Source organism: Carica papaya, chromosome 8 (assembly GCF_054855325.1).
Source record: "Carica papaya isolate Zhongbai chromosome 8, ASM5485532v1, whole genome shotgun sequence".
Taxonomy (NCBI): Eukaryota; Viridiplantae; Streptophyta; class Magnoliopsida; order Brassicales; family Caricaceae; genus Carica; species Carica papaya.
The window spans coordinates 29,086,337-29,229,407 of record NC_142316.1 but is presented as its reverse complement, the minus strand read 5'-3'; the positions used below and the strand labels follow the sequence as shown (position 1 = coordinate 29,229,407).

The 143,071-nt window shown below is 36.6% G+C and overlaps 11 protein-coding genes across 25 annotated transcripts; 2 read left to right on the top strand and 9 right to left on the bottom strand.

Moving 5' to 3' along the window:
• Positions 1-30,726: 30,726 nt before the first annotated feature.
• LOC148252787 (uncharacterized) lies at positions 30,727-32,360 on the bottom strand. Its single transcript, XM_088210373.1, has 6 exons — positions 32,241-32,360; positions 32,048-32,143; positions 31,386-31,471; positions 31,253-31,271; positions 31,042-31,128; positions 30,727-30,801 (listed from the first exon to the last, which is right to left on the bottom strand). The coding sequence occupies exons 1-6, from the start codon at positions 32,358-32,360 to the stop codon at positions 30,727-30,729; spliced, it is 483 nt and encodes a 160-aa protein (XP_088066499.1).
• On the bottom strand, positions 31,987-33,928 carry LOC110813102 (uncharacterized). Of its 2 annotated transcripts, XR_015813956.1 has the most exons (3): positions 33,054-33,928; positions 32,455-32,931; positions 31,987-32,350 (listed from the first exon to the last, which is right to left on the bottom strand). XR_015813956.1 is itself a non-coding variant. In XM_088209457.1 (2 exons), the coding sequence occupies exons 1-2, from the start codon at positions 33,730-33,732 to the stop codon at positions 32,852-32,854; spliced, it is 759 nt and encodes a 252-aa protein (XP_088065583.1). In that variant the 5' UTR covers positions 33,733-33,928; the 3' UTR covers positions 31,987-32,851. The 2 variants fall into 2 exon arrangements, 1 of the variants encoding a protein (XP_088065583.1); XM_088209457.1 differs by having other exon boundaries at positions 31,987-32,931.
• Positions 33,929-34,711: 783 nt separating this feature from the next.
• ENT1 (equilibrative nucleotide transporter 1) lies at positions 34,712-37,791 on the top strand. Its single transcript, XM_022040192.2, has 2 exons — positions 34,712-35,330; positions 36,884-37,791. The coding sequence occupies exons 1-2, from the start codon at positions 34,784-34,786 to the stop codon at positions 37,612-37,614; spliced, it is 1,278 nt and encodes a 425-aa protein (XP_021895884.2). The 5' UTR covers positions 34,712-34,783; the 3' UTR covers positions 37,615-37,791.
• A 2,626-nt stretch (positions 37,792-40,417) lies between these two features.
• On the bottom strand, positions 40,418-46,967 carry LOC110813103 (splicing factor PWI domain-containing protein / RNA recognition motif (RRM)-containing protein). Of its 8 annotated transcripts, XM_088209113.1 has the most exons (9): positions 46,326-46,467; positions 45,937-46,016; positions 45,628-45,675; positions 44,842-45,101; positions 44,395-44,547; positions 42,981-43,413; positions 42,209-42,871; positions 41,499-42,100; positions 40,633-41,156 (listed from the first exon to the last, which is right to left on the bottom strand). In XM_088209113.1, exons 4-9 carry the CDS (start codon positions 45,067-45,069, stop codon positions 40,905-40,907), a joined length of 2,331 nt encoding a protein of 776 aa, XP_088065239.1. In that variant the 5' UTR covers positions 45,070-45,101; positions 45,628-45,675; positions 45,937-46,016; positions 46,326-46,467; the 3' UTR covers positions 40,633-40,904. The 8 variants fall into 8 exon arrangements, 7 of the variants coding, with proteins under 7 accessions (XP_088065239.1, XP_088065236.1, XP_088065238.1 ...); XR_015813857.1 differs by lacking the exons at positions 45,628-45,675; positions 45,937-46,016 and adding an exon at positions 40,418-40,558 and having other exon boundaries at positions 40,662-41,156; positions 46,326-46,967; XM_088209110.1 differs by having other exon boundaries at positions 45,365-46,016.
• Positions 46,968-52,990: 6,023 nt separating this feature from the next.
• On the top strand, positions 52,991-87,550 carry ULP1D (UB-like protease 1D). 4 transcript variants are annotated; one of them, XM_088209641.1, is made up of 15 exons: positions 52,991-53,642; positions 54,969-55,011; positions 55,425-55,519; positions 55,602-55,867; positions 68,782-68,830; positions 70,760-70,861; positions 80,689-80,768; positions 80,983-81,015; positions 81,110-81,205; positions 83,286-83,388; positions 85,215-85,312; positions 86,094-86,216; positions 86,580-86,694; positions 86,833-86,940; positions 87,092-87,550. In XM_088209641.1, the coding sequence occupies exons 1-15, from the start codon at positions 53,295-53,297 to the stop codon at positions 87,185-87,187; spliced, it is 1,755 nt and encodes a 584-aa protein (XP_088065767.1). In that variant the 5' UTR covers positions 52,991-53,294; the 3' UTR covers positions 87,188-87,550. The 4 variants fall into 4 exon arrangements, with proteins under 4 accessions (XP_088065767.1, XP_088065766.1, XP_088065768.1 ...); XM_088209640.1 differs by having other exon boundaries at positions 54,966-55,011; XM_088209642.1 differs by lacking the exon at positions 70,760-70,861 and having other exon boundaries at positions 52,992-53,642; positions 54,966-55,011.
• Positions 87,551-88,029: 479 nt separating this feature from the next.
• Positions 88,030-90,004, bottom strand: LOC110813137 (serine/threonine-protein kinase 54-like). 2 transcript variants are annotated; one of them, XM_022040160.2, is made up of 6 exons: positions 89,627-90,004; positions 89,408-89,526; positions 89,114-89,304; positions 88,793-88,967; positions 88,522-88,656; positions 88,030-88,389 (listed from the first exon to the last, which is right to left on the bottom strand). In XM_022040160.2, exons 1-6 carry the CDS (start codon positions 89,853-89,855, stop codon positions 88,183-88,185), a joined length of 1,056 nt encoding a protein of 351 aa, XP_021895852.1. In that variant the 5' UTR covers positions 89,856-90,004; the 3' UTR covers positions 88,030-88,182. The 2 variants fall into 2 exon arrangements, with proteins under 2 accessions (XP_021895852.1, XP_021895853.1); XM_022040161.2 differs by having other exon boundaries at positions 88,217-88,384.
• A 756-nt stretch (positions 90,005-90,760) lies between these two features.
• LOC110813122 (uncharacterized) lies at positions 90,761-98,182 on the bottom strand. 2 transcript variants are annotated; one of them, XM_022040139.2, is made up of 19 exons: positions 97,871-98,182; positions 97,070-97,107; positions 96,972-96,994; positions 95,682-95,788; positions 95,537-95,588; positions 95,362-95,446; positions 94,484-94,574; positions 93,457-93,492; positions 93,296-93,363; positions 93,134-93,196; positions 92,893-92,948; positions 92,735-92,808; positions 92,535-92,627; positions 92,347-92,448; positions 92,168-92,248; positions 91,994-92,085; positions 91,875-91,890; positions 91,450-91,560; positions 90,761-91,370 (listed from the first exon to the last, which is right to left on the bottom strand). In XM_022040139.2, the coding sequence occupies exons 1-19, from the start codon at positions 97,982-97,984 to the stop codon at positions 91,266-91,268; spliced, it is 1,407 nt and encodes a 468-aa protein (XP_021895831.1). In that variant the 5' UTR covers positions 97,985-98,182; the 3' UTR covers positions 90,761-91,265. The 2 variants fall into 2 exon arrangements, with proteins under 2 accessions (XP_021895831.1, XP_088065023.1); XM_088208897.1 differs by lacking the exon at positions 96,972-96,994 and having other exon boundaries at positions 97,871-97,972.
• A 24,689-nt stretch (positions 98,183-122,871) lies between these two features.
• LOC110813106 (Radical SAM superfamily protein) lies at positions 122,872-125,983 on the bottom strand. The gene is made up of 9 exons (XM_088208896.1): positions 125,661-125,983; positions 125,504-125,580; positions 125,317-125,419; positions 125,041-125,138; positions 124,763-124,893; positions 124,537-124,645; positions 124,120-124,311; positions 123,900-124,036; positions 122,872-123,591 (listed from the first exon to the last, which is right to left on the bottom strand). Exons 1-9 carry the CDS (start codon positions 125,941-125,943, stop codon positions 123,309-123,311), a joined length of 1,413 nt encoding a protein of 470 aa, XP_088065022.1. The 5' UTR covers positions 125,944-125,983; the 3' UTR covers positions 122,872-123,308.
• Positions 125,984-126,535: 552 nt separating this feature from the next.
• Positions 126,536-129,156, bottom strand: LOC110813088 (dicer-like protein (DUF936)). The gene is made up of 4 exons (XM_022040097.2): positions 128,126-129,156; positions 127,701-127,904; positions 127,523-127,614; positions 126,536-127,421 (listed from the first exon to the last, which is right to left on the bottom strand). The coding sequence occupies exons 1-4, from the start codon at positions 128,885-128,887 to the stop codon at positions 126,707-126,709; spliced, it is 1,773 nt and encodes a 590-aa protein (XP_021895789.1). The 5' UTR covers positions 128,888-129,156; the 3' UTR covers positions 126,536-126,706.
• Positions 129,157-133,338: 4,182 nt separating this feature from the next.
• On the bottom strand, positions 133,339-134,722 carry LOC148252786 (transcription factor bHLH167-like). Its single transcript, XM_088209485.1, has 4 exons — positions 134,583-134,722; positions 134,299-134,446; positions 133,829-134,149; positions 133,339-133,556 (listed from the first exon to the last, which is right to left on the bottom strand). The coding sequence occupies exons 2-4, from the start codon at positions 134,413-134,415 to the stop codon at positions 133,485-133,487; spliced, it is 510 nt and encodes a 169-aa protein (XP_088065611.1). The 5' UTR covers positions 134,416-134,446; positions 134,583-134,722; the 3' UTR covers positions 133,339-133,484.
• A 4,736-nt stretch (positions 134,723-139,458) lies between these two features.
• Positions 139,459-140,666, bottom strand: LOC148252785 (pre-mRNA-splicing factor cwf26-like). Of its 2 annotated transcripts, XM_088209668.1 has the most exons (3): positions 140,441-140,666; positions 140,160-140,340; positions 139,459-139,902 (listed from the first exon to the last, which is right to left on the bottom strand). In XM_088209668.1, exons 1-3 carry the CDS (start codon positions 140,543-140,545, stop codon positions 139,817-139,819), a joined length of 372 nt encoding a protein of 123 aa, XP_088065794.1. In that variant the 5' UTR covers positions 140,546-140,666; the 3' UTR covers positions 139,459-139,816. The 2 variants fall into 2 exon arrangements, with proteins under 2 accessions (XP_088065794.1, XP_088065793.1); XM_088209667.1 differs by lacking the exon at positions 139,459-139,902 and having other exon boundaries at positions 139,975-140,340.
• Between the last annotated feature and the right edge of the window lie 2,405 nt (positions 140,667-143,071).

Here is a 143,071-nt window from a genome sequence, read left to right as displayed (position 1 = left end):
CTGACCGGGCCTGCTGACGTGGCTGCCGACGTGGCTTTTTTTTTTCCTCGGTCCGGGCGCTACATTTAATTATATATATTTTATATATATACATGTATTTATATATTTAATTAAATTCATGTACTTATATTTTTAATTATATATACATATATATAATTTATTTAATTATATCAATTTTACTGTATCTATATATATTTATATATTTAATTATATATATTATATTATATATATACATAAATTTATATATGTATATATATATTTTATATTTAAACATGTCTCTATATATTCAATTAAATTCATGGACTTATATTTTTAATTATATTCAATTAAATTCATGGACTTATATTTTTAATTATATGTACATGTATATAATTTATTTAATTATATCAATTTTATTGCATCTATATAAATTTATATATTTAATTTTATATATTATATTATATATATAAATAAATTTATATATTTATATGTGTGTTTATACGTTTGATTATATATTTTTTATATATATAAATATATATTTATATATTTAATTAAATTTATGTACTTATATTTTTAATTATATATACATGTATATATTTTATTTAATTATATCAATTTTATTATATTTATATATTTAATTACATATATTATATTATATATATTCATAAATTTATATATGTGTTTATATATTAATTATATATATTTTATATACATGTATTTATATATTCAATTAAATTCATGTACTTATATTTTTAATTATATATACATGTATATAATTTATTTAATTATATCAATTTTACTGTATCTATATATATTTATATATTTAATTAAATATATTTTATATTTAAATATGTATATATATATTCAATTTTCATGTACTTATATTTTTAATTATGTATAACATGTATATAATTTATTTAATTATATCAAATTTATTGTATCTATAAATATTTATACATTTAATTATATATATTTTATTATATATATACATAAATTTTTATATTTATGTATATGTTTGTGTATCTAATTATATATAAATACATATTTATAATATTTTAATTATAAATATGCAGTATGTAGTATTTTAATTATATATATGTATATAATATATTTAATTGTATATATATATTTAGTTATATACATATATTACATATGAATATATTTAACTAAATACATTTATATCTCTTTATATTTAACACTATATATTTTTTTAATCTTTTCTCTTTTTATTTCTCATTTATTACTATATACAATAAACCAAGGACAAAATAGACAATTTGTAACGACCCTGGAATGTCAAAAAAATTAAATTATAACTTAAATGCGTAAGCAAAATAAATAGTTAAGGTTTACATTCCTTACACATAAACTTAAAGTCTCAAATAATGTTAGAAAAATTAACATTTTGAAAGAAATGAAAGAAAACAAGGAAATAAATGGAAAATAAATAAAATTGGTATTCTACTCGCAACTCTCTTGTGGATCAGACTCTGAATCTTGATCCTCTTGATCTGAAATTGTTAAATAAGGAATGAGTTACACGAGTACAGTAAGAATATCACGCTACTCACCGATATAAAAATAAAGGTTAGTAGAAAATTAAAACAACGAATAGAACACTTAATTAAACAAATACATTTCTTAGTAATAAAATCATTTACTATCCACTTATCGTAGCGATATTTATAAAAGCAACTTATAGAGACAATAACATAGCATTTATCATGATTGTATATGAAATTGGTAACAGGCACATATTATAAATCCATATTCAATAAATCAAACAACAATCTTTTCTTTTACCGGCCTACTGGTATCCATGGGGGTTCATAGGGATATCTCCGCTACGTGTGAACCATTTCCTTCAACATTCTCAATTAAAGGGTCGTCCATATACCTCGTCTGATATGAGTGCCAAATCACTAAATCTCAATACTTCGTCTAGTATGAGGGTAAAACAGGCATTCCTCATACCCCGTCCGGTATGAGCGCCAAATTACTAAGTCTCGATACCCCGTCTGGTATGGGACAACATTCATGGTAGGATTTTCTATTATACCTGATTCGTCCACTATTTGTAACACCCAACTTTTTTTTCTTTTTATTAATTATTATTGTATGAATATAATTATTATTTATGTAATTTTATATTAAAATTAATTTAGTTTAATTTATTTTAATGGAAATAATAATAATAATAAGGGGTAAAAATTATTTAAGGATTTAATTGAAAATATTTTTGAAAAAAAATGGTGAAAATTTGGGTTCTGATGGTATTTTTGAAAGAAAAATTAGAGAACGGAGGTCAAAACGTAATTTAGAAAAGTTATGCCATGTCAGTTGCCCGGTCAGCAGTCCCGACCAACCAGGACGTGCCAGGTGGTAGAGAAGCTGACGCGGGAGGCCACGCGGGAGGGAGCCACGTGGGTGATCCCCGTGCGTGCGATCGAACGGCTGAGATCTATTCCTGCGCACGCGGACAGCCCAGATCAAAAACGCGCACGGATGGCCTAGATTGCATCGCGAACGGACAATCCAGATTTAATCGCGCACGGACGGCTCAGATTGAATCGCGATGGACGGTCCAGATTCATTTCTTATTTAATCGCGATTGGACGGTCCAGATTAAAAGCGATGGACAGCTCAGATCAAAAGTGAATTGGTATAAATAACCTCATCTGCACCCTAACCCTAACCCTAACCGCTAGAGCCCCTCGCTGGAGAAGACAGCCCAGCCACCGGGGAGCCGACCGCCGCCACCCGCCGCCGTACCGGAGCAATTTTCGGCAGCCAAAGGAAGAAAAAATTCTATCTTTTGCTCAGAATTTGATTCTGAACCCACATATGGCCAAATCGAAGCGAAAATACCGGCCAATTGGCCAAAAAACGCCGCCGAAACTCAGCAGCGCCATCGCGGGATGTCTCGATTTTTGCCTCCGATGAGGCCCTTCCTGAGTCCCGTTTGATGTGATTTTTCCACCGCTGTGATCACCGTTTCCTCCTCTACAGGTTGACCGGAGCGAAACACCCAACCGCGACGTGAGCCGAAGGAGCTACCGCACCGGAGAGCCCCACCGCCGATAAGTTTCGGTTTTCTGTATTTTTTCAGCCCACTGAGGGCCCTAAGTGTGTTTTCTCAAAAGAACCGATGCAAGTTTGGCTGAATTCGATTAGAAATGGCTGAAAACAGCCAACCCAAGGCAGATCGCCGCGAGCAGCGGCGCCGTCGCCAGAGCACGGCGAAGCTGCCGTGCCGAAATTCTGAAATTGGCCGAGTAGGCCTTGGGTCTGATTTTTTGGGTTATTTAGGACATGTGTAGGTACTGTAAGTGCTTTTCAGTTCCCGAGAAAAATTCATGGAACCTAGGGACCGTCCGTAGGCGTAGTAAAAATCTAGTTTTCAGCGTCAAATCAAGTAAGGACCCCTCACCCTATTTCCTATCATGGAATTGAAGTTTAAATAAATGATAATACTGCATTTTATGCAAATTAATAGATATGCATAATTAATTAAGGTTGCTAATGGAGCCCGAACCGAACATTATTCTCTGTCGATTCTTTCTTGATTTATTTTACAGTTTAAATGTATTATGGTATCTGGTTTATCTATTCTATAGTTTTAAATGCATGAATCACTGCTTACTTCACTACTGTTTGATTTTGGGAATCTAAGATATGCTTGTTTTTTTAGATGCACGTTACTTGTTTATGTATTTATGTTTGAGTTGGTGACAGAGACTAAGGACAAATAGGAATGGGATGTGATTTGATAAATGGATAAGATGACAGCCTCACTAGATATCCTGGGAGATGGTGGACGGACTTAGTTCATAGGAAACCCTACCGTGAACGTTGTCTCATACCGGACAGGGTATGGAGACTTGGTCATTTGGCGCTCATACTAGACGGGGTTGGGGACGATCCTGGAATTAAGATTGTTTAAAGAAAATGGTTCACGTGTAACGGGGACCCCTATGAATCTCCATGGATAGTAGTAGGCTGGTGAAAAATGAGAAACTGTGATAGTCAGTTATTGTTAATGAATACGAGTTTATGATGTATTTTATGTTACAGATTATGCATGAAATTGTGATTTGTATGATGTTGTTGTCTTTATAGGTTGTTTTCACAAGTTCTCCAAGGGTAAGAAAAAGGGTAAGTAGTTTTATTTTAAATAACTATATTGGTTTAAAATTTGTGCTCCATTAGTTATTTTCGGCTTTCTACCAATCTTTACTTCTGTGATGGTAATAATGTGTGATGTCCTTACTGGACTAATGTAGCTCATTCCTTATTTAACCATTTCAGATCAGGAGGACCTAGTTCCCGAGCCCGATCCACAAGAAAACGGCGAGTAGATATTAGATACTTTATAGTTTTTTTTATTTTTTCTATTTCTCGTACTTCTTTTAGAGAACTTATTCTATTATATTATTTAGTACTTTTAAGTTATTGTGTAAGGGATATTAACCTTAATCTTTTATTTTGCTTCCGCACTCAGATTATTATATGTATTTTTTTTTTTAATTTCCGGGACCGTTACACTATCTTCTACGATATCCAGTAAGACTGTCGTTTCATCCATTCACTTAATCACATAATTTTTTGTTTTCCTTTAGTCTCTATTTTTCAAATCACCGTAATCATATAAACAAACAAGCATGCATCACGGAATGCAATCATATCTCAGTTTTTTAATTTAACAGTAGTCACATAAGGCAGCAATACATGCATTCAAACCATAAAATAGATAAATAAGATACTATCATACATTTAAACTGTAAAATAAATCAACAGAAATCAACATATAATAATTTTAGTTATGGCTCCATTAGTAACCTGTAATTAATTATAGATATTTTCTAAGTTTTACGAAATACTGTATTATTTAAAATTAAATTTTAATTTCATAATAGATGATAGGGTAAGGGATTCTTACTCAATTTGATGCCCGAAAGGCTAAACTGTTGACTGCGCCTACTGGCGGTCCCAGGTTCCCTGAATTTTTTTTCGAGAATCAAAACGCATTATAAGTAACTACAAATGTCTCAAAAATCCAAAATTAGTCTCAGTACCAATTTTTAGCCAATTTCAAAATTTTGACACAGCAGTTCCATCTTGCTCCAGCGACGGCGCCGCCGCGGACGGTGGCCGTCCACCTCGGGTCAGCTATTTTCGGCCATTTTTGACCGAATTCAGCTAATTTTGCATCGATCCTTGCGAGAAAACATGTTAAGGGGCCTTGATTGACCGAAAAAATAAAAAAAAATCGAAACTCACTGGCGGCAAGGCTCTCCGGTACGATGGCTCCTTCGGTTCACGTTGCAGTTAAGTATTTTGCTCCAATCAACCTGTAGAAAAGGAAACGGTGAACACAATGGTGGAAAAATTACGTCGAACAAGAATCAAAAAGGGCCTCATTGGAGGCGTTTTGTGAAATTTCCTGTGGCGGCACCGTCAGGTTTTATCCACGATTTTCAGCCAATCAGTCGGTCCTTTTACTCCAATTTGGCCATTGAGGTGTTTAAAATTGAATTCTGAGCAAAGGAAAAAATGTTTACCTCTTTTGGAGATCGGAAAGGGCTCCGGTGCAGCGGCAGGTGGTAGTGGCTCTCCTTCCCGGCAGCTGGTTCTTCTTCTCTGGCGAGGGCGTCCGGCGGTTAGGGTTAGGGTTTGGTATGAAGAAAGTTATTTATATATGTCCTCATTTAATTTGGACCGTCCATCGCGTTCGATCCGGACTGTCCGATCACAATTAAATAGAGAGTGAATCTGAGTCGTTCATCGCGATCTAGTCTGAATCATTTATCACAATCTAATTTAGACCATCTGATCGCATTTAAATATGACCATCCGATCTTATTTGGGGAGGAAACAAATCTAGCCCGTCCGTGTGCGCGGGAACAGATCTGGACTGTTCAATTGCGGGCACACAAATCACCCGTGTGGTACCGCATCAGCGTCCATTGCCATACGGCACATCTTGGTTTGTCAGAGCAGCTAACCGGGCATCCTACGTGGCAAAACTCTTCTAAATTGCTTTTTGACTTCGGATTTTTTATTTTTCTTTCAAAAATATTCCCATAACCTAAATTTTCACCCATTTTTCCTAAAATTATTTTCAATTTGATCCTCCATCACATTTTCTTTATTTTTACACTAAATTAAAATTAAAAAATTAAAAAATTAAAAATTATAATTATAATTAATTTAATTTAAAATTAAATTAATTTGGGCATTACAACTCTCCCCCCCTTAAAAAAAAATTTGATCCCTCAAATTTGTCTCTCTCAGTCTCAATCAAACAGCTAGAGATATTGGGCTCTGAAGTCTGATTCTAGCTCCCATGTGGCCTCTCTTAGTGTGCGATTCTGCCATATGACCTTAACGAAGGAAATTTTCTAGTTGCGGAGTAATATGCTCTTTCACTCCATAATATCGACCGGTACTTCCTCGTAGGACAGATCCTCCTGGAGTGAAAGAGGCTCATAGACCAAGACGTGAGAGGGGTCCGGGTTGTACTTGTGTAGCATTGACACATGAAACACATTATGGACCCTGAAAAGTTTTGGAGGCAGTGTCAGTCTGTAGGTGGCGGTACCAATTCTGTCTAAGATCTCGAATGGCCCAATAAACTGGGGGCTTAGTTTCCTCCTCTTACCAAACCTACTAATTCTTTTAAAGGAAGTGACCTTAAAGAACACTCGATCGCCTTTCTCGAATTCCAAATCCCTCATCCTGGTGTCTGCATAACTCTTCTGCCTACTCTGAGCCGTCTAAATCTTCTTCCTAATCTTAATTATTTTGGTTGTAGTCTCCTCTATAAGGTCTGGGTCAAACAATTTTCTACCACCCACTTTTTCCCAACAGATCGACGATCTGCATAGGCGGCTATACAATGCCTCATACGGAGCCATGTCAATACTTGCTTGGTAGCTGTTGTTATAGGCGAAGTCTATCAAGGGTAAATGGTCATCCCAATGGCCCCCAAAGTCAAGAATACAAACTCGAAGTATTTCCTCAAGTGTGCGGATCGTCCTTTCTGACTGTCCATCGGTCTGAGGGTGGAATGTAGTACTAAGGGATAGTTTCATTCCCATGGCTTGCTGAAAATTAGACTAGAATCGAGAAGTGAACCTGGGGTCCCTGTCGAACACTACTATCACTTGTACTCTATGTAATCTGACTATTTTCTGGATGTATATTTTTGCCAACTTGTCCAATCGGTCATCCTGATGGCCAAGAAGTGGGAATACTTAGTAAGTTGGTCAAAAATTACCCAGATAGCATCATGTCCTGAGAGTGCCTTAGGCAATCTCGTCACAAAATCCATGGTGATATGTTCCCACTTCCACTCTGAAATTGGTAATGACTGAAGTAGCCCACTTGGACGTTGATGTTCTGCCTTGACTTGCTGACATATCAAACACTTAGAAACAAAGTTAGCTATATCTATTTTCATCCCGTTCTACCAAAATTGGGGTCGCATACTTTGATACATCTTAGTGCTTTCAGGATACATGGCAAACTTTGAGCTATGGGCCTCTGTCATGATGTCCCTTTTCAACTCATTGTCGTCTGGAACACACACTCTATCATGAAATTTGAGCAACCAATCGGTAGAGACTCAGAATTCTGAGTTAACTCCCTCTTCTGCATCTTTCTTGAGGGCTGCTAGGGTGGAATCGGCAAACTGAGCTTCCTTTATTCTCTAGATTAACTCCGGTTGAACAGTCAGGTGGCCCAAACATGTGACTCTCTTCAGGTCTTGAAGCCATACCTGTTGTGCAGTCCCTATCTGCCTGCATTCTGAAACCATCAAATGAGCTAATGTAACTGTGCTTTTCCTACTGAGTGCGTCGGCTACCACGTTGCCTTTACCCGGGTGATACATGATATCACAATCATAGTCTTTGAAGAGTTCTATCCATCTTCTTTGGCGCATGTTGAGATCTTTTTGAGTAAATAAATGTTTCAAGCTCTTATGATCGGTATAGATATAAAATATCTCCCCATACAAATAATGGCGCCAATTTTCAAAGCGTGAATAATTACGGCAAGTTCTAAGTCATGGGTGGGGTAGTTTTTCTCATAACTCTTTAACTGCTTGGACCCATAGGCTATGACCTTCCCATGCTGCATCAAAATACAACCCTTTCTTACAAATGTGACTCCGACACCCCAAGGGGACACACTATGTCGGATGAATTCACTGTCCTGCAATTCCATGATCTGTTTTCTCAGTTCCTTCATCTCAACGCGGCTCATGCAGTAAAGAGAAACCAAAATAGACTGGGTGTCTAGCTGAAGGTCAATGGTGAATTCGACTTCTCTGTCCACTAGCAGTCCAAGTAGTTCATCCAGAAAAATATCTAAAAAGTTTTGGACTACTGGAATCTCTTGAATACAAATTTCTTTCTTGGTTTTGCCTAATTAGAGAAAACAATTGGGTTAAAGTACTAGATAATAAGAAAATTTTACATGAGGGAACAAATGTTAAACGATTTTATTAATTTGTAAATGACTCCTCATCAGGAGGGTTGAATACAATCTTTTTGCTAAAACAATCTACAGTGGCGTGGTACGCTGCTAGCCAGTTCATTCCTAAAATTATATTAAAGTCCCCCCGTGTCAATTTTTATTAGATCCACACTCAATTTCCTATCTGCTATATCTATGACGCAGACCCTATATACAACATCCCCAGTAGTGTCCTACTCCTAGGAGTATACACAAACAACATAGAATCAAGTTTTTTAGATAATACATCTAATTTTGATGCAAAAACATATGAATTAATTGAATGCGATGCACCAGTATCAATCAAGATATGAGTAAGATGGTTATATATAGTGTACATATCATGTACCACGTCCGGGTTGGCTTTTGTATCCTACTGAGTGATATTGTAAGTCCTCCCCTGTATAGGAGATCTGGCCTAGTTATGGTTCCTTGGGCACTCCCTTGCATAATGTTGGGTGCTACCACATATGCGGCAGGTGTTGTTGAGGTGATAGCAGGGTCGATCCCCATGATCCTTGCCACAATGCTGATAGATCTTGCGGCGTCTTACTGTTGGAACCTGAAGGGGAGCCTAAGTCATCGGTCTGGGTCTCTTGTTCTGTTGAACAGGTGTAGTAGGTGCTGGTCTACGGTGTGAGGCTGAGGACCTGAGGTTCCATGCTGCTTGAAGGAAGGCGTGAAAGCTCCTTTCCGCTAACTGTACATTGGCCAAAACAGCCGAATAAGTACTAAGCTCGAGCACAAACAACTACTGTCTGATCTCAAGACGGAGACCCCATTCGAACCTTTTAGCCTTCCTACCTTCGTCCATCATGCTCTCAGGAGAATATTGACCCAACTCTAGGAACTTACGAGCATATTCTGATAGAGTCATGTTCCCATGAACCAAATGTGCAAACTCTATCTCCTTCAGATGTCGGAGATGCTCTGGAAGGTACTCTACATGAAAAACCGTCAGGAATTATTCCCAAGTAACTGGAAAGGGCAGGGTGGTCTGCTTGAGTTGCCATCAGCGGTCTGCTTCTCCCACCAGCATGTAGGTAGCAAGGATGACCTTATGTTTGGGGATCACCCCGAGGGCCTTGAAGGCCTTCTCTGTCTCAAATAACCAGAACTCGGCTTCTTCAAAGGAGGATCCCTTTATAAAAGTAGAAGAATTTAGTCTTTTATACCTTTCTATGTAGCTTGAGTCCATCATGAGAGGAGTTGAGTCTCATGGATGAGGGACTTGGCTGGGCTGAGGATGGACTAAATGGCCCTGCAGTGGTAGTTGATGATACGGTGGAGACACAGGATTGTACTGTGGCGGTGGCGGGTGATGCGGTTGTCGGGGCACCAAATCATACTGCGGTTGTGTCGGGTGGTACTGTGGAGGAGCAGGGTCATATCGGGTGGCTCAACCTGTGGCAGCGGGGGAGAGTCAGGTAGCTCCCTCTTTTCCTCCCAAACCTGCTGGGCAATAATGAGTCTCTCTACCATATCAAATAACCGGTCAACATCCTCTCTAAGAGAACCCTCTCGGGCTGCTCGGTTTAGTGGCGGTCTTTCTCTCCTCATCTATCTATACATGCATTTCACAAGGAATGATTGAGTGACAATTCATTGTTTTTGGTGTTTCCTAAAGGTTGTGTAAGGAATGTGTCCGAGGAACGCGGCTCTGATACCAATTGTAACGATCACGGAATGTCCAAAGAAATAAATTATAACTTAAGTGCGGAAGTGAAATAAATAGTTAAGGTTTACATTCCTTACACATAAATTTAAAGTCTCAAATAATATTCGGAAAATTAACATTTTAAAGGAAATAGAAGAAAACAAGGAAATAAATGAAAAATAAATAAAACTGATATCCTACTCGCAACCTTCTTGTAGATCGAGCTCTGGATCCTGGTCCTCTTGATCTGAAATGGTTAAATAAAGAATGAGCAACACGAGCCCAGTAAGAATATCACGCTACTCACCGACACAGAAATGAAGGTTTGTAGAAAATCAAAACAACTAATGGAGTACTTAATTAAATAAATACATTTCTTAATAATAAAATCATTTACCATCCACTTACCGCAGTGAGATTTATAGAAGCAACCTATAGAGACAACAACATAGCACTTATCATCATTTCATATGCAATTAGTAACACGCACACATTATAAATCCATATTCAATAAATCAAACAACAACATTTTCTTTTATCGACCTACCGGTATCCATGAGAATTCATAGGGATGTCCCCACAACGCGTGAACCTTTTCCTTCAACATTCTCAATTAAAGGGTCGTCCCCATACCTCGTCCGGTATGAGTACCAAACAACTAAACCTCGATACCCCGTCCGGTATAAGGATGAAATGAGTCGTCCCCATACCCCATCCGGTATGAGTGCCAAATTACCAAGTCTCGATACCCCATTCGGTATGTGACAACGTTCACGGTAGGGTTCCCTATTGTACCTGGTCCATCCACCATCTCCTATGATATCTAGTAAGGCTCTCGTTTCATCCATTCACTTAAAAACAGAATTTTCCATTTTCTTTTAGTCTAGATTTTTTAAATCAACTGTAATCACATAAACAAACAAATATGCATTAGGGAATGCAATCATATCTCAGTTTTTTAATTTAACAGTAGTCACGTAAGGCAACAATACATGCATTCAAACCATAAAATCAATAAATCAGATATTATCATACATTTAAACTGTAAAATAAATCAACAGAAATCAAAAGAGAACAATTTATGATTCTGGCTCCATTAGTAACCCGTAATTAATTATAGATATTTTTCAAGTTTCACGAAATACCATATTATTTAAAATTAAACTTCAATTCCATAACAGAATATAAGGTGAGAGATTCTTACTCAATTTGATGCCCGAAAGACTAAACTATTGACTATCACAAGCGGCGGCATTCTACCTTGGAACGGCTGTTTTCGGTCAAATTTGCATCAATCCCTGTAAGAAAACATGTTAAGGTGTAGCGCCCGGACCGAGAAGGAGGAGGAAAAAAAAAAAAAAAAAGGGCCACGTCGGCAGCCACGTCAGCAGGCCCGGTCAGCAGTCCCGGCCAACCGGGGCCTGCCACGTGGCAAGACCACGTCACTCCGAAAGGGGGCCACGTTGGCGATCCGCATGGGTGCGATCGGACGGCCCAGATCAATCGCGCGATCGGACGGCCCAGATGCAATCCCACAGACGACCCAGATTCAATCAAAAACGAACGGTCCAGATTAAAACAAAATGAACGGCTGGGATCAAAAGGCAAGGGGTTATAAATAGAACCCCCACACCAGACCACAAACCTTACCCGCCTGCCGCTCGCCGGAGAAGACAAACCAGAAGCCGGCCGCCGCCACCCGCCGCCGCGCCGGGGAAATTTTCGACCGCCGATCGAGGTAAATTTCATACCCCCGACTCGTTTTTCCACGCTGATTCCTCTTGTGGCCAAATCGGAGCCAAAATCCCGACCAAACGGCCGGAATACGCGGCCGAAGGCCAGCAGCGCCGCCGCGCCCCCTCTCGGTTTTTGCCTCCGATGAGGCCTTTCCCGGCCTCCGTTTGATGCAATTTTTATATCACCGTGATCACCATTCTTTTCTCTACAGGTTGACCGGAGCCGAATCACCAAAACACGAACCTCGCCGGAGAGCCGCCGCACCCGAGAGCGCCGCCGCCAGTAAGCTCCGTTTTTCCGTGATTTTTTGGCCCTCCGAGGGCCCTAGGGTTGTTTTCTCACAGGGACCGATGCGAGTGTGGCCGAAAACAGCCAACTTGAGGCGACTCGCCGCCGCCAGCGGCGGCGCCGTCGCCGGAGCACAGCGGAGCCGCCGTGCCGGAGTTGCGATTTGGGCCGAAAGGGGCCCTGGGCCTAATTTGGGATTTTTTTGGAACACGTGCAGGTACCAGTAGTGCGTTTCAGTTCCCCGAGGAAAATTCAGGGAAAATTAGGGATAGCCTGCAAGCGCACTGCAAAGCCGTGTTCGGACCCCGAAAACGAGTAAGGACCCCTCACCCTATTTCCTATCACGGTATTAAAGTTCAAAATGATAAAACGGTATTTCTTGAATTAACGAATGTGTGAAATTGCTTAAGGTGGCTAATGGAGCCCGAGTCTAGTGTGATTGGTGATTTACTGTTATTTGGCCTGTTTACAGCTTTAAATGCAGTATGAGGTTTGATGTGTTTATTTTATAGTTTCGTGTGCATATATTACGTTTTTATTGGTTATGGGTTGAATGACTGAAAAACTGATACCGTATGTTGTCTGTTTGGCATGAATTACGATTTGCTTGTTTAAAATGTGAATTGATAATGCTTACTGAGGAAGAGGAAAATGAAAGATTGTGTAGACTGATAATTGTATGATGGGGTCAGCCTGACTAGATATCTTGGGAGATGGTGGACGGACCAGGTCCGTAGGGAACCCTACCGGGATTGTGGTCTCACATGCCGGATGGGGTTTGGAGATCTTATGTGTTTTGGCGCCCATACCGGACGGGGTATGGGGACGGCCCGTTTCACCCTCATACCGGACGGGGTATTGAGGTTTATGGTTTTGGCGCCCATACCGGACGGGGTATGGGGACGGCCCGTTTCACCCTCATACCGGACCGGGTATTGAGGTTTATGGTTTTGGCGCCCATACCGGACGGGGTATGGGGACGGCCCTGGAAACTGATTATGAATGTTAAAGGTTAACGGGTAGCGGGACCCCTATGGACCCCCATGGATACTAGTAGGCTGGTAAATGAGAAAAAGATATGTTGTATAATGATTGAATTACAAAAGGCGTGATAAGTGCTATGTTTTACAGCTTATATTATTCCATGATTGTGATAATGTTATTGTTTTCTTATATTGTTTCATGAATTCCACCGAGGTAAGTGGATGGTAAAGATTTTATCATGAATAAAAGAATTTGTTGTAAATCATGCTCCATTGGTCTTTTGTGTTTTTCTACCCACCTTTACCTCCGTGACGGTGAGATATCGTGATGTTCTTACTGGGATAGTGTAGCTCACTCCTTATTTAACCATTTCAGATCAGGAAAACATGGTTCCCGAGCCCGTTCCACAGGAGGACGACGAAGGGGATGCTTAGAGATTCTGTAGTCATACTCATAGTTTTATTTTCGAGTTTCTCTTTTAGTTAGTTTAATCTTTTATATTTTAAGTACGTTTTTGGTTTTCGTGTAAGGGATGTTAACTGAAATTTTGATCTCGCTTCCGCATTTTATGTGTTTAAATACTCATTTCATTTTCACATTTCCGGGGTCGTTACATAAGGGGCCTCGATTGATAGAAAAAACATAAAAACCCAAAACTTACCGGGGGCGGGGCTCTCCATTGCAGTGGCTCCTCCGGCTCACATTGCAGTTAGGTGTTTTGCTCTGGTCAACCTATAAAAAAGGAAACGGTGATCATAATAGTAAAAAAATTATGTCAAACGGGAATCAGGAAGGGGCTCATCGGAGGCATTTTGTGAAATTCCCGCAGCGGCACCGTAGGACTTTGTCAGCAGTTTCTAAGCAATTGGCCGGTTCTTTTACTCCAATTTGACCATGGGAGTGTTTAAAATTGAATTCCGAGCAAATGAAAAAAATTTTACCTCTTTTGGCAGTCGGAAAGGGCTCCGGTGCGGCGGCGGGTGGCGGCAGCTCTCATTCGCAGCAGCTAGGTCTTCTTCTCCGGCGAGGGCATTCGACAGCTAGGGTTAGGGTTTGGTGTGAAGAGGATTATTTATATCCATTCCCATTAAATCTAGACCGTCCATCCTGTTTAATCTAGACTGTCCAATATCATTTAAATCTGGTTGTCCAATTACATTTGTGGAGGAAACGCATCCAGGCCATCCGTGTGTGCGGGAACGGATCTGGGTCGTTCGATCGCAGGCATGTGAATCGCCCGCGTGGCACCATGTTAGCATCCATTGCCACACAGCACGTCCTGGTTCGTCAGGGTGGCTGACCGAGCATCCTACGTAGCAAAACTCTTCTAAATTATATTTTGACCCTAGGTTTCCGATTTTTCTTTCCAAAATACCCGTAAAACCCAAATTTTCACCCCTTTTTTCCAAAATTATTTTCAATTTCATCCTCCATCACATTTTCTTCATTTTTATACTAAATTAAAAATTAAAAAATTATATTTATAATAAATTTAATTTAAAATTAAGTTAATTTGGGCATTACACAATTTACTCAAATATAGAACCATATCATACTATCAAACCAAACAAAAGCAGCTGCCACTATCAGACATTAATAGACCATCATCTAAACATGGTTAAATTTACACATTAAAGAATCTTGCACATATCGAACCGTACCCAACATTAATGAATCACTATATAATTCATCCAATCAAGCCTTAAGGAGGAAAGTGGAGTCTCTTGGTTTGAATTTAATAAGACTCTTTAATTACCGTAATTATTGGTTAATTACAATATTAGTTGTTTTCGACCTTCTCTTTTCTATTGTAACTTAATCGTCTCCTCTCTTCTCTCCTCTTCGTTATTTGATCTATCACACTCAAGTTTTATCTCTTACACCCTGTTTGGATTGTGATGAATAATAGGATTTTAAATATATGGTACTCTATGGATGTGAGAAAATCATATTTATTTCAACTTCCAATGGTAGCAAACGTTATCTGACCGACAAATTTGCGATGAATTTTAAAACCACCAAATCGGTGGTATGTGACTGGTATGTTACTTTTTTCTCCTTATATCTCCATATAATATACTTAATTATATTTTGATCCTTATAAATTATTATTATTTTATTAAATATAAAATTTTAATTTGATTATGTATAATAATTATTTATTTAAATACAAATATAATTATATTAGTAAACAATTTTTTTTTCATTACATACTTCTTATATAGTATTTACTACTGCATATATGTGTAAATTAGTTATTTGATTCAAAATATAACTATACCATCCTATCATCCAAATAAATATTTGTCATTAACATACATTAATATACAATCATCCAAACATAAAAAAAATTTGTCTTTCTCATCCTGTGTCATTGACATCCAATCACTGTTATTATCATACATTAATTAACCATCACTAAAATTTATCCAAATAAGGTGCTATCAGACCCATAACTATGATGAGAAGCAAAGGGGAAGTAGTGCTTAAAGCCGCCAAAAATTACAGTTGCTAAAAGAATCGTTGAAGGGTTTGGACCAGAAACTGAACGATTTCATGGTTGAGGTTTACAGAACAATACAGGCTATGATAGATCATATTAAGGAGTCCTAAAGGCAGAACCAAGCTCAGTTGGAGCAGCGATTGGAACAGTTAGGAACATGATAACTACTAATCAGGTACAAAACCCTATTCCCGCTCCTTCTTCTATGCAAGGAATCCTGCATGACCAAGGAGCAGGAGACCCGAGGAAGTAGTAACAGTAACGGGTGTCCACGGGTTCTCCTGGTGGGGAACATATCCCACTTAGATATTCCTGTTTTTTATGGCGGGAACCCGAGAGCATGGATTCACCGATGCGATAAGTACTTTTATGTTTATGAGGTGCCTGAAGAACAGAAGGTTGAGTTGGCTAGTTTGTTTCTGCGAGGGAAGGTTGACACCTGGTTTCAAGGGTGGCAAACCTTTTATTCCAGTGTTGATTGGGAGGTATTTTCAAAGGAATTCTGTCGCATGTTTGGGGAGTTAACAGTGATGGCCGTAGTAGAGCAGTTCAAAAACCACATACAGGTGGAATCGATCACCCTTTATCGAGAAAGATTCGAGGAGCTTATGTCCATGACGCTTCAGAACTTTCCTGAACTATCAGAACAGTTTTTCATTTCAAGCTTTATCAGCAGCTTAAATGAAGAACTAAGGCCGATGATTAAAATGTTGGAACTGTAAAAGTCCAAAATCTTAAAGGAAATGAATTCATAATTTAAATGTGGAAGCGATTAATAGAGTTAGAGTTTACATTCCTTACACAATAATTTTAAATGCTCAATAGGGCTACAGAAATGTCATTTCTAAAAGATAAACGGTAATTAAAGAAATAAAAAGAAAAGCGAATAAATAAGCTTCATAGGACAACCTTCACTAGTACTTGAAAGGAGTTCGGGTGGTGAACTACTCACAACCCTCTTGCTGATCGAGATCTGAATCTTAGTCTTCTTGATCTAAAATGTTTAATGAAAGGGTGAGCTACACTAACCCATTAAGAATATTACACTAAGCACATATATAGAAAACTGAAGATTGGTAAAAATCATAAAATAACTAATAGAATCCTCAATTTGAGTAAATTCATTTAATATAAAGAGAACATGTAGCACCCATTAATTTTATCATTTTTATTATTATTATTATTAATTTTTGATTTATTTTATTTAGTTTATTTTGTAATTATTGAATTTTAATTGATTTATTTAATTTAATTTAATTTAATTTAATAAAAATAATAATAATAATAATAATAATAATAATAATGATAAAATTGGGTAAAAATATTATTGGGATTTAATTGAAATTGATTTTGGGAAAAAGGGGTGAAAATTTGGATTCTGGGGGTATTTTTGAAAAGAAAATCAGAAACCGGCGGTCAAAACGTAATTTAGAAAAGTTGTGCCCCGTCAGCGCCACGTCAGCAGCCACGTCAGCGGCCCAGTTAGCAGCTCTGGCCAACCAGGACCTGCCACGTCGACCCGGGAATGGGCCACGTGGGCGATCCGCGTGCGCGCGATCGGACGGTCCAGATGCGTCCCCGCGCACACAGACGGCCCAGATCAAGCGTGTAACGACCCCGGAAATATTAAAATAAAATGAGTATTTAAATATATCAAATGCGGAAGCGAGATCAAAATTTCAGTTAACATCCCTTACACGAAAACCAAAAACATACTTAAAATATAAAAGATTAAACTAACTAAAAGAGAAACTCGAAAATAAAGCTATGAGTATGACTACAGAGTCTCTAGGCATCCCTTTCGTCGTCCTCCTGCGGAACGGGCTCGGGAACCATGTCTTCCTGATCTGAAATGGTTAAATAAGGAGTGAGCTACACTAGCCCAGTAAGAACATCACGATATCTCACCGTCACGGAGGTAAAGGTGGGTAGAAAACACAAAAAGACCAATGGAGCATAATTCACAATAAACTCATTTATCAGTAATAAAACCCTTTACCATCTACTTACCTCGGTGGAATTTATGAAACAATATAAGAAAAACAATAACATTATCATAATCATGGAATAATATAAGCTGTAAAACATAACACTTATCACGCCTCTTGTAATTCAATCATTATACAACATATCTTTTTCTCATTTACCAGCCTACTAGTATCCGTGGGGGTCCATAGGGGTCCCGCTACCCGTTAACCTTTAACATTCATAATCAGTTTCCAGGGCCGTCCCCATACCCCGTCCGGTATGGGCGCCAAAACCATAAACCTCAATACCTCGTCCGGTATGAGGGTGAAACGGGCCGTCCTCATACCCCGTCCGGTATGGGTGCCAAAACCATAAGATCTCCATACCCCGTCCGGCATGTGAGACCACAATCCCGGTAGGGTTCCCTACGGACCCGGTCCGTCCACCATCTCCCAGGATATCTAGTCAGGCTAACCCCATAATACAATTATCAGTCTACACAATCTTTTATTTTCCTTTTCCTCAGTCAGCATCATCAATTCATATTTAAACAAGCAAATCGTAATTCATGCCAAACAGATAACATACAGTATCAGTTTTTTTCAGTCATTCAACCCATAATTAATAAAAACGCAGTATATGCACACAAATCTGTAAAATGAACACATCAAACCTCATTTTGCATTTAAAGCTGTAAACAGGCCAAATAACAGTAAATCACCAATCACACTAGACTCGGGCTCCATTAGCCACCTTAAGCAATTTCACACATTCGTTAATTCAAGAAATACCGTTTTATCATTTTGAACTTTAATACCGTGATAGGAAATAGGGTGAGGGGTCCTTACCTGTTTTCGGGATTCGAATACGATTCACAGTTCGCCTACAGGCTGTTCCTAATTTTCCCTGAATTTTTTCCCGGGGAACTGAAACGCACTAACAGTACCTGCACGTGTTCCAAAAAATCTCAAATTAGGCTCAGGGCCCCTTTTTGGCCAATATCGCAACTCCGGCACGGCGGCTCCGCCGTGCTTCGGAGACGGCGCCGCCGCTTGCGACGGCGATTCGCCTCGGGTTGGCTATTTTTGGCCGTTTTCGGCCGAATTCGGCCACACTCGCATCGGTCCCTGCGAGAAAACAACCCTAGGGCCCTCGGGGGGCCAAAAAATCACGGAAAAACTGAGCTTACCGGCGACGGCGCTCTCGGGTGCGGCAGCTCTCCGGCGAGGTTCATGTTTTGGTGATTCGGCTCCGGTCAACCTGTAGAGAAAAGAATGGTGATCACGGTGATATAAAAATTGCATCAAACGGAGGCCGGGAAGGGCCTCGTCGGAGGCAAAAATCGAGAAGGGGCGCGGCGGCGCCGCTGGCCTTCGGCCGCGTATTCCGGCTGTTTGGCCGGGATTTTAGCTCCGATTTGGCCACAGGAGGAATCAGCGTTGAAAAATGAGTCGGGGGTATGAAATTTACCTCAATCGGCGGTCGGAAATTCCCCGGCGCGGCGGCGGGTGGCGGCGGCCGGCTTCTGGTTTGTCTTCTCCGGCGAGCGGTAGGCGGCTAGGGTTTGTGGTCTGGTGTGGGGGTTCTATTTATAACCCCTTGCCTTTTGATCTCAGCCGTCTATTTTGTTTTAATCTGGGCCGTTCGTTTTTTAATGAATCTGGGCCGTCCGTGCGATTGCATCTGGGCCATCCGATCGTGCGATTGATCTGGGCCGTCCGATCGCGCTCACGCGGATCGCCAACGTGGCCCGTTCCGGAGTGACGTGGTCTTGCCATGTGGCAGGCCCCGGTTGGCCGGGATTGCTAACCGGGCCTGCTGACGTGGCTGCCGACGTGGCTTTTTTTTTTTCCGGCTCCTTTTCTCCATGCGCTACAAAGCGTGCGCACGGACGGCCCAGATGCACGCGCACGGATGGTCCAGATTTAATCAAGTACGGACGGCCCAGATTTAATCGCGATGGACGGTCCAGATTTAATCCAAATTAAATCGCGATCGAATGGTCCATATTAAATCAAGATGGACGGCAGTGATTAAAAGGCAAAGGGTATAAATAAACCCCCCACACCTGACCACAAAAACCCTAGCCGCCAGCCCTCGCCGGAGAAGACGAACCAGACGCCGGAGGAGCCGGCCGCTGCCACCCGCCGCCGCACCGGGGAGTTTTCCAACCGCCGATCGAGGTAAATTTCATACCCCTGGCTCGTTTTTCAATGTTGAGTTCCCCTGTGGCCAAATCGGAGCCAAACTCCCGGCCAAACGGCCAGAAAACACGGCTGAAACCCAGTGGCGCCGCCGCACCCCTCCTCGGTTTTTGCCTCCGATGAGGCCCTTCCCGGCCTCCGTTTGATACAATTTTTATATCACCTTGATCACCATTCTTTTCTCTACAGGTTGATCGGAGCCAAATCACCAAAACACGAACCTCACCGGAGAGCCGCCGCACCCGAGAGCACCGCCGCCGGTAAGCTTCGGTTTTTCGTAATTTTTTGGCCCCCCGAGGGCCCTAGGGTTGTTTTATCGCAGGGACCGATATAAGTGTGGCCGAATTCGACCGAAAACGGTCGAAAACAGCCAACCCAAGGCGAATTGCAGCCGCAAGCGGCGGTGCCGTCGCCGGAGCACGGCGGAGCCGCCGTGCCGGAATTGCAATATTGGCCGAAAGGGGCCCTAGGTCTGATTCTGAGATTTTTGGGACATGTGCAGGTACTGGTAACGTGTTTCAGTTTTTCGAAAAAAAATTCAGGAAATTTAGGGATAACCCGCAAGCGCTCGGAAAAGCCTATTTCGGGTCCTGAAAACAAGTAAGGATTCCTCACTCTATTTCCTATCACGGTATTAAAGTGCAATAAATGATAAAATGGTATTTCATGAATCAATAGCTGTGTGAAATTGTTTAAGGTTGCTAATGGAGCCCGAGTCTAGTGTATTTGTCGGTCAGTTATTGTTTGTTCTATTTTACAGTTTTAAATGCAGTATGATGTCTGATATTTTTATTTCATAGTTTCGTGTGCATGTATCACTGTTTCATTGATTATGGACTGAATGACTGATAACCCGATGTTGTGTGTTGTTTTGCTGGCGTGAACTACCGGTTTGCATGTTTGTGTGTGACTTGATGATGGTGACTAAAGAAAAAGGGATAAAAGGTTATGTGAATTGGCAAACGAATAATGTGGACAGCCTGACTAGGTATCCTGGGAGATGGTGGACGGACCGGGTCCGTAGGGAACCCTACCGGGAACGTGGTCTATCATACCAGACGAGGTATGGAGACCTTATGTGTTTTGGCACCCATACCGGACGGGATATGGGGACGGCCCGTTTCACCCTCATACCGGACGGGGTATTGAGGTTCATGGTTTTGGCGCCCATACCGGACGGGGTATGGGGATGGCCCTGGAATCAGGTTATAAATGTTAAGGGTTCACGGGTAGCGGGACCCCTATGGATCCCCATGGATACTAGTAGGCTGGTAAAGAGGAATTATGCTGTTTAAAGATTGAAATGCAAACACGTGATAAATGTTGTATTATAAAGTCTATGTGATAACGTGATGATGATAATGTGTTGCTTGTGTATTGTTTTATGGATCTCACCAGGTAAATGGAAAGTAAACGTTTTTATGAACAAATGAGTTTATTATAAATTATGCTCCATTGGTCGTTTTTGATGTCTTTACTGGGCTAGTGTAGCTCACTCCTTACTTAACCATTTCAGATCAGGAAGACGTGGTTCCCGAGTCCGTTCCGCAGGAAGACGGCGAAGGGGATGCCTGAAGACTCCGTAGTTATATTTATAGCTTTTATTTTCGAGTTTCTCTTTTAGTTAGTTTGTTCTTTTATACTTTGAGCACGTTTTTGGTTTTAGTGTAAGGGATGTTAATCAAAATTTTTATTACGCTTCCGCATTTGACATTTTTAATACACATATTTCATTCTAAATTTCCGGGGCCGTTATAGAACATTTTATTCCGTACTTACGTAATGAGTTTTTTCAAAAAACAACCTATGAAGACCCATATTCATACAATTTTTTATTTTCATGCATAAGAAAACAAAAGACGATGACTTTCCTTTCTTGCCTACTTACTAGCAGTCCTGGGATTCATAGGGATATCTCTCTACTCGTGAACCCAATATCCAAATTAAACAATTAACCGGTCGTTCCCATACCCCGTCCGATAATGGGCGTCAAATATTCTATCGTCTCGATACTCTGTCCAGTATAAGGGTGAATCATATCTTTCAAAATTTTCCGGTAAGGGAGTTTCCAACCTAGTTCAACTGAGATAACGTTCACGGTAGGATTTTCTATATACCAGGCCCGTTCAAACTTTCTCTGAGTACTTAGTAAGTCTTTCATATAAAGATCCACATCAACAAAATAACAAACCACGCACACCAATATCTCATATTATATTTACAAATCAATTAAATTATATTCATGCTGACGGTATGTAACCGAATAAACCAGATAAATTGATAAGGCTATAGAAAATATAATTTAAGAACATACACCATATAATAACAAGCAAATAGAGCAATACAAGAAAATAATCAGAAAATCAGGACAATCGTGAACTAACCGGTTCTGCCTCCACTAGTGACCTGTAATTATTTTTTGGACTTTCTATTTTTTTCACAAAAGCACAAAATTATACATCGTTAAGTCTCAATTTACCGTAATAAAGAATAAGGTGAGAGATCCTTATCTGGATCGGTGTTTCGAGATGTCGAGCTATCTACTACGTCTCCTAACGGGTACCGAGATTCCTGAATGTTCCTGTAGAATCCAAAACACTCATCACATATCTAAAAATATTCCAAAAATTTTTCTAGCTAATTTTCAGATTCCAGCAAGGCAACGCATTCGTGCTTCGGCTGGCTCCATCGCCCACGACAGTAGTTTGCCTCAGCCTGGCTGGTTTTGACTGGCTTTGCATGTAGTCCTGTAAAAAATATGTTAGGAGGCCCTGGTTGGCTGAAAAATTACAAAAACCGAACCTACCAATGGGGGGAGGAACGTTCGGGTGCGGCAGCTTTGTTGGTCCTCCTTCGTGGCTAGGATTCTTTTTTCGGCTAATATGCACAGAAAAGAATGGTGAATACAATGATCAAAAAATTGCGTTAAACGGGAAGTGGAAAGGGGCTCACAGGAGAATTTTTGGGTTTTGGCCGCGGTGACTCCACCAGAATTTACCCGCGATTTTTGGCTCATTCGTCGTCCATCTTGCTCCGATTTTACCATAGGGATGCTCTGAATCAAATTTTGAGCGAGTAAGAAGAATTTTTACCTTTTTTAGTGGCCAGAGGTGGCTCTAGTGTGGTGGTGGTCAGCAGTCGGCCTCCTTCTCTCGCACCTAGTTCTTCTTCTCCAGCAGAGGCTGGCAAATAAGGTTTGGGTTCCTATGCGACACGAAGTATTTATACCCATCCCGCATTGACCTGGGCCGTTCATCATGATCGATCTTTTTCGTTCAATCGCACCTAAAAAAGAAATAAATCTGGATCGTTCATCGCGATTGATGTCGTCCGTCCAATCAAGCCTAAAGAGAGAACGAATTTGAGCCATCCACGCGCACAGGATTGATCATGGGCTGTCCGATCATTGGGCACATAGATCACCCGCACGGCCACCTGCGTGGCGCCGATATCAGCATGTCTTGCTACACAGCATGCCTCGGTTCATCGACGCTGCTAACTGGGTTGTCCTATATGGTCGAATTTTTTTTTTTGCCTTTTAACCTCCTATTTCTAATTTTTCTTTCAAAAATACCTCTCGAATCAAAAGTTTTACTCAATTTTTCCAAAATTATTTTTTATTACATCCCTAATTAATTTTTTTTAATAATTTAAAAAACTTAAATTAAATTAGTTTATAAATAAATTTTTTATTTACTTTCGATAAAATTGATTCCGGACCCGGGTATTACAACTATCTCCCCTTTAAGAAAAAATTTGGTCCCTTAAATTTGTCACCCTCTCACTTAGTCAAACAGTTGGGGGTACTGGGCTCTGAAATCTGATTCTAGATCCTATGTGACCGCTTTCTGTGTGATTCTGTCATAGGAGCTTGATAAAGGGATTTTCTCTGTTATAGAGTACTCTGCTTTTCCGGTTTACAATACCCACTGGTACCTTCTTATAGGATAAATCGTCCTAAAGTGAAGGAGGCTCGTGGGGCAGGATATGTGAGGGGTCTAGGTTGTACTTATGTAGCATGGATACATGGGATACATTATGAGCCTTGAATAATTCTGGAGGTAGTGACATCTGTAGCAATCCTATAAATTTGGTCTAAGATCTTAAATGGCCCGATTAACCGAAAATTTAATTTTTTCCTCTTGCCAAACCTACTGATCCCCTTTAACGAAGTGACCTTAAGAAACACTCGATCACCTTTTTTAAATTCCAAATCCCTCCTCCGGGTGTCTGCATAAATTTTCTGCTTGTTCTGAGCTGTCTAGATGTTCTTCCTGATCTTAACTATCTTGATTGTATATCCTCCTCAAAATTTGGGTCAAATAATTTTCTAACACCCATCTCCTCCAACAGATCGATGATCTGCATAGGTGGCCATATAATACCTTGTACGAAGTCATGCCGATAATTGTCTGGTAGCTGTTATTGTAGGCGAACTCTATGAAAAGTAGGTGATCATCTCAATGGCCCCTGAAGTTTAGAACATAAGCTCGGAGCACATCCTCCAGTGTGTAAATTGTTCTCTCTGATTGTCTATCGGTTTGAGGATAGAATGCGATACTAAGGCATAGTTTCGTTCCCATGGCGTGCTAAAAACTAGACCAAAACTAAGAAATGAACTTGGGATCTCTATCGGATACCACTAATACTGGAACTATATGTAACCTGACTATCTCTCGGATATACATTCTTACTAGCTTGTTCAAGGGATCAGTCATCTTGATAGTCAAGAAATGAGAAGACTTTATGAACCGGTTGACAATTACCCAAATGACATCATGTCCTGAGCGTGTCTTAGGTAACCCAGTCACAAAATTCATTGTGATATGTTCCCACTTCCACTCCGGGATAGGTAATGGCTGAAGTAGCCCGCCTGAGCGTTGATGCTTTACCTTAACTTGTTGACATACTAGACACTTGGAAACAAAGTCGACTGCTTCTCTTTTAATCCCGCTCTACTAAAACTGAGGTCGCATATTTTGATATATTTTTATACTTCTAGGATGCATGACGAACCTTAAGCTATGAGCATCTATCATGATGTCCTTTTTCAGTTCACTGTCACCTGGAACATACATCCTATCTTGGAATCTGAGCAGCCCATCGGCAGAGACTCAGAATTCTTAATTTACTCCATGTTCTGCATCCTCTCTGATAGCTGTTAGGCTAGAATCGGTGGATTGGACTTTTATTTTTTGGATCAATTCGGGTTGGACAGTTAGGTAGGCCAAGCATGCAACTCTCTTCAAGTAATGAAGTCATATTTGTTGTGCGGCCCCTACTACCATGCATTCAGAAACTATTAGGTGAACTAACATACCTGCACTTTTTTTGCTGAATCCGTCGGCTACCACATTACTCTTACCTAGGTGATACAAAATATGATAATCATAGTCCTTGAGAAACTCTATCCAATGTCTCTCTGATGCATGTTGAGATTCTTCTAAGTGAATATATGCTTCAAGCTCTTATGGTCAGTATAAATCTCAAAAGTCTCCCCATGTATGTAGTGGCGTCAGTTCTTCAATGCGTGAATAATGGCGGCAAGTTCTAAGTCATGGGTGGGGTAATTTTTTTCATGACTCTTCAACTGCCTGGACCCATAAGCTATGACTTTATCATGCTGCATCAGAATACAACTCAACCCTAGGTAGGAAGCATCACTATAAACTGTATATCCACATGTCCCACTCGGTAAAACCAACACGTGTGCAATAGTGAATCGTTTCTTGAGTTTTATAAAGCTCCTTTCGCAATCCTCGTTTCATTCAAACTTAATGTTCTTCTTTATGAGTTAGTTAAAGAAACGGTTAGATTAGAAAATCATTCCACAAACCTACGGTAATAACCTGCCATTCTTAGAAAGTTACAAATCTCCTTGATCGATGTTAGTTTTTCCCAATCAAGCAGTTTTTCAACTTTTTTCGGGTTCACTGATACTTCATTCCTTGATATGATGTGCCCTATGAAAGTAGTATGCTCAAGCCAAAACTCACACTTGCTCAATCTAGCATACAGTTTCTTCTCCCTGAGAACCTATAAAACCTGAATCAGGTGGTGAGCGTATTCCTCTATACTCTTTGAATAGATCAGAATATCATCGATAAACACAATGACGGATTGATTCATGAATTATCTAAAAATCCTATTCATCAATTCCATAAAAATAGTTAGTATGTTGGTTAATCCAAATGGCACGACTAGGAACTCATAATATCCGTACTTGGTTCTGAAGGTTGTCTTGGGAATGTCATATGCCCTGATCTTTACCTGATGGTAACCCAAATGTAAGTAGATTTTATAGAAGACTTAGACATCCTGCAACTGGTCAAAAAGAACATTAATTCTAGGAAGGGGGTACTTGTTCTTGATCGTGACCATATTCAATCCCCTGTAGTCAATGTATAATCTTAACTTTTCATCCTATTTCCTTGCAAATGTGACTCCAGCACCCCAAGGAGACATACTATATCGGATGAACCCATTATCCTGCATCTCATCGATTTGTTTCCTTAATTCTTTCATTTCAACACGGCTCATGCGGTAAGGGGCAACCGAGATAGGTTGGGTGTCAAGCTGAAGATCTATGATGAACTCAACTTTCTTATCCACTAGCAGTCCGAGTGGTTCATCAGGAAACACATTTGAAAAGTCTCGGACTACCGGAATCTCTTAAATGCAAACTTTTTTCTTATGTTTGCCTAATGTAGAGAAGATAACTGAGTTAAAACACTATGTAATAAAGAAATTGTCATGAGGAAATAACATTTAAAATTTTCATTAACTTGTAAATAACTCTTCGTTAGGAGGATTGAATACAAGTTTCTTGTAAAAATAATTTACAGTGGCGTGGTTTGCCGCTAACTAGTTTATTTATATGATTACATCAAAGTCCTCTGTGTCAATATCTATCAAGTGCACACTTAATTTTTTATCTGCTATGTCTATGGTACAAGCTTTGTATATAACTTTCCCTAATAGTGTCTTACTTTCAGGAGTAGACAAAAAAACACAAAATCAAGTCTTTCTGGTTGTACATTTAAATTGTATAAAAGTGTGTGAGACAAACAAATGTGAAGTACCAGTACCAATCAAAATATGTGTAAGGTAATTACAGATAGTGTATGTACCCTATATCACATCTGAGTTGGCTTCAGCATCCTGCTGAGTGAGGTTGGAAGTTCTATCCTAGATAGGAGGTCTGACCTATTTCTGATTTTACAAGCACTCTCTTGCGTAGTGTTGGTCACTCCCACATATGCAGCAAGTATTATTGAGATGATAGTAGGGTCAATTCCCATGATTCTTACTGCAGTGTTGGCAAGTCCTACCGCGTTCTGTTACTGGAGCCTGAGGAAGAATCTGAGTCACTAGCCTAGGCCTCTTGTTCTGCTGAACTGGTACAGTGGGTGCTGATCTGCGGTGTGAAACTGAGGGTATAAGATTCCCCACTACTTGAGAAAATATACGAAAGTTCCTCTCCACTAGCTGTGCCTTGGCCAGAATGACTGAGTAGGTACTGAGCTCAAATACGTATAGCTGCTGTCTGATCTCAGGCGGAGGCTCCACTTGAACTTCCTTATCTTCATGTCTTCATCCATCATGCTCTCAGGAGAATACCGGTCTAACTCTAGGAACCTTCGAGCATACTCTAATACAATCATATCACCCTGTACTAAGTGTGCAAACTCAATTTTCTTCAAATATTAGAGGTGTTCTAGGAGGTACTCTGCATTGAAAGCCATTAGAAACTATTCCTAAGTGATTGGAAACGGCAGGGTGGCCTGCTTGAGCTGCCACCTACCTGCCTCTCCCACAAGCATGTAGGTGGCAAGTACAACTTTTTATTCAGGAACCACCCCAAGAGTCGCGAAGGTATTCTCTGTCTCAGCTAACCAATACTCGACATCTTTAAAAGAGAATGTCCCTACAAAGATATATGGGTTTAATCTTTTCTATCTTTCAATGTAGCTTGGGTCCATCATGGGTGGAACTAGGTCCCGTGGAAGAGGGACTGAATTGTGTTTGGGAGGGACTGGGTAGCCCTATGGTGGTACCGGATGATACGATGGAGGCACCGAATTATACTATGGCGGTACTGGATGATGCAGTGAAGGCACCGAATTGCATTGTAGTGGTCCCAAATCATACGATGGAGGAGCAGGGTTGTACCGGGGTGGCTCCGAATCTTCTCGCTGTAAGGGTGGCTCAAACTGTGGCAGTGGGAGAGGGTCAGGCAACTCCCTCCTTTTCTTCCAGGTCTGCTGGGCAAAGATGAGTTTCTCCACTATCTTAAAGAGTCGGCCAACATCCTCTCAAAACGAACCATCCTAGACTGCTCGATTTAGTGGTGGTCTTCCTCTCTTCATATTATTGTACCTATATTTCACAAAGAAGGGTTGAGTGATAGTTTGTTTTTTGGTGTTTTTAAGACTTTGTGTATGAAATGGTTCTGATATCAACTGTAAAAGTCTGAAACCTTTAAGGAAATAAGTTCATAATGTAAATGCGGAAGCGATTAATAGAGTTAGGATTTACATTCCTTACACAATAATTTTAAATGCCCAATAGAGCAACAGGAATGTACCTTCTAAAATAAAAATAGTAATTAAAGAAATAAAAAGAAAAGCGAATAAATAAGAATTTTAGGACAACCTTCACTAGTACTTAAAGGGAGTCCGGGTGGTAAACACTCACAACCCTCTTACTGATCGAGATATAGATCTTAGTCTTCTTGATCTGAAATAGTTAATGAAATGATGAGTTACACTGGTTCAGTAAAAATATCACACTAATCACACATACAAAAAACTAAAAATTGGTAAAAATTACAAAACAACTAATGAAGCTCTTAATTTAAGTAAATTCATTTAATATAAAGAGAATCGTTTATTTCATACCTACATAATGATTTTTTCGAAAAATAACCTATAAAGACTCATATTCATACATCTTTTTATTTTCACCCATAAGAGAATAAGATACAATAACTTTCCTTTCTTGCCTGCTTACTTGTACCCCTAGGGGTCCATAAGGATGTTCCCTTACTCGTAAACCCAACATCTAATTTAAACAATTAATCGGCCGTCTCCATACCCCGTTCAATAATGGGCGCCAAACATTCCATCGTCTCGATATCCTCTCCAGTATGAGGGTAAATTATATCTCCCAAACCTTCCCGATAAGGGATTTTCCAACTCCGTTCGACTGAGGTAACATTTATGGTAGAATTCTTTATGTACCAGGCCCGTCCACTCTTTCCTTAGATACTCAGTAAGTTTTTCACATAAATATTTTTATCAATAAAATAACTAACCACGCACACCAATATCTTATATTACATTTACAGATCAATTAAACTACATTCATACTGACTGTATATAACTGAATAAACTAGATAAATCGATAAAACTATAGAAAATATTATTTAAGAACATGCACTATATAATAACAAGCAAATAAAGCAGTACAAGAAAATAAACAGGAAATCGAGACAATCGTGAATTAACCAGTTCTGACTCCACTAGTGACCTATAATTATTTTTAGAGTTTTTTAATTTTTTCACAAAAGCACAAAATCATATATTATTAAGCATCAAATTACCATAACAGAGAATAGGGTGAGAGATCTTTACCCAGATTGGTGTTTCTAAACGTCGAGTTGCCTACTACACCTCCTAACGGGTACTTAATTTCCTGAATTTTTTCTGTAAAATCAAAAACATTCGTCACATACTTAAAAATACCTCAAAAATCTAAAATCGGTGTCCAAAACTCTTTCTGGCCAATTTTGGGGTTTCAGCACGGCGCCACCGCCTAAGGCTGCGGCTCACCTCAGCTTGGCCAGTTTTGATCAGTTTTGGCCAATTTTGGCCAATTTTGCACATATTCCTGTAGAAAAACACATTAGGGACCCTTAGTTGACCGAGAAATCATAAAAATCGAACCTACCAGCGGATGGGGACCTTCAGGTACAGTGGCTCCGCTAGTCCTCCTTCGCGGCTAGAATTCTTTTTTCGACTAATCTGCACAGAAAAGGACGGTGAATATAATGACTAAAAAATTGCATGAAACGGGAAGCGGGAAGGGGCTCATCAGAGGAATTTTTTAGTTTTGGCTACGGTGGCTCCGCCGAACTTTGCTCACGATTTTCAGCTCACCCGACGTCCCTCTTATTCCGATTTGGTCACAGGGATGCTTGAAATTGAATTCTGAGCAGGTATGAGGAATTTTTACCTTTTTTGACAGCTAGAGGTGGCTCTGGTGCGGCGGTGGTCGGTGGCTGGCCTCCTTATCCGGCGCCTGGTTCTTCTTCTTCGGCGAAGGTGCCATGCTAGGGTTTGGATTTCCATGTGATGCAAAGTATTTATACGCATCTCACATCGATTTGGATTGTTCATCACAATTAATCTCGTCCATCTTATCACGCCTAAGGAGGAAACGAATCTGGATCGTTCATCCCGATTAATCTCGTCCGTCCGATTACGCTTAAGGAATGAACGAATCTGAGCCGTCCACGCATGTCAGATCAATCTTGGACCGTCCGATTGCTGGGCATGCGAATTGTTAGGTGCTGACGTCAGTGTGTTTTGTCACGCAGCGTGCTCCGGTTCGTCGGGGCTGCTGATTGGGTTGTCCTACGTGGCTGAATTTTCTCTTTTCGCATTTTTACCCCTTGTTTTTAATTTTTCTTTCAAAAACATCTCTCGAACTCAAATTTTATCCCTTTTTCTCAAAATTATTTTTGATTACATTTCTAACCTATTTTTTCAATAATTTAACAAAATTAATTTAATTTAATTTATAAATAAATTTTTTATTTATTTTTAAATTACCAAAATTGATCCCGGACCAAATTTTGGGCTCGGATATTACAGGAACCACAATCACTGAATGAAGCTTTCGAGCAAGCTATCCTGTACGAACAAGCATTTAAAGCTATATGTCATCGTCTTCACCCCCTGTATGATTAAAAGTCAAACCCCCTACAATTATCAGGAATATTATAATGAAACCGATGACTCAACTGACAAGCACAATTTTTGCTCTTTCTTTTCCTGTCATTTTTTTATCTATCAAGAATTTACACATGAATTCATTTGCATTGACATTTCAAGTGCTTTTTCTAGTTTTAATTCTACTTTTGCCATGGATGGTCTTTCTTGTTTGAGTCCTGTGCATGACAAGGCTAAGTTTAATACAAGCTCAAAGGCTTCCATTGAGTACTCCCTATTGAGTTTAGGATCAGCAAACTCTGCCATGTTACTGGCTCTTGTAAAGAGCTTTGCCTGAGAATTAGAATTTCGAACGATGTGCTAGAATATAAAAGAAGCAGTAGATGGATATCTATCTATATATGAGGCAAATTTGTCCCTCATCATTTGATTTAAGGGCATTGATCTACTTAAATACAGATTGATTACCCTCTGTCCTGAGATGAGTTGTAGAAGAACTATGCCAAAACATCACCTGAAGCATTTACATGGTGATTTTTTCTAGATGCGGGATCGACATAACCAAATATTCCTCTCACTTCGGAGCTCACATAAGATTGACTATGTTCATAACTTTAGCCAACCCAAAATCTGAAAGCTTTGCTTGAAAATCAGCAGGGATGAGAATGTTTGTTGGCTACCAAAAAAAAAGTATAGGTGATTGTAAGAAAATCAGAGAAAACAATTAGTGGTAAGGTAAAGCGATTAGAAGCTAAAAGAAAAATAGAGGATTTCACTTGGTATGGTTGCATGGTTAGAGGTTCTTATTTTTTCTTGTTTGCCGAGCAGACTGCCATTTGAAGCTGAGCTGTGTTTTGGCTAATTCCTCCTAGGTTTAGACTCCTTATGATTGTTCGTAACCTGTCTTCTTTTTTAAGATAATTATTGATAGTGAGTGGTGAAATTTTGTAGGTTCTGAAATGTGGTTTTTTTGGGGAGAAAGTTTAGGCTGCATATATTTCTAGCTTCTTGTTTTTGGGTTAATGAGGATAGTTTTTTCTGCTTGTTCGTGATATAAATTTGAAGCTTACTGGTATCAGAACAAACTCAGTATTGATAAATTACAAGTTTAGTTTCCAAAAAAGAAAAACCTTACTTTGACATCACGATGAATAATCCGACCTTGTGAATATATATGGATAAACCAGAGACCCCTGGTGCTACCAATTGCTATACTTAATCTTTGAATCCAAGAAAGAACTCTTATCTTTACCTGTTGTTCATCATCTTCATTAAGAAGCCTCCAGGTAAGTAAAATGAAAATGGAAATTTTGTGGTGTGAATTTGGGGAACAAACCATACAACCATTCTGAGAGATTTCAATTGTGGCAGAGCTCGTAAACTAGAAAGCATTCATCTTCTTTCTCACGGTAACCAAGCAAAGCCACAAGGTTGGGATGTCTGACATGAGATAGGCTTCTAACTTCCCTGACAAATGTCTCCATTTCTCCAACTTTTGTTATGTGCTTGACAGCAACATGCTGACCATTTGAGAGTAACCCTTTATACACCTTTCCTGATATCATAATGCACAGACGGGTTGAAAAGCAAAACAAACCAAAATGGTCTTTCACTCATTGATCCTTGATCCTAGATATAGTGCTGCATATGAGTTCTTACCAGCTATTCCTTGCCCGATGAAGTTTGATGGGTTCAGATTGTTTGTAGAGGAATAGACTTATTTAAGCGACATCTTACGAGAAACTGACTCCTTGGACGAGAACGAAGCATCTGATGCCGCAAGGTGAAATGGCAAAGTCTGAATTGAATAATTTAAGAAGCAATCAACGAAGACGGATCATAATATTGTGAAAAAAAATGTACCATATTTTCCAGTTTTGGGATTCTCCCCCTTTCTTATCCTGAATATGATGCATATAGAAATGCCTGCTAGTGCTATAATTCCCAAAAGCACCCTATTAGAATTCACAGCCCTGAGAAAATTATTCAAACGATATGGACTAAAACCATAAACATCAAAAAGAAAGAGAATCAGACAAGCCAATTGTACAAACCATCACCTCTGCTTGCCTTTCTTTTTCCACCAATTGTACAAACCATCACCTGTGCTTGCCTTTCTTTTTCCACCATGTTGATCTGAAAATAAGAAAAGGAAAGAGCTTAGCATGTCATTCCATTAATCATCTTAGCAATAAAAGTGAAAGTAAGATTCAGAATAATATGTTCAAAAATATTTGCAAATTAGCGATCTACTTCACCTAATTTCTGCTCGTTCAGACATTTGAAAACGGAATAGACCCATCTCTCATCATCAATCCTACTGCTAATCATTGACACTAGAACCGAAAACCTATAAACATAAGCGACATCCTCTGAAGATGATATCTCTTCGCTTGATACTCCATTGATCTCTCCCCACCTTTTCTTGCATCTATCGCAGTCGCCATCTAGTCCCCCTGTTATGCCTAAATTTCTACAGTCTTGGCCAAAATTCCTCAACCTGACTCCTAGCTTATTAGCAACATCCGTATCAGTATAGTCACTGCAGCCACCAGGTCCACTGGTTAGCTTCTCAACGCCACAGCCCTTTACATCATCACTAGCTCTCTTCATTGATGTTAAACACTCATTTTTCTCTGTCAAATGCAACAAAATTTGTCCAGTTAGGTTGGCTTGCCGCCCCAACGCGTACAAATATTCATCAAAAGCTATGGCACAACAATTGTTGATAAGACTGCCATAGTTGCCCAATTCACAGGTTGAGACATTCGTAGAAGATAACTGAATATCGAGGATGCAGTTAGGCACCTGAAGTCTGAAAAGAACAAAATCAACGGCGCTGAGAAGAGCAAGAACATATGCTACAGAGGACGGCAATGCTTTTGGCCAAGGCATATAGATAAACTGTTTTCCTTCAGCTATGGACCTGACAGACATGATCTGAAAAATAAACTACAAAATAGCCTATGCAACAGTATATTTGTCACTCTTTTCAAGAATTACAGTAGAATGAGAAAAGATAATGGAGATGGAGAAGACTGAAAGTTGGAGTCTGATTTTCATTATTCATATAACGTAGGGACAATTTACTTCATGAGCACTGTAAAGAGGCATAATTTTGACATTGGCTATATTTGATGATCTTTAATCTTTAAGGTTGAAGGGGAAGATATACGTATATATATATATATATATATATATATCTTGGGAGAGAGAACCAAATAAAAATATATACCCCCATGTTTTGTTTAATTTTAAATCTACATAACATGAAAACATTTATTAAATTTATTGTTTAATAAGAGGTCTGACTTGAATTATTTTAGATGATATTTTGGTGCAATTTATAAATTTATCAAGATTGTGATATTTTTTTTTTTTAGAAACAAGTAAAAAGTGTTTGACTTAAAAAAATAAAAAGAATAATTATAAGTTGGGATTTTAATAAAAACTAAATAAAAAAACAGACAAATAATTTATGATTAAAAACAAAAAACATTTTGATCAAGATTTGGAATTTCAACTGTTAATTAACAGTTTATGATAAGTAAATAAAAACTAAATATATAAAATAATGATGTCAAAAAATTATAAGTTTATGATTAGTAAATAAAAAATCAAGAATTACACAAAAAGAAAAAAAAAACTATGGAATTCATTAACAACATAAATATTGTAATTTTTGGATAAAAATATTTGAAAAAAAATAATATATAAATTAATTTTTATATATTATGATATCTGAATTAAGTGTTATAAAAAAAATCTATTTTAAACTTAGTTTAGAATCATGCAAGATCTCAAACGGATTTTTTTTTTAAATGACGAGATTCGTTTCTCACTCAAAGACAATTATAAACGACGCCGTTTAGACGAAATTGACCGTTGAACCCCATGTCTGTATCTTCAACCAACCACTACCACATCTGCACACGCAACGCGTAATCATCGCGCATTTTTTAAGCTTCTTCCTAACAAACCACATCCAATGGGTCTCACCGATGGAAGATCCGAACCCGAATCCGTTTCTGAATCTTCTCTCCTCCTCCTCCCTCAAACGACGACCACAGCCGCCCATAAGATCCCAAAAGACTCCTTTCACTTTGCATACATAATCTACTTCGCGTTAGGTGTCGGCTTCCTGCTCCCATGGAACGCCTTCATCACCGCGGTAGACTACTTCTCCTACCTCTATCCAGACGTCTCCGTCGACCGCTGCTTTGCTATCGTCTACATGCTGGTGGCTCTGATCTGTCTTCTCATCATCATTCTCTTCTACGCTCACAAGAGCCGCGCTTACGTTCGCATCAACATCGGCCTGGCTCTGTTCGTTGTGGCTCTTCTTGTCGTTCCTGTTATGGATGTGGTTTATATCAGGGGTCGAGTCGGGTTGCAAAGCGGATTCTATGTGACCTGTATAGCAGTCGGGCTTTCGGGTATGGCCGATGCGTTGATGCAGGGCGGTCTTATTGGGGCTGCCGGTGAACTGCCGGAAAGGTACATGCAGGCCGTCGTTGCGGGAACTGCGGGCTCCGGTAAGTTTTTTTCTCTCTTCATTTTTTTTTCTTTTTTCTCTTCTGTTTCCTTTCGGAATTTGCTAATTTAGGTCTTCTATTTTTCTCAACTAATTTCTATCTTTGAGATCTGATTTTATTAAAGATGATATTTCCATTTACAGGCCACTTGATATATTTATTTTCATTTTTATTTGGTATGAGAATTATTTTCCATTTTTGAGTTTGGGAGCGTGCTTTTGGCTTCCTTTGAGTTTACTCAATAACTTAACCGTCAAATGGGAGGTCAAAAGTTGGATACCTGCATTATTATGAAAAAGCCTTTTGACTTTTCCTGAGGGATCCCTCTTCAAGTCAAGCAGTTTCAGCTGGGTGGTCTCTGTTTAAGATTTCACTTAGGTATTATGAGTATGATATGTAACTTTGTTTGGATTATTCCAACCCAAAATAAACTGTACATCCTGTTGCTAACCCTGTTAGATCTTTTTCTTTTTTGGAGAAATTGGGTCAGAGGGTTACACTTTGGCGGAATCTAATTTAGTTTCTTCCCAAGTGGAATTATGGGATCCGTACACCAGTTATGCTTCCCGTGCTTGTGTACTCCTCAGGAACTTCACGTATGGGTTTTCTTGAATCTTGGTCGACAGCTTCAAGGTGTTTCTTTTTTTTTTTTTTTTGTTTCTTTTAAGAAACGGCTTCAAAGTGTTTATATGTTTTTTTATCAGAGGTTGAATCCATCATCAGAAACTTTACTGGTTCCTTTTTCAGTTTTGGTATATTAATTGAGTTATAAGCAATGCTTGAACTTACGTCATGCCCCTAGGGAAAGTGTCCACCGCTGAGCCAAAAACCTTTGGCTTTCAAAAGTTTACCATTTGAAACAGTAATAGAGTTACTCACATGGATGTCAATGATACTTAATAGAGTGGTTTACAGCATGGAGAACTGCTTAATCTAGGTCTTATTAAAGAGGGTTTTATCAAGGCAAAAATAAAAAGAGTAAGTGGGAGTTGAAGCAGATTGGAAATCAATTTCCTTGAATGAGCTTTATGTGGATATAGCTAATCACTGAAAGTTGCAGGCTGCCAGGGTGAAGATGTTTGGATTTTGCTTATTTGTTGTTTATAAGCAGTCTGAGGTTCCAGCTCTAATCTCTATGTTTGAAAACATAAAAGGGTAGAGTATTTATTACATTCTTAAAAGTAATTTATGATTGTAGAAAATAAGCTCTATATTTGAACTTTTTATTTTTTATTTTTTAACTAGTAAATTTACTTTTAACTTTTTTCTTGATATTCTCCTAAGATTAATAATATGTCTAATAATGTAAATTATTATATGTATAATAATGTAAATTATAATTATTTACAATAAATCTTTCTTTTATCAGTTTTATAACCAAAAAAAATGTCGAGTGTTTTATAATCTGTCATGTATTTTAAAGTAATTTGAAAAACCTGGCTGCTGTAAGCATATTTTTCCATTAATCTCAAACATCCTAAATGAATTCCGTTGTCAAAGTTATGTGATTGGTAACCAAAGAAACTTTTTAACTTTTCAAATGCTGAATGTAGGTGTGCTTGTTTCATTTCTGAGGATCTTAACCAAAGCTGTATACCCACAAGATGTCCAGGGTCTGAGAAAAAGTGCAAATCTCTACTTTGTTGTTGGGATTGTTGTCATGATCATATGCATTGTGTTCTACAATGTAGCACATACACTTCCAGTCATTAAATATTACGAGGAACTCAAAATTCAGGCTGTAAATGAGGAGAAAGGGGAGAAAGGTTCCCCGACTGGGACTGTTTGGAGAAAAACCTTGTGGAACATAATAGGGAGAATCAAGTGGTATGGATTTGGAATTGTCCTTATTTATGTTGTCACTTTATCAATTTTTCCTGGGTATATCACGGAGGATGTACACTCCGAGCTCCTCAAGGATTGGTATGCAATTCTTCTCATTACTGGATTTAATGTGTTTGACCTGGTTGGCAAGTCTCTACCTGCAGTTTATCTTCTAGCGAATGAAAGATTTGCTGTCGGTAGTTGTGTTGCGAGACTGTTGTTTTATCCTCTCTTCCTGAGTTGTTTACACGGTCCCAAATTCTTCCGAACAGAGATTCCGGTGACAATACTGACTTGCCTCTTGGGACTAACAAATGGTTACTTTACAAGTGTGCTGATGATTCTGGCTCCCAAATGTGTGCAATTGCAACATGCAGAGACTGCGGGTATTGTAACTGTATTATTCTTGATTGTTGGCCTGGCTGCAGGATCAATTGTAGCTTGGTTCTGGGTCATCTGATGTCTGAGCACAGATGACATGCCATTAAGGGTCCCATAATGGGATTGGTATAAATTGGCTTGCTGATATGTTTAATCTGTGAAGTTTGTAAACGCTCATCTCTGTCTTAAATGGTTCAGTACTGCACAGTCAATTGTTTCTTTCAAGTAAAAGGTGAAAGAACAGTTCGCACAGTCACTCTTCTTTGTACTTGATTAATTTTTTAAAAATATTTCTTTACATATTTTTTATAAATATATATATATATATAATATATAAGCTAAAAAGTATTTTCATGTGGTAAAAATAGCCTAAATATTTCTTCTTCACAGCAAAAGCTTGTCTTCCATCTTTTTTATTCACTATAAGAAAATCTTTTTTATTCCCAATCCTAAAAGAGTGAAAAAAAGTAATTTCATTCTGTTGTTATTTTATTCTATTGATCTTAACTGATCTTATGGAAAAAATCACTTGAATCCCATCTGTTGACTTAGCCAAGTGAACAAGATCATGTCGTAATAATAACTTGGACCGACCAACCAACCTTACTTTTGTAATTGTTTAGGAACAAAGTTTCCTTAGTGAAATCCATAACCTAAAAAGGTTAAAGAAACCTCAAAATTCAATAACTCAACGGCAGTGAAATCCACTTCTTTTGCCCATTGAACCCTATAATAGGTTGTAAAATAAAACTCCATTACTCTCATGGACACCAAATAATCTCTAACCAAGTTATATATATATATATATAGAGAGAGAGAGAGAGAGAGAGAGATAATGTCCTTTATGTTCACTTGTTATCAATTTAAAATATTCAAAACCTTTTAAACATCTTTTAAATACTCTAATTCAGAAAAATTATAAATATATATATATATATAGTAAAAAAGTAGGAGGAATGGGAAGAAAAGAGAGGTGGAGGAATGTGTGTGTGTGTGTGTGTGAGGGGGGTGACGTTAAAAGTTTTGGAGCAAAAGGTGTTTAGAAATTAATTTTAATTACATGAATTGGTAATACATTAATGAGAAATATTTGACTATACTAAGTTTAATATGAGGTCCCAAGCAGAGCAAAAATGGAGTTTCAACTCAATACTTCTAACTCTTCTCTTAATTTCCTTACCAAAACAACTAAAATCTTAAGCTGCAATTTATGTTCGCTAAAACATTGAATAATATTACATATCAGTCTAAAGGTAAAGAGTATCTATTACGAAACATGTGAGAATAAAAGATAGTACGAATAATCTAATTATACAATCTGAGCCACCCCCCAAAATCAAGTCCAACTGCATATTCAGACTATAGATTTTATATCATGAGCAGACAATCAATATCAAACTACAAGCTGCAGTTGCTTTGTTCTCTTCTCTACACTCTATATGGCTTAAAAAAAGAGTAGCTTATAGTTTAGTTTCCTCTAATTTGGTTATTGAAGTTCAATTTCTATGATTTACTTAGTAAAGTTCATCTGAATTGGTTTTCTCATTAGTTTTAGGTAATATTATCTTGTCTGTTTCTTTGAATTTTTTTTTCTTAATTTTGATTGATCTAACTTAACTGCAAATTATTAAGTGTCTTTTTTTATAAGTCAATAAATATTTAAAATTTAAATGGATTCTTGAAAAAATAACAAAACACGAAACCATGAAACATAAAACAACTACAAATATATATATATATATATATATATATATAGGGTTTCAAATTACAATTCTACTACATTACAAAAGATGATATTATGTTTACTAAAAAAATAATAAATAATTATTTAATCAGGAAACAATAAACCAAGCATGGAAAGAAGATGGGTAGGGCCAAACTCAATTTGCCACGTTAAAATGAAACAAAGCATCGAGCTATTCATACCCATAAAAAGACCACAAAATTATATAGCTTATAAATATCAGAGAATCAGGCATTAGTATTGTGCCATAATTAAGTGAATATATATATATATATATATCCTTTACATCTATTTTTAAGTTAAGAGAAGCCATATATTTCTTAATAAAATTAATTCACACATCTAATATTCACATTCTCTTACGAAACACACTGACCTAAAACTTGAGTTAGAAAATTCTCCCATAAGAACCAGCCTTCAAGATTTTGATTTTTGAAGCAGACGGGAACCCCACCCAAATCACCTTTTTTTCTTCTTACTCATTATTTATGAGACAACTCTCAAGAGAATGAATACATGCATAGTACTGATAACTCATCTTAATTGAAGAAACAAACTCAAAAAACTCTTAACATTAAGACTATTTCTAAGTTTGACAAAACTCTCTCTACATCGTAGATGTTTTGTACAAGCCATTAGATTCTCCATTGAAGGATTATATGAATCAACTAATTTTTTTTTTTTTTTTTTTTTTTTTTTTTTTTAAACTGAAACTGAAAAAGTTCACTTATGCTCAGTTAAATAATTTTACAAACAATTGTTGTTATGAAGTTATTGTTCCTTAAACCACTCCAAGTTAGAAGCACATCATGACTTGAATTCAAAATCTTATATTAGCAAGGTCCTTACAAAAAACTTCCTATCACCACAGTCAACCCTCAGGTGATTAAGAAATCCTCTTACTAATAAAATATCCTCTGTTAAACAAAACATATAACATTTTCTTGTTTTCCGATGGAAGCTTAATCCTCACCATCCTAACACTGCCATTTTCTAACTAACCTTTCAGTAGTCATTTGCAAAATATACCCTCACAACCTTAACAAAGAAAAAGGAGAGTCCCCAACTACCCTAAATAACCCTTAATATAGACGAAAGGGAACCAGCTACTACTTTGCCTAATATCAAGAAACAACCATCAACAAATAAATTTGTAATTCTTTTTTTATATACAATAAACTTCTACTTCGTAGAAATCTTGAGCACTATTATAATGTGATCACACTCTGAAACAACAATGGCTCTGTGCTCAAAACTTGCTTTGCTACAAAATATTGGCCTGTGACCCAAGAAATCCCCAAAAATCATTAGTCTCTAACTAATAGTAACTCTAATTTCATTGCAAACACAGAATAATCAAAGAGCAACTTGCATGAAATTACCAAAAGCCACTGCTCAAGTTGTACCAACTCCACACAGGGGTTAACTCGGGTTCCTGTCCTCTAAGACTTGTACCCATCCTTTACAATGCCCCAAAAGTATATATTAAAAAAAAAAAAAAAAAAAAAAAAAAAAAAAAAAAACTTTTATCAAATCAGGTTTTCTCCTATGCCATGAGGATCAGAACCAGATACATCAGTGATATGAATCCCTCAGCAACAAATGAACGAACATAAAACTAGTAGTTAAGTTTTCGACCTCAATGGAAGACCCACCTCTACTCTCTTAATTTCAAAGATGAGCATCCTCCACATCTTGAGAACGAACATTTCAGCTTCTTCATCTAAAATAGACTGCAAGAGCTCCAGCATTTGGGAAGCCTTAACATGTTCCTGAGTACTGGATACAATGTAATCAACCAGTGTGGTTTCCTCTTCCCCCAAAAACTCCGTAATCTTCTTTGAAATCCATGGCCTCATTCTCTCATGCAGTTCATGCTGTAAAAATTAGAAACACAAATGTAGTCACATGGTAGAAAACAGAAACTAAGAATGCGGATATACTATAAAAAAACAGTAAAAATTATTTGATTTTTCAAGGACTGCATAACATATGATCTAGAGATGAAAGCTTAAAATACAACATAGCTTGTTCATAAACTGATGTATTGCAACAAATACTTTCAAATATAGTTACGAAACAGAGTAGAAAAAGAGCAACAAAAGAACAGTCATTCAATAAGATTAAGGCCAACTTCAGCAAACAACAGAAGCCCATTCCGATACCACAACAAAAATTTTGATGTAAAGTAGATTTAAAAAATTAAACTACTTGTTTACCTTGTCATAAATAGCCCAATTTATCTCATAAGAGAATAACTCCTCCTTAGTTTTTGGAATCGTATCAATTAATTGCTTTGCATCCAAAAGCTTCTTATTATCTGGTGCCTTCATTTTTTCGATCCCACGTTCACGGTCCTTGTCACGGTCAACAATCTTATCCTTACCCTCATCTCTGGTTCGACCATTATCCTCTTCAATTCGGTCTTTATCCCGATGGCTTGACTTATCATGGGAACGTCTACTCCTTTCCCTTTCTAAATCAGGCTTCTCATCTCTAGGATTAACATTAGAGATACGCTTTGCAAATTCTGCCGCTGCAACCAAATTTGGCGGAGGTGCTCCAGAGGCAGCAGGTTGTACAGCCTGCAGTTCCTCAGTTGAGTAATCAATGGGAACCAAAGGTCGCATCCTTTTGTCCTTATGTGCTTCATCTTCCTCCTCCTCATGGAAAACAGATGGGACAGCAGTACGTTTTCCAGACCCAACAAGACCAAACCCCAACTTTCTGACTGGAGCACTGCCACCCTGTTGGGTATCTGATGTAGTAATAGTAGCCATAGTAGATTCATCCCTAGTCCCATTTTGTGTAACACCATCATCTGTCGTGGAGAATCAATTTTTACTTTAAAACATGAGAAGGGGAAGGAGGAGGCACGAAAAATACACATGATTCAAAAGAATGAAATAGAAGAAGGATGAAACCTTACCTAATGTATGTTTCTCATGTGCAAGATCACCTTCTTTATCTTGGACAACAGCCTTATCCTTGCTTTCAATGTTAGATTCTTCAGTTTCTTCACTTCCATTCACTTCATGTGCAGTTAAAAGCCTTAGAGCATCTCTTTGTTGCTGCTGCAGCTTCTCCTCCTCAGCCTTCCTCTTGGCCTCAGCAATTTCTTCCTCTTCTTTCAATCTGTCAGCTAAATCATCCTCTTTTTCCCTTAGTCTCTTCTTTCGCTTGTCCTCCAAAGCACTCCTGTGCCACCTTTTTCTAGAATCATCATCATCTTCTTCTTCATCGTAAAGGATCTCCTTCTTCCTCTTACGCTCCCGCTCTTTCTCCCTGTCCTTCTCATACTGGCGTTCTTTCTCTTTCTCTCTTTCTCTTCGCTCCCATAGTTTAAGACGACCTTGATATGCACGCTCTGCATCCTCAATCTTCCTTCTTAACTCTCTTTCTTTCCTAGCTCGTTCTCTCTCTGCCTCTCTTTCATATCTTTCAATTTCCTGTTCCTTCTCTCGCTTTACATCCCGCTCTCTGTCCCTATCTCTGCTCCTCCTGTCATATTTCCTACTCCTATCAGGCGAACTTGTTTCAGGCCTGTTATGTTCACTAGAGGTCTCATCATCATTTTTATCTTCAACTGCATCTGCATAATAAGAAGCCAACACATAGAAATCGAGTACTATTGTTATTCTTCCTCAGAAACTAGAGACAATGATGACAAAGAAATATACTACACCCACCCCAAAACTCACCAGTTTTTATTATATCCACATCAGAATCCCCATCTTTGGATTTAGTTGCCGCAGGTTCTAAGTTTGAATTCCCAGAACCATTGGCAGCAACTTGTGCAGGAGGTGGAGGTGGAGGTGGAGGTAGAGGTTTGGTCTTTAACCTCTCTTCAATCACGTTTCGAAGCTTCTCCAGAGCCTCCCTGTCAGCTTCCCTGTCTTCATCAGTCACAATTCCAGAGTTAGCAATATCAATGTTCTCTTTGTTCCCTGCATCACCATCCTTCTTCACCTCCTCAGCAGCAGGTTTGGGCAATTCAGTCTTCCCATCTGGTGCTGCGCTTTCATCCTCTTTCTCAGAGGCTTCAGCTCGAGTTTCTTTGGTTTTATTAGCATTTTCCATTTTCTTATCCACATACCGCTCCAGGTATTCCCTTGTTGCTTGATTAACATTTAACTGTTAAATGTTCATATAAACAAAGATAATATTAGAAATAATCACAAAAAATCTTGCTCTTTTTTCTTTGGAGGGGATGGGGAACAAATAATCAATTTAATGGGAGGCAATAAAAACAGCTATAGCTCTTAATGCATCATTATGAATACACAAGTAATCTCCAGACAAAAAGTCATCCTTAGATTTGGCACCAAATCATGGTTAAGAATAAGCAGAATGAACGTTAAGGAATTCCAAATGTAAAATAAAATTATTTTTTTGCTTGCATATAGTATAAGAGAAAGCTAGTAGCACATATAGTATTCAAGAACTCATTATTAAAAGATCATTTTACAATTGGCATTGTTTATTTGGTTCCTATAAGCAACCTTAAGCGCCCTGCTCCAATCGTTTGCTGGTGTTAAAAGCTGGGTGCTTAATAAGTTCTTAAAAGTGACTCTAACGAATAAAAAAATAAACATAATGTTCCTGACTTTTCAAAATTCTTATTTTTTTTGTCTAACTAATTTACTTAAACCCTCTTAACATCCTCTTAGAACTAATAATATATAGATAAGATAATGCAAGTCAGAGAATATTTATTTTTTTGAAATAAAACAAAAATAAATAAATAAATATTCTCTAACTTACATACTCTTATCAATATATTATTAATTTTAAGAGGATATTCATAATAAGTACATATTTTCGTTAATTTTTTATTTTAAAGAAACACTTCTTTTTTGCAATGGGCACTTTATCCAAATGTTAGAGCTTACTTTTTAAATAAGAATTCATCTGCTTTAAACAAGCATCCACCTACTTTAAGCATATTTCTTTCTGCAATTTAAACACTGTTTTAATAGAATCAAAGAGTCAAAAAACTGCACATTATGCTTCTAGCCACAAAATTTTTTAAAAGAAAAAGAAAAACCGACCTTCTATATCAGCAAAACACAGTAATACAATTCATATAATGATATATAATAAATCCAAGCTTACCACCAATTCCTGCCCATCAATATTAAATTTGCTCAGCAGCCGCAATGCACGAAGAACCCCTTCTGCAGACTCAAATTCACAGAACCCAAAACCTTTAGGAGTCCCAGTGGTGGGATCTTGAGCACGTTTCCAACTCTTGACGGGTCCACAAAACTTCAAAAAGGTACAAATCAAATTTCATACACCAATAGCTTAAAAGGCACTTTAATAACGCTACCACAAAAGCAGAAGGATCCTAAGTTGTATGTATGAGTGCACAACCATGTGCACTGCTAATGAAAATATTTGGGATATATTTTGAGTGTTAACTGAGACATAAACCAAGATCAAGACCCTCAGTCACACATCATGTAGTGAAAAAAAGAAACCAAAGAGCCAAATGGCTCTTGGTTGAGAGGGTCTTAAGTCCTATAAACATAGACAAAGCCTAAAAACTCAGAAACCCACCTGAAGAAGAGAAAGCATAAAATCATTTTCCACAGTTGGTGCTATCTTGCCAACATAAACCGTAGTTTGTGGTTTATCTGCTGGTGTAACAATAGGAACAACAGCTGGCCTAATAATAGGGGAGATTATTGGGCGAACACCAGGTATTCCTGGCACAAATGGACGCGCTACTGCTGGAAGCACACCAACTGCACCTGGTGGACGTGGAGGAAACACAGGGCGAACCATAGCTGGGTATGGGGAAGAATACCGAGGAAATCCTGCATAAACGGAAAACAAATATCTATGCAACGATGTTAGAACAAGCTTATCAACTAAAAACAGGTATAACAGCGTTTGTCCCATTAAACATATAATGAAAAAAGATTCTAGAAAATAATTAAATAATGTTACCACACAATAAAAGCATATTAGAGATGGCACCACAGGCATGGCAACTATCACCAGCTGAATAGATAACCTGAAGCAGACATTAAGAAAATAGCACGGAGTTCATAAGCATGGACATTCGAGCTGGGCTTACCTTGTGCATCCACTTGTTAGATAGTAGCCTTCCAAATCATTCCATGCACCAATTGCAAATTTTGAGATTTGATAACATGAGAGTTCCAGCATCTCATGCTCACAGGAAATTAATAACTCAAAACTATACTCATATTTCTCAACATTTAGATTTCTCTAAAACGTTAGCAGTCCATTTTGCAAAATGGAAAAACAAACAGAAAGAAACATAAGGAGCAGGGAGACAAAAGGAAAGAGAAACTGTAATTAGAAAGATTGTGATACCTCATAATAAAAGGCCAACGAGCACTCAGTTGCTAACAAGGTCTGCCGCTGGCAATTCATAAACCCATGAAAGGAAAAGTACCCTTATGACTACCAGAAAGTAGCCTACTAAAATGAACATGGCACAACCACATGAAATTTAGCATGACATAAAGAGCAATACAGCTATTTGAATTGTGTTTATTACTTTTTTCTTGATACTATTTTTAGATCTTAGGGGCTGAGTTAAGGGTGGAAAAAGAATAACTTCTCATTAAAGGTGCATTTACTCTTAAACGGAATTTAAGGAAACCAAACAAATATGCATACCAAAGTAAAGGTGTTGAAGAAGGGGTCTCTAACCAATATTTGAAGCCTTGCAACCTTTCTCACCGTAATCAATCAAAACACTGTAGGAGAAAACATCCCGTCATCCATGCCCCTTTCTAAACTTTTCCTACCTTTTTCAATTCTTCCCCAAAAAACCATGTGCCAATATTATTTTAACTAAAACAAATAATTTCCACTCGCGGTACATGAGAGGCACATAAAAATACATGAACAAACCCAAGAGCTTAACAATATAAATTCTGGCACACAGCAGAACGGTAGCTATAGGGTATTAACAATGTCTTCATAAAGCATCGCTAAGATCTACATAGAACAAAATAAAGAACATTAAAAGAAATTTATAGCTTTAGGGAGAGAGAATAACCCACCCGGCGGAGGAACGGTACCCTGAGGAGCAGCTGCAGGCATGGCGGGATAACCATTCGGCACAGGCGCGTACGGTCTCATAGCCGGACTCAAAATCTGACCTGGAGGAACCTGGTACGGCATAATTGGAGCCGAGCTCACACCAGGCGGTTGCACTCCAGGGGTTTGGATGCTAGGGTTCTGGTAACTCGGGTTGGGAACCGGAGAAAACTGAGGAACCGGACGAAATGACGGCAGAGAGGGAGTCAACGTCGCGACCCCTCCAGACACTGCCTGCGGCGCGTATGAGACGATCGGTGGAGGCGGTGGAGGTAACACCGTCGGATTAGCATTTGGTGTCGGGTATTGCAGTTGCTGCTGCTGCTGTTGCTGTTGCTGTTGCGGTGTTGATGGTGGTGGGGTGGAGGTAGATGCTGGATCGGGTTGGGGAGTCGCGTTATCCAGTTCGGTCTTCGGTAAACTTGCATCTAGGGTTGCCGGAGAGGATGGAGAATCCGCCATGGAAGGAGCCGATTTCGTGGAGGTAGAAAACGGAGACAGAGAGATTGTATTTTAGTTGGGTGAATATTTTTAGATCCGACTACCTATTGGCTTTGGCATAGATTTCATTTCTGTGCCCTAAAGAATGCGGAGAGCTGCTTTGCAAAAACATTGTTATAATTATTTAAATCTAAAATGTCACACGTATATACTTACTGAATTTTAAAAAATAAAAATACATTCTATAGTAAATAAATATTTAATATCTATAATAAAACAAATAGAGAAAAACAAAATTAAGTGTTTCTCATTTTCAATGTATTATATTAAAATGATTGGATTGTTTATTTTTCTACTACCTCAAATAATTTATTTTATTTTATTAGAATAATTATCTATTATATTAAAATAATCATCAAAATAAAAGAAGTTATTATAAAAATTATCATAAAAAATTGACATCAAAACTTTACCGATATCCACTTTAAAATATAGTAACCTCAAGTTAATCTTAAAAAACCAATTTAGTCATGGACAATGTTAAATAAAATGCCATTTATGCAATGAGTGTGTATTTCATAAAATTTTTTGGTAGACAATAAGTATTTTGTATCCCTAAATATATAGATTCATCAAAAAAAAAATTAGTTAATGTGTCTACTTTATTATTTTTAGAATCAATAGTCTCTTGTATATCATAATTTTAGTAACTTTATTATATATTTTTAATCATCAAAATTCAGTTTAAACATATTAATTCTTGTAGTAGAATTGTAAAATACACAATTAACTACTCTAAATGAGTTTAAACATACTAACTTATATATTAGTATCATAAAATGTAAAAAATTAATATATTAAATTATAATGTAATCAGTTAATACACATGCTCATATGCATTTTATTCGTAGTTACCTCATTATTATTCGTACTTTTATTGCATTTGAGTTGTTTTGTTATCTTCAAATAAACCAAAAGTAAAAACATTGCCATTTGCTTCAAAACTTAAAGTAAAAATATATATATATATATATATAATAAAGTTGAATGACTATTTTTAGAAATAATTGTGAGACATGTAAGTTTTATATATGAGTTTGTTAACCCCATTACAGATGCATCTCAAAATTCTCCTACTTTATAATGTTAAATGGACATCATTGTGATTCTTCATTAGTTATGAGCGAATTTTATCAAGTTTTAACATGAAAAACATTTTAATTTTAGGAAACTCCATTAAATTTTATGATAAAGAACTTATAACAATAAATAAGAAAGTAAATTCACTAATTGTTACATGATGAAAATTTATTTACTTACTTTTTTTTAAGGTATAGGATTGTTCATATATTACCATCTTTATAAATTATTTTGATAATCAACTAATTTATACATAGTAGACTCGTATTACTGTGAATAAATATTATGAAAAAAAATCAATAATACTAAAAAAAAGCAAAAAATATCAAAAACTATAGTAAGAAAAAGACAAAAAAATATAAAAAACTAAGGGAATAGATGACTCATTATATAACAAAGTATAAATTTAGTATTATACTCTTAATCCTAGTTTTAAAAATTTGCAGTTTTATGAATATAGATAAATATTTCATGAACTGTTATTATAATCAACAAAACTTCACTTATCTTTAAGGCTTACTACACTCTTTAACTTACTATAAGTATTAAATATCCATTAGAAAAAATCACTTAGCATTAAATAAAATATGGATAATATTCATTATAACAAGGATATTTTTCACCCCATAAAGAAATTATATGATTTTTGTTCAATTTTTTTAATTTACTTACTGATAAAATTCAAGCATATAAGTGTTTGAAGATTAAAAAATATATATATTTTTAACCAGTTTGTAAATTTTGAATTAACACGAGATTAACTCAAAATATAATATAAATCGATCCTATTTATTTATAGATAATGGAGTAAAAATTTTAATGATTAACCATTAAAAGTAAATGTATAAAATATATCATATTGAAGTAAAGAACGTGTACCTAAAATATTATGAACAAATGCACAAACAAGTATGTCTAATGAACATGTATATTGTATATAGGTGTAGTAACTGGATGTAAAGAAAAAAAAAATTCTGGCATGTATGTATATATGTGTATATAGAGATAGTTAGAGTGAAACGGTGCTGTTTGGAGAATAGAGGGAGGAAACGGCATCGTTTGGAGTAGAAGATGAGGAAACGACGTCGTTTAGAAGAAATGGTGTCATTTGGTGATGAGGGGGAGGAAACAACGTCGTTTGGAGAAGAGGATGAGGAAACGACGTCGTTTGGAGAAGAGGGAGTAGACGGTTGGGATGAGTTGAGATGGACGGGTAGGATGGGAAGCAGGTGGGGTATAAATAGGAGACGGGAAAGAAAAAAAAAAGAAAAGAAAGGAAAAAGGAAAAGACAAACAAGAGGAAAGTAAAGAAAGAAAACAAAGAAGAGAGATCGGGGGGAAGAGAAGGTTCGAGAGAGAGAGAGAGAGAAGAGCCAGAGGGAGAGGAAAGAGAAGAGAGAGAGGAGGAAAAAGAGGACGGTGGCAGAGCAAGCCACGGGAAGAAGGAATATGGAGATGGGAGGTACGATAAACTTTAAGTTATATGCATAGGTTGATGTAGATTTGAAATTTTGACCGTAGGTGGAGGATTTTGTGTGAGTATGAGTGAAGGTGTATGAAAGAGGCCGCGGGAGGAGAGCGAAGAAGGAACATAGCGTGTGAGGGAGGTCCATGAGGGAGATGAGATGTTGTGTGAGTATGAGCGGGGGCATATGAAGAAGGTCGCAGGAGGAGAAAAAAGAAGAAGTGCAGTGTGTGAGTGAGGTTCGTGAGAGGGAGGAGGTCTTGTGTGAGCATGAAGGGAGGTTTATGGAGGGGGGTCACGGGAGGAGAGAAAAGAAGGAGTGCGGTGTGTGAGTGAGGTTCGTGAGAGGGAAGAGATTCTGCGTGAGTATGAATGGAGGTTTATGGAGGGGGCCATGGGAGGAGAGAGAGGAAGGAACGCGGTGTGTGAGTGAGGTCCGTGTGAGAGAGAAGATTTTATGTGAGTATGAATGGAAGTTTGGGGAGGAGTCCACGGGAGGAGAGAGAATAAGGAATGCGGTGTGTGAGTGAGGTTCGTGAGAGAGAGGTGATTTCGTGATTATGAGTGGGGTATTTAGAGTAGGCTGTGGAAGGAGAGAGAATAAGGGATTCGGTGAGTGAGGTGGATTTATATAAGAGATGAAGTGGTGTGTGGTTGAGAGTGGAGATAGACAGGGAAGGGTGGAGTGTGTGTATGCTGAAAATTAGGGAGGAGGAAAGAGAGGCCTCTAGAGTGTGGGTGTGAGGTGTCGGGATAGAGGTGTGTGGGTGTAACTGTGTAGGGCGAGGGGGTGAGTGGTGTAGTTGTACAGTGTGAGGGTGTGGGTTGTATATAGGTTGGTATAGCTGCTGTAAATTTGGTAGTTGGCAAGGGAACATTACTGGTGTGGGTGTGTTAAGTGTTAATGTGTGTCTTATGGGGAAACGTTTGTAGTTTCGATACACAGGTTATAGGTATATGAGAGCTTCAGGACAAGGCGGTGGAATGAGAGCAGGATGATATTGTTTTTGAGTTGGTAGCATTGGGGCACACTGATGTTAGTTGTCGTTATCTAGAATAAGTAAGTTGATCGCTAATAGTGGTGATGGTCGGGAGACTCCGACGGAGAAGGGGTTGGGTCGCCGATATTGGTGACGGAAAAAAATAATATTTGTGTGTGTGTGTGGCCCGTTAGGGGTCGAGAGGTAGGCCGTTTAATGATGGTCGTCGATACTGGTGACGGGTGAGAATATTTGTACAGTTGGGGGACGTCGAGAGACGGTCACATTTAACATGCATAATATTTAAATTACTAATGATAGGTATTAGTTCTTAATAGTCCCAGGGTGGTCTTAAGGTATGACTTAAGTTAAGTAGGTGGAGTAAATATAGAAATGATGAGTTCCTTATTGTTGCATATGATACTTGTAACTTAATTTTTACTGTACTGAGTTGTATGTACTCACTCTTTATTATTCACATATGAAGTAGGGATGGAGTTGGGATCGAAGTTGTTGGTTTCCGAGCCTAGCGGATAGAGGAACAGAGCAAGGATGTTTTCTTTATTTGGCATAACTGAATGTGTAAAAATTAGTAGTAGTATAGATAGTTTGTCTGCTGGGAGTATATGAGACTATATTTCAGCGTGATGTTACATGTAGGGTTACAGGTTTATCTTGACTTTGAATAATAGATTGTGGTAAGGTTTCTATATGTGTGATTGATTTGAAATGTAACTTTCGTATTTGTTCGTGGAACTGTGTTAGCTTACGCCATTAAGAAAAAAAAAACGAGGCTTTACAATAGGTATAGTATCATGTAGGCTAATTGTGCACAATACAATAAATGAAGTGTGATTGTATAAACACTATCAATAAGTCATGTTTTTGCATACAAACTTGTGTAAAAATTATCCATAAAAAAGTATGCACCTTTTTAGGTATGGATTTTATTTGATTACATATAACTATTATTAGGAATGCAAAATATAAGTGAACATACATACATGAATTAGTTAAGAAGTTAAAAATCATGTTTCATTTTTTTGTATTTATTGTAATATTTTATTGTATTTTGTATATCGCATATTAATTGTCTCCACGTAATTTGATATATATGACAACATATTGTTTGAATAAATTTTTTTAAGAGGTCTTGTTTAAATTGTAAGACATGATCATATTATCTAATATATATTCATTACAAAAAAATCAAACTAGAAATTTTTAAAGTTAGTTTAAAGTTCAAATTATTGCAATAATTTTTTAAAATGAGTTTTTAAGTGGATTTTTTATTTAATATATATATATATCAATATTTTTATAAATAATATTTTTTTAATCTTTTAAATCAATAAATTTTTTTAAAAGATAAAAAAAAGTTGGAACTTCTTTTAATTAACTTATAATAAAAGTTAGAATATGTTTTAAAAGTCAAAATTTAATAAAAGTAATTGTATTTGTTTTTAAAATGAACTTAAATAGTTATTTTTTTGTTATTTATGAATCTAGTTCGAACAATATAACTTTTTTTTTATGTCGTAATGAATAATTATAAAAAAATAAAATCTTTAATAAAATAGTTAACTAAATACTTAACATGTTCTTTTAGACCTTCACCAATTTCAGATTAATATTTTAATTCATGCACTACATTTAACACTTTTTTGAAGTATATATATTTTCTTTTAACATATTTATAATATAGCCAAATATCTTAATACTTGCATCAAAATATGACTAGTATTATTATAGACATTGATGAAGTTACTAGATCAATAATTATGGTAAAAAAAATTAGATAATACTTTGATACATTTTTTGTCATAACAAAATATCAAAACATCTTTGTTGATTAGATATATATATTATTTTGTATACAAGACATTATTCTATGCATAGATAATTTGTTACTTTAAATATTATCGTAACATTTTTAGAATTTTAAAATTCTAAAAGTAAAATTATCATATATAAATTCATATATTTAATTCATATTTTTAATATACACAATACTTTATCTATATTTAGAATTGATAATTGCATGTAAATGTAATACATAAAATTTACCAAATAATTTTTACTTAATAGAAAAAATATAATAGGTTATAAATTTTTAATAAAGATGAACTAATTTAAAATAATTGCAGTAATATGAGGTTTTACGTTAGATAGTACATGACTAAAAATTTATTTACATATTTGTATAAAACTTGCAAAAAATTTATACAAACTTTTGTATTAATCTAGTTAATATTTTTAATAAGATATGATCATTAATATTAATAGTGTTAAAATATTTTTATATTTAATAGAATCACGTTAATATTTATTAATTTTATATTAGATAAAAATTTAAAATTTAAAATTTTAACTTGAACGAAAATCTGGTTAACAGTTGAGTTAAAAGACATTGGTTAGGGTTATATAATATTAGATATGTGGATTTTCTTTTTTCTTTTTATAAAAAAACTCGTTATGTTTTACCTTATTAATAATTAACAAACGCTGAATTCTTTTTTTTTTTTGTTTTTTTTTGAAAGATAATAATTAAGGGAGTTCCCAATCATTTCTCTTTCTAAGTTCTTATTACTTTTTGCTGGCCAATTTTCAGAACTACTGTTGCCACTCCCTGTTTCGATACTTCCACTCCAATATCTGAAACGTAAAGGCACGCTCGAGTACAGAGATCAATCTCAAATGAATCTGGCTGCAGTAAAAGCGCACCCTGATGAGTGATGACTTTTACGGCTTACCCTTTCGCTCAGGCGTTTCCACAAATTTGAGAGACGCGACCAAAATATACTGTAAAAGGGCAAGTTACAATCTTGACTGGAGCAGCCACTGTAGAAAAACAGACGACTATTTGAGTATCTATTTTGCTTTTCATTTCTTGCCCGTTTCTATGCATGGAAGAGGAAGGGGAAGGCAAGAAAAGAAAGCTAGAGATAGACTGGAAGGCCGTGTGGGACAACGGCGAAGAAGAGGAGCCGCAAGAGGTAGAGGTAATCGGGAAGAGTAGGGCACCGACAACACCGTTGGAGAAAATGAGCGGCGTCAGCAATTTTCCGGTGGATGATCAGCAAGATTACGAGCAGCTGCTTTCCGATCATGAGCTCGAGGTGCAGATTCAGCGCCAAAACGCGCTGCTCGGTACTATGGCCTCAAAGATGCGCGACAAGGGTCAGAAAATTCGTGCCAAAATTAAGCGCCTTGAAGAGGAGAAGGAACGCAGGACGCTTCGTCGAGCACGAATGGTCGGTATCTTTTCCGATGAATCTCCTCGCCTTGCTATATATTTATAAGATGGCTTGCATTTTAAGGGTTTGTACTTGGAATATTGTATTGTATGGACTAGCTAATTTTGGAATCGTTAATATAGTATTAATTATAATAGAGTTCTAGCATTTTATTTACTTTATCTTTAATGTGTATGCCTCGTTACCGAGCATTCGAATAATTGGTGTTCTGTTTTCGGACTGTTTAGGTATCCAGTTTGAATGTAATTTCTAAGTAAATTAGGTGTTATGATGAATTTTCCGCAAATGGTGTGATTAAGTTTTGTTGCAACCTCTACTTAGAAGGTAAAGTTGTTACTTCTGGTGCTCTTTGTTGGTCGAAAAATGTAATTATGTCTATCCAACTACTATAATCTCATGTATTTGGATTATAGTCATGGGCTTTGCTGTCGTCTCCCAGATTTGCAAGTTAAAATGTGTTAATGAGGAGTTTTTGCTTTGGTATTTGATTGTTTCATGGGAGTCATTACTTGGTGTAGTAGTAAAGTCTTGAGCTGTCAAGTTCAGACATGATGATTGAACCTTGAGACTTATTACTTACGCAGAAATGCTCCAGGTTAGGACTATTTGTAGATTACTCTTCCTAGATATTTGAGGATCTTGCTTTGCACATTATGTTTTTTCTTTGGGAAATTGGGAAAAAGCCATGATGAGATATATGAGTGTCACGATTTTCCTCTTTCAGATATTATAAGTTTGTTTGGCTAGGAGTTCCATCGCTCACTGGGACAGTTTGTGATGAATTCACTTAATGAAGCTGCCCACCTTCTTCGACTACACTCATCTTTCAATATATAAATTTTATGATTACGGGTTCAAAACTAATATGGAGTCCATGTCCTATTTGATGGGCATGGGCTTTACAAGGATATTTCGGTTTACCTTACATAGATATTTGATGGGTTTAAGTTTCTGTTTTTCTAATCCTTTTCTCTTCTTTTCTATTTTTCTTTTGTTTGGAGGACACCTAGGCCTTTCATGAAGTTTCTGTTTTCCTATTTTTCTTTTCTAATGATATTTTTTCTTTTATCCGAAAAGATTCATTATTTTGATTGATTCTGTAAAAGTTGACTGTCTGTAAAAGGCATCAAATTAAATGGGAAGTTATGCAGGTGACTATACTTGTATTTGCTTGGACTACTGAGAAAAGTTCATACGAATGCAATGTGATTTTTGAAGCTTCATTTAAAAGTTTTGTTTGGGTTAATGGTAATTCAGTTCTTTTCAAGTAGAACCTTATGCTTAGAATTTTTCCTTTGGTTGTTTTCATATTTTGGTTAGCAGGACGATGACAAATTGGAGAAGCCAACTCAATCAACACAGTCAGGTATTATGGATGTAGTTATTGTTGATAGCTAGTATTAAACATTTTGACTAGTCCAAGAGAGGGTACAGAGTACTGTGGCTTGTGAAGAATTTAAAGAATTTTCTCATGAAATGCTTGTTGCGTCGAGTCTTTACTTGTTAATCTTGTTGTTGTTATTGTAATATAAGATCCAGTTAACTTTGATAGAATTTTGTTTCTGTATATGAGACACTGATTTCTGTTGTATAGCTTGGATGGAAAGCTAGTGGAAGAAAGAAACTGCTGACATATATGTACCCTTGTCTGTATATCCTCCCACGAGGCAATTTACCAATGTAATTAAGAGCATAGGAGTATGACATGCACAAAAAATTGTCTTAATTTCTACTGCATGGAAAATAGCTATATTGAATGAACATACATATTCTTTGTAGGTTCTTTTGACGGCTGCAGTCAAAGGACTACATCTTCTCAAGACCTCTCCCAATCTATATTTGCTACTTGTTTTTGTGAGAAAATGGAAGGAAAAGTATGGGCCTCTTGCTTCATGTTTGTGTTGAGCTTTATTAGATATCTCTTCACTAAATATCATGCTTGCCTTTATGTTACAGACAGATTATGGGACTACCAAAGCATTTGACAGAGACCTACAAATTTTAGGCTCAGAAAGTCAGGATCTTAAGTGTAATGGGGACTTCTCACAGAGGGGAAGACAAAAAGAATGCTGCTCATCAAGGCAATCTCACTTTCAGTGCCCTAAAAAGCCTTCTATAAATGGATGTAAGGATGCTTTCTTGAAAGGTGATCATAAGCGCATAGTTTCGACCCCGCATGTGCTTCGTGATGATGATGAGGATTCCGTTAATTGTTTTGCTAAGTAAGCTTATGATCCTATTTATCTTTTCTTGCTCCTAATTCTTCTATAACATGAACTTTTTTGGCATATTTGTTGATTTCTTTTTTGAAATAAAAAGTACATTATAGGGCTATAAGGGAGGCTAGCCATAAACAAGAGATTTACAAAAGATCAGAAATCATAATGTCTATTAGGTTCCCTGAATTCTCAACGTCAAGAATAAGATGTCTTATAAAAATTTTTGGGTGGGGGACTGATAATCTCCAATCTTGTCCAAAGGAGAGCAAGTCCCATATAAAACTCTCTTGTTCCTATATCTCCAAATAACCCTGATAGAGGAAGTATAAATGATTTCTTTTACTAGATTTACATGCCATTATACTTGACTATGCCCATATTTTAGCAATACTTGCTCTTGAGGCAGCACAAGACAAATAAAGGAGCCCTAAAGTAGAATCTGACAGCTTTCTAGGCTTTGAACACTAATGGAGGAGATGATTGGGGATTCATACTCGTGAAAGCATGAAGGGCAACCATTGGCAACGAGCTTCCTCTTCTCCCAAGTTATCCATGGTAATAACTCTTTCCCGTGTGGCTTTTTATTGAGAAAGAGGAGTTCTGGAAGGTGCCTTAATTTCCAAATTTGCTTCTAAGGAGATTTGAAACCCTTCATTATGGTTGCAAATATACTTGTAGATGAAGTCCACCAGGAAATTCTTGTCTTTGGCTAAAGGCCACATGAAGCAATCTTCCTTAGAAAGGTCATTGGGCATTCAGACAGAAATGCCGTCAAATGCACGAAGTCAACAGTCTCCCAATTATTTAGATTTCTAGAGAGTTGAATGCCCAAGAAACCTTTTTTACTAATTCAAATTCCACCATCTTTCCAAAAGCCTACCACCTGTCCACTGACAACCTTGAACACCACCAAGTTCAAGATAAGGATCAATTTCTCGCTTATCCATTCTCACAAGCTGGTCCCATATGAGAATTAATACGTACTAGTCCTCGATCCACTTTCTTGAGTTCTATACTTTGCCTTATTTGCCTCCCACCTAAGTTTATCTTTGCAAAGTTAGAAAGATCCATGATAATTTGGCTAGCAATGACCCGTTCGTCTCTTTAGGGTCTAGAAGGCTAGTTTAGGTCCCAAGACACTAGATGCTAATGCCTCTAATCATCCAACTTGTCCTTGAAAATCTACATGTGAAGACTGTAGGTGCTTAGCCACCTTAGGAAGATACGGAACAAAGATAAGAAATAAACAAAACGATTGGACAAAGTGCTTTTGATAAAGGCGAGTTTGCCTCCTTACCTCTCTTTGAGCTTGCAATCTGTTTTCCATTGTTATAGGCATCTGTTCAGTATGCTGCAATAATTTGGTTCACAAAGGCAACTCCAAATGATTTATTGGAAGAGCTCTGACTTTACACCCAAGGTCCATCATGCTACCCTCAACATCAACTCCTTCCCAAAATGCACCAATTCAGGTTTCTCCAAATTAATTCCATGAGAGGAAATCGCTTCAAAGCATGCTAAGAGACATCTTAGATGGAGCACTTTGACTCCTATTTGGCTTAGAAAAGTAAAGAGTTCAAGGGAAAAAAAAGTGTTACCTTCTTACTCCTTCCACTATTTCCAAAAGTTAAACCCTTAATCTTTAACTTTTTAAAAGTTACTCCTTATACTTTTTATTTTCTAAAAAAAGGTTCAAAACCTTAATCAAGTTAGCCGATCTTGCCTTCAATAACATTATTTTGAAAACCTCCATCACTAGAATAAAGAGAGAGGAATCTGGAGGGTCTCATTCTCAAAGGTTCCTAGAAGAATGAAATAACTCAAGTGACCCGACATTGGTCATCATAACAAAAGGAGTGAGTGAGAGGAGAAAAAACACATTGATGAATCTCCTCCACCAGCACCATAACTGATGTAGCATAACAGACTAGGATTTAGAGAGATAAGAAAATTAAGAAATAAAGAAAAATCCAATACAAACTCAAAGGGATTGATAACAATAAAATCATGTCATGATCGCTCAAAAATAATATCTATTTTGGGGGTAACATGGGGAATGGTTGGTTTGGTAAAAGAGGAGATCTGGGCATGGAGAGGCTTCCATGGGGATAAACACTAAACAAGAATTTAGCCCTTGTCTCTTTGTCTACCTTACATTAATTCGGAAGAATAGAAATAGAAAGGCTTTTGGTACATGGGTTAGCACCCCCTCGTGCCCATATTAATACTATACTTCTCACTTTTTATTTCAAATGTAAAGGAATAGAAAGATTTATGAGGGCATAAAATTTCTCTTGATAGAAATAATAATTTTTGTTCCAAACCCTAGTTTTTTTAATTAAGAGTCATCATCTTTACACTTATGAGGATTTTGGGGACGTGATTGATATTTTGGTCGATTTTTAAATTTTTGTACATGGTTTAAACCCTCCCTTGATGTTTATAGACAACATAATTTTACTTGAAAAAGATAAACTTATAAAATTTCTTATCAGTGGGATCTACAGGCACAAAATGGTAACAGGGCAAAGTGGTGTGCATTGAGCTTAAAAAAATTTAATGGTCTTGAAGGAGCTCAACTTTTTCAAAGTTCTGAAGAAAAATGAGTTTTTCCAGGTTATAGTTATGTGCCTAAATTAATTCCTTTTATAATGTATTTGGTCTTAAATGGGTCTCTCCTCTTTCTCTAGAATGTTTGTGTCTCTTTTTCTTCTGTGGTTTTGGTAAGAATAAGAGGAAATGTTGCTTTTGAGAGGGGCTCTTTTGTTAGGTTGTGAGTTCTTTGGTTGACTGGAATGGAAGGCTCTTTAAAGACTGCATTTTACCTCTTGCTTCTTCCGGACATAGTTACCTTTTTGGTCTTTCTGGAAAAGACACATAGGCGTTATAGAGATATCTCTTTTGCTTATTTTACAAACATATTTTGATGCGGAACCCGGGATCAACAATGGAATTCAAAACCCTGCATATACATTAGCAATCAGAAAGTCAAAACCCTAAACAAACCCTCCCTACTTGACTCGCACTCAACAGAGGAGTGAAAATCAAGCTAACTGGGAAAGAAATAAAGAATTAGAATTGAAAAGACGACACGAGATTTACCTCGATAAGTGATCCCAATTCCTATTACAACAAGTCGGTTGAAAATCCACTCACTCACTCACTCACTCTTTCAAGCTTGGAAGCTTAAAAAAAGAATACCTGAATTTTATTAATAAGTTGAATATTTTGAATTAAATTACAACTCTAAATTGAATGTCTATTTATAGTGTAAGCCATGCGAATAGTAAGAGAAAAATAATCTCCTAATTAATAGTAGAAATTATATAAAAAATTAAATCTACGCTAGAATGGAAAACTAGCAAGAATTAATAAAATTACAAATAAAATATTATAGATATGATTTCTCTATGAGGAAAACTTTTTAAATAGGAAATATCTTAATTAATTGTACCTGATTTAAGGGAAGAGATTCTGTTAAAATATTTTTCTCTTTCTCAAGTATTTTTTTTTTCACGAGATTTTACATTTAAGGAGTTTTCCTCTTTCTCAAGATAGCTTGCAATTTAAGAGCAATTTTCCCTATTGGCTGATCTTTAATTGTGAAGATTTTCCATATGATTAGGAAATAAATTTTATGAGAATTTTTCATTTTCATGTCTTGCAGAATTTTTTCATTTTCTTATTTATTTCCCTCTTGCACTTGGGGTGAATATAATATACTATTATACCATTGGGTTAATGGCCATGTTATCATCTTTTCTTGTGGTTCTTTAATGGGTCCAACCCTATCTTTTTCATTGATTCACGCTTGGATAAAAAGTTGGTAGATTTGTTGTAATCTTTTAGCTCTCCCCTTTGTAATGGGCCCACTTGGTATTAAAATATCCTCTCCACCAACTTGATTCATGTCCATGCTTACATCATCCCCTCCCTTTTCAAAAAGATTCGTCCTCGAATATGAACCTGCATCAAAAAGGGAAATGTCAGAAACATTAAAGGTAATAGACGCACCGTACTCACCTGGGAGGTCAATTTTGTAGGAATTGTCATTGATACACTGTAGAACTTGAAAAGGTCCGTCTCCTCGGGGGTCCAACTTAAGTTTTCACTGATTGGGAAGAATCGTTCCTTTCGCATTTGAATCCATACCCAATTGCCAAGTTGGAACACTACTCGCTTCCTTCCTTTATTGACGTGTTGTGCATAGGATTCATTCTTCTTTTGGATATGCTGCCTGACCTTTTCATATATGGTTTTAACAAGTTTTGCTCTCCAGTGACCATTGTTATCCTGAATTTCCTGCAAACGTAAAGGTGTGAGGTCCACTGGAGTTAAAAGATTAAAACTATAAACAATCTCAAAAGGTAAAAACTCTGTAGATGTATAAATGTTCCTATTATATGCAAATTTTACCATAGGCAAACAATTCTCCCATATTTTCAAGTTTCGGCCAACTATAGCTCTCAATAAGGATCCTAAGGTCCTGTTTGTAGCGCCCGGACCGAGGAGGAAAAAAAAAAAAAGCCACGTCGGCAGCCACGTCAGCAGGCCCGGTCAGCAGTCCCGGCCAACCGGGGCCTGCCACGTGGCAAGACCACGTCGCTCCGGAACGGGCCACGTTGGCGATCCGCGTGGGCGCGATCGGACGGCTCAGATCAATCGCGCGATCGGACGACCCAGATAAAATCGCACGGACGGCCCAGATTCAATCAAAAACGAACGGCCCAGATTAAAACAAAATGGACAGCTGAGATCAAAAGGCAAGGGGTTATAAATAGAACCCCCACACCAGACCACAAACCCTAGCCGCCTGCCGCTCGCCGGAGAAGACGAACCAGAGGCCGACCGCCGCCACCCGCCGCCGCACCGGGGAAATTTCTGACCGCCGATCGAGGTAAATTTCATACCCCCGACTCATTTTTCCACGCTGATTCCTCCTGTGGCCAAATCGAAGCCAAAATCCCGGCCAAACGGCCGGAATACGCGGCCGAAGACCAGCGGCGCCGCCGCGCCCCCTCTCGGTTTTTACCTCCGACGAGGCCCTTCCCGGCCTCTGTTTGATGCAATTTTTATATCACCGTGATCACCATTCTTTTCTCTACAGGTTGACCGGAGCCGAATCACCAAACCACGAACCTCGCCGGAGAGCCGCCGCACCCGAGATTGCCGCCGCCAGTAAGCTCCGCTTCTCCGTGATTTTTTGGCCCCCCGAGGGCCCTAGGGTTGTTTTCTCGCAGGGACCGATGCGAGTGTGGCCGAATTCGGCCGGAAACGGCCGAAAACAGCCAACCCGAGGCGAATCGCCGCCGCAAGCGGCGGTGCCGTCGCCGGAGCACGGCGGAGCCGCCGTGCCGGAGTTGCGGTATTGGCCAAAAAAGTGGCCCTGAGCCTAATTTGAGATTTTTTGGAACACGTGCAGGTACCGTTAGTGTGTTTCAGTTCCCCGGGAAAAAATTCAGAGAAAATTAGGGACGGCCTGTAGGCGCACTGTGAATCGTATTCGGATCCCGAAAACAAGTAAGGACCCCTCACCCTATTTCCTATCACGGTATTAAAGTTCAAAATGATAAAACGGTATTTCTTGAATTAACGCATGTGTGAAATTGCTTAAGGTTGCTAATGGAGCCCGAGTCTAGTGTGATTGATGATTTACTGTTATTTGGCCTGTTTTACAGCTTTAAATGCATTATGAGGTTTGATGTGTTCATTTTGTAGTTTCGAGTGCATATATTACTGTTTTATTAATTATGGGTTGAAAGACTGAAGAACTGATACTGTATGTTGTCTGTTTGGCATAAATTACGATTTGCTTGTTTAAATATGAATTGATGATGCTTATTGAGGAAAAGAAAAATGAAAGATTGTGTAGACTGATAATTGTATGATGGGGTCAGCCTGACTAGATATCCTGAGAGATGGTGGACGGACCGGGTCCGTAGGGAACCCTACCGGGATTGTGGTCTCACATGCCGGACGGGGTATGGAGATCTTATGGTTTTGGCGCCCATACCGGACGGGGTATGGGGACGGCCCGTTTCACCCTCATACCGGACGGGGTATTGAGGTTTATGGTTTTGGCGTCCATACCGGACGGGGTATGGGGACGGCCCGTTTCACCCTCATACCGGACGGGGTATTGAGGTTTATGGTTTTGGCGCCCATACCGGACGGGGTATGGGGACGGCCCTGGAAACTGATTATGAATGTTAAAGGTTAACGGGTAGTGGGACCCCTATGGACCCCCATGGATACTAGTAGGCTGGTAAATGAGAAAAAAATATGTGGTATAATGATTGAATTACAAAAGGCGTGATAAGTGCTATGTTTTACAGCTTATATTATTCCATGATTGTGATAATGTTATTGTTTTCTTATATTGTTTCATGAATTCCACCGAGGTAAGTGGATGGTAAAGGTTTTATCATAAATAAAAGGATTTGTTGTAAATCATGCTCCATTGGTCTTTTGTGTTTTTCTACCCACTTTTACCTCCGTGACGGTGAGATATCGTGATGTTCTTACTGGGCTAGTGTTGCTCACTCCTTATTTAACCATTTCAGATCAGGAAGACATGGTTCCCGAGCCCGTTCCGCAGGAGGACGACGAAGGGGATGCCTAGAGACTCTGTAGTCATACTCATAGTTTTATTTTCGAGTTTCTCTTTTAGTTAGTTTAATCTTTTATATTTTAAGTACGTTTTTGGTTTTCGTGTAAGGGATGTTAACTGAAATTTTGATCTCGCTTCCGCATTTTATGTGTTTAAATACTCATTTCATTTTCACATTTCCGGGGTCGTTACACTGTTAATGACCTCAGTCTGATTATTAGTTTGGAGGTGACATGCAGTAGAGATTAGCAACTTATTTTTTAATTTATCCCACAGAACACTTCAAAAGTGACTAAGGAATATCACATCCCTATCAGTCACAATTGTCTTAGGAATGTCATGAAGTCTCACAATATCTTTGAAAAATAAATTTGCGATATTTGTCTCATCATCAATCTTATGGCATGCAATGAAGTGTACCATCTTACTAAATCTATCCACGACGACATATATGGTATCACTACCTCTCCTGGTCCTAAGCAATCCTAATACAAAATTCATAAATATATCTATCCAATGTGCTGTAGCACAGGTAAAGGTGTGTATAATCAATGAGGTAGAATCCTAGATTTGATATGCTTACATGCAATGCACTTACTATAAATCCGCTCAACATCTTTTCTCATGTTAAGCCAATAAAAATGCTCATTTAATATATATAGAATTTTAGTTACCCCAAAGTGCCCAATCAATCCCCCACTATGAGCCTCACGCAGTAGTAATTCCTTGAGTGAACAGTTAGGTACACATAACTTACCATTGCTAAGGAGGAAATCATCATGTTTATAAAATTTATGAAATGCAGAATGCTCACATGCATGATAAATAGTGAAAAAATCATTATCATTAGCATACATCTCCTTAATATGTTTAAATCCTAACCACTTAGAGTTAAGTGTAGAAATTAAAGCATATCTGCAAGATAATGCATCAGTAAAAATATTATCCTTATCTTATTTATACTTAATTACATAAGGGAAAGATTCTATGAACTCGACCCACGTACTGTGACAATAGTTGAGTTTACCTTGACCTTTCAGATGTTTTAGGGATTCATGGTCTGTGTTGATCACGAACTCCTTTGGCAATAAATATTGTTGTCATACATCTAATGCTTTCACCAAGGCGTACAACTCCTTATCATAAGTTGAGTAATTCAACGATGCGCCACTAAGTTTCTCACTGAAATAAGCCACGGGTGCATTAGAACTGCTTCTATACTAATACCTGAAGCATCACATTCAATCTCAAAAGTTTTGTTAAAGTCAGGTGAAGTTAAAATAAGTGCAGAACATAATTTATTTTTTAATAAAGTAAAAGTATGTTATTGTGTTTCAGTCCATACAAATTTTACATTTTTCTTTACCAGTTCATTCAATGGTGCTGTTATGGAACTGAAATTCCTAACAAACCTGCGGTAGAAGTTCGCTAAACCATGGAAACTCCTTACTTTGCTGGTTGATGTCAGAGTAGGCCATTCTCTGATTGCTTTCACCTTATCTTCATCTACCTCAATGCCTTGTGCACTAACTACAAATCCTAAAAGAATTAATTTTTCACTACAGAAGGTACACTTTTTGGCATTCACATACAACTGTTCTTTCCTAAGGACCTCAAGAACAGATTGGATATGTTAAAGGTGATCCTCTAATGACTTGCTATAAAATCAGGATGTCATCAAAGTAAATTATCACAAATTTACCTAAAAAAGGTCATAAAACATGATTCATAAGTCTCATGAAGGTAGTAGGGGCATTTAATAACCCAAAAGGCATTACTAACCACTCATACAACCCATACTTAGTTTTAAAGACAGTTTTCCACTCATTTCTAGGTTGCATCCTAATCTAGTGATATCTATTCTTAAGATCTATTTTAGTAAAAATAGTAGATCTACTCAGTTCATCCAACATATCATCTAACCTAGGGATATGGTGTCTATACTTTATCGTAATTTTGTTGACAACTCAGCAATCCACACACATCTTCCAAGTGCCATCTTTCTTAGGCACCAGTAACACTGGAACAGTACAAGGGCTCAAACTTTCTCTTACATGTCCCTTACCTAACAACTCCTCCACTTGCCGCTGAAGTTCTTTTGTCTCATCAGGATTACTTCGATAAGCTAGACGGTTGGGAATTGAAGTATCAAGGATAAAGTCAATATGATGTTCAATCCCTCGTAGCAGTGATATACCATCCGGAATCTCCTCCAAGAACACATCTTCATATTCCTGCAAAAGAGAGAAACAGAATTAGGCAAAGAAGTGTCAAGGTCAGAAAAAGTTAGATAGGCTTCCTTATACTGAAGTACAATTAAGCTTTGCTTCTCACATATTGCTCTCCTCACTTTTCTCTCCCTAACATATAAACATTCTTTTCTTTTCTCTCTCTCACTTTCTCTCATTGGGCCTTTTTTATTGTTCTTTTCGGTCTCTTTTACGCTCAATGAGATTTCTTTATTTCTTTCAGTCTTTTTTTTTTCAGTGGGCCATTCTTTTTCTTTTTGGCCTATTTTCTTTTTTTTTTATTTTTCTTTTTCTGAGTATTCTTCAAAGGATTTCTTGATTTTGATTTGATCAGCATAGACCTCTTTTGGAGATAGAAGTGTCAAAATGTGTTTTAGACCATCTAGATGTAAAGAGTATTGATTCTTGAATCTGTCGTGATGTATCTGTCTATCATACTGCCATGGTCGTTCAAGTAAGATATGATTGGCGTGCATGAGAACGACATCACAGCATACCTCATCTTTGTATTTGCTTATGGAGAAGAGAATTTTGACTTACTTGTATACCATAACTTCTCCACACTTATTGAGCCAGTGCATTTTATAAGGGTTAGGGTGTTTAATACAAGATAACTCTAATTTGTCAATTTGCAAAGTACTGGCGACATTGGCACAACCGCCTCTGTTTATGATCAGACTGCATATCTTCTCATTCACATGACATCTGGTGTGGAAGATATTCTCTTTGTATATTTAGGGATCTTCGGACAACTAATATTTCATCCTGTATTGGGGCTGCTAAATTGTCTTCACAATTATCTAGTGATGTTCTACTATCATCATCACTGTTGTACTCATTGGCAGTCTCTATCTCACCATCGTCTCGTAATAACATGAGGTTTTTGTTGGGGCATTGTGACACGATGTGTCCAACTCCAAGACACCTAAAACACTTAATAGAACTTGGTCTTTGGGTAGTAGTAGGTAGTTTAGGGTTACCTTTAGATTCGCTAGAGTTGAGTTTGTCCTTCCTGTCTTCATGTTTCTTTCTTTCTTTCTTTTTAGGCCATCTGGAACTAAACTGAGGGGTAGTTTGAGAATTACTTATGGAGGAACTTCTTACTTTAGATGTTTCTCAATCTTCATAGCCATGTGTACCATCTCATGCAAATTTATGTAGTGATGCAGTTCCACAACATTAGCAATCTCCCTGTTCAGACTACTAAAAAATCTAGCCATGATGGCTTCTGGGCTCTCATAAACTCTAGCCCTGATCATTGCCGTCTCCATCTCCTTGTGGTAATCTTCTACCGAGAGAGATCTCTGGATCAATTTTTGGAGCTTCTGGTGCAATTCTCTGTGGACAAATCTCTTTCTCATAATAGACTTCGTCTCTCTCCAAGTGGATATAGGTTGGTCTTCATCTCTTCTCTTGAGAGCAGTTACTTGATCCCACCAAACAAGTGCATAATCTGTGAACTTGATAGCTGCTAGCTTACTTTCTTGGATTCACTATAGTTGTGGCAGTTGAAAATCAACTCTACCTTCTATTTCCACTCGAGATACGTCTCTGCATCATTCCTTCCTCTGAACGGGGGTATTTGCATCTTGATGGATATGATGTTATCATCTTGTCTCTGGATTTCTCTTCTACCGACTTCACTATTGTCGTCATGTGACTCATCATCATCCTGGCGGTGTCGGCGTTTGGGATGACTACGGTTCCTCCATCTCTCTCATCCATTCTTGTTGTTATACCTTCAACGACTAAACTCAATTTGTTGTACATGTCATCCATTCTATCCTCAATGCGTTCTTTCAAGGTCATAAGTTGGTTGGTTTTACTAAGTTGTGATATATCTGCAAAAGATATTAATGAAAAAAAGAAATCACTCACTCTCAATCACTCATATTTACCTCTCCCGTCTTCTCCCGTCAAATTGAGTGTTAGAATTGGATCTCTTGAATCAAGACAAATAAAATTGTCTTTTAAGACTCTGTAAAGAATCCTAAAAGGAATTTTGTTCTTTAAAATTTTAGAAGTAAACAAACAGAAAAAGAATTTATGATGTGCTTATGTTTATAGCTAAGTAATTAGGATGCAATTAACCGCTTAAATGTATAATGGAACTAAAGCACTTAAGAAAGAATGAAACTAGGAGTAATTATCGACTTAAAGCGTCAAAGATTCGATTAATCCCTGTAGATATAATTGAAATGTTATACCTAATTATTCTATTCCAATAACGGTTGTACTCTATGACTCACTTGAGTTTTTGTGATGCAAATACTAATGCAGAATATTGAATGTAATATTGAAAAAAAAACTAAAGAGTTACACACCTCTCCCTTCTTTTTTTTTCATAGATTCTATTTTTTTCTTTTCAGAATCTCTTTTTTTTTTCATTATAATAATACCGTAAAAAAAAATTCTTGAAAACAAACCAAATGAATTAGTACTTTATATAACGAGTGCTAATTTTATATAAGAAATAAGTGTAAATAGTAAATAAAAAAAAGAGTAGATTTACCAGAGCCTATACTCTGATACTAACTGATGCGGAACCCGAGATCAACAATGAAATCCAAAATCCCGCATATATATAAGCAATTAGAGGCTCAAAAACCTAAGCATCCCTATTTGACCTGCACTCAAATAGGGGAGTTTAAAACTAAAGTAACTGAGAAAGAAATAAAGAACTATAATTGAAAAGAGGCCATGAGACTTACCTCAATAAGTGATCCCAATTCCTAACACAAGTCGGTCGAAAACCCACTCACTCACTCTTACAAGTTTGGAAGCTTAAAATAAGAATAGTTGAATTTTATTAATAAGCTGAATATTCCGAATTGAATTACAACTCTAAATTGAATGCCTATTTATAGTGTAGTCTATGCGAATAATAAGGGAAAAATAATCTCTTAATTTATGGTAGAAATTATATAGGAAATTAAATCTACACTATAATGGAAAACTAGCAAGAATTAAGAAAATTACAATTAAAATAGTATAGATATGATTTTCCTATGAGGGAAACTTTTTAAATAGGGAATATATTAATTAATTGTGATTGATTTAGGGGAAGAGATTTTGCCAAAATATTTTCTTCTTTTTCAAATATTTTTTTTTTCTGCGAGATTTGACATTGAAGGAGCTTTCCTCTTCCTCAAGATAGCTTGCAATTTAGGAGCAATTTCCCCAATTGGCTGATCTTTAATTATGAAGATTTCCTATATGATTAGAAAATAAAATTCTATAAGAATTTTCCTTTTTCATGACCTGCGGGATTTTTTTATTTTGTTATTTATTTTCCTTATGCACTTGAGGTGAATATCATATATTATTATATTCTTGAGTTAATGACCATCTTGTCATCTTTTCTTGGATTTTTTTAATGGGTCCAATCCCATCTTCCTCATTGATCTACACTTGGATAAAAAGTTGGAAGACTTGTTGTAATCTTTTAGCTCTCTCCCTTATAATAAGTCCAGTTGGCATTAAAATATTCTCTCCACTAACTTGACCCATGTCCATGCTCACATCAAATTTGGATGCATTTCTTGATTTTTGTTGTCTCTACTCTTTCTTTGTGTTTTGTTTAGGAGGATATCTTATCTTCTACTTATGTGCTTACCTCTTTTCTCTATCAAATAATGTATTCTTTGTATCTACAAAAATATTCAGCTAACTAATCATTATAAATCCTTAACCTGGTGTGCTTTTGTCCGGGTTTTCAATCTTTTCAAAGATGGGTTGGGAAGTTATGTTTAGAAGACATATTGGAAAGATTACTTTTATCCGATTTTCCTTTTCGTTTCTCTTTCATCTGTTTTTTTTTTCTTTTTCCTTTTTTCTTGGAAAAGGATGCAAAAAGTTCCGTTGGTTGCATTCCTTTCTTATTTAAAAAAAAAAAGAAGATTGTGTTCCTTTCACTGCTTTTGCAGCATTAAAAAGTTTCTCTTATTGCTTTTTTTGAGCTATGGTTTATAGTTTTCCTAAAGTTTTTGAGAGTTAGAATTGTTCAACTGTGGCTTTTCATGTGTATGACTTATTGTTCCCACCATCTATTTTGATAGGAAGGATGCTGTTCCAGCTTTGCCATCAAATGATTCCAGGCACAAGAAGGTATGTGTTTTTAAGTTTCCTGACCTTTTGTTATTGTATTTGATACCTGGTATCTAAATCACCTTTATCATGATACATAGAATAAGGTAAGGATTGCCATCACCAATGTCATGCTCTTTAGCAGCCGTCATAGCAATGATGGAAAGTGAATCTGCAAGTACTGTAGCATTAATATTGCTTATGTTGTTTATTTTAAAAAAAAAAAAATTTACTTCTGTTGTTAAAGGAAATTTAAGTAGTTTCTCATTTTTTCTCCTTTATTTCTGGTTCAATTAGCCTAGGGGGTTTAGGAATTTTAGGATATTTTAATTTGTTATTCTCCTGTGTAGAAATGTATATATGTAGAAATGTAAATACACTAAGGGTAAATTAGTATTTTACTAGGTTGTTATGATAGTTGGGAAATGACATCTTTGTGCCCAATAATAATAACAAAGGATTCTCCTCTTCTCCCAAACTCTCAATTTTCTTCATGGTATCAGAGCTAGTTTGATCCACATTCATCATCCAAATCAAGCCAAATGGCCACAGATGAGCAAACCTCCTCTCCACCTGAAGTTCTTTCAGGATCCTATCTTTCAATGCCAGTCAATAACTCTCACGTTGATCAGGCACCCTCGTTTGTCACTGGACATAGTTGGAATGGAAGCAACTATCTCCAGTGGTCGTCCTCTGTTCTGATGTTCATTTGCAGAAAGGAAAGAGATGAGTACCTGACTGGAGAAATTGTTCCACCTCCAGCAAACGACCCGAACGCTCATATGTGAAAAGTCGAAAATAATCTTGTAATGTCATGGCTGGTGAATTCCATGACAACATAAATTGGAGAAAACTTTATGCTTTATGAGTCCATGCATGATATTTGGGTTGCTGCTCGCGAGTTTTATTCCAGCTGTGATAACACTTCAGCAATCTTCGAAATCGAAAGCCACCTTCATGACCTGCGACAGGGAGAGCTTTCTGACTCAATACTATAATGCTCTCACTCGCAATTGGCAACAACTTGATGTCTTCGAAGAACATCAATGGAGCTGCTCTGATGATTCTATAATCTTGAAAGTCATCATTGAGCGAAAAATGGTCTTTAAATTTCTGATGGGTCTCAACAAAAACCTTGATGAAATTTGTGAATGCGTTCTGAGCACCAAACCATTGCCGTGTCTCAGAGAAGCTTTATCGGAAATCTGTCGAGAAGAGAGTAAGAAGAAAATCATGATGGGAGAGTTTGGCCCTAACGTCGTGGAAATGGGTTCCGCACTTGCTGCTTAGAAGAAATCCTCTCTGGGCGAATCCCAGAATAGTACTCTCGCCTCCAAGCACACCTTTGCCTTTGTGGGTTGCGTTTCGGAAGTTGGAGGAAGAAAGGGGAGACCGTAGTGTGAGTTTTGCAAAAAACAACCCGGTCATACTTGTGAGAAGTGCTGGAAATTACATGGCAAACCAGCTGAGAAAAAGCATTCAAGGGCTGAGGGCAATATGGTAATTTTTGAGAAATTATCCTCTGCCCTCACATCAGTAAAAACAACTTCCTTCAGTTCAGCTCAAATGGAGGCTCTCTTGCAAATGTTTTCTCAGAAGGGTCTACTTGGTAATGCTTCAGTTTCTCAGAAAGGTAATTGCTTACTCAGTTTATTTGCATATTTTGTTAAAAGGTAAATGTGGATTATTAATTCAGGGGCATCCGACCATATGACTGGGTATATTACACTCCTTCAGTACAGTGAGTGTAAGCAAATTTTCTCTATTAAGATCGCTGATGGAACAAGTTCTATAGTAGTAGGAATTGGCTCAACCTATATATCACCGAATTTGGTTCTACATTCCATCCTCTACATACTAAATTTAGACTGCAATCTACTATCTGTAAGTAAATTATGTAAAGACTTGAACTGTGCGGTCAAATTTGACAAAGAGATATATGTTTTTCAGGACTTGAACTCGGAGAAGATGATTGACAATACTAAGAAGGAATCAGGACTTTATCTTCTACCAATCACAACATCACCTCCAAATGGACAAACTAAAAGTGCAGTATGTGCTAATTTTGTATCTGTAGGATGTTCTAGTATTGAACAATCTATTATGTTATGGCATTATAGATTAAGACATCCAAACTTTATGTATTTGAAACAATTATTTCTTTCTTTATTTAGAAATAAAAATCTAAGTTCATTTCAATGTGAAATATGTCAATTTTCTACACATATTTACAATTCATATTTCATTATTATTTACAAACCCTCAAAATCCTTTGCATTGATCCATAGTGATGTATGAGGACCGGTTTGGGGTGAAAAACAGTACTGGTACAAAATGATTTGTCTGCTTCATTGATGATCACATTAGAATAATCTGGGTCTATCAAATGAAAGAAAAATTTGAGATTGGTTAAATCTTTTAGAAATTCAACACTATGATTCAATTCAATTTCAAACAAAAATATAAGTGTTAAAACTGACAATGCCTGTGAATACTTTGCATCCAACTTAGGAAAGTACCTTACTGACCAAGGCATTGTCCATAAGAGTTCTTGTGCTTACATCCCTCAACAAAATGGTGTAGCAGAAAGAAAAAATGACATGTTCTTGAAGTGTTTCGCTCACTCATGTTTACCACAAATGTTTTTAAACTTTTTTGGGGAGAGGCTATTCTCACTGCCACATACCTGATCAATAGGATGCCCTCCTGTATTCTTAAATTCAAAACACCTTATGACTCCCTTGTTCAAGCATTCTCAGAGTCTCATATTCTTCACACAATTCATTTTAAAATCTTTGGCTGCTCTGTCTATGTTCACATTCACACCCATCTTAGAGGGAAACTAGATCTTAGAGCCTTTAAGTGTATTTTTTTCGGGTATTCCTCCTCTCAGAAAGGTTATAAATGTTTTTGTCCAGTCACCCCTCGGTTTTATAACACTATGAATGCCACCTTTTTTGAGAACAAACCCTTTTGTCCCACTCTCGATATTCAGGGAGAGATATCTGGTACTCAGGAATATCAATTGCGGGATGTGAACATACCTCCATTACATATTTCATTAACAACATTAGAAAAAGAACCCGTCTATCAAATTACTAAAGAACCTGAACCTGAACCTGAATCTGAACCTATCACAGAGACTGACAGCACATTACTTACAATAAGTAAGTTGCGTGTCTATACTAGGAGGAACAAAATTTAAAGTAAAGATAAAGTACCTGAGTCAACTATGCACTGTCATGATTCAACTTGTGGATCAAACATCCAGAATAACACAGGTAATGAGATTTATGACTCAACTGATGATATTGTTTTACCTATTGCTTTACGAAAAAGTGTTCGCTCTTGTACAATGCATTCCATACAGGATTATGTCTCATATGACAAACTATCTTCAGAATATTAGGCTCTTATGAGTAAGTTTGACAGTATCCCTTCAGAACTGAGAATGGTTTATGAAACTCTAAAAATTCGTGAGTGGAATGCTGCTATCCAAGAAGACATTTCAGCTCTGGAGACAAACGGAACATGGAAATTATCTGATCTACCTTCAGGGAAAACTCTAGTAGGATGCAAGTAGATTTTCACCACTAAATACAATCCTAATAGTAGTGTGAATCGCTACAAAGCATGACTTGTTACTAAAAGGTTCACCTAGTTATATGGAATCGATTATCAAGAGACGTTTGCTCCAGTTGCCAAGCATAACATAATTCGGGTACCATTCTCTTTAACCTCTAATCTTGATTGGCCTTTTTTCCAGCTTGATGTGAAGAATGTTTTCTTTAATGGTGATCTAGCAAGAAGTATATATGGAAGTCCCACCTGAACTCGAGATAAATGCACAAAAGGTATGCAAAATAAAAAGGCACTGTATGGTCTCAAACAGTCACCAAGGGTATGGTTTGACAGATTCACTAGGGCAGTGAAGCCTATGAGATATGAACAGTATCAATTTGATCACACTCTATTCATTAAGCACTGTATCACAAGAAAGAGTGTTGTACTAATCGTTTGTGTCGATGACATTATACTGACAGGTGACCATAATGAAGAAATCTAAAAATTGAAAGACTTTTTAGTCCAAAAATTTGAAATCAAAGACCTTGGAATACTTAAGTATTTTCTTCTGATGGAAATCGTTCGATCCAAGAAGAGAATTTCTAATCTCAGCAGAAATACATCTTAGATCTTTTGAATGAGACATGTATGCTTGGTTGTAAACCTGCAGAGACTCTTATGGAATCAAATGTTAAATTTGGCTCCAAAAGTGATAGCAAATTTGTTGATAAAGAGATGTATCAGTGATTTGTTGGAAAACTCATATACTTAGCTCATATGAGGCCTGACATCTGCTTTGCAGTAAGCACTGTGAGTCAATTCATGTCTCAACCTACTGAAGAGCATATGAGTGCTGTCTATCGCATCTTGAGGTATCTAAAGATAACACCTGGATAAAGATTATTTTTTCAGAAAACTATGGTCAGAGATATTGAAATCTACACTGATGCTGATTGGGTTGGATCAGTAACTGATAGGAGATCTACATTTGGTTACTGTTCTTATGTATGGGGCAATCTAGTCACTTGGCGAAGTAAGAAACAAACTGTTGTGTCAAAAATAGTGTTGAAGCTGAATTACGATCTCTTGCCCATGGAATACGTGAAGGAGTATGGCTGAAAAAAATTTTACTTGAATTAAGGTTCTCGGCTCCCACTACTATGAGGATTTGGTGTGACAATCTATCAACTATAAGTATGACCAAGAATCCTGTGTACCATTACAAAACTAAGCATGTGTAAATTGATCGATACTTCATCAGGGAGAAAATTGAAAGTAAGGATATATCACTACAATATATCTCAATAAGTCAACAAACTGTAGACATTTTCACAAAAGCACTGCCAAAAAGAGAATTTAATAATTTTGTATCTAATGTAGGATTACTTAACATTTATCTATTCTAAATTGAGAGGATAGAAATGTATATATGTAGAAATATAAATACATTAGGGGGTAAATTAGTATTTTACTAGGTTGTTATGACAGCTGGGAAATGCTCACTACAATTGCACCCGTTAGGCTGTTAGAATATTTTCCATAACCTTTTTTGTTTGTTCTGCCCGAATGCCTATAAATTGACATCTTTATGCCCAATAATAATAACAGAGAATTCTCCTCTTTTCCCAAACTCTCAATCTTCTTGCGATAATTATTGGTGCTTTACACAACGATTTTTAGGGCATTTCAATTCTTCAATTTGTAACTATAGGCCCTATATCAATAAAATACTTCAAGCATATGCAATAATTGAAGACAAATTATCGATGCTTTTATATTTTATGTTGGCCCATCTCTATAATTTTTAAACTATTGGTAGCTTATTTCTGTCAAAGTAAATGATAATCACCTGGTGGGGCTATTTGGCAAATTTTCAAATTGTGTTTTCTAGTTAGATGGGGTGAGACATCCTCCAAAATCTAAGGTCAATTTTTTGATTGAAATAAATTCTCAGAAGTTTTTATTAGGATTGAATGCTATACAATATTCTGATTTCATGTTATGCCCACAATACTGGATGAAGTTATTTGCAAATTTTGTCATAAATCTACAGTTTTTAGATACTCCTCCCTTAGTACAATAGAAGGGTAACTTGCAAAGTACCTGGGTACAATGATGAACTAGCAGTTTTGTCGTAAATCTGCAGTTTTTAATACAATAGGGCAACTGCAGAAGTTTCTCATTTTCAGCATCATATTCATAATGCTCGTCAAGCCATACTCATATCCAATGTACTTGGGTACAATGATGGACTAACAAGTTTACATGGCATTCTTTAAGAAACATTGTCATGCTTTGAGTCGTATCACCTTTTGTGCATCTAGTCATATCATAGTTGCTTCTCGACTACTCGTCTCTTCATCTACTTGCACCTCTTTTGTTCTCAGTGGCTCTGAAGCAGCTAGGATGCTGGTTTGAGTTGCTTCCATGGAGACTCGTGACTGCTACAAATTGTGGCGACTCAATGACGGATTTGACCCTAGAGACGTCAAAGGACCTTTTTCGAAGAACCTTTCCAAGGCGACCATGGAGTGTAGGCGATTGTTTCCGGCTGAAATTTGGGTGCCGTCAACACGTTTTACAATTTTGGGGTTCCTTTGTGAGGGAAATAGAGAATAGGGGAAGGAGGAGAAACGGAACATGGAAGAGGGGTTTCTGGTGTTGGATTAGAAAAATTGAGAGAGAACGGATAAAAGAAACAAAAAGAGAAAATGGAGATTAGAAAAGCAGAAAGGAAGAAGACGAAAATGAAATCCTGAGATACAACTGACTCAACGTTGTGAGAATAGGCGAGAGAAATCTTTTAGATGAAAGAAACAAAACGAACATAAGTTGAGCACACCTGCACGGCCAACATCGCCTCCCTCACGGAGGTGGTCATGTTGTTGCCTCATATCAAGAAATTTTGGTTATTGAGAGCAAATATTCGACGTTGTCTGTGGGAAGAAAGCAGAAGAAATTAGGGTGAGTAGAAATGGGAGGGGATTTAGGGTTTCGATCAACTTTTGGGAGGATGAAGTTGAATGGTTGCTGGGAGCTTTGCAGGAGTTCTACCAGATAAGAGGAGGAAAGCTTTGGTGCCGACATAAGGCAAGTAATGGTCTCAATCTATTGGTGCCCATGGGAGGTAACATGCAGAGAAAATTTCTGGCTGTCACATAGGAGAAAGGGAAAGAGGTGAGACATATTTATTCCAAAAGGTCCATAGGCTGGATGATGCTGGTGTTGTTCGAAATGGTGAGGTGGACATTCAAGGCGTTGGGGAAACTAAAACAGGTCAAAATGAGAAACTGGAAGAAAATACATAGCCCGAAGGCAGTTCACGATAATACGCCGGTTTTGTTGTGCTGTCGAAGTTGCAAAATAAAGTTGAAGGGTGAGTCTAGAGGTGAGAAGAGAGAGGAACTTTGCTAGCGTGATGAAGAAAGGCGCGTGACAGGGAGCTAGGTAGGGAAAATGAGACCAATTTCAGTTTGGCCGGGTCATGTTCAATATTTAAAATTCAACCATTTCGTCAATGTGGGGATAAGGGTCATTTTGAGGAGTTCGAACGAGCATCAGTTTGGAGAGTTCAAGGTCAAGAAACAGGTCGGATTTGTTAAACGTTTTACATGGATCAAGAAAGGGAAGTGGGTGGTCGAGCTGGGAAGTTAGATTAAAAGCTTTAGATTCGGGTCCACTCATGCATGAAGATTTGTGAGTAGTGACAAAAAGTGAAAATCCAAGAAGTGCTTCAAGGGAGATCGGGAGAATTGCAGTGTGGTTCCGACAACAGGCTTGGAGGTAGATTCTAACGATGGAAAGGATAACATTGGAGAGGGGGAGTCTAGTGGATCTTAGGAGAAAGAATGATCGAGCAAGGAGCCACCAACAGAAGCTGAAGCTAATATGTTAGAGAGCATTATGGCCAAGAAAGAAGAAAGGGGATTATTTGGCCAATGGCAATGGTTCTGGTGGTGTGGCACGAGTTTGAAAAGGTGCTTGGGTAGGACGAAAGGGCTATGTGTCGAGGGATGAGGTGACGGTGGAGGATGAGATGGGGGGAAGATAGAGAGTTGATTGAGGAAGAAAATTTTAGATGAGTACTTTAGAACATTCAACAAACTAGCAGTGTGTTTAGGATTGGTTTTGACGGATTAGAGGAACAAGCTATGATACTTTTCAAAGAGATAAAAAATGAAAGAAGGAGAAGGTGAGAAGGGAACAGATAAAGCCTAAAGCAAAAACAAACAAGGGGTGGAGGGTTCTAGGGAGTTGAGGAGGTTGCAGTCCTCTATCAATTATGACAGCTTGCGGAGGTGGGAAAAGTAGGGAGAGGGGTTTTAGGGGAATCAATGATCGTTAGAAAAGACAAGTGATTAGGAGTTATATGAATGGATGGAAATATGAGGTAATCTGCCTTCAAAAACTAAAATGGAATCCGTTTCGATTAGTATTGTTCGTGGCCGTTGGAAGACTAAGGAGATTGGTTGGAAATAACTACCAGTTAAGGAGGCTTCTGGTGGGATTCTAGTTTTATGGAATGATAGCTTAATTGTGAGGTGTTGTCGGGAAATACTTTATCTCATGCGTATTTGAAGATCGTAGTAATGAGTGGAGGTAGATGTGTTGATTTTGGAGAAAAAATAATAATTTTACTTTTCACCATTTATGTTATTACATTTAAAGTATTTATAGAGTTCCTAATCTACTGATAGGGAAATTCTTATTCTACTAGAATTCTAATTATATGAGATTATTATTTTTATAGAGTTTTACTTATATAATACCAAATGATAAATTAAAATAATTAAATAATAAAATATGGTAGTCAACGCCTCCCAAGTTGGTGCAGGAATATCACATATACCCAACTTGTAGATTAAGTTTTGAAGAGCCATCGTGCAATCTACCAGAGGCATACGCGCACTTGACTCGGCTTAAAGCGGCTCGGTCCAGCTCAAAACGGTTTGGCCCAATTCAAAATGATTCGGGTTCTGCTCTAAAACGGCTCAGACTTGGCTCTAAAACGGTTCGAGCTCCACCGGAATACCACATAAGCTCTCACGTGCCGCCATGCGCCTCTGTTGGAACTGCCACACGCCGCTGCCGGCCACCACATGTTGCCATGATTTCACCGACAATCACCACATAAAACGTTTGCAGTTTTAGATCTGACACGAATTTGGTGAGATCGTGTTGACGGACACCGGAAAATGTTTTTGCAAAACGGGCTGCTGTGTGTCTTCTTCTTCTCCGACGAGCTCCACCGCGCATTCTCTCTCCGACTTTTTGGTTTCGGACGCAAACAAGGATGGATTTTCAGAACCGTCTTCAATTTCTGGTCTTCGGTCCTCTCTTCACGCAGATCAGGGACAACTGCGACGTAGTTTTCAAATTGCCACTGCCAATCGACACGCACGAGCGATTCACCGACCCAGATCTGCCCGGATAGGCCACTCATGCGCTTTGGCTTGCAGGTTGGTCGCCACTCGCGCGCGGATCTAGTCTGATATGCCGCCTGTTGTTGCCTCCTCTCTCTCTGATTGGATCTGTGGTGAGGCTTGATTAGATCAGATTGTCTCTTTTTCTAAGCTGGTTTTATCCCAAAACCTGAGTCGGGAGGAGGCTTTCTAGGGTGGTAATGTGTGTAGATCTGGATATGTGGGTATCAACTTAATTTATTGTGTTATTTTAGGATTTTAAGGAAACCTTGAAATTAGAACCCTAAAATAGGTTTATTTGGCTTTGATATCATGTTGATTTTGAAGAAAAAAGTAATAATTTTATTTATTACATTTTATGTTGTTACATTTAAGGTATTTATAAAATTTTCAACTTATTGATAGAGAAATTTTTATTTTAGTAGAATTTTAATTATATGAGATTATTATTCTTATAAAGTTCTAATTATATAATATTAAATAATAAAATAAAATAATTAAATAATAAAATGTAGTAGTTGTCAAAGTGTTCGCTGGTGTATACAATAGAGGTGAGGGAAAGAGAGATTTATTATAGAAGGATTTGGGCGATCATAAGCATAAATAGAACCTCCTTTGGATTGTAGGTGAGAATTTCAATATAGTTTTGAGTAGACGAGAAAATCGAGAGAATATTTTTTGATGGTTGGGTTGATGAGTTTCAGGGGACTTTAGACATGTTAGAATTACTGGACTTTCCCCTCATAGGAGGTAAATGGATATGTTCTAATCAGAAATTAAACCTGACTTGTTCTAGAATTGATAGGTTTTTGGTGTCTGTTTTCTGTCAATTTCAACTATTGGGTTTGTGTCAAAAACTCTTGCAACGCACAATCTCTGATCACTTCCTGATTTGACTAGCTTTTGATGGGATTAAATGAGGTACTTGTCCCTTGTCCCTTCAGGTTTAGAACAAATGGTTAAGAGTCAATGATTTATGTGATAAGATCAGTGAGTCATGGAACGGGATAAGGGTAGATAGTAATGCTAGCTTTGGAGTGGCTAAGGAGTTTATGGTGGTGAAAGTCAAAATTAAGAAGTGGTGCAAAGAGAAGGGGGTGGGGGGCGCGAGTACGATCATTCTATCTCTATTACAAGATCTTGAGGCACTAGATAAGTTAGAGGGGGAAGGGGGTTTTGTCCACTGAAGACTTGGCTCGCAAGGAATCCATAAAGTTGGAATTGAAACAGATTACAAATGGAGATATTAGGGAGACAAAAATTGAGGACCAGATGTATAAAAGAGAGTGATTGAAATACAAAATTCTTCCACTGCATGACAAATTATTACAGTAGAATTAATTATGTGGAGGAGATTGAGATTGATGGCAGGTTAGTGAAAGGTAATGAGCAGTTGAGGATAGGGTTCATGAAATTCTTTTGCAGGTTATATCGTGAGGAGATTAGCTGGAGATCTATGTTGGATGGGTTGACTCTTTTGTCTTTGGATGAGTGGAGATGTGAATTGCTTTAGAGAGAGTTTACTGAGGAGGAAATAAGGGAATCATGCAATGTAAGAAGAATAAAGCCCCTGGATTTAATGGTTTCAATATGTGTTTTTTACAAAAATTTTGGCATGTGATGAAGATTGGGAAGTGAATGCTTTTGGCATGCAATGTAAGTTAATGGGTTTTTTACTACAAGACTCTCCTCCAAACATTTTCTACCACTACAATCGACAGAAGCAACAATCAAACAATCTAGAGACTCAATGCTAGAGGGTCTTTCTTGGTCAGGTCTTTTTATAATCATATGATTAGAAATGATGGCATAAACAACAATTTTCCTTTTTGACAAATATGGAAGTTTAACACTCCACTCAAAGTTGCCTTCTTTGCATGGGAAACAGGTTGGGAGTTTATCCTTACTATTGACAAGCTGATTAGGAGGGGGACAACATTGATGAATGAATGTTTTTTTATTGTAAAAGGGAGGCAGAGTTGTGTAATCACATCTTTGTTGGTGCCCACTTATGTATAAATTATGGACTTTGGCTTATGAGTTACTGGACATCAATTGGGTGATGGCTAGTTCAATGAAGGAAGAGATTTCGGCGTGGAAAGGATCAGCAGAGAGGAGAAACATATTAGTCCCATTTCCCTTGCTATCTTTTGGATGGTATGGAAAGAGAGAAACATGAGAGCTTTCAATGGCGGAAGATAACTTTGATAAAGTTTAGAGATAGATGGTTTCAAACCATTGGTTTTTTGTTGATAATAGGTTATATTCTTTATTCAGTGGAGGATTTTGGGAACATTAATGATATTTTGATTGACATATAAATATTTTTATACATAAATTGATACCCCGTGGTGCTTTTGAATGAATTATACCATACTTTTTACTTAAAAAAAGCAATAGAAGGGTACCATAGGTGAGATTAATTTTAGGAATGGCCAGAGATATAGAACTTTTGAATAATCAGCATACCTTTAATCAGTCTTCTGCTTTTGTCTGTTGAAAAGTCCAAAGTGAGAAGCAACGTTGTTGTGTTTTTCTGTTAAGTGCAATGACCGCATGTTTTTACAAGATGGAAATGCATGTTAGTTTCGGATGTTCATGCAATTAACCTGACCTCTGCTTATAATAATCTATCAAGGGTATGCTTACACCTCTTAAGAAAAATATAGGGTTGATTATTCTTTTTTTTGGTTTCTGTTTCCGTTTCGTCTTTGTTTATGCAGATGGGGGTTTAAGTAGAATCCAATTAGAAGGGGTTTAATAGTTTATCAATCCATGGCTTGCTAGTTGGGGTACTTCTTTTGCTTGTTTCAAAATTTTCTATTCTTTGAACCTTGCTTATATTTTTCCTACCATTGACTTACTGGATTGATGAAAATGTTGTCCAAACAGGGCAGGACTATTATTAATGTAGATGAAGAAGAAACTCAACTTGTAACAACTACAGAGCAAGAATCTAAACTTCCTGAATGGTAACAAACATCAAACCCTGTTTTTCTTTCTTAATATTTTTTATGATTTTTAGTGGTGTATTTTTCCTTGTCTGATTTAATTTTGTAACAAAAGAGGAAGCTACTAAATTTCTTGGATCCTAACAGAAGTTCAAATATGTTTCTTAATACTTTATGTTGTCTGCCATATATATTTGAATCTGAGACTAATTTTTAATGGCTGTAAAACCTACAGTGTGAAGGAGGCTAGAATCTATTATCCATCAAGGTATTCCTCTATTCGTATTTTCATGCAAATTAAATTTCTGGACTTCAACGGAGTGTCATATTTTTTGTTATTCTATTTTATGTCCATGGCACAGGGATGATCCAGAATCTGTGGAGATTTGTTTCAAGGATATGGAGTGCCTTGCACCTGAAGGCTATCTAACGTCGCCTATAATGAATTTTTACATCCAGTAAGTTTATCAGGCACAGTTTAAATTTGGTCCAAGAATTTAGGTCTCATTCCTTTGACTACCTTATGGGTTATTTGGAAATAGAGAAATAAAAGAACTTTTGAGGGCAGAGCATTGTTATTTGATAAGATCGAGGATACTTGCTTCCAATTGCACTTGTGAGGATTTAGGGGATTCGTTTGATATGTCAATAAACTTTTGAAGTTTTTGTATACAGGTTTCACCCTTTTGATGCTTTTTAATAGTTTACCTTTTTCTTTAAAAAAAAATTGGTGCAATGACTAGGAATTTTCATATATCAATTTCTTCTGCACTACTCTAGTTCCATTGCTAGTTTGGTTTCTGCAATCCAGTATCTGTAAGGCAGTATGTTGTTACTGGTTTGAGTAGAAGCAAAAAATCTTATGGGAATTGCTTTTCTTTTCAAACAGGAAACTGAGCACCACGGCTCACACTCACAGGACCCTCTGATAGCCATGTCTCATCTCTATGGTCTTTTCACTTTTCTTGCTTGAGAGTGAGTAATGGCTCCTGCATTGTGTTGGCAAGATATCTGGATTGACCACCCTTCCTAGCCTTTAACTGTGGTCTTTTAACCTTTCCTTGTATCATAACAATCTCATTTGCCGCTTCATTAATCAACTTGATGGACACACCTACTTCTTCTTCTCTAGGAATTTAAATGATTGAGAGTCTGATAATCTTCTCTTTGCTGATATCCTTCAGCCTTTTACAATCTCTTCGCAACTTGATACCAGAATTTGGACCTTCGAATTTTAGTGTGTCCACTTGCAAGTTCCTCTTAAACCCATTTCACCCATAATTCTAGTTACTAAAATGAGACTTTCACTAGTGCATTTTGGAAGGCTAAAGCCGCCTATAAGGTTAAAGTTTTTGTCTGAATTGCTGTCTGAATAAACTTAAACACATATGATTTGTTTCAAGTTAATAGACCAATCATGCTCTCTCTCCTGATGTTTTGTTATGTGTTTTAGGGAGGTTGAGTCCCGTTGGCTTCTCTTTTATATTGTGAGGTGGCTTGGGGACTTTGGTCTAGGTTTGGTGATACTTTTGGCGTCATGGGGGTTACACCTCTTCCCCTTGTGTGTTTCTGTGCTCCTTAGGTGAGTTGGGTCAGAGAAAGAAGCTAAGATGCTCTGGGAAGAGTTCCCTTTCTATGGTTGTTTTTGTTGTGGCTGGGGTTCAACGCTAGACTTTTCAAGGATGATTACTTTTCTCCATCTTACCTCTGGAACAGAATAGTTTTCTTTGCCTCTTTATGGCAAAGGCTCACAGATTTTTTAAAGATGCTTCTGACTATTTTACTGGGCATGGAGATGCAGCGTTATTTTGTTTTTATGTGGTTTTTATTTTTATTTTTTATTTTTTTTAATTTTTGACTTAGGAGGATTTTGATCCTCCATTTCTTTACGTGTTCTCCTCCATCCAGTAATATTTCTTTTGCATTTAAGAAAAGGAAACTGCTACCTTTTAAGAGATATATTGCTCAATTTTTTGATGCATGATTATAGGTGATGAGAAAGAAAAGCAAATGTCTTGTTAAGAAGGGGTAAAATGCGGATGAGTCTTGATATTTCTTGATGATGGCAATCTATTTTTTTTTTTTTATTTTCTGGTTGAACGAATTTGTCTTTGACATGATGATATTTTTCAAACCTAAGTTTTCTAACTTGTTCAATATTAGATATATATTTTTAGTAGCACTTTTTGGATAGACTTAATCTATTTGGTATTGTTTGGTGGCTGAAGTCACTATCAGTTAAGGGGTTTGCAATGCCTGGTAAGACTAAATATCGTGCTTGATTTCATTTCTTTTCTGTCTTTGGAAATTGGAGCTGTTTTCTTTAACTTAACATGTTGTAAAACGTCGTAGTTGATATGCAAAATATATGTTTCAGATTGCTAATCTTCTCAAATTTTCAGGTCTTCTTTTTTTCCTTTTTTGGGAGATCGGGGTGGGAGGGGGAAAGGGTATTGTCTGATTTTTTTTTAGAATTTTAATATGAATTGATTTCGGGATTCTGACATTTTAAGCACTTTCTTGCTCTTGTTTTGCCAGATATTTACAGCAGCAAGCATCCCCATCTAATAGAGCAATATATGATTGTCATTTTTTTAATACATATTTCTACAAGAAGCTCAAGGAGGCTCTATCCTTTAAGGTGGTTCCTTTTCTTGGTCTCCAAGTGATTACTTTTACTTTTTTATAAGAAAATGTGTCCAAAGCCGTGTTTTGCAAATTTCTATTGAGCAAATTTGAATAGGACATTTTGAAACTTGGACTTCTTAAACTAGACACTGATCTTGGCAATGTTTGTTGAATTGCTGCCAGAATCATTAAAACTTGTGACTGGATTGAGCAATTCGATAGTCATTTTAACGATCTTGAGATGTAATAAAACTTGAGAATAAGGCGTAGAAAGTTTCTATTTAGCTTCCATTTCCGTAAGGGAGAGATTAATCTCGTGCCGAGCAATCCTTTCAGGCCTTCCAAAATAGTTATTGTCATTCTCGTTCCTTGAGAGGTGGCGTGATCAGAAAGAATTCAAAGGAGATTCAACAAAGTTGGGTTGAGAATTTGAATTGTGTTTGTGATGCAGCACAAGTTGGCTTTTTCTTATAAAAGAAATCGGATCAAGAGAGAATAAATGAACTCTTGGGTAGGCTAGTTAGAAACGGGAGCTCCTGCCAATGTGGCATTCTTTGTTTGAAATGCCTCATGGAAAGATTTAGTTTTGTCTTTTTGTTCTTTTGGGGGGAAAAAATGCTATTCCCAAGGCACCAAGGGAATATCCCATTTAAGGAAGGGCATTTACATGAGATATGATAATGTCCTTATGATCTTCACCATCAGTGAGAGGATGAACCCTGAAGAAGATACACAAGATTAGAAACTAATGGTTTCTAACTTTGTCAAAAGGATCCTCTCGAATGAGCCCTTAGCAAGTGTTCAAGATAGGTCAAAATGGGTGAAGTTAGGTAAGCACTCTAGAGCCTCAAATGGAATCTGAAGTTAGGGACCATAAAAAAACTCTTCAAACCAGACATTCTCAACCCAACTAACATTGAGGAGGCTGAGGGATGGATCTCACTGACTTCTTGCCTCTAAGTGCCATAGGAGTGGATGACCAGGGAAATCATTCTTGTGAAGATGAAGGGACTATCAACTGAATTTTATCCATTAATTATCAAAAGTCAGAATCCCAAGGAGAAAAACGGTTTCCGAGGAAACCTCTTCCATATTACTTGATTATGGGAGAAACCATTAGAGTAGAGGGATTTCACAAACCAAACTGTCTTTACTGAGAGTTCATGCTGGATGATCCTTCTCATTGGGTGGAGCCCGCAAGAAGGAAAAGCTAGTAAATGAGGTGTATCTTTAACGTCCCAGTCATTCAGATTGCAGCGAATCGTATATTCTAGATCTGTTCCACTCTATATGCTATATCCCATGAGAGCCTCCTTATCCCTGGCCGGAGTGAAAATGCTCGGGAGGCTGTTGCTACTCATGAAAAGATTCTAAGCCATGTCAATCAGAGGACACAGGAGAAGTTTCTGGTTGATGAATGCTTTCTGTACAAGAAAATTATAGGGTGGTCAGTCATCCCCTATTCTGTTGACCGTGGGCCAGTTTGACTTTGGAGATGATACTTTCTTAAGTGGAAAGATAGAGAGCAATTTGATTGACTAGATCAAGCTCATTGATGATACTACGTGGGAACTAAGACATTTGTTGCCTGTTTCCTTAATCTGTCTTTCAAATGGTGTACTTAGAAAGAGGTTGAAGAGATTTTGGAGGCATGTAGGTCCCCATGCTTACTAAATATAGATGGCTTTACATTTCTGACTTTTGGTTCAATGATAATTGTTTAGAAGATCATCAGGGTTTTTATGTACTTGACTGATTCTAATCCATATTGCATTCCTATTTGTCACATTCCTCCTTATCCAGGCTCATTTTATGATAGTAATCTCTTGTCATATGTAGGGGAATGACAAAGAGGCTTTTTTTGTCAAGTTCAGACGGTGGTGGAAAGGTGTCAATATATTCCAGAAGGCATACGTGCTAATACCAATACATGAAGAGTAAGGATGTAAACTTGACAAATTATTATTTATAAATATCCTTAGTTGCCCTTTGTTTGTTTCTTCTTGTTTTCTTGAGTTCAGACAATGTTTATTCTTTCTTGAGGTCTTGATGGTCAAAACACCCAGAAAATTTGGGTTGTAACTTTTACAGTATCATTATGAGATTAGTAAAAGCAAACAGATCTACTATCCAAACCAGTTTACTTCTTCATATCTCTGGTTCCTGAGTACAAGAATTATAGTCTATGCACTTGTAAGACATTCCTATTCTCTAGTTCTTTTGTTGAAAAGACTCTTATTATGAATTATAGAGGAGTATAAAAAAGTTTAGGCTTCTGGTTATATGAATCACCTTCTTCTCCAAGGCAAGCCTTCCTATATGTCTCATTTCAAGAATGCAGGTGAAAGATCCAATCAACAATTGGCCAAGCCCCTCTTTGTTGGGGATAAGGCTTAGCTTCAGGACTAATGGATGAACTAAAATAAGATATTGGCAATTAGAATTTGATAGTTGAGGAGAATATTGGTATATAAAGATGGATTCTTAAAATCTATACTTACGGAAATGTGTTTTCATGTGTCTTACTCATGCATTTACTATCTGCCTTTGTGCCTTGTGTCGTGATTTTACCACTGACTGTCATCTGCCTCAGCCATTCCCAATCCATCATCTTTCGGTTGTCATGAACTTTTAGAAATTTAGCAGAAAGTAATTTAATCTCCTTATCCCAGCTTGCTTCAGATAATTTGACTTAATTATTATGTTTTATATATTCAGTCTCCATTGGAGCTTGGTGATTATTTGCATTCCAGACAAGGAAGATGAATCTGGACCAATAATCCTTCATTTAGATTCCTTAGCATTTCACTCTAGCAGATCAGTCTTTGATAACATCAGAAGGTGAGTTTAAACAAACTCCTGCCAATTGGTTCAATAACAATAATGCGATTTACCTGTTCATTTAGTCTTTCTAATTCTTCAGAAATTTAAGAAAATTTAATGGTGAAGAAGCTTCCAATTTTCGGAAGGAAATCGGCGAAGGAAAATTTATTATTGAGTGTATAGATCACGGGGGAATTTTACTTGTTCAATGTTAAATTTACTTTGATGGTTTTAAGATGCCGATTTCTCTCCCTCCCAGGAAAAAAGAAACTACATGATTTACATCATGAGATGCCTTGTTAAATATTTAGTTTTATCAATTATAAACGCCTCCTTAATGTGACTTTTAAACGTAGAAACGGTTTTAATTATGTTTTGTAGTTATTTGAAGGCTGAATGGAACTATTTGAATCAAGATGTTACTCCCTTGGATCTTCCAATTGCAGACAGAATATGGAGGCACCTTCCTCGTAGAATTGATGAAAAGATACTTACGGTTAGCTTTTCTTGTAAATTTCCAAAATTATTGGTTGCATACTATGATTGTTTGATGCTAAAAATTATTTATTGGTTGCGTCTATGGTTGCATGCTATGATTGTTTGGAACTCTCACTGAAACATTCTTTGCTACCAGGTTCCACAGCAGAAAAATGATTATGACTGTGGTCTCTTTGTACTTTTCTTCATGGAACGTTTCATTGAAGAGGCTCCAGAAAGGTTGAAAAAGAAGGATCTGGCAATGGTACATTTCTTCCTTTGTTCTCTTTTCCTCTCTCAACCTCTGTTCTCTTTTCTTCCTTTGCCACGAAGACATTTGGAATTGAGGAGGTTATTGCAGGTGCACTAATTTTTATCTTCTGCTTTATTTTGTTAACATCTATATTTCATTTCAGTTCGGTAGACAGTGGTTCAAGCCTGAAGAGGCATCTGGTTTGAGAGCAAAAATCCGGCATATTCTTTTAGAGCAGTTCAAAAAAGCTTGCAAATGAGTGGTGTCTTTAAGAATCCTCCTCTCTTGTCCTCGAGGAGATGTTAATTGGAGATGCAATTACTTTCAACAATGAAAGTATACTCACAGCGATCGTGTTCGATATACTGAAGGCAAAACAGGTAAAAAAAGAAAAAAGAAAAACAAGAAATCTGTACAAAAAGGAAATTAATTGAGAAAGCATAGTCACCAAGAAGGCAGATGAGATGCCAGTTTATCTTCAATTTAGTGCTGAAAGGTTTTGGTGACTTTTAAAAAAAAAGAAAAAAAAAAAGAAAGCTAGTCTGCTGTACAGGGAACAGCTTGGAATGGTGGTCACCAAATACCACCATGTTAATTGTAATCAAAAGTTTTCTTTCATTCATACTTTCTCTCTCTCTCTCTCTCTCTCTCTCAAATCAGTTAGTCATCCAGCGGAAACCCTCCCCCCCCCCCCAATTTTATTTTATTTTGGTTAACATAACACTTAAAACGAGAGTTTGGAGAGATTGGGGTAAGGCTCTTTGCGTTAAATACTAATTATATTTTTTCAATTACTATATTATTACTGAGGTTACATACTGTAATATTTATAATTATTACTTATAAATAATTTTTTTAAGAAGCGGAATCAAGCAAAGAATTAATCGACATATATATATATATTTTTTGGTTGGCAGACATATTCTGAAATAAGTCCTTCTCCACCTTAATTAAAGAGAGCAGTGGCTGGCTTCTGTCCTTTCAGTATATGTATTATTTTATATGTAGAAATTGTTTTAAGTTTAATATTTTTAAAGTTATAAATTTAACTATACGTAATCATTAAAAATTAAAAAAAAATAAAATAAACGTCATCCTCTATACAAACTTAAAAAAAGAAATTCAAAATTAATCTTCTTCAACCAAAAAAAATAAATAGTCATGCATAACTGTTAGATATACAAAGATTTCATACAAGAAAAATTGAAAGATGTTTTACATTCTTCCTATCTACAAGCCAACACAAAACTATTCTCAAGTTCCAATAGGCGAATGAAAGCCAAAGCAGCGGAGAGGATGGTGAGAAGTCACAACTTTTCTGCCGTTGGATGACTTAATATTGTTTAACATTGACACCACCTCTTCCATTTCTGGTCTCTTTCTCGGATCAGGATCCCAACATTGTCTCATTATTTTCGATAAGGAATCAGGGCAGCTTCTCGGTATTGTTGGTCTTCTGTTCTGCACAACATACATTTTAATTTGTTAGAATTTTTTTCTTTCTTAAATCTTTGATTACTGTTGAGTTCAATTCTAGATTAGAATAGAAGGGTAATACCCAAAATTAAGAAAAAGAAAAGAAAAAATTGGCACCTGATAAACAACTGCTGAAGTCAATTCTGTGAAGCTAAGGTTTGGGTAAGGCATGTCACAGCAGTATATCTCCCCCAAGCAAATTCCAAAACTGTATACATCGCATTTCCTGTTATATGGCTCGTTTTTTATAACCTGTGACATGTTGCCAAGGTAAACACTTCATATGTGTGTATATATTTATATATTCCATAAATAAAATTGCAATTGTATCTATACTACTATATGTATGGCATTGTATGTATGATCGTATGCATGCGCACAAACGTACCTCAGGAGCCATGTACCCAAGTGTTCCAGTAGTTCCCGTCATCTCACAAGGATTCAAAGCTTCAAGTCGAGCAACTCCAAAATCTGCTATTTTTAATTTGAGATTTTTGTCGAGAAGTACATTTTCTGTCTTGATATCTCTGTGAACAATTTTTTTAGAATGTAGGTAATTTAACCTGAAAGAAGGAAGACATAGAAATATCTCAATTTCGTTTTTAAAAATTTGATTAAATCAAATATTAATTTTCAAGATGAAGATTATCAATCTTGATTTCTTCAGTTTAAAAATAAACAATACAAGAGAAGAAAAGACAAGTCTTACCCTTGAGCAAGGTCTAGTGCCAATTCTATGACGGTTTTAAAGGGTAATTTCTTCTTCCTGTTGCTTATAAGATATGATTTCAGAGAACCTTTAGTCTCGTACTCAGTAACTATACAAGATACGTTGAATGGCTTCCCAATTTGATTCTCATAAGCTTGGTTTGATGTAGTTCCCATTATTGCACCTATAAACTGTGAAAGAATTTCAGAATGTAATACCTTACTTCAGTTAAATCAAAAGCATTAAACAACAACAGTAATAGAAAAAAAGAAAAATGAACAGTATTAGTATTACCTTATTGATATTAGGATGATCGAGTTTCTGCCACAAAGAAATCTCCTGTTTCAGAGCTTTTATACCCGATGACGTTTTCGTCGTTCTTCCTTTCCCATCACCCCATTCAAGTACTTTAACTGGAACAAGTAAAGAATTGGTAAAAAAAATTCAATCATATATTTAAACAAACAAATGGGTTATTGTAAAGTTTAAAGAAGATCTTTAAATGTGGGTAACCTGCAACTTCTCGTCCATCGTAAATCCCTCGAAGGACAGTCCCAAAGGCACCTCTACCGACGATTTCTTCTTTGACGAGAAGCTTTTGAACGTCGATCTCCCATTCTTCTCTAACATCCTTCGTACTGATTTTTACTCTGTTGTAGTACATCTGTAGCTGATCGTCCATCATGTTTAAATCAATCTTTTTCATCTCTAATTTTACAGACCCTTCTCTGGAGTTGGCCATAAGTTGGGAAAAAAGTCTGAAGAAATTATGTATCACACTAATTCTTATATAGCAACTGAAGTTGGACAATACGAACTGGTTTCGGGTTACGAGTTCAGAAGCCGTTGCGGCTTTTCCTTTTTTTTTTTTTTTTTTTTTTTTTTTTTTGAGCGAAAGAACTTTTTTAATAAAAAAAAAAAAAAAATCCAACAAGAAGTTCCCAGAGAAAAAAAAAAAAAAAGGAAGAAGACGATCTTTTGTTGGAAACGGAATAAACATATCAAAAAACTAAGAAACAAAAACCGGACCTTTTGTCTTTTAAACCCATATCATATTCTTTTATCTGTTATTTTTCAAACTTTACTCTGTTTTTAAAATTATGCAATCTTTACTCAAATATATGTTTTTCAAAGTAAAAACTCAAAATGGTTAAATAAAATTTTATTAATATTTAGAGCAAAATACAAATTTCATACTATGTGATTTGGGGTATTTTAGATTTAAATCAAGAATTACTTTTAAAAAAAATTTAGCATTATAACTTAATCAATAATTTAAAAATTTAATAATTGTAGATAACTCAAATTAGTAAAAATTAAAGAAAAAAGATTGCATTGGATTTATCACACAAAAATTTTATTAGAATTTCCTCAATCTGACTCTTTCTTTTGTATTGTTAATTTTTTATTTAGTCTTATTAATTTTAGCTTTTTGTTAAAATTGTAAAAAGTTCTCAACATGTCAAAATTTTTAAAATAAAAAATGTTTAAATATTTAATTACCATTGAGACTACTAAGCTATATCATATATATATATATATATATATAATATGAAACTCTAAATCTCGTAGTATTAAATTCAATTTTCTATTGATATTTTTATAGTAGCTAAAAATTATAGGTAAAATTACTCTTCTTACCGCCAGTGAGTTCAAAATTTTAACCTTCCTTTAAAAAATATAAATGTATTTCAACACAGCAGAAAGTATCCCCAACTAATGTTGTCATTTTAATACATACTTTCAGAAGAAGCTCAAGGAAACTTCTGTCATCCCAGGTGGCTACTTTTCCTTGGTTCTAAACGAAGTAGAAAGTCTACTATAACGAATTCTTCAGTCACAAACTAAGGAATGTACACATCACCCATAAACATCAAGCGGTATTCCTAAGTCAACTATAACGAAAATTTTGACTACAACTACTTTCAGCAAGGGGAATAAGTACTATTGAGATTGTCCAACTGTAAGATGTCTGCCTCTGTATATGAGAGCGAAGTGCGGGAATACAGAATAACATATTTGCTCAGGGTAATTTTCTTTGCAGTATTCTGTAGGGCAATTTTTCTTTGCAGTTTTCTATAAGCTGTATGTACCGTATCCATGTACGTACCAGCTCCAGCTGATGGTGGAGCGGAGGTAAGACAGCAAGTACTCACTTCCCCCGGTGTTTCTTCTTCTCAGGGGTTGCATGGACTTGTGCTTTCATTCCATATGTCCTCAGCTGAAAGTTCTCAAATGCATCAGAAACTTCTCCCACCTGTGACAGCATCCCATGAGTTAATTGCCAAGTATGAAAACTACATTAATGAGTTCAGCAAGGTACTTTGCCAACTAACCAGTTCAGCTTTCTTGGAATACACCCTTACGAGCATATCTTGATAAAATGCCGGCAGCAAGTGACTAATACGATCATCTCGTATGAAGAATTTTTCATCGCTTTCATAATCCTGATAAAAACCCACCCAGTTAAATCAGAATCTATTACTTTACGAAATATACTCTTAGCCTGAATCATAAAGGGAATTTTTTGGTTGCTTACCTCTTCTAGCAAGCAAAAAGTATTGAACATTTAAAAAAAGGAGAAAAAGTATTGTAAACAGATTTAACCTACCAACTTCGCTAGGTTTACATATATGGTATGTGTGTGTATATATAGAAATATTATAAGAGGAGACTTCCAGCTTTATTAGCAGAGCTGCTTTAATAATCTGATGGGACTACGATACAGGCTGTCTTTAGGAAAGGCAGTGATATTAAGTACCTTAAAAAATTTGATGCTGGACAACAAAACAACAAAAACAATCAATCAATAGAGGTAGCAGTCACATATCCATAAAAAAAGAGCACATCATAGTCATCACATGATTCCTTCTCAAATACCTTTCTAAAGGGTTATTCCTTCCACGAGTCAAATCAATCCTAACATTGCTGACAGCGATATCTTCTTCTTTAAGCGTGACGCCACTAGATTTCTGGTTAAGAAAAATATCTTCTCAGCAAATGATATATTTTCTCTTTGAGAATGATATAACGAGAAAATAAAATGTTTGAAACCTGGGAACAAACAATATCTTTGGGAGTGACATCTTTGAAGTGCTCTAGCTTGTCTTTGGGAACAGAGAATTCATTGCAGAACTGGAAAGCATAATAAAATACTAGGTTTGTATGTTATACCACTTCAGTGTTGGTACTATTAATGATACTACCATGGTCTTGTTAAGAAACTGTCTCACCTGATATAAATCCCTTCTTCGAATACGTAAAATCAAATCTCTTGACTCCTTGAGCTCTGGGGCACTAGAGGTTTCAATTATTTTCATGATTGAGTCATCTATCTGTGCAATTATCAAAAGGAAAGCATTAGTGCTTTAAGCATAAAGTCAAATTGGAAGTTTAGCAACATTCTAAAAGCTCATAAAACCTGCAAAAATTTATCAAGCTCAAAAATTGCATCTGAAATGTGTAGGTAATCGTTTGCCTTCAAAAGCGCATCTACAAACATGAGTTCAATTGCCTGAGAGCAGAAAAGTTGTTAAATGAAGAGCACTAACTGTTTCTAAGATATTAAAAATTGAACACTTCTGAAGCAGAAGATGAAACATGTGGGTTCAAACAAGCCACCTTTACTTTTGCATGTGTATAGACTGTTCGGTGCAAATCAGCACGAGTCGCAAATAACTTGTGAATCGTAAGGTCTGACCAAAATACCAAGTATTAAGGGAAGAATATGACAAATGCAAGTACAACTGTGGCAAGAAAAAGCTTCTTAAAATACTAACAATCCTTTGCGCGGTAACATATCTCATCACCCATAACTCTCATGGTTTCCATTAACCTACAAGAGAAATAAAAATTGATTCAATTATCAGACTTGTTTGAGTGAATAAAATCATGATAGGCGTGTAACGCCGAGTTCCCCCAATGTGTATTTCTCTGTCACGCATACTCCAATTACAGGATGGCCTTAGGTCTTCAGCATCTATTTTTGCAAATATCAAATACTTAACAGGATATCAATACCTTTCAAACAGGAAATTGCAGCCTAGACCACATGCTCGTGAGTCACGAACAATATAGTCAAACCTGTAAAAAGAGTTCTAATGACTTCCTATTTCAATGCCATTTATCAATAAGAAACCTGGAGGAAAAGCATGGAAAGAAAAAGGAGATCAATTGAATTACTTGTCAACATCAATCCCATTCCTATTGTTTGCAACTATATCGTATAAGAACTGCTTTTCGTTCACATTCTGCATTTTGAGATAGGACAATAAAATTTTAAAATCCAATATCAAAACAGGTAAAAAGAGCACGCAATAAGCCCCGACTATTGAATGTCTTACTCTTTTTGAAGCATGTCCTGAACTAGCAATCATTTCCTGTCAACAAAGCAATTATATCATGCCATGTATTTATTTATACTAACCTTTGAAAGTAAGTCAACAAATTCAAAGAAAAAAAGAGGCAAAAATGTGGAAGAAATTAATGTTAAGACAATCTGATGTAGGGAAAATTGAGATAACTACATATTTATCATCGAATGATGATTTAAAGAAGGAACACCATGAAGAAGTAAAGAGATTCATTTGCAAATCCACATTGTGTGTTTTGAACATAGCCTTAAGGGTTAAAAGTAGGGAGCGGATGCATGGAATATTAGGGACATGTGGAGGCAAGGATGATGTTGAAAACCACAGGATAGAAAAAAAAGTAACTAGACATCAAACGTCACGAAGGATCCCTTAAGCATCATACAATCACAAACTTCACAACTACCATAAAAGTTCTTTGAACAATTGGGAGAACAAGTATTTATAGGCTTTAATGTATCCTGATCCACTTAGAACTAAAAAATTTAATAGGAAGTTTGATAATGGATTCTCATCCATGAACAATACATAAGACCTAAAAATTAATAATCTGCCCTTATATTGATACCAATTAAATAAAATAAACCAGCACTCTGAAGTTGGAAGAAACATAATTCATAACTTCTCTGCAAACAATCATTTGGAAGCACGAAGGGAAATTTATTCCAAAAGAGAATAATGATGTAACTATTAGCATCATGTGGTTCAAGGTGTTGGAGAGGACTAGAAAAAGCTGCCCAAAAATGGAGCGAAAAAAGAAGGGGGAGGGGGATCTGAGTGAGCAGGAAGCAGGGAATAAAAAAGAATTTGTCTGTCGTATTATGTTAACCTCTAATGAAATACATTAAGGAGAAGACTTCTAGGCATTCTCTAAACCCTAATCTTTCAACAACTGAAGAAGGCTGCATTGGACTATGAATAAAGTGATTTGGAGTCCAGAAAATAATGCTACAGGAATACTTGATTATCAAAGTGAAAGAGGGAAGTGGGCGAGACAGACCTTCACTTTCTTAAGATTCTCAGAGTCAATGTCAATATGGTGTGCACTCACAATGTGGTCTATCATCTTCAGAGACATGTCCTCATGAGACCTGGAAGTGTTAAATCGAAAAACAAAATGGTCTCTTAAATTCTCCCGCAGAAAGCAGTTGGTTACCATAGCCACTGAAAAGCTAAAAAACTTCTGAATAATAGAAAAGATAAAATATTCCATCATTATAACTACTGATAAAACCTAAAAGATATACTGATTTAGATTTTTCTACTCACAAATAGCAAAATAACATTTTTTAACAGCAGTCTTTTCTTTCTCCATATCTTTTGTCATTATACATAATCAACATTCTAGCCTGTAGAGCATGAATGAAAGAATGTATACGATAGTAAAAATTAAAAAAGGCTTGAAGTGATCCTGGGAAAAGGACTAGTTGTAAATGATAGTCAAACTGATATGGCAATGTTTGTTAAATATTTAAGCAAACTGATAAGGTCAACAAGTTAATGTGCTAAAATAGTAAAGTGCATGAACAGATATGATGTTTATAAGCTGGGAACACAACTGGGTTAAGAAAACATGATACTGAATCCACAAGATTTTGTGAATCACGGCATACAATTGGCATATCATATGGATCAGGCTATTCCAAGAAGATATTCATCAGGAGAAAGTAAATTTATATCTAAAATACAAAAACCACCATCCTTCTATGTTTTCATAATAGAAACATTTAAGTACATTAGCAGAATTAACTATTAAATATTTGAATAATATAAGCATCTACTTGAAAACTAGACATTATTGCTCTAGAAAAAATGATTTCCAATATCTTGAATACCATATTTGTCTTCAGCAACACATAAATAAGAAAGAGGTATCACCATTCGAGGTTATTAAAAATCCGAGGAAGAAACTCGCGCTCGAACATGTGGCTGAATGGTCCATGGCCAACATCATGCAGTAGTCCTGTATGGAATACCAGTAGAGTAATAAATACTAAGTAACAGATTACTGAAAAAAGAAATTGAAGTTAAAATGGCACCCTTAAACATTTACCAGCAAGTTTCACTCTTTGTATGTCAAAACGATCAATACCAAGCTCCAAGCCCTGCAAATAGCAGGCATTTGAACATAAGCATCCATTAGCATTGGTCCCAAAACTAGAATGAATATGATTGTTGGACATATAAACTATTCCTACTTGGTGAGTTTTAATTGTATGAACGGCTTCACTTGCAAGCCAATAAACCCCAAGTGAATGCTCAAACCGAGAATGCACAGCTCCTGGGTAAACCATGTTCGTTAGACCTACATCCAATTAGAACTTTGTTTAGCTCTTGGGTAAGTATACAGCTGCTCTTACATGTAGAAAAGAAACCATTTCTTTACAGATAACATTAAAGTGAGCAAAATTTTTACATGAATCATTTGTTACAATACTGATTTTGAACTGATATAAACAGTGTGGTTAATGAAAATGCACAATACAATAATTGGTCCACGAAATTTGCAGACTAGTGTCTACTGTGTCCATCATTGCAGGGAAAGAGCAGGTTTAACTATACAGGAAATTAAGTATAACCATAACCACAAATTTGAGGAAGTGCATATATTGAAAGAATCAGAAAATTGGCATTGTTCTACACATAATTCTCTGTCACGACATAAGTTATCACTCCATTAATGAGGACAAATTGATAGATTAGGGAAAAGAATAAAGAAAGAAATTGAGATTAGGAGATATTTAGCGAGTTCTCAATCTATTGTATTCATTTGTTGACCAAAATAAGAGTACAAGTTCAAAACCTCCTCACTATAGTCTGTGGCCCCACCAATAGACGCTAAGATATAGTAAATTACAACTGATTGACTATTGTGACTATTAACACATAGTAAAAAATTATAATTCCCCAATTCCTGACATAAACCTCCTTCAAATTTTAAGAAATCATTTAGAAACATTTGGATAAAGGAGTGTGCCCAGTAACAAAGATCTCCAGAATTTGCATTATTAAAAGAGTTGAATAAGATAGTTAGAACGTGCAAATGTTTCAGTCAAGCTTATCCTCCAACTGATAGCAGACCTTTTAACCATGAACAAACAAGTAATTTCATCATTTGGTGCATTACAAGTAATTATGAACAAATTAATGATAATAAAAATGAATGAATGTGTGACTGAAAGATGTTGACATCAGAATGTTTTGTCTATACAAAAGCTAAATTTACTGTTAGGTAAATGTGTAAATTCCAGCAGGAGAGAAACTAGAAAGGTTCAAGTTTATGGTATCAACGTGGCCAGTACTAAAATTGGGACTCTTTTTCCACAAGACCTAAAAATCCAGACTCGGATGAGAGAAAAAAAGTCTCTAAAGATGATCTTAAAACAACATATTGAATGGTGAGAGAAAGAACAAGAAAGTAATGCAAAATTAAAACCTCTTAAGATACTAACATTCCACGTGTATAATCCAGAAAAAGTACCACTTACCAAGTTGCTTTAGATCACGCAGTCTGCAAGAGAAGTGAGGACGTTAAAGGACTTCTAAATTACAAGAGGAAGAGAAGTCTTATGTGCCTCGAACTTACCTCTGAAACTGTTCCGTATCAATGAATTTCAATGACAGCTGCATGCAAAAGAAAAATTAACACTATATTATTATTCATTATTCCAATGGAGTACCAGAATTTGCAAGTCAACGGAAAAAGAAACCTCCTAAAAGTAGAGTAGTAGTACAGAAAAGCACTCAAACAATCAGCTTATTCCACGAAAGGAGCAATGAGGTACTATTGCGAACACAACAAAGATACTATCAGTGTACTTAAAGAGAAGGAATCTATCAAACTTTACAATAATAAGTGACACATATACTGTACTTAGTTGATAATCAACAGAATAATCGGGACTAAAGCCTTTTAATCAGATTTGATAGAAGGAATATTCAGATAGAATTTCCTCAAGAATAATTCCAAAAGAAATTTTAACACAAATAGTAACCACGACAACAGGATTTTAGTTTTAAAAGAACAGTTAGGTTGTCCTTCTCAAATATACGTCTCTCTCACTCTTGTTTTCTTTCCAACTCTTTCGACTTAACAGTCTACACAGCTTCCGTATCTTAGTCCGCCATAGATTTCGATGATTTCAAGTTATTCCTCCCTCCTTTATCTTTCACTAAGGAACCATTTTAAGGGGAAGAAAAGGAAGAAGAAGACGCAAAATTCTGTGAAATTCAGCGTCTATAACTTTAAAATAGCACGTTAAATCATTTTCCACAATCTGAATTGACAAACAAATGGAACTGAGTTCAAAAATCAAATTTCAGAAATGTTTATGTTGAAACAAAAAAGACGAGAGAAAAACTAAAAAGCAAAATTTATAGTAGTTACCTGGTCCAGATAGATGTTGCCATGGACATTGTCATGAACGTGCTTGGAGAAACGGCGATCATGAGAAGAATTGAAGTAGAGATGAACGATCTCTTCGTCTGTCCAAGCTCCCATTGTTTATCGAGTGACAACTTGACCGGCGCAGAAACAACAGAAGTTTGTCGAGCTGCAAAAAGAACTATATTTCGAATTCGAACTCGATTATAGCGAACCTAGGGTTTTGAACAGGTTAAGTGGTGATTGGTTACTATGAGAATGAGGAGTGGCGAGGTGGTGAAGTTATGCCGCCAGAGAGGGGGGGGGGGGGGGGGGGGGAGCCATGCGCGTGGAGTTTACGGACCAATCAGGGATGGGGAAATTCTGTCCATACGTCTGCTTTTGAAGCGTTACATGAATGTGTAATTGTCCTTTATAACTGTTTTTCAGGTGGAGAAATGATGATACGTTATCAATTAAAGGAAAAGATAACGGTCAAATTGGCGAGTGCGAGGAACTAAAGGGTCAAATTAACAAGGAGCAAAATCAAATCCAAAATGTAATTAGTTTAGCAAAAAGTTCCGTTAATGGTAGACAATTTTCCTTCTAGTTTTATCGCCTTTCATCATTTCTCTTTATTTTTTATTTGGTTAAATATTTATTATTTTGAAATTATTTTTATTTCTGAAGATTTGGATAAATCTAATTTTACAAAATTCTTTAATTTTTTTTATGTTTAATAATTTTTCTTATTCTTTTAAATACTCTGCTTAAAAAACACTTTGTTTTTAAATTATGTTTCCTTTTATTTTCCCATTTAACCAAATAAGAGTGACTTTGTTTTTTTAAATTATCATAATTTTCTTTATTTAATTCTACTTTTTTGTTTCTTTTTTACACGTATTACTTTTTTTTATATTTTTTTTTTTTATTTTCTAAAATTTAATTTTTGCTGAATTATATATGTTGTTCTTTTTTTTTTTTTACTTACTACTTTCCCTTATTTTATTACTTTTTATTTTTTAAATAATTTTTATCTTTAATTTTTTTAACATTTTCCCCATAATTTCTTTTTGTTGTTATTAATTTTACTTTCATCAGGTAAAAATATTTTTTTGGTCTTAAGGTTATAATTTAATTTTTACTCAAATCTAATTTTTTAAATAAGTTCTTTAATTTTCTGTTATTTACTATCTTTTCTCATTGTGGTAAATATATATATTTTAAAATTTTAGAATATTCCTTAACCTTTTTTTTCGTTTCCCTTTTTTATTTCTCAATATTTTTTATTTTTTAGTTTCTTTAAAAAATTATTTTCAAATCTATATTTTTCATTTATATTTTTACCAAACCAATCAAATTAACAATTTCACTGTCTGTCAAATTAATATATTAATTTATTTTTTAAAATTTATATTTGCACTTATTCTTGGTAGTATTTATTATCTTTTGACTAAGTTTTCATAGTATTTGTGTGTATTTTATTGTTTTAATTATAACAAGATTTACATACTCTGACATACATGATTCTTTGTTACATCCCGGATTTGGGATAATTAGTCTTGTATGTAATACTCGGCCTCAGAATTTGACCCATGATTAATTTTAAAATTTAAAGAATGTATGAAAATCTAATTTTGAAATTAATAAAATTTAATTTAATGTGAATTGTGGAAAAAAATATGTTGAGAATGAAAGTGAAAATAATTTTAGAAAAAATGGGTAAAAATTTGGATTCAGATGATGTTTTTTAAAAAAAAAAATCGAAAACTAGGGGTCATAACGCAATTAAGAAAAATTTACGTCACGTAGGACCACTCAATCAGCAGCCCCGATGAACTGGAGCGTGCCGCGTGGTAAGGCACGCTGACTAAGTGCCACGTGGGCGATCTGCATGCCCGCTATTGGACGGTTCGAAAGCGTTCCTGCGCGCGTGGACGGTTCAGATTCGTTCTCTCATCGGGCACGATTGGACAGTCGCGATTAAACGCGATGAACGACTCAAATTCGTCCTATCTTTTAACGCAATCGGACGTTCGAGATCAAATCGTGATGAACGGTTCAGATTCATTTCTTTTTTAAATGCAATCAAACGATCGAGATCAAACGCGATGAACGACTCAGATTTCGTACCACACCAAACCCAAACCCTAGCCGCCAGCCTCCCGCTGGAGAAGAAGAACCAATCGCCAGAGAAGGGAGTCGATCGTCGCTCGATACCACGCCGGAGCCATCTTTAACCGCAAAAAAAAGGTAAAAATTCACTCATCTGCTCGAAATTTGATTCTGAGCACCCCTATGGCCAAATCGAAGAAAAAGAAATAGCAGGTGAGCAGGAAATTGCGAGCGAAGCCCAGCACCGCCGACGTAGGCAAAACCCGAAACCTCCTCTGATGAGCCCATTTCCGTTTCTCATTTCGTGTGATTTTTCCACCATTGTATTCACCGTTTTATTTTCTACAAACTGACCAAAGAAAAATGCCCAGTCGCGAAGGTGAGTCAGCGGAGGTGCCGCACCAAAAAATTCCGCTGTCGATAGGTTTCTGTTTTTTGACTTTTTGGGCCAAGCGAGGCCCCCCTAACGTGTTTTCTCGCAAGAATGAGTATAAAATCGGTCGAAAATAACCAGACAGAGGCAAACTGCCGCCTCGGATGGCAGTGCCATCATCGGAGCACAGCGGTGCCGCCGTGCCGGAATTTCAAAATTGGCCGGAAAAGGTTTTTAACATCGATTTTAGATTTTTTTGGAGTATTTTTATATATGTGAAGAGTGTTTTAATCTCCACAAAAAAATTCAGAAAACTTGGGGACCGCTAGTAGGCATAGTAGAAAGTTCGGTATTTCGGATATCGATTCGGGTAAGAATCCCTCACTTTATTCTTTATTATGGAATTGAAGCTTAATAATCAGTAATATGATATTTTGTGTAATTTAGAACATTTTGAGAATAATTACAGGTTACCAATGGAGGTGGAACCGGTTAGTCATTTATTTGTTGTCCTGTGTAACTGATTGTTGAATTTATAGCTTTAAATACATGATGATATACTAGAATGGTTGAACGATTCAGTTGTGCTTCCTTGATATATATATTGCTTGTCTTGTGTGATTTATAGTTGATTTGTGAAATTGAAAATTAATATGCAAACGAAAAATTGATTGATCACGTGAATTAATAAGTGGTAGCCTTACTGGATATCCTATAAGATGGTGGACGGACCTAGTACATATGGAACCCTAATGTGAACATTGCCTCATACCTGACGGGGTATCGAGAAATGTTATTTTTGGCACTCATATCGGACGGGATATAAGGACGGCTCAATTCACTCTCATACCGAACGAGATATTGAGAGATGATATTTTTGGTGCTCATACCGTACAGGGTATGGGGACAGGTGGTTAGTTGAAAATGTTAAATAATAGTTCACGCGTAGCGGGAACATCCTATAGACCCCAATGGATATTAGTAGGCAGATAAAAAAGAAAATTAGTTATTATTGCCCACTTGAAAATGAGATTAGAATGCTATTTGAATTATTATATCTCTATAGGTCGATTTTGAAAATCTTGCAATAGTGAATATATGTAATAAATGATTTTTCCTTATGATAAATGAATTTACTTAAATCAAGAGCTCCATTGATTGTTTTTATGATTTTTACCAACTTTCAGTTTCTGTATTGGTGAGTAGTGTGATACTCTTACTGAAATAGTATAACTTACATTTTCATTAACAATTTCATATCAAGAGAACTAAAACTCAAATCCCAATCAATAAAAGGTTTGTGAATAGTTCACCACCCGTACTCCCTTCAAAAATTAGTGAAGGTCATCATAGAATGCTCAGTATATTATCTTTTATTTATTTCCTTGATTTTTATTTGTTCTTTTAAAAGGGTTATTTTCGTAACCTTATCAAACATTCTAAATTATTGTGTAAGGAGTGTAAATCCTAAACTCTACTATTTCACTTCCGCACTTAATTTATAACTTTATTTCCTTTTAAGTTCCGGGTCTTTTATATTGTAACAGAAAAATTAAAATTTTCATAAATGATAATAATAGTTAATATTTTATTATTAAAAAGGTACAAAAATAATCATTTAAAAATACATATATGCATGTTAGACACTTTTGAAATAAATTTCAGAAATTAGGGCGAATATGTAAAATAAAGGGGGGCATGCTTAAAAAAAACTTGAAAAACCGGGGTCACTTTATAAATTAAAAGAAACAGGCCATGCAAGATGCCCACATCAGCAGCATGGTGAATCGGGATGCAGCGCATCAACACAGGCTCCATGCAGGAAGCCCACGCTGGTAATCCGCGTGTCAGGCCAATCGGACGGCTTAGGGTCAATCTCGTGTGCGCAAATGGCCTAGATTGATTCCCTAAATAGGCTTGATCGGACAACCTACATGCCTCCACGTCTCTCAAGTTGAACGACCTAGACTGATCGAAGAGATGTATTTACCTCTCTTCAGTCGGCTCCTAAAACCTAGCCCACATCCTGACGGGAGAAAAAGAAGAAATGCAGCCATAGAAGAAGATTAGCTGCTGGAGGGACAACGGCGCCACCGTGTTGGAGAACCAAAACCCGTCGGTAAGCATAATTTTTCTTCCTGTTCTCTCTATTTTCTCATCATAGATCATTTAGACTAGCTCTAATGCAGGAAAAACTAAGGAAGGCCATAACCCGAGAGAGCCAGGCGACAGAGAACGGTTGTTCTGCCGCACTGAAAATAAAAAACCACCTCATAAAGCCAAAATTTCCTATTTTCTCCATAAAACACCCTTATTTCCACGATTTAAACTAATTTCCACCTGGAACCTACTAGAATCGATTTTCCCAAGAGGGAGAAATGCCGGAGAAGGAGTACGCGGTGCAGTTTGGCGGCGACACTATGCCAGAACCCCAACCTCACCTCGGTGAGTTTTTTCTACCCTTTTTCACCACTCCTTACGTATTTTCATGTCGTTTTAAAGTGTGTTTCTAAATTTTACCAGAAAACCCAAGAAATCTAATTATCAGGAATCACCGCAAACCGTAATTAAAAAAGACGGTGTTTTGGACTCCGATCCAGTGTAAGAGTCCTTCAATCTTTTCCCCTATTATGGTTAAATCAAAGTTTAATCGATAAAAGAAGGAAGTTCTAAACAGTTTTGTGACCCCTTAATGACAAAATATAGTTTTTCAATGGAGCTATAATCGATTTATTTATATTCGTTACTAGTTTATTCGTGTTGTCTATTCATTATTTTTATTCTTATTTTATTTTATTTGCTTATTTTTATTTTATTTTACTTTATTTCATTTTAGCATATTTCTTTCTACTTGGCCTAACACATTTCCATTTTTCTTCCATTATATCAATTTAGAACCAATGTATTAATTACGCTTCTTGAATCATTGGATTTTATTTCATTTCGCTTCAATATCACCTTCCACTTTACTTAATTCCACTTTAACTTATCTTTTCATTTTATTATTCATGTTATCGCAGCGTATGATGTTTCTATTCTATTATAATATTTTATTCCACTTCTACTTACGGTTTTATCTCTTAACATATTTAGAAGTGTGAATTTTGTTTTCTTATATTTTTGAAGTAAGAGTCTTACGTGTTATTGGTGGCTAAGTAATAATAAAAAATATGTATGCGTAAACTAATGTTGTTGAATAAAAGGGCTTACCGGGTATTACGAGAAAGAGTGCACGGACTTGGTACATAGGGTGAACCCTACCATGGACGTTACCTTCAGCTATATGGGGCTACAAAATCCCATACCAGACGAGGTTAGGAGTTAATTAATCTCGCTCATAGTAGACGAGGTATTGAGACGGTCTTTAGTTGGGGCACCCATTATCAGACGAGGTATGGAGACGACTGATTGATTTACAAAGGAAGTCTTATGTATTTACATATTGCAGGGATCCCTAAGGTCCCTAGTGATACTGATAGGGGAAAAAAATTAAAATAGTAAGACAAAAATGAGTATGATAAGAAATTCAATTTCAGGTAAAATGGTAAAAAACTCAACGTTACATTTTTATTTGAAGGTATGCTTGTTGTGATTAAATGACCATTATGATTTTATTTAGAGTATTGTATTTGATAGACAACTTGTCAGGAAACGAAATATTAATATTTTTAGTAAAACAAACAAAGAATGCATTAGTGTTCGGAGCTCTTTAAAATTATGTTCCATAAGTCGTTTTATGTTTTTTTTACAATCTTTTAATTTTTCATGTAAGTGGTAAGGTGTTGATATTCTTACTGAGATAGTGTAGTTCACATCTTTTTATTAATCATTTTAGATTAGAAAGACCAAGACCCGAATCCTGAACAGTAAGTGTAACATCCCAAAATGAAATTGTAATGTAATTTAAAATTAATAAATATAATTTTTTAATTTTAATTTAGAGTAAAAATGAAGTAAAAATTAAAGGAGGATGAAATTGAAAATAATTTTGGGAAAAAAGAGTGAAAATTTAGGTTCTAGGGATATTTTTGAAAGAAAAATAAAAAATTGGAGGTCAGACTGCAATTTAGGAAAGTTTTGCCACATAGGGCGCCCAGTCAACAGCTCTGATGAACCAGGACGCGCCGTGTGGTAGTGGACGCTAACGCGGTGCCACACGAGTAATCCGCGTACCCGCGATCGAATGACCTAGATCCGTTTCCGCGCACACAGACGTCCTGGATGCATTCCCTCCCAAACATGATCGGATGGCTAGATTTAAATGTGATAGGACGACCATATTTAAATGCAATTGGATGGCCCTTATTTGAGAATGTCAAAGGAAAGGGTTCACTTGTAGCGGGGACATCCCTATGAATTCTCATGGATACCAGTAGGCTGGTAAAAAGAGTGACAATTATTGTTTGATTTATTGATGATGGATATAAATTTATAATATGTGCTATGTTGCTGATTATACATTAAATCATTGTCTATATAATGTTATTATTTATATAAGTTGTTTTTATAAATCTCAGTACGGTAAGTGGACGATAAATAGTTTTATAACTGATAAATGAATTTGCTAAATTTAGGGCTCCATTAGTAGTTTTTGATTTTTTACCAACCTTTACTCTTGTATCGGTGATATAGTGTGATATCTATACTGCGCTAGTGTAACTCATCCCTTATTTAACTATTTTAGATCAAGAGAACCAAGTTCCAGAGCCTGATCCGCAAGAGGATTGCGAGTAGATGCTAGTTTTCTTTATTTTTTGTTCATTTCTTTGTTTCTTGTATTTCTTTCAAAAGGGTGAATTCTGTAATACTGTTTAGTACTTTAAGTTATTGTGTAAGGAATGTAAACCTCAAACATTTATTATGCTTCCACACTTTAATTATCATTTATTTCCTTTGGATATTTCCAGGGCCGTTATAGTTGGTATCAGAGTCGCGTTATTCGGATCCATTCCTTACACAAAATCCTTAAGGAACACCAAAATAATGGATTATAACTCAACCGTTCCTTATAAAATGCAGGTACAGATAGATGAGGAGAGGAAGACCCCCACTAAACCGAGCAGCCCGGAAGGGTTCACTTAGAGAAGATGTTGACTAGATATTTGAGATACTAGAGAGACTCATTGCTGCCCAACAGGGTTGGGAGGAAAGGAGGGAGCTACCTGACACTCCTCCGCTGCCACAGGTTGAGCCACCCCTGCAGCGAGAGGATCCTGAGCCATCCCTGTAGCGAGAGGATCCTGAGCCATCCCTGTAGCGAGAAGATCTTGAGCCACCCCCGTATGACCTTGCTCCTCTACAGTACCACTTGGCACCACCACAGTATAATCTGGTGCGCCCATCGTATCAGCAAGTACCATCGCAGGGCCATCCAGTTCATCCTCAGCACGACCTAGTCCCTCTTCCACAGGACCCAACTCCTCCCATAATGGACCTAGGCTACATAGAGAGTTATAAAAGATTAAACCTATATATTTTTGCAGGGGGATCCTCTTTTGAAGATGCCAAGTACTGGTTAACAGAGACAAAGAAGGCTTTCAAGACCCTTGGAGTGATTCTTGAATAAAAAGTCACCATTGCTACCTATATGCTAGTGGGAGAAGCAGACCACTGGTGGGAACTCAAACAGACCATCCTGCCTGTTCTAGTTACTTAGGAATAGTTTCTGGCTGCCTTTCATGCAGAGTACCTTTCAGAGCATCTCTGACATCTAAAGGAGATGAAGTTTATACAGTTGGTCCAGGAGAACATGATTGTATCAGAATATGCTCGCAAGTTCCTAGAGTTGGATTGATATTCCCCTAAAATATTATTGGATGAAGGCAGGAAGGCTAGAAGGTTCGAGTGGGGTCTCCGTCCAGAGATTAGATAGCAGTTGCTTCTGCTTGAGCTCAGTGCTTATTTAGCTATTCTGGCCAAGACACAGTTAGTGGAGAGGAGCCTCCACACTTTCTCTCAAGCAGTAAGGAACCTCAGGCCCTCAGCTCCACCCTACAGACCAACACCTACTGCACTTATTCACCAGAACAAGAGGCCCAGACCGATGATTCAGGCTCCCCCTCAGGCTCCAGTGGTAGGATGAGGTAAGATCTGTCAGTATTATGGCAGGGATCATGGGGACCGACCCTACTATCGCCTTAACAACACCTGTCGCATATGTGGTAGTGCTTGACATTATGCGAGGGAGTGCCCGAGGAACCAGAATCAAGATAGACCTCCTATTTAGGGCAGAGCTTACAACCTCATCCAGCAGGATGTAGAAGCTAACCAGGACGTGGTACAGAGTATGTACACTATCTGTAACGATCTTGCTCATATTTTGATTGATACTGGTGTATTGCATTCATTTGTTTCACCTATTTTTGCATCAAAATTTAATGTATTACTTGATAAACTTGATTCTGTGTTGTTTGTGTCTACTACTGGGAGTATGACACTATTGGAAGAAGTTGTATACAGAGCCTGTATCATAGATATAGCAGATAGATAATTGAGTATGGACCTATTAGAATTAAACACAGAGAACTTTGATGTAATTTTAAAAATGAACTGGTTAGTGGCATATCACGCCACCGTAGATTATTTTAGCAAAAAGGTTGTATTTATTCCTCCTAATGAGGACCCATTTACAAATTAATAAAATTGTTTAACATTTATTCCCTCATGACAAATTTTCTTATTATCAAGTACTTTAACCCTGCTGTTTTTTCTAACTAAGCAAACCCAGAAAGAGATTTGTATTTAAGAGATTCTGATAGTCTAATACTTTACAGATGTGTTTCTGGATAAACTATCTAGACTGCCAGTGGACAGAGAAGTCAAATTCACTATAGACATTCAACCAGACACCCAGCCTATTTTGGTTGCTCTTTACCACATGAGTCGTGTTGAGATGGAAGAATTGAGGAAACAGATCACTGAATTGCAGGACAGTAGGTTCATCTGATATAGTGTGTCCCCTTGGGGTGCCAGATTCACATTTGCAAAAAAGAGAGATGGGACGTTGATGTTATGTATTGACTACAGAGGTATGAACAGAGTCATGATCAAGAATAAGTATCCCATCCCTAGGATTGATGACCTCTTCGATGAGTTGCAGGGTGCCCAGGTCTTCTCCAAAATAGACTTATGTTCAGGTTATCATCAGCTAAAATTTAGGGCAGAAGACATCCCCAAAATAGCCTTTTAAATCAAGTACGGACACTATGAGTTCCTAGTAATGCTATTTGGACTAACCAACGCTCTAGCCATCTTCATGGACTTGATGAACAGGGTCTTCAGACAATTCATGGATTTGTTTATTATTGTGTTCATTGATGACATTTTGGTTTATTCAAAAAGCATAGAGGAACACACTTACCATCTAACTCAAGTTTTACAGGTTATTAGAGAAAAAAAACTATATGCAAAGTTGAGTAAGTGTAGGTTCTGACTTAAACAGACTACCTTCCTGGGACACATCATATCAAAGGATGGAGTGTCAATGAACCCCGAAAAAGTTGAAGTAGTGCTCGACTGGAAAAAATTGACATAAGTTAAGGAGATCCGTAGCTTTTTGGGGATGATAGGTTATTACTGTAGGTTTGTGGAAGGATTTTCTAGTCTAGCTGCTCCTCTGACTCGGCTCACAGAGAAGAATGTCAAGTTTAAGTGAAATGAGAACTGTGAAAGAAGTTTTTCAGAACTAGAAAGTGACTAACTACTGCACCCGTGTTGGCTATGCTGAGCAGATCGGGTGGATATACAGTTTACAGTGATGCCTCCTACTTGGGTTTGGGTTGTGTTTTGATGTAGCATGGAAAAGTCATATCCTATGGATCCAGACAGTTGAAGAGTCATGAGAAAAACTATCCCACCAATGACTTAGAGCTTGCTGCAATCATACACGCGTTGAAGACTTATCGCCATTATTTATATGGGGAGACCTTTCAGATCTATATCGATCACAAGAGTTTGAAATACATATTCACTTAAAAAGATCTCAATATGCGTCAGAGAAGGTAGATAGAACTTCTTAAGAACTATGATTGCGATATCTTGTATCACCGGGGTAAGGGCAATGTGGTAGCCAACACACTCAACGAAAAAAATATAGATACATTATCCCATTTGATGGTTTCAGAATGCATGTAGATAGGGGTCGCACAATAGGTACGGCTTTAGGACCTAAAAAAAGTCACACGTTTGGGCCACCTGACTGTTCAACTTGAGTTAATCAAGAGAATAAGGGAAGCTCAATCTGCCGATTTTACCCCAGCAGCCTTCAAGAAAGATGCAGAACAGGGAGTTAACTCAGAATTTCGAGTCTCCACCGATGGGTTGCTCAGATTCTAAGACAGAGTGTGTATTCCAAATGATAGTGAGTTAAAAAGGGACATTATGACAGAGACCCATATCTCAAAGTTTGTCATACATTCCGGAAGCACTAAGATGTACCAAAGTATGCGACTCCAATTCTAATGGAACGGGATGAAAAGAGATATAGCTAACTTTGTTTCTAAGTGTTTGGTATGTCAGCAGATTAAGGCAGAACATCAACGTCCAAACAGACTACTTTAACCATTACTAATCCCGAAGTGGAAGTGAGAACATATCACAATGGACTTTGTGACATGATTACCTAAGGCACACTCAGGACATGATGCCATCTGGGTAATTGTTGACCAACTTACTAAGTCTTCTCACTTCTTGGCCATTAGGATGACCGATCCCTTGGACAAGTTGGCAAAAATGTATATCCAAAAAATAGTAAGATTACATGGAGTACCAGTGACAGGTGTGTTTGATAGGGACTCCAGGTTCACTTCTTAGTTTTGGTCTAGTGTTCAGTAAGCTATGGGAATGAAACTGTCTCTTAGTACTGCATTCCACTCTCAGACCGATAGACAGTCAGAAAAGACAATCCACACACTTAAGGATATATTCCGTGCTTGTGTTCTTGACTTCGGGGGCCATTGGGATGACCGCTTACCCCTGATAGAGTTCGCTTACAACAATAGCTACTAAGCAAGTATTGGCATGGCTCCGTATGAGGCGTTATATGGGCGCTCATGCATATTGTCGATTTGTTGGGAAGAAGTGGGTGATAGAAAACTGTTCGGCCCAGATCTGATAGAAGAGACTACAACCAAAATAGTTAAGATTAAGAAGAACATTCAGATAGCTCAGAGCAGACAGAAAGAGTTATGCGGACACTCGGAAGAGTGATTTGGAATTTGAGAAACGCAATCGGGTATTCCTTAAGGTCACTCATTTCAAAGGAATCAGTAGGTTCGACAAGAGGGAGAAACTAAATCCTCAATTTATTAGACAATTTGAAATTTTAAACAGAATTAGTACCGCCATCTACAAACTAGCACAGTCTCCAGAACTTTTCAAGATCCATAATGTGTTTTATGTGTCTATGTTACGCATGTACAACCCCGATCCCTCTTATATCTTGGCCCACGAGTCCCTTCTACTCCAGGAAGATCTGTCTTATGAGGAAGTACCAGTCGGCAATATGGATCGAAAAAGTAGATTACTCCACAATCGTGAAATTTCCTTTATAAAGGCCATATGGCAGAATCACATATGGAGAGAGGCTATATGAGAGCTAGAATCAGACTTTAGAGTCTAATATCTCCAGCTATTTGATTGAGAGTGAGAGAGACAAATTTGATGAATCAAATTTCTTTTAAGGGGGGAAGAGTTTTAACACCCCAAATAAAATTGTAATGTAATTTAAAATTAATAAATATAATTTTTAATTTTTTTTTATTTAATTTAGAGTAAAAATGAAGTAAAAATTGAAGAAGGATGAAATTGAAAACAATTTTAGAGAAAAAGGATGAAAATTTGGGTTCTGTGATATTTTTAAAAGAAAAATCAGAAATCGGAGGTCAAACTATAATTTAAAAAAGTTCTACCACGTAGGAACCTCAGTCAGTAGCTCCGGCGAATTAGAACACGCCGTGTGACAGCGAACGCTGACGCTGTGCCACGTAGGAGGCCACACGAGCGATCCATGTACCCGTAATCGAACAACCCAGATTTGTTCCCGCGCGCACAGACAGTCCGGATGCGTTCCCTCCCAAATACAATCAAATGACAAGATTTAAATGTGATCGGATGGTCCAAATTTGATCGCGATAAACGATCTAGATTAGATCACGCCACGACGGAGCTACTTCCAATCACCAAACGAGATAAAAATTTTCTCCTTTGCTCAAAATTCAATTCTAAACACATCATGATCAAATCAGAGCAAAAAGACCGGCTGATTGGCTAAAAAATACGGGCGAAGTCCGGCGACGTCACTGTAGGAAATTTCACAAAATGCCTTCGATGAGGCCCTTCCCAATTCCTGTTCTGTATAATTTTTTCACCGTTATGAGATCTGTGTCCTTTTCTACAGGTTGACCGGAGCAAAATACCTAATTGCAACGTGAGCCGGAGGAGCCGCCGCACCAGGGCACCCTACTACCGGTAAGTTACAATTTTTTTTTATGTTTTTTTGGCCAATTAAGGTCCCTTAACGTGTTTTCTCGCAGGGATTGATGCAAAGTCGGCCAAATTTGGCCGAAAACAGCTGACTTGAGCGGATTGTCATCACGGGCGACGACGCTGTTGTCGGAGAACGACAGAGCTGCCGTGCCGAAATTTTGAAATTGGCCAAAGTGGGCCCTGAGACTTATTTTGGATTTATTTGGGATATTTGTAGGTACTTATAGCGTGTTTTAATTCCTGAAGAAAAATTGAGGGAACCTGGGGATCGCCCGTAGGCGTAGTAAACAGCTTAGCTTTTCGGGCATCAAATCGAGTAAAGATCCCTCATCTTATTCCCTATCAAAGAATTGAAGTCTAAGTAAATAATAATACGATATTTTGTGTGAATTTAAAAAATGTGCATAATTAATTACGAATTGCTAATGGAAGCAGAATCAGAAATTATTTACTATTGTTTTATTTATTATTATTACAGTTCAAATGCATGATAGTATCTTGTTAATTAATTTTATGGCTTTAAATGCATGTATAGTTTATTCTATCTGTTTATGGCTAAATTGGAAAAAAAGAAGGTCAAACGGGAAAGATTGTGTGATTAAATGAATGGATGAAATGACAATCTCACTAGATATTCTGGGAGATGGTGGACGGACCGAGTACATAGAAAATCCTACCGTGAACGTTGTTTCATACTGGACGGGGTATGGAGACTTGATAATTTGGCGCTCATACTGGACGGGGTATAGGGACGACCCGCTTCATCCTCATATCGGACATAGTATTGAAGTTTTGTAATTTGGCGCTCATATCGGACAGGGTATAAGGACGGCCCGTAATTGAGAATGTTAAAGGAAATGGTTCACGTGTAGCAGGAATATCTCTATGAAGCCCCATGGATACCAGCAGACTAGTAAAAAGAGTGACAATTATTGTTTGATTTATTGATGATGGATAAAGGTTTATAATATGTGTTATGTTGCTGATTATACATGAAATCATGATCTATATAATATTATTGTCTGTATAGGTTATTTTTATAAATCCCATTACGGTAAGTGGACGGTAAATAGCTTTATGACTGATAAATGAATTTGCTAAATTTAGGGCTCCATTAGTAGTTTTTAATTTTCTACCAACCTTTACTTCTGTGTCGGTGATATAATGTGATATCCTTACTGAGCTAGTGTAACTCATCCCTTATTTAACCATTTCAAATCAAGAGGACCAAGTTTCAAAACCCGATCCGCAAGAGGATTGTGAGTAGATGCTAGTTTTCTTTATTTTTCGTTCATTTCCTTATTTCTTGTATTTCTTTCAAAAATGTGAATTCTATAACACTGTTTGGTACTTTAAGTTATTGTGTAAGGAATGTAAACATTAAACATTTATTACACTTCCGCACTTTAATTATCATTTATTTCCTTTGGGTATTTCTGGGGCCGTTACATTAAGAGACTAGTTAAGCAATTATCTCTTCCCACTCTGCCAATTTCTAATCGAGGTTAATAATTACTTTGTAGTGATTTTCTCATTTTTAAGTCCTAAACATTCCTTTAGCCCCCTATTTGGGTATTTTAAGTAAACGTGCAAGGAATGTAATCTTCGATCCTTTAATTTTCTTGTTCAATGAAAATTTCAGTGTTGTTATTATTATTATTATTATTATTATTATTATTATTACTAGGTTAAATGCTTGAAATCCCTGATAGGGGTTTGAGCTTTTACAGCTGGTATCAAAGCTGCATTCCTTGTACATAAGGTTTGAACGAATTTAATGCAATTCAAATCTCAACTATTGTCATGTGATGTAGGTAAGGAAACATGAAGAGAGGAAGACCCCCACTAAACAGAGCAGCCCGAGAGAGATCACTACGAGAGGATGTTTATCGACTCTTCGAGATGCTTGAGAGATTGATTTCTGCCCAGTAGATTAGAGAAGAAAAAAGGGAATTGTTTGATCCCCCTCCAACCCTACCACAGTATGAGCCAGCTCTACATTGAGAGAATTTAGTACCACCACAGTATAACCTAGTTCCTCTACAGTACTATCCGACACCTCCGCAGTATAATCTAGTGCCCCTACCGTACAACCCGGAGCCGCTACAAGGCTACCAGATTTCTCCCCAGCATAATCCAGTTCCTCTCCAGCAAGACCCAGCTCCACCTACAATGGAGACTTAACCTATCTACTTTTACAGGGGCATCCACCTTTAAGGAAGCTGAGTATTGGTTGGTAGAGACAGAGAAGGTCTTCGCAACACTTGGAGTGATTCCCGAATAAAAGGTTATCTTTGCCACGTATATACTCATAGGTGAGGCAGGATGTTGGTGGCAACTCAAGCAGGCTTTTCTGCCCATTCTGGTTACTTGGGAACAATTTTTGGCAGCATTCAACGATAAGTACCTTTTATAACATCTTTGATATTTGAAAGAAATGGAGTTTACACAATTGGTCCAAGGAGATTTGTTAATATCAAAGTATGCTTGAAAGTTTCTGGTGTTAGGCTGATACTCCCTTGAAAGTATGACAAATGAAGGCAAAAGGTAAAGAGGTTTGAGTGGGGTCTTCATCCTGAGATCAACTAGCAATTGTATTTGTTTGAGTTTGACACATATTCAACAGTCTTGGCTAAGACATAGTTGATCGAGATGAACATCCATATTTTTTCCCTAGCAATGGGCAACTTCAGGCCCTCGATCTCGCATCGCAGACCAACACCCCTTATACCAAACCAGCAAAACAAGATGCCAAGGTCTGCACCACAGACTCTTTCCCAGGCACTGATGATAGGACATGGTAAAATTTGCCAACACTTTTGCAAGAATCATGGGGACCAACCTTGCTTTCATCGCAACAACATCTATCACATATGCAAGAGTGCCAAACACTATGCGAGAGAGCGCGCGAAGAATCAAAATTAAGCTACGGTCCAGGGCAGAGTCTACACGCTCACCCAGTAGGATACTGAAACCAACCCATATGTGATTTAGGATATGTATACTATTTGTAAATATCTTGCACATAATTTAATTGATACTGGTACTTCGCATTCTTTTGTTTCAAATACTTTTACTCAATATTTAAATGTACTACCTGAACGTCTTGATTCTGTATTGTTGGTGTCTACACCTGGGAATGAAACATTACTGAAAAATGTTATATATAAATCTTGTACCATAGAAATATTAGGTAGGAACTGAGTGTAGATCTAATAGCACTAGATACGAGGGATTTTGATGTAATCCTAAGGATGAACTAGTTAGTGGCGTATCATACTACTGTTGATTGTTACCACAAGAGGCTTGTATTCAACATTCCTAAAAAAAAATATTTTACTAATTAATAAAATCTCAAATATTGTTAGCACATGGTGGTAATATATTGAATTCAATCATATGCCATTAATTTAATTATTCCTTTTTCTGCGATAAGCAAACCCAAGAAAGAAATTTACATATAAGATATTCTTATCGTTCAAAATTTCCCTGGCGTATTCTTTAATGAACTACTAGGGCTGCTAGTAAATCGAGAAATAGAATTCGCCATTTGATCTTCAACTTGGCACTTAACCCATCTCAGTTGCCCCATATCGGATGAGTCGTATTGAAATGGAAGAACTAAAAAAACATATCAAAGAGTTACAGGACAACGTTTTTATCCGACACAATATATCTCATTAGGGTGTTAGAGTTATGTTGGTAAGGAAAAGCGCTGGGACCTTGAGGTCTTGCATAAACTACAGGGAATTGAACAGAGTCACAATAAAAAAAAGTACCCCATCCCCAATATTGATGACCTTTTTGATCAGTTATAGGGTGCCCCAATCTTCTATAAGATTGACCTACATTTTGGATACCATTAAGTGAAGATCAAAGCAGAAAATATCCCTAAGACGACATTCAGAACTCGGTATGTACATTATGAGTTTCTGGTCATACTGTTCGGATTGACTAACGCACCCGCAATTTTCATGGATTTGATGAACAAGATCTTCAAACCATTCTTGGATCAGTTTGTCATAATTTTCATTGATGATATCTTGGTTTACTCTAAGAACAGAGAAGAACACGTCCAACATTTGACCCAAGTCTTACAGATTCTTAAGGAAAAGAAACTATACATAAAATTGAGTAAATATGGATTTTGGCTGGAGCGAATTTCTTTCCTAGGGCACATAATATCAAAAGAAGGAGTGTTAGTGAATCCTGAAAAGATTGAGACAGTGACGGGCTGGAAACAACTGACTATGGTCAAGGAAGTTGGGAGTTTCTTGAGTATGATATGTTATTACCGCAGATTTATAGAAGGATTATCATGTATAGTAGTCCCCCTAACATGACTCATAAAGAAAAATGTCAAATTCGAGTAGAATGAGGAATGTGAAAAAAGCTTTACAAAACTCAAAAAGAGATTGACTGCCGCACTGATGTTGACTATACCAAATGGAACATGTGGATATACAATATACAGGGATGCATCTTACCAAGGCTTGGGTTGTGTTTTGATACAGCACAAGAATGTCATAGCTTATGGGTCCAGACAATTAAAAAACCGTGAAAATAATTACCTCATTCCTGATTTAGAGTTTGCCACAATTATCAACGCTTTGAAAATATGACGCCATTACTTTTATAGAGACCCGTAAAAGCTTAAAGCACATATTCACACAAAAAGATCTCAACATGCGTCAGAGGTATTGGATAGAATTTCTTAAGAATTATGATTATAAGATCTTGTACCACCCAAACAAGGGTAATGTGGTGGTCAATACTCTCAGCAGGAAAAGTACAAGTATGTTAGCTCATATGATGATGGCTGAGTGCAGAATGATAAAGACCACACAATGAATATAACTCTAAGACTTAAAATAGACCATATGTCTAGCCCACTTAACGATCCAACCCGAGCTAATCAAGAGGATCAAGGAGGCCTAACTGGCTTATTCTACTTTAGCACCCCTCAAAAAGGATACAGAACAGGGGTTGAATCCAAGGTTTCGAGTTTTTTTTTATGGGTTGCTCAGATTCCAAGACAAGTTGTGTATTCTGAGCAATGTCGATCTAAAAAGAGATATCATGATAGAGGCTCATAGTTTGAAGTTCACCATATACCCGAAAAATACCAAGATGTACTAAAGGATGCGGTCCCGATTTTGATAAAATGAGATGAAGAGGGATATTGCTAATTTTATCTTTAAGGTATCTCACATGCCAACAAGTTAAAGGCCGAACATCAATGCTTAGGCGGTCTACTCCAATCATTACTAATCCCAGAATGAAAATGGGGGCATATCACCATAGATTTTATAATGGGATTGCCCAAGACACGTTTTAGTCATGATGCGATTCTGGTAATAGTCGATTGACTCACTAAATCCTCCCACTTCCTAACCATTAGAGTAATAGACCCCTTGGACAAGTTAGTTGGAATTTATATTCAAGAGATACTTAGGCTATATGGAGTTTAAGTTACAGTGGTATCAAACAGAGACCTTATGTTTACCTTTAAGTTTTTGATCAGTTTTCAACAGGTAATGAGGACTAAATTATCACTCAATACGATATTCTACCCTCAAACGGATAGACAATCAGAGAGAATTATTCGAACACTAGAAGACATGCTCAAGACTTGCATCCTAGATTTGGGGGGGACACTAGATGATTATTTGCCCCTAATAGAGTTTGCCGATAACAACAGTTACAAGACAAGTATCAGTATGGCTCCGTATGAAGTATTATATGGTCGATCCTATAGATCACCAATATATTAGAAAGAAATAGGTGACAGAAAATTGATTAGCTCAGATCTTGTGGAGGACACCACAGTGAAGATTGTCAAAATCAGGAAAAACTTCCAAATAGCTAGAGTAGACAGAAGAGTTATGCAAACACACGAATGAAGGATTTAGAATTTGAGATAGGTGATCGAGTCTTCCTTAATGTCAACCCCCTGAAGGGCATCACTGGATTTGGGAAGATGGGAAAGCTGAATCCTTAGTTTATCGGACCGTTCAAAATTTTGGATAGAATTAGAACATTTGCCTATAGATTAGCACTTCCACAAGAATGATCTGGTATCCATGATGTCTTCCATATGTCAATGTTACGCAAGTATAACCAACCCACAAACCTCTTCCACTTCAGAAGGATCTTTCTTACGAAGAAATACCCATCAACATCATGGACAGAAAGAGCAGGATGCTTCGTAATAGAGAAATCTTTTTTGTTAAGATCTTATGACAGAATCACTTGTAAGACCAGACTACTTAAGAGTTGGAATTAGAATTCAAGACTAGATATCCTTATTTGTTTGACTAATGGTAATAATTTGGGGACCAAATTTTTTAGGGGGAGGAGTTGTAGCATCCCGAGTTCAGGATAATTAGTCTTGTGATAGTAAAATTAAAATTTTCTTAAATGATAATAATAGTTAACTTTTTTTAATTATTAAAAATGTAAAGACCCAAAACCTTAAAGGAAATAAATTTATAATTTAAATACGAAAGTGAATAATAGAGTTAGGGTTTACATTCCTTACACAATAATTTAGAATGCCCAATAGGGCTATGAGAATGTCCATTCTAAAAAATAAATGGTGATTAAAGAAAAGCGAATAAATAGACATCTTAAAATAACATTCACTAACACTTGAAGAGAGTTCAAGTAGTGAACTACTCACAACCCTCTTGCTGATCAGAATCTAGATCTTGGTTTTCTTGATTTGAAATGGTTAATGAAAGGATGAGCTATACTACCCCAGTAAGAATCTCACACTAATCACAAATATGAAAAATTGAAGGTTGATAAAAATAAAAAAAAACTAACTAATGGAGCCATTACTTTAATTAAATACATTTAATATAAAATGTTTTTTTGATACATATCGTTACGAGTTTTTCAAAAAACAACCTATGAAGACCCATATCCATACCACTTTTTATTTTCACACATAAGAGAACAAATGACGACAATTTTCCTTTCTCACTTACTTAGTGGTATCCCTGGGGGTCCATAGGGATGTCTTCTTTCTCATGAACCCAATATCTAATTTTAACAATTAAAATGGATGTCCCTATACTCCATCCGGTAATGAGTGCCAAACATTCCATTATTTTGATATCTTATCCGGTATGATAGTGAACTATATCTCTTAAACATTTTCGGTATGGGACTTTTCAGCCTTGTTCGACTGAGGTGATGTTCACGGTAGGATTCTCTATGTATCGAGCCCATCTGCTCTTTCTTTGGGTACTCAATAAGTTTTTCACATAAAGGTTCCCATCAAGTAAAATAACCAATAAACGCATAAAAAAATCTTATATTATATTTATAGATTAATCATACTATATTTATGCAGATGATGTAACTTATCATAATAAGAGATCGAGTAATCAGAGAACCAAATAAACCAAATAAATTGATAAAACCATTGAAACTATAAATTAAGAACATACACAATACGATAACAAACAAGTAGGACAGTACAAAAAACAAACAGAAAATCATGATAATTATGAACTGACCGGTTCCAACTCTACTAGTGACATATAATTATTTTTAGAATTTTTTAATTTTTCACAAAAATAAAAAATATATTGTTAAGTCTCAATTTACCGTAACGGAGAATAGGGTGAGGGATCCTTATTTAGATCGATGTTTCGAGATGGTGCGCTATTTAATACGCCTTTTAACATATACAAAGTTTCCTAAATTTTTCCTGCAGAACCCAAAACATTCGTCACGTACCTAAAAATACCCAAAAAATCCAAAATTAGTACCCAAAATTCTTTCTGGCCAATTTTGGGGTTTCGGTATGGCGACGGTGTCGTACCCTGGCGCTGACTCCACCACACATGGTGGCGGTTCACCTTGAGTTTGCCAATTTTGGCCGGTTTTATACATATCATAACAGAAAAACATGTTATGGGGCCTCAGTTGACCAAAAAATCACAAAAACTGAACCTATCAGCGAGGGGGGCCTTCGGGTGTGGCGGCTCCGCTAGTTCTTCTTCATAGCTAGGATTTCTTCTTTGATTGACCTGGATAAAAAAGGACGGTGAATATAATGATCAAAAAATTACTTGAACCGAGAAGCGAAAAAGGGCTCATCAGAGGGATTTTTGGGTTTTGGCCGTGGCGGCTCCACCAGACTTTGCCTACGGTTTTTGGCTCACCTGTCATCCTTCTTACTTTGATTTGGCTACAGGGATGCTCGGAATCGAATTTCGAACGAGCAGGGGAAATTTTAACTTTTTTAGCAGTCGATGGTGGCTCCGTTGCGACGGTGGTCGGCCTCCTTCTCCGACGCCTAGTTCTTCTTCTTCGGCGGGAGCTGGCGGCTAGAGTTTGGGTTTTCCTACAATGCAAGGTATTTATACCCATCCTGCATTGATTTGGATCGTTCATCGTGATTGATCTCGTTCGTCCGATCGTGCCTAAAGAGAAAACAAATTTGAACCGTTTATTGCGATTGATCTCGTTCGTCCGATTGCATCTAAAAAGGAAACAAATCTAAGCCGTTCACACGTGCGGGATCGAACTTGGGCCATCGTATCGCTGGGCACGCGGATCGTCTGCGTGGCCTTCTGCGTGGCACCGACATCAGTGTGTTTGACACGTGGTGTACTCCGGTTTATCGGAGCTGCTGACTAAGCCGTCCCACGTGGCCAAATTTTTTTATTTTATACTTTGACCACCTGTTTTCAATTTTTCTTTTAAAAACACCCCATGAACTCAAATTTTCACACATTTTTGTCAAAATTATTTTTAATCTCATCCCTAATTTATTTTTTCTTAAAATTTCAATTAAATAAAATTAAAATAATTAAAATAATTATTTTACTAGAATTATTTAATTAGAAAAAATTATCTCAGGCCGCTTTTTCGAGTCTAGATATTACAAAAAAGGTGAAAAAATAATCATTAAAAAGTATATGTGTATTTTGGACACTTTTAAAAGAAATTTCATAAATCTATGCCAATTTATAAAATAAAGGGGGGTATGCTTGAAAGAAAACTTAGAAAACTGGAATCACTTTGTAAATTAAAAAAAATGGCCCACATAGGACGACCACGTCAGCAGCACGACGAATCGGGAGGTGCCGTGTCAATAAGGGCTCCACACGGGAACCCAAACTGGCAATCCGGGTGTCAGGCCGATCGGGCGGGTCAGGACCACTCCCGCATGCGTAAACGACACAGATTAGTTTCCTAAAAAGGCTCAATCAAACGACCCGCGTGCCTCCATGTTTCCCGAATCAAACGGTACAGATGAATTTCCTAAACAAGCGCGATCAGACGGCCCGCGTGCCTCCATGTCTCCCAGGTTGAACGACCCAGATCAATTGAAGAAAAGTATTCAAACTTCTCTTCAGTTGACTCCTAAACCCTAGCCGACATCTTGACTAAAAAAGAAGAAGAAGGGCAGTTAGAGGAAAAGCTCAACTGCTAGAGGGACAACGGCACCATCGTATCGAAGACCCAAAATGCACCGATTTCCTATTCTCCCTATTTTCTTGCCCTAGGTTGTTTAGACTAGTTCCAATGTAGGAAAAACTAAGGAAGGTCGCAACCCGAGAAAGCTAAGCGGCAGAGCACGGTTGCATCGCCACATTAAAAATTAGAAACTGCCTGGTAAGGCTAAAATTTTCCTATTTTCTTAGTAAAATACTCTCTTTTCCACGATTTAAACTAATTTCCATCATGAACCTATTAGAATTGGTTTGGCCGAGAGGGCAAAACATTGGAGAAGGAGAACCAGGAGGCAGAGCTCGGCAGTGCTGCCACGCCAGAACCCCAACCTGACCTCGGTGAGTTTTTTCTGCCCTTTTTCACAACTCGTTACGTATTTTCATGTTGTTTTAATGTGTGTTTCCAAATTTTATCAGAAAACTCAAGAAATCCGAGAGCCAGAAACCACTGGAAACTGTAATTGAAAAAGGCAGTGTTCTGGACCTCGACCCAATGTAAGAGTTGCTCAACTTTTTCCTTGTTATAGTTATATCAAAGTTTAATCGATAAAAGACGAAAGTTCTAAACAATTCTGTGACCCTTTAATGACTAAATACAGGTTGCCGATGGAGTTAGTAATCGATTTGCTTATGTTCGTCACTAGCTTATTCGTGTTATCTATTGGTTATTTTTATTTTTTTAATTTTATTTTCTTATTTTTATTTCATTTTATTTTATTTTAATTTATTTTATTTTAGTCTATTTCTTTTCAGTTGCCCTAACTCGTTTCTATTTTTCTTCCGTTATATCAATTTAGAACCAATGTATTAATCAAGCTTCTTGAATCATTGGATTTTATTTCATTTCGCTTCATTATCACCTTCCGCTTTACTTAATTTCACCTTAACTTATCGTTTCATTTTGTTATTCATGTTATCGCAAGGTTTGATGTTTCTAGTCTATCATGATATTTTATTCCACTTTTACTAATGGTTTTATCTCTTAACAAATTTTGAAGCATGAATTTCATTTTTTTTGTATTTTTGAAGTATGGGTCTTATGCGTTATTGATGGCTAAATAATAATGGAAAATATGCATGCATAAACCAATGTTATTGAATAAAAGGGCTTATCAGGTATAATAGAAAAGAGTGTACAAACTTGGTATATAGGGCGAACCCTACCATGAACGTTACCCTTAACTATATAGAGTTGAGAAGTCCCATATCATACGAAGTTGGGAGTTAATTAATCCCATTCATATCGGATGGGGTATTGACACGGTCTTTAATTGTGACTATCACAACCGGACGGGGTATGCACACGGTCTTTAATTGTGACTATCATTACTGGATGGGGTATAGGGATAACCGATTAATTTACAAATGAAGTCTTATATATCCACGCGTAGCGGGGATCTCTATAGGCCCTAATGATACCGGTAAGGAAAAAAAAAATGATAAGACAGGAATGAGTACGAAAAAGAACTAGATTTTAGGCAAAATGGTAAAGAACCCAATATTACATATTTATTTGAATGTATGCTTGTTGTGATTAAATCGTTGTTTTGATTTTATTTAGAGTATTGTGTTTGATAGACTACTTGTCAAAAAATGGAATATTAACGTTTTTAGTAAAACGAACAAAGAATGCATTAGCATTCGAATTTCCTTAAAATTAAACTCTATTGGTTGTTTTATGTTTTTTTTACAATCATTTGATTTTCTATGTCGGTGGTAATGTATTAATATTTTTACTGAATTAGTATAACTCACTCATTCTTATTAATCATTTCATCATATCTGAACAACCAAAACCCGGATCCTAAACAGTAAGAGACTAACTAAGTAACTATCTCTTTCCGCTTTGTCAATTTCAAATCGATGTTAATAATTACTTTGTAATGATTTTCTTGTTTTAAGTTCTGAATATTCCTTTAACCCTTATTTGAACATTTTAAGTAACCGTAAAAAATTGTAATTTTCAAACTTTTAATTCTTCTGTTCAATAAAAATTTCAGTATTATTATTATTATTAAGCCAAACGCTTATTATTAAGCCAAACGCTCCCTGATAGAAGTTTGGATTTTTACATTCCTCCTAATCAAGAATTCTTTTTGTTAAGTAGATTAATGTAAAGCTCAAAATAATACAATGTATCGAGTTGCAACTTGAATTATTCTGTTAATTTTTAACGACTATATTTATTTTTTCTTTTCAATTTTTTGTTCCTTTATCTTATTTATTTATTCTTTTAATCTTTCTTTCTTCATCTTCCCCTCTCTCTGCACCCTGCTAATTATCTCCCTGCATATACTTTCTCCCCTTTTTGGCTTAAAGACCTTTTAAATACCATCTAAGAAATTGAACCTTTGGGGCAAGGTGGGAGAGAGTCCCACCTTGAAAATGGGATTAGCCAGGGGCATGGATCATCTTCAACCTCCAGAAATTTCTATATGATTTTATGCCCCTGAAAAAGGCTATCAAACTGTAACAGCTTCCTCATATCTTAACCAATTTCAACAAATTAGACTTCTGTCGTAAACTTGTTTAATGCAACTTCTATGTTATTTTGTCATACAAACCATTATACAGAGAGATTAAACAATCAAAATTTCAACTCCAGGTGTTCCATAATGACATTAATTTCCTCCAAAACTCCCTCTCAAGAACTCTGATTAAAAACCCAGTAATAAGCACCATCTAACAAAGATAACAAAAAGAAAATAGTAGTATTTAACCCTGTGACACTGGACCACCTTATAACAAGTTACTCTTCTACACTTAGAACCGGGTTTTCTTTTTCTATGTTTGCTAGTATGTGGTTCAGATTTTGAAACCCCTATATAGATGGACAAGATCTTCATAAAGACAGAAAAGACAAGAAAAGGTTACAAGATTTTCTGTCATACCCCAAGATCTAAATTTGGGTTCACTATCCTCGTGGCTCCAAGGCATATGACCCTTGAAAATGCTTCATTCATCTTTTTAAGAATGACTAGTAAGATACTAGCATAACCCGGCAAAGCAGTCAAATTTATGCATTTACCACCATTTGAAATTTATCTGGAGCACGAAGCATGGGAGCCTGGAGGGTGCCGGGCTTACCGAGTTGACCGCAGGCAGCCATCTGGTCATCACCTCTACTGGGTCGGAAAAAAACAGTGCAACCTGCTTCAGCCAAAACATTACGAAACTCAATCATGTTCTCTTCACTAGTTGGTCTAAACTGGGATCCACTATGAGGATTGAATGAGATAAGATTGATCTTGCATGGAATGCCCTGAACAAGATCAATAAGCCTCTTGGCATCGTCAAAGCTGCAGATAAAAGCATATCAATAAGTGCTCAAATGGATAAATAAGAGGATATATAGTTGCTCACATATCAATTAGATGACTAGAGGTTCAAATCAAAAAAGCTGGATAAAGTTATTCAGACAAACAAAGAACTGAGACACGACCATGGTATAAACTTAAAATATAAAGTAGAGACCAGCAATATAATTTTTGAAAAGGCTTTCTGAAGAGAAACAAGAAGAAGGATTGAAACCCTATATATAATCCTTTGGACTGTCCATTTTTAAAAAATGTGCACCAAAAGGGAACAAAGGAAGCTCATATCTAACCTGTCATTTATCCCTGCAAGCATTACATACTCAAATAAAACCTTGTAATTATGCTTGGATTGGAGTTCTTCACGAAGGGTATCTAGAAGCAAACTTAGCTTATACTTCCTATTAATTGGCATTATCCAATTTCTGACCTGCATGGTTATTTTTAGCATACAGGTTAGTCTTCCCCAAATATATGAAGTTTATTTGTGTAGGTAACTTAGATATCAAGTACCTCATCAGTGGTAGCATTCAAACTAACAGCTAGAGCACAATTAGATTCATGGAGAAAATGCTTTAACTGCGGAACCAGACCACTTGTAGAAACAGTGACCTTGCGAGGACTGAAATGAAGGCCTTGCTCATGCACCAATATATCAGCAGCCTTAATGACGTTATCAATGTTGTGCAGTGGTTCTCCCATTCCCTGCAAATATATTGACATTATAATGATTGGAAATTGCATGTTTACTAAAAATATTACATTTACAAATTTACTGTGCAACTAGTCAGCTAAGCATACACAGACATGGAGAACTCTTCTACTCATCTTCAACTACAAAGTAGCTATATCTTCTTAAAGCCTCATATAATTTTCCATCTTAGCACTACTTTAGCCTTAGGTTAAAACGTGGCATCGGAAGGTACCTACCATAAATACTACATTCGTTATGAAGCCAACTTCACGTGAGAGCAAGCGTCGTGCAAACACCGCCTGCTCTATTATCTCTGCTGCTGTAAGATGTCTCCTCAAGCCCATCCTGCAACAAATGTTATTTATAGTTAAAAGAGAGTTAATAACCAAAAAGATAAATATAATCTATTAGTAAATAAACACAAGACTTCCAAGATTAAATGAATCAGTCTAAAATGCTTGCCTGCCGGTGTAGCAGAACTGGCAATTCATGGCACAGCCCACTTGACTTGAAACACAAACAGTTGTCCTGCCCCTTTTGCAGGGAATGACGACTGTTTCTATTACCAGACCATCATCCAACAAGAACAAAATCTGCAACCTCCTGTGAGTTCCAAAATCAATGAGAAGATCCACACACTAACAAAAGGAGCTAGCCCCAGTAAAGCACAACTTAGAACAAAACATTGGAAATAATTGTCTTAAGTTGCAGATAACTTAATTCACAACGATCATGTTCACCTTCCTAGTCCCATCAGCTGCGGTAAGAATATTTTTTAAAGATAATGCTTTGAACTCAGCATGTTCACTCAACATCTTCTTGAAATCTTTGTTCAAGCCTACCCAATAAGAAAATATGTCACTAATTAAACTCACCAATCTAGCTACATAAAGGGATTGATTGAGGAAGTAAAGACCGAAACTCAGCATGGTAAATCAATTTACTCAGAGCAGATTAGTAAAGCCAAAAGTAACCAAGATATTTAATAGGGGTATTGATTAAAACGAACAGACAACCTTCTAGTTCATCGATACTATGTGCCCAAATATTGTTCCCATATAGACGCTTCCATAGCATCAAAGCCTGTCCCGGTCTGTATCCATGGGATTGTACCCATTCCTGATATAAGGTAACCAATAATTAGTAGCAGAGAAATAAAGGCAGTAAAAATAGAAAAATGAAGATGAGAGTGCTGAAACAAACTTGGAGTTGGGCGTAACTCATTCCTTTCAAGAGCACCTTGGAGCTTTTTTTTGGATTTTCATCTCTCTCTCCAATTCCTGCAATGTAGAATTGTATGTATGACAAAACTAATCTTAATTGATATAACGTTATCCATGTAAATTATGTATCAACATACCTAAATCCAAGGAATCATCGTCGAGAAGAGGGAGAGGAATAGAGGAAGAAGAAGAAGAAGAATTAGAAAGGCATGGAACTGAAGATAAGCGTCGATTAGAAGAGACGAAGGAAATGAGATTCGGTGGTTTAAGAGAGGGGAAGGAAGTGAATGATTGATGAAGATGATGACATGGAAGGGTGGGAGGAGACAAGAAGGCCATTGACGGCTTTACTGTTAAGATGGAGTTTGTTCCTACTCCTCCTCGCACCCTCCTCATCCACATACACCCTATCTGAGCCATCCTCGTCTTCCAGATTTTCACCGGGAGAAATGGGCTGAATGGGGTTTAAACCTGCATAGTGTACGACGTCGTTCCATAATAAACTGTATCTTTATACCTAGTAACCAAGTAGCAAACTGAAATAGTCAAACCCTTCTATCTTTTTTTTTTTCTTAATTAAAAAATTAGTTCAATTATTATTTAATTGTAATTATTTTAATTAAAAAAAATTAATTGAGATATTTTTTTATAGAATTATAATAATTTTTTAACAAAATTCAATTTAATATCCCCAATCCTACAATGAAATTTAGTCCATTTGATTACCGCTAATCCTATTAGCTTATATATCCATTAAATCACGCATTATAATTAATCACTGCCAACTCTATTAATATATTTAACAGATATTATTAACTTAAATCCATCAAATCACTACCAAATAAATAATCCAGTCGTAATGTTTAGGCATCATTAACTAGTTCATAATAATACATACGTATACATGTGTGAGAATAAACATTAACCATAATAATTTATAGTCAAACAGAGAAATCCGCGGAGAAGTGAGTTCAGTATATAATAATTCTAAAAGAATTAAAACTAACTGAAATGATGCAGGGCAATATAGCGATATATATGTATAATAATAGGCTGCTGCTTGGCGGCATACATCGTTCTTATCGATACGTGTTCTTAACAAACAAAGAATTAAAAGCGTTCCAAATTATTGGAACTAAACAATGCATCACTCTTCTTGAAAAATAAAAAAGCTAGTCAAACACTAGGGGTTCTTCATTTTTATCCTTAATTTCCTGGCTATCTGTGCTGCTTTGGGATGAATCTCCCTCTTGCTACCATCACTCTGTTCTACCTCCACCCAGTTTATAACCTTGAGAATCAGAGACTGAGGAACTTTCTTCACATCCTCATCTCCCACACCTTTTGCTTTCTTCATCCCTTTTTCTAATCCCTTCTCTATGAACGCCATAAACCACTTTCCTGCTTCTCTTTCGATCTGCTTACCCAGTTTGATTGCGTTGCTTAAACTGCACCCAGAATAAACTGGTTTCTTATTTTCATCATTCTCAGCAACAGTTTCAAGGGAAAGTTTCCCCAGTGGAGTGGTTGTGGTGGTGGTGGTGGTGGATGATGCTCTTCTCTCCTTCGTACTTGACCTTAGCAACTTCCCAAAACTTGGCTTCTGCTCACTTTTCTCGGGAAAGGACGCCATGGATTTGTACAATGCTGATCGACCTTTGGAGGAGGATTTGGATTCAGAGCCGTTGTTGTGAATAACTTCATTTAAGATTGAGGAGTGTTCTTCTTCGGATAACTGTTTATGTTCTGCTTTTGGGTTCCTTGTCATTTCAGTAGCTGCTTGAACAGACGCCATGCCGCTCACTGTTTGCATAATTTGGTGATGAAATTCCAAGAACTGCTCAAAACATGGTGCTGGTGAATCAGCTTTTGCCGATTTGCTCAAGTTAGCAAATGCCCTGCCACAAAAAGAATAATCTCTCAATTAATGCTACTGCCATCCAAAGATTGAATAACTAGATAAATAAAAATGATGAAGTGATCGGAGAGGTTTATGTACTTGAGGGAGCGGACTAAAGATTCAGTAGCTGAGGCATCTCTTAGCGCTTGAAGAGCAATTTTTTGAGCTGTTTCTCTCTGTTGCACGGCTTCCTGTTGAAGCAGAGAAAGTTATCAGAAAGGTTGATAATGAGAATTGGTTAAAAGAACCGGATTGGGCTCCTTGAATATGTATGTACCTTGCCCAGCATGCCAAGTCTTCCTGGTAAATGCATTGGCAGGCTGGTAGAATCATCAAAAGCAGGATTACCAGTCTGTGATTGCGGCTGCAAAGTCACACTTGAAGCAGAGGAGCTGTGTGGAGCTCCTCCATCCACATTGAGTGGAGCTACAATAGCTCTTGAATTTCGTGAACTCGGTTGTGGAGTTGGACTTGTCTTTTCCTGTAACAAGAAACAAAAATCCTCCATCAAAAATCGAAAGTTCAAGTGATTTCAGCTAAAACAAGATATGGTCTTGGATTTAAGCCCCAGAAATTGCAACCAAATTGATCAATGATGCTTAAAAACATTAACTTGAGCAAATCTTTCTGCTTATCTCTAAATGCAGAAACAGAGGTGGCTTATTTAGATTAAAAACTGGCAAAGAAGCACAATGTACCTACAGCGGAGTTGAAGGGACTAGAAGCCATCCTTGGTTCTCGTTCGCAGACGCTTTTGCTCCTTGGAAATTTGGAAGATGAAGGAGCAACACAGCTCTTCCTAAGCAAAGCAGGACTCTCTCCCTTCGTCTCCACCATTTTAGCCAAAAGCCCCCCACCAAAAGAACACCTAACGCCCATACCTCCTCCATTCCCATCCTTAGCCGTTAATCGTCTTATCATGGGCGACATTGTTTTGGAACAACTAGGCCTTTCTTTCATAGGTGTGCACTGATCAAAATCCAAAGGCACAGGCTTTAAAACCAACGGAGAAGAAACACCATCACCGCCATTTTGACCCCAAGATCCTCGCCTGGGTTTTGAATTGGGTTCTTGCTCAATCTTCTCTCCCTTTTTTCTAAGACCCATTAACGGCTCTGGCGTGCCCACTAATGGATGCCGCCCCGGAAGTGGCTTTGCCCCTTTGATGACAGGAACAGGAGACCCCGGCTCCAATCTGTCTACGTAGATGAATTGGCCTAGCTGCATTTTGTTGCTGAGAACGACATCGTCTTGATCAGAAGGTAAACTGACATATATAGAATGGGAAGAATCTGAGACCTTGATGTAAAATCCGTGCTTAGGCCAGAGGTTCTTCTCGTCAAGATCCGCGGGTACGATATCCGTCACCTGTAAGAGGGAACTCCGGTGCTCGCTCGTCGGCTTGAGTCCCGTGTTCATTCCGTTGAGGAGCTTCAACAAAATCCCAGGAGCCAATGCTGCCATTTTCTAATCAGGCACAAGAATCTAGTTCACGCAATACACAAGGAAATCAAGAAAGACCGGAAGAATTCAAGCAAAGAACGAAACAGAGGAATCTTCAGGGGAAAAGAGATAGAAGAAGAAGAAGAAGAAGAAGAAGAAGGATTCAAGGGAAGAAAACTGAGGGAATCAAGAGTTATAGCAGAAGAAGGTTTGATTGAATTCTACGATGTGTTACAGGGCCGTTGTAGAGGACAGAAGAGATGATTTGATAGCAACGGTAAGGTTAATTTTTAAAAAATTTTAGATTTTTAGAACGTTATGCCAACGGTCGATTGTTGGGGCGTCAGCGTCGTAATAATTTTGAATTGTGAACAGAAACGAATATTACTAGTGAATAGCCCTGGTAGGTAGGTCGTGTGGCTTTTGGTGTGCTTGGGCTTTAAATTTAGATAGCCTGCATTAAAGTGACGTCGTATTTAGAGCTGAAGGTCGTGTACTTGCTGTAAAATGCTGGGCTTCGGAACGGGCTCAATAGGTTATTATTTAGAAGAGTATGAAATTTGGTTTAAAATATATGAATTTCATATATATACATTAATTAAATGTATATATTATTATATAATAAATTAGTATAATTAAATGTATATATTATTCATGGTAAATGAATTGTTATTTGTCAACTGACCCTTCAAATCATTATCATCACTTAAAAAATTTGAATAAAAATATAATATTATTTGAATTTAAATTGATAATGATATAAGATATAAAAAACGTAATATTTATTTTCTTTCGAAGAAAATTGAGTTAGTGTTTGAATTTATTAGACAGGGAAAGAAAACTAACTATCCTAAGAAAGCCAAAGCCATGGTGTGAACGAGGAATCGGACGCGGCGGCTGCTTTTGAAGTTTGAATCGTGATTAAGACGTGAGAGGACGTATCCATGGCAATGGAAATGTCTGATTTAATGTATACTAAACTGTATAATAATAAATAAAAGTCAGACAATTAACCTTAAAATATTTGATTAATTTATAAGTTATGGTTTTTTTTTCCTTTGAATTTCTTAAAAACATAATAATTATTGTAAAAACATGGTTAAGGTTATAAATATGTATTTTAATTGAAAGACTGTATTTGTATTATTATTTTAATAAAATATATACATTCAGTTCAGGCAAAAATATTATATATATGGTCAAAAAGGATATATATATATATATATTAATTTTTCTTATAAACATTTGTAGAGTATGTTTTTTCAATTAAGCCATAGATCTTATTCTTCTAGACATTTTGTTGAAAGTGACCTTAAGAGTATACAAATTTTCAAAATCTAATAAACTCTGAACAAATCATTATTTTAACATAATATAATTGATGAATTTATATATTAACAGAAACTAATTTTCTTTTAGAAGTAAAAGAGTTAAATTACTATATTTAATGCCATTTATTTTTCTATTTAAATGTAAATTAATAAATAATAAATTCTTGTATTAGAGTAAATATGTAACGGCTCCAGAAATTTAAAAAAAAAAACACATATAATAATCTGAGTGCGGAAGCGAAATAAAAAATTAAGATTAACATCCCTTACACAATAACTTAAAAGTACTAAACAATATCACATAATAAGTTCTCTAAAAGAAATATGAGAAATGAGAAAAATAAAGGAAACTATAAAACATCTAACATCTACTCGCTGTCTTCTTGTGGATCAGGCTCGGGAACCAGGTCCTCCTAATCTGAAATAGTTAAATAAGGAATAAGGTATACTAGTCTAGTAAGAACATCACACTATATCACCGTCATAGAAGTAAATGTTGGTAAAAAACCAAAAACAACCAATGGAGCACAAATTTTAAAGCAATACATTTATTTAAAATAAAACTATTTACCTTTTTTTTTACCCTTGGAGAACCTGTGAAAACAACCTATAAAGACAATAACATCATACATATCATAATTTCATGTATAATCAGTAACATAAAACATATCATAATTCCGTATTCATTAACAATAACTAATTATTATCGTTTCTCGTTTTCACCAACCTACTAATATCCATGGAGATCCATAGGGGTATCCCCGCTACACGTGAACCATTCATCTTAACAGTCTTAATTCTAGGGCCGTCCCCATACCCCATCCGGTATGAGCGCTAAGATATTAAACCTCAATGCCCCGTCCGGTATGAGGGTGAAGCGGGCCCTCCTCCCCATACCCTGTTCGGCATGAGCGCCAAATGACTAAGTCTTCATATCCTGTCCGGTATGAGACGACGTTCACGGTAGGATTTTTTATGAAACCGGTCCGTCCACCATCCCCCAGGATATCTAGTGAGATTGTCACCTTATCCGTTTTTCTTTTTCTCCGTTACCAAGTTGAACATAATCACATAAATAATAAACATGCACTCAGTAATACAATCATATCTTAAATTCTAAAATCACACAATGGTCAAGTAAGACAGTAACACATGTATTTAAAACCATAAAATAGATAGACCAGATAGCATAATACATTTAAACTGTAAAATAAATCAAGCAGGAATCGACAGAGAATAATGTCCGGTTCGGATTCCATTAGCAACCATAATTAATTATGCATATCTATTTAATTTGTACAAAATACAGTATTATCATTTATTCAAGCTTCAATATATGATAGGAAATAGGGTGAGGGGTTCTTACTTGATTCGACGCCGAAAACTAGATTATTACTTCGCTTATGGACGGTCTCTGGGTTCCCTGAATTTTTTCTCGGGAACTGAAACGCGCTTACGGTATCTACACATGTCCCAAATAACCTAAAAATCAGAACCAGGGCTTACTCGGTCAATTTTGAAATTTCGGCATGGTGGCTCCGCCGTGGCGCCGCCGTCCATGACGGTGATCTACCTCGGGTTGGTTGTTTTCGGTCATTTTCGGCCGAAATCAGCCAAACTTGCATCGGTTCCTGTGAGAAAACACACTTAGGGCCCTCGGTGGGCCGAAAAATGTAGAAAACCGAAACTTATCGGCGGTGTGCCTCTCCGGTGCGGCGGATCCTCCGGTTCACGTTGTGATTGGGTGTTTTACTCCGGTTAACCTGTAGAGGAGGAAACGGTGATCACAACGGTGGAAAAATATATCAAACAGGAATCAGGAAGGGCTTCATTGGAGGTAAAAATTGAAATACCCCGCGGCGGCGCCGCTGAGCTTCGACGACATTTTCTGGCCAATTGGTCAGCTCTTTCACTCCAATTTGGCCATGAGTGGGTTTGGAATCAAATTCTAAGCAGAGGGTATAATTTTTTTACCTCGTTTGGCGGCCAGAAATTACTCCAGTGCGGCGGCGGGTGGCAGCGGTCCACTCCCCGGAGGCTGGGCTATCTTCTCCGGCAAGGGGCTCTGGCGGCTAGGGTTAGGGTTTGAGTGCGAATGAGGTTATTTATACCCATCTGCTTTTGATCTGGACCGTCAATCGCTTTTAATCTGAACCGTCCGATCGCGATTAAATAGAGAGTGAATCTGAGTTGTTCATCGCGATTCAATCTGGGCCGTCTGTGCGTGATTCAATCTGGGTCGTCCGTGCGTGCGGGAACGTATCTCAGCCTTTCGATTGCGCGCACGTGGATCGCTCACGTGGCTCCCCCCGCGTGGCCTCCCGCGTCAGCGTCTCTGCCACCTGGCGCGTCCTGATTGGTTGGGGCTGCTGACCGAGCAGCTAATGTGGCTTAATTTTTTTAAATTATATTTTGACTCCTGATTTCTGATTTTTCTTTCAAAAATACCTCAAGAACCTAAATTTTCACCCATTTTTTTCAAAATTGTTTTCAATTAAATCACTAACCATTTTTTTATCCCTTATTATTATTATTATTAAATTAAATTAAAATTAAATAAATCAAATTAAAATTACATAAATAATAATTATATTCATACAATAATAATTAATAAAAAAGAAAAAAAAAAGGTTGGGTGTTACAAAATAAGTTAATTTAATTGACTTGCCCTCTCAAACAAATATCTATTAAATTGAATATGTTCATTCAATACAGAAATTGTCATTCTCATATTATGTTATTAACATTCAATTACTGTTATTATTATACATTAATTAAACATTACTAAAATTTATTCAAATAGTTGCAAGAGTCTTTTTATTTTGTTCATATAAATTTATTTATTTTAGTAATTAAGTGGAACTTGCACACTAATAAATACAATACAAGTAATCTTGATTGGAGAAAATCACATAATTAATTTTTTTAAAGATAGCACAAATGAAATGCATAAATACTGACTCAAATCTATAATCTTGTAAATATCCGATTAAAGAATGTTTAATATAGATTTTTGTGTTTTTGTTCATTTAGCTTTGCTTTGAACTGACATTGGGGGAGACATTATAAATTTAGAATAAGTATGCATATATATATATATATATATATATATATTACTGAAGATGAATTAAAAAAAAATTACAACTAAAATAACTTGCTCGTGTCTTATATTACACAACATTCTCCATATGTGGAAGATACATGGAAATTAATTAAGTACAAAAAATTATTTTGTAAACATTGTGTACTGCTTGTAATTAATTATACAGAAAATCTTCATTGTCTGGCTAGCAAAATATAAGGTCTTCCAGCCTTTCCTGGACTCTTGATGTTGCAATACCAACTCGAGGACTGAAAGCCTGAAAAAATATAATATATATAAATATTTATAACATAATGCTTTATATTATGCTAAGAGTATATATATGGGATCAAGAAATTCAAGAATATATAGCCAACTTCCTTTGACAAACCATTAAAGTGCACGTGCACGCATGAAATTACCTGCATGCATGGGGCTAAAAACCAAAGCTCTCAATTGAAAAACTATATACAGAAAGTGTTAATTATAATAATCAAGAAAATTAGTAGTTACATATAATAGATTGATTAATATAAGAAATTAAATTACCTGGGAGTTGATTCCGTAGAAGGCCCGAGGTCCGAACTTATGGAGAGCAACACTGAGAACTTCAGCTCCTTCTTCTTGAAGAACTCGTAGAACTTCATGTAACATGAAGTTCTTGTTCAATTCACAAATCAAACTTACTTGTAAGGTGGATTCTCTAATTCTTATATTCAACTGGGGCAATCTCAAGTCTGCAGTTGAAGTCATTTCATGCCCTGCTGCCTTCATTTTCAGCAGTTCTTTCCTTTGCTCCTTGGCCTTTATTCTTTCCTTCAAATCGTTTATGTAGCAAGTCGCTTCAGCCACCAGCTCAGATGCAGTCAACTGTATTTACATACGTATACAGGCATGGATGCTGTTCACGTTAGTTTTTTTCTTGTAAGTAGAAGAAGAATAAGATGAGAAAGAAAGAGACAGTGACCGAGAGGTCAGATAGCGTTATAAACATAAACATATGTGTTATATATACGTACCTTGGTGGGATGAGGAGGAAGTACAGAAGCAAGCCTGGAGTAGAGATCTTTCATGCGCATTCTCCGATCTCTCTCTTGGCTATTTCGGAGGTCTCGAGATGAGTAACGACTCCCCATTAACGAATTTGGGAAAGAAACAATAAAACTTCTGCGATAAAATATTCAAATATCAGGAAATATACATAGAGTAAATTAAACGAAAGAAATTATATACCCAACATATACGTGTTTGTGTCTGTTTTCGTGACAACTAGTTCTATGTGTCTGTGTACAGCTTAATATACCCAATATACGAAAGTCGATGATGATGCGTGTCTGTACATATACGTGCGTATATGTGTGTGTGCGTATATATATATATATATACACGCACGCACACATACTACAGATAGAGTTCCTAAGTAACAACTAAGGCTACAACAACGGGACACTCGTGGGTTACCTACACAATGCAGTAAACTTGCATTAATTTACGTTAGACTGGCTCCGCCATGTTGGAATTCAAATAATTATTTAGTCATGAGATTGATAGGTCAAAGATTCAATTTTTTGAATGATGCTTTAAGACTTTCTTTAGTTTGGAGAGTTGAATGAGATTATATGTCCATGTACTGTTGAGTAGACAGCGAAAATATATGTATTATTGAGAATACGGTTTTTTTTTTGAGTCTAATCATAATAGAAAAATAGTTGGTGCAAATAATATTATTATTTTTAATTTACTAAAAATTAAGCACAGTCAATTATAAGAAGATTTTGTGACACTACTAGGCGATAGTTTTGAGAGTAATAATAACCTTCTTAATAAAATTGAAAATTTAATTTCATATAAAATATATTAAAAAAAAAAAAACGTTCGCTGAAGAGATCTATATATTACAAATTTTTTTCTTAAATTAATAAGAATCATGAAAGAAAAAAAAAAAAAAGAAAATAATTAATTAATCTAAGAAAGTAGGCAGTGAGTGCACCATGGCACAGGTCATATCTTCGAGAACACTATGACTATGATATGATTCTATGGCCTAACTTGATTTGATTTTTTTTATATATTTATCAGAAATTTTGGAGCTAATTTAGGTCTAAGTTGATGAAAAATTATTTTAAATTAATATTTCATATATATTCCTGTTGAAAGGACAACTTAATAAATCTTATATATTTGGATAAAAAGAATTTCATGTACTCATTGGATTGAATTTCTTTTTTATTGTACAAGTTTTTTTCACGTGGCTTTTAGCCCAACAAATAAAACATTGTTGTTATCCAGTCAAAGTCAATTTGAAAATGAAATATGTTTTTGTCAGTAATGAAAATTAGTTCACAACTTGATATTTTATTGATCTCTTATGTTTTCATAAATTGACTACTCCATTATATAGCTGTCAAATTTTCTCTTCCACAAGCAAAGACTAACCACTCAGAAATTGAGTGACAAAGTTGTAGCGCCTTTGTTTTTGCCTCAGCTTCATCTCTTTCTTCAATCTTAAGGTGTAAGCAATTAAGGACATCGTGCCATTGGACCAACCATTTTACAAGCTATAAACATGTATATATATATATATATATATATATATGTATGCTTTCTGTAAATTTCTTTTGAAGATTACTTCAATTAAATTTGTCTGAATCAAGGCTGCACTATAGAGAACAGTTGAAGAAGGATACAGAGGTGAGAGAATTGGAAAGAACCTTTTGGTTTCTGTGTTTTCTTGTTTTGGATTGAGGAAGTGAAAGCATGCTTCGGGTCAAGCAGGAAGAAGAGAGCAGAAGATCCAAGAAAAGATGGAGAAGAGAGTTCATCAGTAAAAAGCTTAGCCTCTTTGGAATGCTCTTTAAAATCAAGAACATAAAATGTTATGATTTTAAATTGGATTATGTTTTTCTTTTACTTATTAAGCGATTGTATTATCATTAATTTGAATATCTCACTTGATCAATGAAATATATGAAATTTTGAATATATTACTCCCATCATCTTTATTATCATCCCATTTAATTAACCTTTGATGAATCTTGGTTGTTTCGTCCCATGCATTTACGTCAGGTGATTGATATTTGAGAGCCATGCAAACAGAAATAAATAGTTTACGTGCATATTCACAATTTTTTTAAATTGATGCAGCTTGAAGATACAACTTACTTCCACACACATACATACATATATATATATATATATGATTAAGATCACGACCTGTAAATTAATAATGGTAAATTAAGACAAGCCATAAGAACCATTATAATATTATTTGAGAACATATGAGGTTGATTCGCCATATATCAGACGCATGCACTACAGCTTCCATAAACATATAGACGTATATTCAGATGAGCAAGATCTCCATTGAACTCAACACAGGAGGTCCAATAGCCTCTCTTCTATTCTTGATGTCTCCAAGCCGATTCGGGAGTTAATTGCCTGCAAAGTATTACTTTCATAATTTAATTTTCTCTGAAAATTTAATTAATCGCGTTTTGTTATATTATTAATAAAAAAATATAGAAAAAGAAAAAACAACAAAAATAAAAGACCAAAATATAAATTGTTTAAATAATTACGTTTTAAATATATATATACACATATGTGCAATGGGTAATAAATAAATATTTTGATAATCCATACTTTGATTTTATTTAAAACCTCAAATTAGTTTAGGTAAAAGAAAAAGAAAAATTTTTGGGAAAACCCCAAATTAAAATCCTAAATCTAATTTCTCCAAAAACTCAGCCTTCCAGATCAAACTCAAATAAAAGTCTTGTTTTAAATCAAAAACCATGAGGCCCCAGGGAGGACGGAACAGACCCAGCCCAGGCCACCCCATTCCCTTCACATAATCTTCTTGAAAAGTCACCGTTTTGGAGAAGTATTTTTTCTGAATCCTTTAAATTTATCCATTCTGCTTCGTCGACCGAGTGAGAGGGAGGGAAGGATTAGATAAAACAAGATGAACGTCCATACGTATATGTAATTAATAGGACGAATATTTAGTGTATACACACACACATGTTCTTCGACAAGCTAGCAATATATATATATATATATATACCTGGGAGTGTATGACATATATGGTTCTGTGTCCTACAATATTGTGGAGAGCAATATTTGAGACTTGAGCACCTTCTTCCTGGAGAATACTGATAACTTCATGTAACATGAACGTCTTGTTGGTTCCACTAATTATATTCACTTCCAGAGAACACTGATTCCGACTTGTTAACTTCACCACCGCTCTAATTTCCTCGCCCGTACGATCACCATTGCCTCCTCCTAATAACTTCAATACTTGATTCTTCTCGTCGTTTGCTGCTTTAATTCTTTCCTTCAATTGGTTTATGTAACTAGTTGCTTTACCTATCAATTCGTACACTGTCACCTACATATATATGTATATACCCATAAACATATATAAAATGTTATTAACACATGCATCGTGAAAATAATCCTACATATATATATATATATATATATATATAGAGAGAGAGAGAGAGAGAGAGAACCCTGGTGGGTTGAGGAGGAAGGAGAGAAACAAGGGTGCTGCAGAGTTCTCTCATTCGCAGTCTCCTATTTCTTTCTTGTATATTTCGATGTTGTCTAGACGAGCTTGCTCTCTCCATTGTTATCTTTTTCCTATCATTAACATATACACACTGACATGAGTTCTTATATTTACATATATATATATACGCACACATAAGTATCTAGTTTGAGTAACGGTATAGATTGTAAAGAAATCTGAAAGATGGACAGAGATAACGAAGAAAAAGAGAGAAAGAGAAGGAAATAAGATGGAGCAAAGATTACAAACCAGTAACTCAATACATTCAAATCTTTACGCAATTTGGCTTAATATATGTATATATACATATAGCAATATGAACATGACCGGAAGACAGTTGACTCTTTTTCCTTTCAAATGGACCGTTTACGTAATTTTTCTTGCAATTGGAAAGTCAATAAAGTTATAAGTTGAGTCATGAGGTGTATTCCTTATATGAGTAGTAGTAATCTTTGTTTATTTTTTAATAAGTTCTTAATCCATTATAATTAAGAAAATCTAATACTTTGCACTATAAACATTATAATTGACAAGCTCATAATATTAAAATTAGTTTCTTTCTATATATGCATATATATATATATATATATCATCTGCCGGGATTTCAGTATATACTATTATTGCATGATCAAAACCTGATTAATGCAGATTACCAAGTGTTTTGTTATTGATTGGAATTAAAAGCAGAAACAATTGTTTTCCTTAACATAAGATGTTGACATGAATATTCAGATACCACTCACCCTTGGTGACTGAGTGTTTGTTTTATTAGAGAAATATTTTAATTATTTAAGCATAAAACATTATTTTTAGTTAATTAATAATTTTCGTCTCATATTATTTGTAGGGACATAACTAAAGTAAATAAAATTTGTTTAAGCACTACAAGTAAACAACGTTGCTAAACAAAATAAGTCAACGATCCTGTATAAAAATACTACAGCTGTCGGGCATAATCAAGGATGAATGTGATGAAAATTACTAATCCCAACCTTTACATATAAAAAGAAGAAAAAAAAAAATATTTGAAATAAAAAATAATGAAAATTCATTTTAAAACATAATTTGTAAATCCCACAATAAAATTGTTTAAATTAATTTCTCAAACACCGTCCAAGGCCGACGCTTTGGAGCATTCAACGGAGACGGGCCCAATACATGTGGTGCCTCTACCACCACTTTTCATACTTATATCAAGTCAATTTAATGTTTTATTTCATCTTCAAATTTAATTTTTGAATTTTTTTTTTTTATCATTTTTTTTAGTACATATATAATCTTTAAAATAAAAAATAAAAAATAAAAAATAAAACCAATAAACACGTATTTTACTTGTTTGTTTCCTTCTTCCACAAGAAACTCTCATCAAATGCACTGCTTTTGATTTCATCCGTCAATACATACAGACAGACATGCACTGTTACTCGAGGAACTGCTGGATACACCTTAAGTCAACCCTCTTGATTGGTTATTTGATGTAATTTTGGGTATAAACCAAGGATGTCGGTTTTTACATAACATGCAACATGGAGACAATAAGTGCTTTCAACAGTGACCTTACATGCTCTATATACGTCCATATAATTTGTTTGGTCTCTATCTTCAAAAACACAGTTAAGATACGTTTCACAAAAGCAATCCATTTGCTCCAAATATATCCTTAAATATTAAATGAACGAAGAATAAGGGTGCATCATGAAGCTTCGAATTGAGAAGCTATTATCAGAAGTAAGGTCGTGGCTTTCCCACTATGAATGAATCTAGTAAAACGTTAAGTTGATCAAGTAGCAAAACTTTGAGGAATGTACAAAGAAACAACCTCTACGAGTCAGTCAACGGTATATACCCCAAAGGGTTTACAACAAACAGACAAACAAAAATTTAATGCTGTTTATTCTGGCGATACAATGGTGCAAGTGTAAAAGGGAAGATGTATCTAATAGCAGGTCTACGACACAAACTTACATATCAGATACAGACCAAAGATAAGCTTCCCTTTCGGTAGCCTGTTTTTGGTTCATCCTCAGGAACATCTTCTTCTCAAAACCTATACAAGAAGTAGGAAAAAAAAAAAAAAAAAAAAAAAAGGAAACTATCATTTCAATAGTGCCATTACATATTAGAAAAAGTTCTCCACATCTTTAGCTTTCTATTGAGAGGCATGATAATGTTCCTACGGTCAGTGATTCATACCCACTACATAGTGCGAAAAAGATGACCAGGGGCATAAGATAATTCCTTCACAACTGATGAAAAGTGTAAATAGTAAACGTCTAAACAGGAGTACAACAGAAAGGGACGAACCATTACTGCGGTCAACCCAATCCCAGTGTCTTCCTGGTCTTATCCCATATTGGTTTGGAGCTGCATCTAAGCCTCTTTTTATCCAGCTATGGCTTGGAATATCCTGTGGAATTATGAACCCTGACTCCTTCATCTTCTCATTATCCCCCAGTTCTGGAAGAACAGCATCAGTGTGCTTTTTCTGCAAAATGTTCAATAATATATGTTAGAAGTCCTAATCTCAACACTAAATCCACTGTTCACGTGTCCTAATTTGCAAAGTAATCAAGTGAATCAATTACCTTGACCAAATGTGCCATGGGATCACCCCATCTAACTCTCTCCTTCAGCATTTTGTCTAGTTCAGGGTCATCCCTGAAAACATCCGTTGAAACCATAAATGCCATGAACAGAAAATAAGCAACGATAATTAGAAGATACTAGGAAATGCAATCTCCTGAAAGACCAAACAATAATTATTTTTTTCTTAAAAAATATTTTTCTTAATTTAAAACTAAATAAGCCACTTTTCGTTTTTCCTAAGAAAAGCTTTTTTTAATTTGAAGGAAAGACTAGCTTATAACCATGCCTTTTTTATAGCCATGTCTTTCAATAAATCAAGCAAAATAATTTAATCATTATTCAGTATTACGATGCGTACTTGGTCTGAGCAAATGGTTTGTCCCTCTTAAGTTCTAGCTCTTGCAACCTAGCTTCAACTTCGCACTTTTGAACCAGGCCCTTTCCCCCTTCCAACTTCTTTTCCTGAGAGAAAAGACATTATATGTTATGTTGACTGAAAATTAACATTTTGAAGAAAAGGCTTTATTTCCATTTTTCAATTAATTTTCCAAATCTTTCTTATATAACATATTAGATGCTTTAGGAATGCAGAGACAAATCTTTTTAGGTCTCAATTGAAGGTCATTACTAACCACCAAAATTTCAATAACATCCTAAAAGGAGATACAAATAACGAAACTATAAACTCCAGATATTATAATCAAAGAATTTATACAAAATAACGAGTGAGATAAAATGTAATACCCGAGTCTAAAAATTTGGCTCTAAATTAATTTTTTTTTTAAAATTAAATTATTATATAAAAAAATATAAATCTTAAATTTGTAAATTTTTATTTAATACAAAATTAAGAAAAAAATAGGATAGATGATAAAATTGAAAATAATTTTTAAAAAAATAGATAAAAATTTGGGTTCAGAGGGTGTTTTTAAAAGAAAGATCAAAAACTGAATGTCAAAACCCAATTTAAAAAAAATGCACTACGTAGGACTGTCCAGTCAGCAGCCCCGACGAACCGGAGCGCGTTGCGTGACAAAGCATACTGATTCGGTGCCACGCGGGAGGCCACGCTAGCAATCCACGTGCCCGCGATCGGACGACCTGGATATGTTCCCGCGCGCGTGGACGGTTCGGATCCGTTCATTCCTTAGGCACGATCGGACAATTGCGTTTAAACGTGATGAACGGTGTAGATTCATTCCCTCTTTAAACGTGATGAACGGTCTATATTAAAGGAAGACGAGTATAAAAATCTCACTTCACACAGAACCTTAACCCTATCTGCTAGCCACCCGCAGGAGAAGAAGAATCAGTCGCCAGATAAGGCAGCCGCCCGCCGCTCGTTACTGCACCGGAGCCACCTACGACCGCCAAAAAATGTTGACCAAAGAAAAACGCTCAACCGCACAGGTGAGTTCGGGAGAGCCGCTGCACCAAAAAATTTCGCCGCCGGTATTTGAAGCATGTATTAATTTTTGAAGAAAAATTCAAGAAACTCGGGAACTGCCAGTAAGCACAGCTGAAAGTTTAGTATTTCAGACACCAATTTGGGTAAGAATCTCTCACCTTATACTTGTTATGGAATTAAAATCTAATTATAAATAATACAATATTTTACAAAATTTAGAAAACTTCAATAATTAATTACAGGTTACTAATGAAGTCAGAACTGGTTATTTATTACTGTTTGTCATGTTTTAACTGATTGTTTGATTTTACAGTTTTAAATGCATAATAGTACACCAGAATTGATAAGATGATTCAGTTGTGTTTCTTTGATACATGTATTGCTTGTCTTGCATGATTTAAAGTTAAATTGTGAAACTGAAAATTAAATTTAAATGAAAATTATTTAATTAAATGAATGAATGAATGGTAGCCTTACTGGATATCTTGAGAGACGGTGAACGGATCGGGGACATAAGGGACCCTATCATAAACATTTACCTCATACCGGACGGGGTATCGAAGATTGGTATTTTAGTGCTCATACCGGATGGGGTATGGGGACAGCCCATTTTACCCTCATACTGGACAGAGTATTGAGGGATGATATTTTTAGCGCTCATATCAAATGAGTTATGAGATGGCCTGTTAGTTAACAATATTGAATAACGGTTCATGCACAGTGGGGACATTTCTATAGACTCATATGGATACTAGTAGGCAGATAAAAATAGAAAGTTGTTATTCTTACTTACTTGAATATGTGATTATGATGTTGTTAAGCTATTGTCCTTATAGGTCAATTTTGAAAATCTCGTTATTGTAAGTATGCAATCAAAACATGTGCAAGATTATTACAGATAGTGTACGTACCCTTTATCACGTCTGGGTTAGCTTCTGCATCCTGCTGCATGAGGTTGTAAGTCCTAACCTGAATAGGAGGTCTGACCTGATTCTGATTCCTCAGGCACTCACTCGCGTAATACTGGGCACTCCCACATATGTGCCAAGTATTGTTGAGGTGATAACAGGATCGGTCCCTATGATCCTTGCCATAGTGTTGGCAAGTCCTTCCGCGTCCTGTTGTTGGAATATGAGGAGGAGCCTGAGTAATTGGTCTAAATCTCTTGTTTTGTTGAATAGGTGCAGTAAGTGTTGGTCTGCGATGTAAAACCGGGGCCTGA

Bases quoted from the DNA above. Each gene is read 5' to 3' on its own strand.
- ULP1D (XM_088209640.1), top strand. From the start codon at position 53,295: ATGGAAGAGGAAGGGGAAGGCAAGAAAAGAAAGCTAGAGATAGACTGG. The intron at 81,206-83,285 runs GTAAGTTTATCA...TTGTTTTGCCAG, and splicing joins ATAATGAATTTTTACATCCA to ATATTTACAGCAGCAAGCAT. The intron at 85,313-86,093 runs GTAAGGATGTAA...TTATATATTCAG, and splicing joins CTAATACCAATACATGAAGA to TCTCCATTGGAGCTTGGTGA.
- LOC110813088 (XM_022040097.2), bottom strand. From the start codon at position 128,887: ATGGCAGCATTGGCTCCTGGGATTTTGTTGAAGCTCCTCAACGGAATG. The intron at 127,905-128,125 runs GTAGGTACATTG...TTCTTGTTACAG, and splicing joins CTAGTCCCTTCAACTCCGCT to GAAAAGACAAGTCCAACTCC. The intron at 127,615-127,700 runs GTACATACATAT...CTGCTTCAACAG, and splicing joins GACTTGGCATGCTGGGCAAG to GAAGCCGTGCAACAGAGAGA.
- LOC148252787 (XM_088210373.1), bottom strand. From the start codon at position 32,360: ATGATATCAGGAAAGGTGTATAAAGGGTTACTCTCAAATGGTCAGCAT. The intron at 32,144-32,240 runs GTCAGACATCCC...GAAATCTCTCAG, and splicing joins AAGTTAGAAGCCTATCTCAT to AATGGTTGTATGGTTTGTTC. The intron at 30,802-31,041 runs GTATTAAACTTA...TTAATCATACAG, and splicing joins CAATGGAAGCCTTTGAGCTT to GGGGTGAAGACGATGACATA.
- LOC110813106 (XM_088208896.1), bottom strand. From the start codon at position 125,943: ATGGCTCAGATAGGGTGTATGTGGATGAGGAGGGTGCGAGGAGGAGTA. The intron at 125,581-125,660 runs GTATGTTGATAC...TCTACATTGCAG, and splicing joins CGATGATTCCTTGGATTTAG to GAATTGGAGAGAGAGATGAA. The intron at 124,312-124,536 runs GTAGGTACCTTC...ATATATTTGCAG, and splicing joins TAACGAATGTAGTATTTATG to GGAATGGGAGAACCACTGCA.
- LOC148252785 (XM_088209667.1), bottom strand. From the start codon at position 140,545: ATGGCATTTATGGTTTCAACGGATGTTTTCAGGGATGACCCTGAACTA. The intron at 140,341-140,440 runs GTAATTGATTCA...AACATTTTGCAG, and splicing joins CCATGGCACATTTGGTCAAG to AAAAAGCACACTGATGCTGT.
- LOC110813137 (XM_022040160.2), bottom strand. From the start codon at position 89,855: ATGGCCAACTCCAGAGAAGGGTCTGTAAAATTAGAGATGAAAAAGATT. The intron at 88,657-88,792 runs GTACGTTTGTGC...AACATGTCACAG, and splicing joins TTGGGTACATGGCTCCTGAG to GTTATAAAAAACGAGCCATA. The intron at 88,390-88,521 runs GTGCCAATTTTT...TATGTTGTGCAG, and splicing joins CTTCAGCAGTTGTTTATCAG to AACAGAAGACCAACAATACC.
- LOC110813103 (XM_088209107.1), bottom strand. From the start codon at position 46,824: ATGGCGGATTCTCCATCCTCTCCGGCAACCCTAGATGCAAGTTTACCG. The intron at 44,548-44,841 runs GTGGGTTTCTGA...ACCTTTTTGAAG, and splicing joins TTATGCTTTCTCTTCTTCAG to TTTTGTGGACCCGTCAAGAG. The intron at 42,101-42,208 runs GTAAGGTTTCAT...TCTCCACGACAG, and splicing joins ACATGAGAAACATACATTAG to ATGATGGTGTTACACAAAAT.
- ENT1 (XM_022040192.2), top strand. From the start codon at position 34,784: ATGGGTCTCACCGATGGAAGATCCGAACCCGAATCCGTTTCTGAATCT. The intron at 35,331-36,883 runs GTAAGTTTTTTT...TGCTGAATGTAG, and splicing joins TGCGGGAACTGCGGGCTCCG to GTGTGCTTGTTTCATTTCTG.
- LOC110813102 (XM_088209457.1), bottom strand. From the start codon at position 33,732: ATGTCTGTCAGGTCCATAGCTGAAGGAAAACAGTTTATCTATATGCCT. The intron at 32,932-33,053 runs GTGAAGTAGATC...TCTTATTTTCAG, and splicing joins TCTGAACGAGCAGAAATTAG to ATCAACATGGTGGAAAAAGA.
- LOC148252786 (XM_088209485.1), bottom strand. From the start codon at position 134,415: ATGGGGAGTCGTTACTCATCTCGAGACCTCCGAAATAGCCAAGAGAGA. The intron at 134,150-134,298 runs GTACGTATATAT...ATGTAAATACAG, and splicing joins TTCCTCCTCATCCCACCAAG to TTGACTGCATCTGAGCTGGT. The intron at 133,557-133,828 runs GTAATTTAATTT...ATATTTTTTCAG, and splicing joins TCTACGGAATCAACTCCCAG to GCTTTCAGTCCTCGAGTTGG.
- LOC110813122 (XM_022040139.2), bottom strand. From the start codon at position 97,984: ATGGGAGCTTGGACAGACGAAGAGATCGTTCATCTCTACTTCAATTCT. The intron at 97,108-97,870 runs GTAACTACTATA...TTTTGCATGCAG, and splicing joins GCAACATCTATCTGGACCAG to CTGTCATTGAAATTCATTGA. The intron at 91,371-91,449 runs GTTAGTTGGCAA...ATGCTGTCACAG, and splicing joins ATTCCAAGAAAGCTGAACTG to GTGGGAGAAGTTTCTGATGC.